Raw genomic sequence first — 144179 nt, forward strand, 5'->3', positions numbered from 1 at the left:
ATAAGTGATTATGGCTCTTCTAGTTAAAACAGAGAGCTTCTTTGTGCTTTCAGGGGTAATGAATTGATTTATGCTCAACGGTTCTGACCCCAACATATTGAATCACTTTACCAAAAGTAGGTATAATTGATTGCTCTTTATTACTCTTTTAGTTTTGAAATAAAGTTACATATACAGTTCTGGACACTAAAAAGTTAGGGCAACATTTTTTCAGTCAGAGTAAACATATGGTTCTTCTTTTAGTAATAAAAACAGTCTGCTTCTGAGAGAATTCTTTAAAGGAGTAATCCAGGTTTAATACAAGTTAAGGTCAGTTAACAGCATTTGCAGGATAATGTTGATTTCCACAAAAAATTCCTCCTTTAGAATATTTAAAAAATAAAAAATCTTGGTTACAGTAATGCACTGACATTGGAAGTGAATGGGGTGTATTTTTGAAACAGTATGTATTTTTGCATTTACAGACTGGCCCCATTCACTTACTGTACCAGCATAAAATTATAATATTTTTTTAATATGGGATGAGTCAAATTGTGGTAATTGACATTGTCACAAATGACGTTGATTGAGCTTAACTTTCATTGAACCAGGAATGTTCCTTTAAATACAATTTGTACTAAAGATTTTTACATTAGCCTAAAGACATCAAAATCTTGACATGTGTAACCAGTCCTACCCAACCCGCTCCGAGCGGGAATCGAACTGGCGTCTCCAGCATAAGAGGCGTGCGTGCTAACAAGGAGGCTAAAGGCTGCAGCCTCTAGTGTCAGTCGCTAGTGTGCCTCTTGAGGAGTGAAGTTTACACACTGCACAGCTACCTACCAGCTGGCTACCGTTACACTCATCCCCCTAAACCTCACTCCCATCCGGGTCACGGCACCACTGTAACCAGTCCTACTCAACCTGCTCCGAGCAGGAATAAAACTGCCGTCTCCAGCATGAGAGGCGTGCGCGCTAACAAGGAGGCTAAAGGCTGCAGCCTCTAGTGTCAGTCGCTAGTGTGCCTCTTGAGGAGTGAGGTTTACACACTGCACAGCTACCTACCAGCTGGCTACCATTACACTCATCCCCCTAAACCTCACTCCCATCCGGGTCACGGCACCACTGTAACCAGTCCTACTCAACCCGCTCAGAGCGGGAATAAAACTGGCGTCTCCAGCATGAGAGGCGTGCGCGCTAACAAGGAGGCTAAAGGCTGCAGGGTCTAGCATCTGTCCCTAGTCCGCCTCTTGAGGCCAGGGGAGTGAGGTTTAGACATGGCACAGCTACCTACCAGCTGGCTACCGTTACACATGCATCTTTAATTCTAAGGTCTATGTTCCTATTGAACAGTTTTTATGACAAAATAAACTTTATTATTATTTTATTTATTTAGTTATTTTTCTTTGCGAAAAGTAAACTGCTGTTTTAGGAAACATAAGATCTGGGCTCAATTTCATTATTGTGGTAATAATTTAAAAATACAAACAAATCATATTGATGAGAGAATTAAATCTTACATATTAAATGAATGTTCAGGGTTCAATCGACAGCATGTATGGCATAATGCCGATTGTTAACACATATAAAATTTACGTCTTGTGGCTAAATAAAAGTGCATTTTAACATTTATGGATTGGCCCCATTCAATTCCATTGTTAGTGCCTTACTGTAATCACAATTATTGCTCTTTTTCTTTTTAAAAAGAGAGACGATTAGAAATAGATTCTTTTTTTGTGCTAATCAATATCATGCCACAAATGCTGTCAACTGAACTTAACTTGTATTGAACCCGGAACATTCCTTTAATGTAATGCTCCATATTATGTTTAGTTATGGCTTATGTTGCAGAAAGGTTCCTGGAATTTAGTGGTAGAGGGAATGTTGGGGAAATTATGCACGCGATGCACAACCTACAACAAATGTTCTACTTATGTACAAAAACATTTCTTGTCTAACCCTGTCTAAAAGTGAAACAAACAAACAAACAAACAAACAAAAAACTTTACTGTACTTTAAAGCTCTGTTCTGGGAACTAAAAACTAACATTGTTTGTTGGGAACTATTTTTTTTAAGTATCTATAGGGCATGTGGTAAAATTGGCCTATTACAAAGATGTAACACAAACTTCAAAGTTAGTTATCAACAAAGCCATTAATCGGTCCCATATCACCAACTTCTCATTGCAGCAACAGCAGTGATTAATGATAATGTAATTTTACAAGTGCGGACAATGCATGAGGTCACGACCTGCAGTCCTGTAAGTAATTACAGGAAATAAGTTAAATGGTGAGGATGCCCTTGGATGGTCGCATTTAATGCAAACAATGTGTTGCAACACCTGCTGAACACAATGACAGCATTTCCTCCGCGCTCCTCCGAAATATCTGGTTTCTTTCAAGGAGGTAAAAAGGGTTTTATCTGTGTGAATGACTACATGGAACTTCCTGTCTAATTGTACTGCCATGTTTATCCTGAAAGTTTCACCTCGTAAGATAAGCATCTGTGTTATAGATTGAAGGTATTTGAAGCGTCTCGTGTATCCTCAGAGGTGGTCTGAATGATATGAACAGGTAAGGGTTGGAAAAATGCTTGTATGTTCGAACACACTTGCACAGATGTCCCACATGTGAATGGCTCTGATGAACCTGATTTCATCCCAAGCTTTCATGATGTCAGCGGGCTGTAGAAAGATTCCTTTCCTTTAAGGCAACTTGGCAGGATGTGTAAAGAAAAACAGAAAGACAACACCAAGATTAAGCTGCTTTTGTCACGGTTCTGTGGCGGACTTTAAAGGCCTTGGCTTTGGTCCAATATCGCAGACACTGTTTTTGTGCGCCTCTGTTCGTTCCCTGCATCTTTCTCTTTTTGTAAGCAAGGTAAACATGTAAGAAAAAAAACACTGGCAGCCAGGTTTCAGAGCAGGGTGTTTTTGTATTTTTACCCTTTCAAATGGTGGCTTTGTTGTCGAGTAGGCCATTATGACTGTTTGAAAAAAGGAGAAAAGCAAACAGTGAGTTCATTCTTTGAAAGGAACAGCCAGGTATTCCCAGGTGTTGCTGGCCTCACAGACGCTCCGAGTTTCACTGTCTTAATGAAGACACTCACTCGTCGGTACATGAAGATTTGTTCCATAAAAAGAACTTTGTGAGGAGAATGAAGTTGTATTGAGAAATACCGGTAGTGCTTTTGTGGCTGTTTGGTAGCTTCCTGATTCTGTCATGAGGACCTTTTGTAAACTTTGAGATGGATTTACTTATAGTTGAATAACATAATATAAATAAATGAAACACATTTCATGAAGCCTGTTAATAATGTTTCTGTTATATATATCTGTTTGGAATAATGTACAGTTTTTGCTGTTTCGGAAGGTAATTGGTACTTTAATTCACCAAAGTGGCATTCAACTGATCACAAAGTATAGTCGAGACATACTGATGTAAAAAAACAGCACCATCACTATTTGAAAAAAGTAACTTTTTATCTAACCTAAACATGCCCCATTTCCAGCAGCCATCACGTCAACACCTTATCCTTGAGGAATCATGCTAAATTGTTAATTTGGTACAAGAAAATCACTTGCCATTATATCAAACACAGTTGAAAGCTATTTGGCTCATTAAATGAAGATTAACATTGTCTTTCTGTTGGTATTTGAGTTGCCCCAGTATGCAACAGACTGGCATGTCTTAAGGTTAATATTAGGTCAAAAATGGCAAATCAGTCAATCATTGTTTTGAGAAATGAAGGCTATACAATGATTGAAATTGCCAAAAGAAACCTGAAGATTTCATGCAAAGGTGTTCACTACAGTCTACAATTCATTGTTTTAAAAGTATAGCCACAAGACGTAGACATTATACATGTTAAAATTATTTTAGTGCGATAAAAGTGCTTACTAAGCATATCTGTGTACAGCCATGGCCAAAAGTATTGGCAGTGACATACATTTTGTGTTTTGCAAAGTTTGCTGCTTCAGTATTTGTAGATCATTTTTTCCACATGTTTCTATGGTATACTGGAAAACAATGATAAGAGTTTCATAAGTTTTAAAGACTTTTATTGGCAAAAACATTCAATATATGCAAAGAGTCAATATTTACAGTATTGGCCCTTGTTCTTCATAACCTCTGCAATTCGCTCTGGCATGCTGGATATCAGTTTCTGGACCAAATCCTGACTGATGGCCATCCATTCTTGCCTTATTAGTGCTTGGAGTTGATCACAATTTGTGGGCTTCTGCAAGTCCACTCGCCTTTTGAGGATTGTTTGTGGATTGAGTTGCCTGGCCATGGATCCAAAATGTCAATGTAATGATCTCCGAGCCACTTCATTATCACTCTTACCTTGTGACATGGTGCTCCATCATGCTGGAAAATGCACGGATCATCACCAAATTGCTCCTGGATCATTGGGAGAAGTTCTCTTGCAGGACGTTTTGATACCATTCTTTATTCATGGCAGTGTTTTTGGGCAGAATTTTGAGAGAGCCCACTCCCTTGGATGAAAAGCAACCGCACACATGGATGGACTCAGGATGGTTCACTGTTGGCACAACACAGGACTCATGGTAGCGTTCACCTTTTCTTCTCCGGACTATCGATTTTCCAGATGTCCCAAACAGTCGGAAGGGGGCTTCATCAGAGAAAATGACTTTGCACCAACCTTCTGCTGAAAATCCAGAATTTCAGTCTGTCCTTGATGCTTTTTTTGGAGAGGAGTGGCTTCTTTGCTGCCCTTCTTGACAGCAGGCCATTGTCCAAAAGTCTTTGTCTCACTGTGCATGCAGATGCCCTCACACCAACCTGCTGGCAATATTGAGCAAGCTCTGCATTGGTGGTGACACGATTCGGTAGCTGACTCCTCAGGAGAAGACATCATGGCGCTTGCTGGACACTCTGGGATGTCCTGAAGCCTTCTTCTCTGCAGTTGAACCTCTCTCCTTGAAGTTTTTGATGATCCGGTAAATGGTTCTTTCAGGTACAATATGTGGCAGGGCCAAAAAACAGTGAAATTTGGGTTTTTGTGATAAAGTAAGCTTTTTGCAATTATTTAAAATGCATCTGATCACTCTGCACAATAATCTAGAAACAATGTGAATCAACACCACAACAACTGAAGCAGAGCCAATACTTTTGGCCATGCCTGTACACTACAGTCTTCAAAGACAAAGGACAACTGGCTCTAAGGACAGAAAGAGATGTGGAAGGCCCCCTCAAAAAACAAGAGGATAAGTACATTAGAGTCGCTAGTTTGTAAAATAGATGCCTCACATGTCCTCAGCTGACAGCTTCATTGAATTCAACCCGCTCAACACCAGTTTCATTTACAACAGTAAAGAGAAGACTCAGGAGTGCCTTATGGGAAGAATTGCAAAGAAAAAGACACTTTTGAAACAGAAAAGCAAAAAGAAAAGGTTAGAGTGGGCAAAGAAACACAGACATTGGACAACAGATAATTGGAAAAGAGTGTTATGGATCTTAACCCCATTGAGCTTTTGTGGGATCAGCTAGACTGTAAGTTGCATGAGAAGTGCCCGACAAGACAGCCACATCTATGGCAAGTGCTACAGGAAGTGTGGGGTGAAATGTCACCTGAGTATCTGGACAAATTGACAGCTAGAATGCCAAAGATCTGCAAAGCTGTCATGACTGCATGTGGAGGAGTTTTTGATGAGAACACTTTGAAGTAGTTTAAGAATTTCTGAAAATGTTGCTCAAATTGTAATAGTAAATTTTCACGTTAATAATGTCCTGACTATACATTTTGATCAGTCGAATGCCACTTTGTTCAATAAAACTACCAATTTCTTTCCATAAGAGCAAAATCTGTACATTATTCCAAACTTTTGGCCACCAGTGTGTGTGTGTGTGTGTGTGTGTGTGTGCATATAAATATACAGTATACATGCAGTATATATATATATATATATATATATATATATATATATATATATATATATATATATATATATATATATATATGTATAATGTATGTATATAATATAAGATATATGTTTTTTAAAATATTGTGCACTTTAAAGATAATCGTTAATAGGTAAGTACAGTATAATAATGCTGGTCTATTGTATCTGTGGTAACTGTTACGTAATAGAGCACACAATTGATTTTGAGATGTACTGTCAGGCATTATGAATGAATTATAATGCTTTATATGTAATGGTTTCATAGTTATATAACCTAAATATAATAATAATTTCAATGTGAACTAGGCATTTTGCTTTCAAAACAACATAATTTATTGGTATATTGTATCTGCTGTCGTCTGACTTCTTTGCCTTGAGCTGTAATTACAATGTGAAAAATTGAACTCTGATTAACTGATAAAATATAAACCAAACATTTTGTAGTGTTTTTAACATCTCATAGTATTGTAAATGAATAGGAAAAATACAGTACTAATTTGAGGATATAAAAACATGTTGTTTGGCACTTTTATGCACTACTACTACAGTAGAAATAAGAAAGGGGACACTTGAGGGTATTACAAAAACTGGTAAATCTGTAACTGCATAAATTATTATCCACATTAGAACATGTTTGCCAGGTATGAAACCATGTTGTGTCAAGAGCTTTATCATTTTATAATGATAAAATTATTTATCGTGACAAACGTATATTTTTTAACATAAAAAGAATCCAGACTGTACAAGATTGTCCATACAAAGATAGCTAATTATGATCATTGTGTTTCTTTCAATTTAACACTTGATATATGCTGCACAGTTTACACAACAGCGCAGAGGAAGACAATGCAAACTTGTATTTGGTTTAAACATTTTTGATAATGCCCAATTTGAAGCATCAAAACATTGCTTACAAATAAATAAACTGTTTTAGAATCACTTAAGTTCAACAAGGTTTCCTTTTTGGGATACTTTTTAAAAAAAACAGGGACAATGGATTTAAAAACATAGCAAACAGATGTCTGGGTTAAGTGCATTCCTGAATTCCCACAGTCCTTTGACAAATTACCATGAATATCACGGTAAACAAAGACTTCATATGCTCCGACAACGCACAATACATCTGAGTTTCAGTCTACCGTTAATTCTTTGAAACTCTGACTCAGTTCAGTTCTGTAAATATTAAAGGGGAGCCATTACATGAGCAGTCAAAGGCATTTTACACAGTCTTCATTATAGTGGTCAAGCTTATGAAAACACAAAAAGGGCCATAGAAGCACTATGGGATTATGGTACCTCAGGTTATTCAGTGTAGGCCCTGATTATAAAAGTACAAAGTTAATGAAAAACACAAGGAACCCCTTGCCAGAACCGTACAATGACAACATCTCTCAGAATTATCACTTTAAGTTACTATATAACCATAGATCAAGAATAAACTCTTTTTCCATTAAGTGAAATAAAGATACAATTAGACAGATAACTAGATCTTCGATTGATTGAATCTACACTGATTCTTACTGTAAAAACTCATTAAGGTAGATCATGCCTGCAGGCTATCTAAAAACAAAATAAACATAAATGCCCTCATGCATTCAACTTGTTTTAAAAGAACCTGTGGAGATCAAAGAATCAGTTTTGAGATGTAACTAAATTAAATGTAACTGGATCTCCGAATATCTGCAAACATTTTGGCTTTATATGTAAAGGTACAAATACGTTTCAATGAGATTTGGTGCTAATAAAAATTATGAAAAACTTTTTGGCCCCATCTACAAAATTTGTCAATGGGCAATTGTATAATTAAATCTTGTGGCATTAGTTCACATAGCCAAACAACAGTTTAAGCTGAAAATGTTAAGAACACAATACATTTACTCAATTCAGTTACTGCTGGATATGAACAATGTGTTGTCCCATACAGAATCTGCTGCCGTGTTTCTTTAAAACATGAACGTTTCTCCATTCTAAACCAGTTTGACATATCATTATTATTTGTTCGTTAGCCTAGCCCTTTTCCACCCCACTGTTCAAAATGTCTTTGTGCTTCTTGTATTCAGAATGAGAGATCAGTTAGAATGAAACAACATGGCTCATTTGTCTTTCCATTCTCTAGACTTTAAGCAGAAATGTTTGTTTGAGGCAGCCCTGGTCCACTTTGGCCTACATATTGCCCCTGCCATATTGGATCATTGGAATTACATAAACCAAAACCAGTTTCCCATTTGTGGTGAGGACTGCAAGTAGTAAGGCTTCCATATGTGAGGACAGTGGCTAACATTGGTAGTGATAGCAGCCCTGACCCACTTTGGCCAACATACTGTACTATTATGTCTGAAAGACTTCCACAATAGGTCAAAAGTTGAAGAAATAGAACCAGATGGAGCCAAAACTGTGGTGATAATTATAAGTAGGAAAGCCTCCATTCCCAAAAACAGGGGCTAACACTGGTAGTGGATGTGTTGGTGCTGGTGAACTTTGCCATCCACGTGCGAGTGGGTGTGTGTATGAATGTCTGAGTAAATCTTTGGGTAGACTTTAGGAGCAGACTGGGCAAGCAGAAGCTGCTGTTGTTGCTGCTGGGCCAGATATTCTTCATAGGTGACGGAGCCCATGCAGTCTTTATCGTCAGGCGGTAGGGTTCGGTCTCTGGGCGGTTGCCGGTGGCCATTGGGTAAGGTCTGGGCTGAAATTATGGCTCCTGAGGAACAGTGCTTCCTGGACTGGCAGAACCACAGGAGGATGGTACCCAGGATGAAGACAACTCCTGCAGGGATGCCGATAATGACAGGCCAGGGAAGACTTGGGGGCAGCACAGAAGGGATTGGTGAAAATGGTGGCTTTGGGTCTGGATAAGACAGAGAGAGATTTTGGTGAATAGAACTGATTGAAAACCACAATGTCAGGGACAATGAAATTGACATATATTTTTGGGTGAACTCTGATCTCTTTAATGGTACAGTAGCAAAAAACATCATATTTAGTTCTGAATGTCAGAGAAAGGGTGGGTAATGTCATTTTAAACTAAATTACAACTGTTTTCAGTTTAAGAAAACTTGACTAACATTACAAGAGAGCTTGAGGGAAAAAGTCTAGTATACTACAAAGAGAATGAAACTGACCAGGTAACACAGTAAGGAAGGCACTGCGGAAGCTGTAGCCCATTGTATTGGCCCCTAGGCAGATATACATGCCGGCATCCTCCTCCTTGGCCCGGGTGATAAGTAGCTTGTTCAGATAAGAGCCATCTGGACGTGACCACACTTCACCCGTGGGCAACACAATGAAACGATGGTCCCCAACCTCAATGGTGGAGTTGTACTTGCTCTCATCGCCAGGTTCGACCCTCTTTAACCATTGGATAACTGGCTTGACATCACTACGCACTTTGCACTGGAAAGACGTGGTGCCACCATAGTCCACTGTAGTGTTAACTGGATGAGTGCCCGTTAAGATTGGCTTGGAATTTGTACGCTCTGAAATAAAATAAGAAAGATTTTATTTTGTAATCTGTATTTAATGCAGTTAATGGTCTGTAATGCTTGGGCTGGTTTTCTTCCTTTTCAGACCTAAAAATAGTTAGACTATTTTGAGTTCGGACAAAAATGTCACATATGACTCTGTCAAGAACAAGATTAATTAACTTCCCACATATGTTGACTTTGGGCCTGCTAGGATGTGGTTGTTAAGTTAGAAGACACAGCTGGGAATTAATATGGAGCAGAAAGCAAATGAGCTGAATTAAATCTTTGTTTTCAGGCTTTGATTGGATTTCCTACAAAACAGTGAGCCATCACAGCCCTGCTAAAATGAGCAGCATAGCTGATCAGCAGTGAATGTTGTGTGTTGGATGCTGGTGTCCTCACCAATTTTCTTAACAAGCTTAGGAATAGTTCACCCAAAAATAAAAATTCTCTCATCATTTACTCACCCTCATGCCATCCCAGATGTGTATGACTTTCTTTCATCTGCTGAACACAAACAAAGTGTTTTAGAAGAATTTCTCAGCTCTGTAGGTCCATACAATGCAAGTGAATGGGTGCCAAAATTGTGAAACTCTCAAATCCACATAAGGGCAACATAAACGTACTGCAGATGACTCCAATAGTTAAATCCATATCTTAAGAAGTGATATAATAGGTGTATGTGAGAAACAGATTAATATTTAAGTCAGTCAGTTAGTTTTTTGCTATAAATTCTCCTCCCTGCTCAGTCAATCTTCACTTCAGTTTCACTTTCCCATTCTTCTTCTGTTTTTGTTCATTCACAGTATTAATGCTTATCATCCCCTATTGGGCAGGGAGGAGAATTCATGATAAAAAAATACTTAAATATTGATCTGCTTCTCACACACACCTATCATATCATGTCTGAACACATGTATTTAACCACTGGAGTCATGTGGATTAGTTTTGTTCTCTCTTTATGTGTATTTGTAGCGTCAAAATGTTGTCACTCATTCACTTGCATTGTGAGGACCTGCAGAGCTGAAATATTCTTTTCAAATCTTAATTTGTGTTCTGCAGAAGAAAGCAAGTCATACTCATCTGGGATGCCAGGAGAGTGAGTACATCATGAGAGAATGTTCATTTTTGGGTGAACTATTCCTTTAACCAGCAATACTGCATCGGCCAATAACTGTCTCTTAGCCCTTAAACAGAAGTGTTACCTCCCCTTTGTGTCCATTACAAAATCTACCAACAACTTTGTAAATGGATAATTATTTTTGTTTTAGAAAGTATTGTGAAAAATAAGTGTTAATTTAATTTCTGCAATTATGTGTACATTTAATGTCTCATCATAATATATATATATATATATATATATATATATATATATATATATATATATATATATATATATATATATATAGTATATTTATTGGTCATCATGCTCTCTATATATCAGATGAAAACCCCAAAGCAATATCTCTGCTATCAATTGATCAAGGCAGTTTTGCTTGTACTGCAATGTGTTACTAATTGTTGGAATGGCTGTTGGAAACAAAGAATGCTAATCTTGTTTGTAAAGAACCACAACACCAACACCAAGCTCTGAGAGCATGCCAAACAGATGTTAAACTCCCTGCAACAGCATTCTAGCCATAAGAAAAATCATATTAAACTGTTGTTTAAACTGTTTCAGCAATCTATGCTATACAAGTGAGTCATCAAAGGCTGCATCACATTCCAGGAGAACATCAAAGAGCTCAGCTTCTTGACTCACGGATGACTTCCACTTTATAGGTGGCGTTGATCTCCCCGGCGCGGTTGGACACGTGGCAGGTGTATTTACCGCTGTGTTCTGGTGTAAGGTTCTTCAGGCTTAGGGTCCACTTCTTCTTGCGCCCCTCACCCACCTCCTCGGGTGTCAGAGGTCTGCTGTCCTTCAGCCAGACAATATCAGGTCTGGGATTCCCGCTGGCGGTGCACTTGAGCCGGACTGAACTGCCCACCGGCCGGGCAATCACACGCTTCCTCATTTTGGCCGGCTGTGTGAAACGGGGCCGCACTACAAAAAAAAGAGAGAATAAGTTATACAGCACATTACATTTGAGGCAATAATATTTTGAAGACTATTTCTAGCGGTTTTATTGCATGCTTTTGGTAAGGTCAGGTTGGGTGAATGAAGACAACAAGAACATTTTCATGTCATATTTCTTCCAAAAAATTATATTTTTATATCTTTATTTTGCATTAATAAAATAAAGCATATTTTAGGACCATTAAGGTTTTCTGCACTGCAAAATAGTTTTTTTTTAATGACAGAATTTTCATTTTTGCCCAATTTCTCATTACTGAAAAACTACTTTTCATTAATGTAATGTGCTTAATTATAATGAAAGTAATGCTACAATGCAAAAAATGTTAATGGTACTAAAATAGGATTTTTATTCTTTGTCAAATATAATTTGTATTTATTTAAAAAATGTTCAGATAAAATATGACCCAGACATGTTTTCATGAGATTCACCCAGTTTAGATCTAATTAGGCAATTCTGGATGCTAATTTTCGTGTGGCTGGAGTCATCTTCCACATGCGCTATTCCGCAATCTAATCAAACATCGTAAAGTATAACGGCAGCCATGCAAAGTCCAAATTATGTACTTTTCCAATGCCACAAAAAGACCATACCTCTTTTCCAAACATTAAGAGCTTAAATAGCCAGTTGACTCATCATACTGTATGCGCACATAGTAATTTACACAATACCGGTAACATTACAATGAAAATAAAACATAAGGGAGCTGACATGAAGTTCTTGTGTGGACAAATGTACTGAGCAAAGCATCACACCATGAGGGCAATCTGACAACGTAAACAGCAGCCCCTCTGTAGTTTGTACTCCATAGATCCCTGCTGACTGTTAACACTCACAGCAGACACTAAAAAACACACCAAAAGCAAACGCAATAGTAAACTAAGCATCTCTCCCACCGGCAGCCACTGCAATGCTTCAGAGTACAAAAACAAGTAGGTCAGGCCCTCTTTGAGTACTGCAGAGTTCAGCAGTCCTCCGATATCAAATCAGATGGAGACCGACAGACAGGAATGGAATGCTTCCCCCCTCTCACACTTCACATAAATAGCCTGCTCTTTGGCTTGTCAAATGCAATTACCAAAGCAAACACTGGGCACCACAGGTACGAGTGTGTGACTCCAGAGGGTAGTGGTCCACAGGAAGTAGTATGGGGACTGTCCAATCCCAGAACACAGGGCTACCTGTCAGTATCTGGGAAGATTTAGACACTTGTGTGCCAGGCTTTTAGATGGGGGTTTGATAGGAAAAATACAAGGGCAGGAACTGAGTGTACATACTGTCCAAACACACATTAACAAACTCAGTCTGTTTACATTGAGCAGATATGATCGAACTACGGCAAGAATGTCATCTGAGGAAGTTTTATTTAGACACAGCGCGCTACCTTCAACTCTTGGAGCAAGTCCACAACACAAGGCCAGTTGTGGTACGATTAATGTGTATACATGTTGAATAAAGCCGAGCTACTGTACGATCACATTTTCTAGGTCTGTTAGCACAACTTCCCAAAAATTGGACAGGTATGACAGTCAGACTTAAGGGTTTACATGACATTTTTAAAGAGCAAGAGTAAACAAACTGACTGTGTGTTTGGCATTTCTAACTAAAAATCTGCTCTACTGTACTATTATAAACAACAACTGATGGTTTAGTGTGTAATTTCTCCTAGTGTCCAGTGTCACCAACAGGGACTAAAAACAAAATGTTTTTCATTTCGGTGTGTTCTGAGCAAAAACTGTATTTTTTCATTCCGGTACGAGTGTTCCGCTAACTCCTTTCCAATTGGTAACCATCTTGAATGAAATAAAAGAACGTTTAATTACGTTCTGGGGGAACTATCAGCATGACACCATAACAAGCATAGTATAAAGTAGATATAAAATAAGTGCAAAAAAAAACAACAAATCATAAAACACAACGGCAGGACAGAAAACATAATGGCAGTTCAGTAGAAACAGAAAGGATAGGTACTCATAGCTTCTCATCTGATTGGCTGTTTGAATGAAACCTAGTACTTTCTTCAGGATTGGTTCACTGATCAAAATCCATGCCAAAAGGTCACTTACTGAAAAACTACATAATTTGGAGTGTTTTCTCTAAAAGTAAAACAGTAACAGGAAACTTTATAACACAGAGAGTAAAAAGCGAGCGGGAAAATTTATAGAATCCTAGAATCCTTTATTTTGGTCACACATTATACACACAGTTTTTTGCATATATATACAGTGAAATTTATTAGTTTTCACATATCCCAGCTAAGCTGGGGTCAGAGTGCAGGGTCAGCCATGGTACAGCGCCCCTGGAGCAGATAGGGTTAAGGGCCTTGCTCAAGGGCCCAACAGCTGCATCTTGGTGGTGCTGGGGCTTGAACCCCCAACCTTCTGGTCAGTAACCCAGAGCCTTAACCACAGAGCCACCACTGAACGATGTTCAACTATGGTCTCTTGGGTCATCTAGTGCGTAAGTGACCATCTTAAAATCCACAAACTGTGCTGAAACGTTGGTGGCATCCAAGCGTTCATTCAACTTGCATCTTCTAACTTAAAAACACTTGTTTAAAAATTATTATTTGTATTTTTTTATTCTAAATTATAAAGGTTTTGGTTGCTGCCAGTGGATAGATTTTCCAAACATATATAATTATATGGTTACATTATTCATTTATTTTAGAAAAAAACACCACTAAAATTCATCAAGATGTAATTTTTTATATTACAAAGGTTGTAGCATGCTGCCAGTGGTGCGAATGACCAACTTACAAAGTTTTTTGTTGTTGTTTTTTTTATAAAAAAAAAATCTTTTTTAATACTGCACATGTATAAATCCACATCCTGATAAGTCAGCATATCCAATAGCAGCCTTTTACAACCTATAAAATATGGAAATAATACCTTGACAAATTGTAAAAAAAAACACACAAAAAAAGTTCAACAATGTTTGTTATGTTAGAATATGCAAGTCAATTAAATGAACGCTTGGACGCTAACATTTTAGCGCAGTTTGTGGAATTTTTATACGGCCCCTTACGAACATCATACCTAAAACTATCTTTTCCCACTCCCTGCTTTTGCTCTCTGTGTTATAAAGTGTCCCATTACAGTTTTACTGAGTGACAAACCACTCACAGTTTTCAGTAATAGAGCATTTGGAATGGATTTTGAAATAATCACACATGTGGGCAGATAACCAGTCCTGAGGAATGGACTAGATATTCTCCACAATGCCAATCTGGTGAGAAGCTATGGTCTAAATTGCTTTTGTGTTTTCTGTCTTGCTGTTGTGTTTTCTGATTTGCTCTTTTGTTGATTTGCACTTCACGGCCACCGTTATTTATTCTTTGGTTTCATTAAAAAAAGTATCTGAATGAAATTAACTGGTTATCAACCAGTTACCAGAATTAAAAAAATAAAGTTTTCACTCCAGAACAATTGAAAGTGCCGGTCTCATTTTTGGTTATCTTTTTTGCTGTATTTCGGTTTTTGTTCCTTGAACCGTTTTTAGTCAATAGTCACCAAATGGAACTGCATAAAAAAAAAATGACTGTTCAGTGTTGGATAATTAAATAAAAGTAGCAACGCTACTAATTTAACGTCTTTTTAGTAGCGTGACAGTAGCTCAGCTCTTTTCAGTGTAGCTTTTCCAGTAACAAGCTACATTTTTAGCGAGTAGCACCATAGCGTCACAAGACTAACTACTCCAAGGGAGTAATCAAACATGCTCACCTAAATCATCCTTTCTCATGTAGTGCTGGGAAAACCAAATAACTTCAGTCAATCGGTTCTTTGGGACAGTTCATGTAATTTAACAGGTTACAATAAACGATTGCCTTATATTCAGTATTGGAAACTAATTAATTTACTATACATGAATCGATTGAAAGAACTGACTCACTAAAATGAATCCCAGTTAATCACAAATGATTCACTTGAGCTTGGAAAGCCTTAAAGGGGCTTGAAAAATGCTTTATATTGCTAATGTTTATCACTATATTTATATTCAGTTATATAAAATAGGGTGTTTTCCATGTCAATGGAATGTTGCCATGTCAGGCTGGTCGGGATGCTTAAACAAAAGCAATTTAATGGCGCCATAGCGCCAAACTGTTTACCGTTTCCATGGGAACCAACCTGTGAATAGTTTACACTTATTTGACTCTGCATATAAAGCTAGGAATTGAGAAAGTATTTTAACACCAAAAACATTATCAACTTCAACTCAAAGTTGCAATTCATGAAAAGCAGCTTATGAAACATCTTGGCAGCCACTGTGCATATTTTCAGCTGCTTTCTGGGCAGCAATTATAAATACCAGGAATGTTGGAGATCAAAGGGGATCACAGGACTGTAGCACCTTACCCAGTTTACCCGTCAGGTCAGTGGAATACTCGGTTTCACCAGCTGGTCTAGCTCCTTCCCTCCCAGAGCTCCCAGTGTCATCTAAAGAGAGAAAAAGACCAAGAATTTAGTATTTACATACCAAAATACATGAGAATGAACTCTGAGAGGCTGACTGTCATGCATATTTATGTTCAATCCCATAATTCTTTAGCCAAATCAGTGCAAAGCTTCACCACCTAAACAAAAATACACAACTGTCGCTTGATCAGTTGATGAAAGAACGAACATGATACTGTAGCCGAGAACTTTCAAATGCTTATGCTGCAGTTCGGCACTAGAGAATGTCAGAATAAGAGCAATAATGGGCTTAAATATCATTCAAAAGCACATTTTAAAATTCCAGAGGATTTAAGAGCACTAAAAAAATCCAACAACCAATCCATTTTATGATTACAAAAGCTTAAATAAATAATTAATAATTTACAGATGACATCAAAGTGTGTAATGTTTGTGCCTCTAGTGACACCAAAAAATAAATAAAAAAATAACAATTCTACTTTTCTTTTTGAGCTACATGTTATATCTCCTCATCAGAGTACCAGTAGATACATTCAGGGAAAACATCTAAAGTCACACATGATGGAAGAGTGAACATTATGACTGGAAATCTGAGGCCCATCTGCTCTAGTTACAACCCCTGCTCATCCATTCACCAGATGACTGGCATTTTCAGGCCTGTCAGCCCTTTGAATCTGTCGGCGGGGTGGTTTGATCTGAGAATGTACACAGTTTAACACTCCTGTAGGAGAGGTTCCAAACCGGGCACAGGAAAACAGGCTCAATGCTGGGCTAACAGCGTAATTACTATGGCTCAAGATCTACTCTTACCATTCACTGAGCTCCTCATGCACAGTCAATCTACACATAGCTCTTTTGTTCAGATCAGGCTTACACTCACTGGAATGATTGTGCATACATTTTCATTGGCGCAATATCACTCTGAGTTTGTAATGTTGCAAAAGCTGGGGTATTAGTTCTGCACCTGAGCCAATTTTCTAACATCTATAACATATATAGTGCTCTTTAAGCTCATAAAACATACACATACTTTGAGACTTCACAACGTCTGTAAAGGTGACTGAGTAAAAAACCTGGTTTGATTCTTGGAAAGTCAAAAAATCTTTGAAAGGATGATGGTTGTAGGGTTACTAAACCAAACAAACTCCTGTTTCCCATTTATTAAGGCGAAGTGACACCGCAGCATGCTGCATTTCACACGTCGACCAACTTGGCGCATTTACAATTTTGAACAAGCTCAATATGACTGAGATGTTTGCTTAACCCTTCACTATGTTTGCTTTCTAGTCTGCAGTAGAGAAGGTAGTATAAAACAAGCTTTTTTTTCATTGGAAATCTGTTTCCAGGGCCTTTCTCCGTTGGGTTTTCCACCAAGTTTGTGGCCTTCCAGTTTTAATGTTTGTAGGTGAGGTCTAGGGGTGGTGCATTGCAGAGTGAGTCCCCTTCTCTGCTCACTGGCAAGCCACACTAGGAGTTTCTGTGTATTTTGGCAGAGGCCAATACACTGCTCTAGAGTTCATCCTTGCAAAGCATGAAACGTCCAACTTGGCTTTGCCACGTCTATCAGGGGTAGCAAAACCTACGGGTGTCAAAGATTTATTGCTCTTGCATGTTCCAAAACAACGCAACATGCTAATTATGCTGTCATTCTTTACATCTTTGGTATAGACGGCAATGAAACCAGAGACGGTTTAGAGACAACCCACATGAGCTAAAACCTTGACAAGAAAGACAATACTAGCCGTTAGCCGTTACCTTGGCTTTGATTTACAGAATTCCAGCACTAGCTTATGGAAACCATTACTGACTCTGCTTCTACACAGCTCTGTATTAACAGCCAGCTCTAAACTGTGAAAATTTATGGGCCATGGTCACAGCAGAGTCAGCTACATTACTGACTACAGACTAACCTGAAAATGAATAACACTAAGAGGCTGACAGATTAACTGCCCGTCGAGCAAATTTATGTTCAATCACGCAAATGTATCTTTTGGCCACTGCATATTTGAGGCTAGAAGAACCTCGCTCATGTTATTTTTGAAGGTGGACGTTTCGCAATACGAAAAACTACATCCTAGCCCAAACATCACTTTTTTTGGATTAGTGAAACGTTGAAATTTAACTACGCCAACATTACCTAAACATGAACTTTTTTGTTTGGACATCAGGGACGACTTCATCTTGTACAAGCTGTATGAAGTTTGCAGCATTTGAGCAAACAAATTTCAAGTCAACATTAAATCAAAATTGAACTATATTGGGCCACATACTTACAACAAATTCCTGTCTTATTGTGTGTGATTCATCAATGCACGTTTTTCCAAAGACATTTTTTTTGTCTTTGTATTCAGTGCGATTAATTATATAAAAAATGACCCTAAATAATTCCCCCTGAAAGTCTGCTGCAATAATTCAATTTAATTTAATTTAATATTTGAATAATCTGAATGATTAAAATTACAATATGCATTACATTTATCATTATTTTGAGGATTATTTATTGAATTATCTTTATTTTGGGGCTTTTTTCACCTAAATATTGATCTGATTAATTGCAATAATTTGATTAATTAAAAAAATTATTAAAACATTTTGATTTTTATTATGTACTTGCTACGCCTCTGTAATTACTTCTCTTTGTGTCTGACATTATCGAGACCACTTTCAACCGATGGGCTTCATTCTGGTATGGAACACCCACTTTTTGTGATTCAACCAATTACCAAAGCTAAAATCAAGTCCCCCTGTTTCTAAATGGATAACCAAATAGGTTATTTCATTGAAGTAAAACGGGTTGCAAAAATGGGTTAAACCCCTTGGAACAGTTAAACAGCCAGTAGCTCACTATTTAATTAAAAGTAACCCAAAAGTACTTCTGCCAACACTATTTTAATGGTCACCTATTGCTGTTCATAAATGTGGTTACAAAATTATATAACAGCATCTGGAGAGATTCTAGAAGGTACAATAGACTATTGAGATCATTCTCTGATTTGTTCCAGCAGCTTCAACATCGGCCTGTTCCATAACGTCAACTTCCTATTGACTCTGAGTCCAGCTGATCACCTACAGTCATTTCTGCTTTGGCACAATCCCCAACAATCCCGCGCCTGAATCCGTGCTCCGGCTGTGGAGAAGCAGGCAGATTTAGCAAGGCCTTCTTTCTGCGAACTAAGAATTGACCCCGCATTAAGTGTTTCCGTTTGTCTTTAAGGATTACCGGAGCAGAGGGAAAAGCAAATACTCTGGCTGGGACTGCGTCTACCCTCAGGGGTTTCATGAACACCAGCCAAATGCACATGACGAAAGGAAAAGTAAGGGAACACCTGGCCAGTGTCCTACCTGGAAATACATTTGCGTTATTAAATATAAAACGCAAGTAGAAATAACAAAATAATCTAGGGTGTATTCACCAGTATGAATCACAAGCAAAAACCTGCATCTTAAAGAAATATTCTAGGTTCAATACAAGGTAAGCTTCAATCGACAGCATTGTCTTCTGGATATACTTTTGGAACACTGAGTACTTTAACATTTATGGATTTCCCCCATTCACTTACTTTGTAAATGACACACTGTAACCTTGATTTTTGCTTCTTTTTTTAAGAAAAGGAGGATAACTCGAAACGTATTTTTGTAAAAAACAACATTATGCCACAAATGCCATCGATTGAGCTTAACTTTTATTGAACCCAGAATATTTCTTTAAGGTTTACTGGGTGAACTAAAAACTATAACAAAATGCATTGATAGGTGCTAAGGTGTTCCTATGATGGTATTTCTGCTGTTCGTGCACAATTCAACACAGACAGTGTGCATATAAATCCATAGCATATATCCATAGAATTTACTGGTGTGATTTAAAACAATCATAGTCAAACTAATCACAGTCAAAAGTACGTTGGCATTATTTGTGAAGCTCTGCATTTAAAGTAATATAATTCTACCAAATATGAAATTAAAAACTATGAAAGAAATGCCAATAGTATGATTTTGCTTTGTTTTTTTTCTCTCCACATTAAAACATTGAGCACAAATGACAGAATGTTTGGGAACTGTAGTCTTAAATAACAAACGTTCCACACTTTCCAAACGAAAGGACCCCATGCTTCCAAACACAGCCCAATTCCACTGATTACCTTCCAATCTAAAAAGCAAACTGAAACGTCCATTTCTGTGCATGCATGTGTGTGACGATATACTACTTTGTTCAAATAAATGTGTGCAGAGCTCTTGACCAGCTTGTAACAACAGGGGATTGATTGCATACGATTGGTGGGCTCAGCGGTAATTGTGGCCACCTGTGATAGGATAAAAGGAAACCTTTACAGCCGGTGTGGTGGGGTGGGGGAGCACACAGAATTCTAGGTTCCTGAGCACCAATTTCTGTCCTTGCTTAAGACTAGATCCCTTCAGGTTTAAAAAAAACATTCAAAATGGACCAATTAACAGAAATAAATTACAAAACGAAATACGTTATTTTTGCATTTCATCAAACTTTGTGTCAAAATGTCTTAACTTTTGGCAGTCTGGTTAAAAAAAGAAGGAGAATAGTGGTTGATATCACTTGTGGTTCAGTCATCTTCACCTACAATTGAAATAGAAGGTGGAGTACCATTGTATTGTTTGATACAGTACTACGCAGAACTATGCATACAGTATATACTGCAGAAATAATGTGTTAAGAGTAGTATGCTAGTACGCTATTCCGATTATTTCCTTCATAGATAAAATCACCTTATATGAACTCTTCCCAATATAATAATCTAATCTATGAACTCTTCCCAATATAATAATCTAATCATGGATAATTCTGGAAACTAATAAAGAAATATTGAGTGTGGCCTGGGCTCCAATTGTGTATCTGTAGTCTGGTGCACTCTTTGCCAACATCAGCACACTGCAACAGTTGTACAGCACATTCTTGTCATGTCTGCATTCAGCGTCTGCTTTATATAATGTTCACACTTCATTTATATGCAGCAACATATGAAAGCTGAAGCAATTCTAACATTCTGTCTGTATGGATGGACTGCTGTCCTCAATGTATCTTCACTCCATTAGCAGTAGGAGGAATAACTAAGACCACTGTGCACACACACACACACACACACACACACACACACACACACATGCGTGCACACACACACACACACACACACACACACACACACACACACACACACACACACACACACACACACACACATAATAAAGCCCATTCAAAGAAGGATTCATTGTATTACTCCTCACAAAACAAGATTTTAGGTACGAGAAAGCCTCTACTGTAGCATGCTGAGAGAGATAAAGACGTCCCATCTCGAATCCAAAGCCCTGGTGTTTGTACACTAATTAAGCAGAGGAACTAAAAGTACTAAGGAAACCTTAGAGTGGCAGCCGTGTAACTCTAAAACACATTCATAAAACATCCCTTTGAAATGACAAGGGCAAGCTGGCACACATTCTCCGCAGTGCCAGGTTGAAAGCCGCTTAATGGCTTCTCTCCCTGCTGAGATGTCAAGACAAAACCAAGTTTGTGGAAGATGTTGAAGAGGATTCGCCGAAGGTTTCCAGGGGGTTGGCAAAAGACCCTGCTTCTTCTGTCCATGCTCAGCATCCCAGCTGCCTGCCTGTAACTCTAGCAAACATCAAGGACAGAACGGAGCTTTACCGAATTAACATATCTCACATATTGATCGTGCAGATCCCCCTTTGAAACCGACACCTCCTCCCTTGCACTTTGAACTGGCCTCTGTTCTGCCCAAATTATTTCCGAATAAAAAGGCCCTTGAAGGAGCAAGCCTGGGAGTGTCAGTTACTCGCAGGCTAAATAAAATCAAGTCAACGGAAATTGTATATGTCGCTTAACTGAATTTAAAATGATACTTGGAAACTGGCTAAATTGAACTGATAATGGTGAATTTGCAAGGAAGGTCTAGGATGTACAAGGCTGTTTAATCTTTATCCAAGAAAATGGTCAAAGACCCCATAAAATGGGAGTTTTGTGGCTTTTAGTCCATTACAGTTTAGCAGATGTTTATATTTAAAATGTATAGTCTCTCTCCTCTGGAAAAATGGAGTAAAAATATTGATGACTCATACTGCACTCACATTTTGTCCAATCAAATGCTCTCATTCTAGAGAACTCTTCTTCTGTTGACATACAGTATTTTCAGTTTTAAGTTGGGGCATGACATATTAAAGGGCATGTCCCTTTTTTATAATAGCTAATACCCTTAAGTTAGAAATAGGTAGGAAGAATGGAGTTTTTAAATGTAAGGTATGTAATTTCTGCATCTCTATCTTCACCAATAGGAATTGCAAAAATAAAGACAGTTTTCAAACAGGTTTCCCAAACACTGTCCCCATCTGACTTTGGCCACACAAACAGATAGTCCCACTGGGTCGGTATGCTCAAATAAATTGGTTTTGCTTACTTAAAAAGCATACTTATAGTTGTTTCTGCATATTAAGCTGGGATAGGATATAACCATTTTAAAAGAATATTCCGGGTACAATACCAATTTTAGATCAACCAACAACATTTGTGGTATAATTATATTTGTTGATTATCACAAAAATGTATTTAGACTTGACCCTCTTAATAAAAATAATACAAATACAAATAAAAAAGCTAAAATTTAGGTTACAGTGAGGCACTTACAATGGAAGTGAATGGGGCACAACTGTAAATATTAAAATACACACTGTTTCAAATTAGAGCCTCAAGACTTAACAAAATCCATAATTTTAGTGCGATAAAATTGCTTGCAAAAATGTTCTAACTATTTCTGGCATGTAAACATGCCAGAAATAGTAGTCCTTGATGTTGTCAGTCAGCACATATTTTCAGAATTAATCTGCAGCAACACCTCCTCACCTTTGAGGCTGTCAGAAGGATAAATGGTGCCAAATCTGTTGAGTTTCTGCCTATCAACAACACATGTCCAGAGCTTCACTCCATTGTTTCAACCCCCCACCAAATCTTGAGCTGCTCGAGAGTCGTACTGAGTGTTCCAGTCACACTGAGATTGAACATAATGCCGGCAGCCATATCACCTTGTAGCTCAAGACCGGCAGCCTACTGAAGCCAAGCAGGGTATAGTCTAGTCATTACCAGGATGGGAGACCTCCTGGGGAAAACTCAGGTTGCTGCTGGAAGAGGTATTAGGGAGGCCAGCAGGGGTGCTCACCCTGCGTGGGTCCTAATGCCCCAGTATAGTGACAGGGACACAATACTGTAAACAAAACGTTAAACCGAGGTCCTGACTCTCTGTGGTCATTAAAAATCCCAGGGCACATCTCGTAAAGAGTAGGGGTGTAACCCTGGTGTCCTGGCCAAATTCACTACATTGGTCCTTCTCAATCATGGCCTCCTAATAATCCCCATCCATTAATTGGCTCTACCACTCCACCACACACCAATAGCGTACTGGCACACTATGGCTACTGTTGCATCATCCAGGTGGACGGTGCACACTGGTGGTGGTTGAGGAGAGTCCCCTGTTAACTGTGAGTGTAGTGTCATAAAAGTGCTATATAAATGTAACGTTCTTTCATTCAGTCATTCATAATACAGTGTGGGTTTTTAACTGCATGAAAGAATACCTTGGGGAGGGGGGAAATACACTGGCTTTAGTCCACAAACTGTACTTTTAACTACACAAGTATCTTTTTGTGAACACATTTCAGGAATTCTTTAAATAAACTGACGGTGTGTTAGTTATGGACTCAGTGCAAACAAAAAGAGTGTGAAAAACTGCTTTTGATCCAAGCGTAATTACAGCTATCCATCAAACTCACTGCAGGCATCATTTTCAAGTTGCTAACATCGGTGAAGTGTTTTTGATTGATTTAAATGTTTAAATATGGCTTGGGGAATAAAAGGGGAAAATCTGATTTGAAAAGATGCATCAAACATTTGCAACAAGACTCAATAAATTAGATGGTATAAGTGCAGTCTATTATGCAAATAAGCCACAAGAGGCCCTACATTACAGTGATTTAAGTAGGACTGGGTGATATATCAAATATTCACAATATAATTGTGATGATTTTAACGTACCTTTTATTTGCCCATTACGTTTCCTCTCCGCTCACATTCATCAGTTTTTATGACAAGTTTGTGTTGCGATAGGGTTCTCTTCGCACACGTTCATCGAACTTTATGGGTTAGATGTTTATGCTACTCTGGGCTCTTATGCCCTTGAGTCGACATCTCAGCTCATGCCTGAACAAGTTTGTGATGCGGCAGGCCGGTCCTCTCCGCTCACATTCATCAGTTTTAATGAAAAGTTTGTGTTGCGATAGGGTTCTCTTTGCACACATTCATCGAACTTTATGGGTTAGATGCTTTGCTACTCCGGGCTCTTATGTCCTTGAGTCAACATCTCAGCCCATGCCTAAACAAATTTGTGATGCGGCAGGCTGGTCCTCTCCGCACACATTCATCAAAATTGAATGGTTTAGATGTTTATGCTACTCCGGGCTCTTATGCCCTTGAGTCGACATCTCAAGCTCATGTCTGAGACCTCTCGCGTTTTTGTGAGTACACTGCACAACCGTAGGGGTCCGGACAGCCCCAAGTGCGGCGGCGTGGGTATTGCATTCCCCGTAGCGCTTAGCAGCGCAGCATCGTAGTGAAGCTTTTTGTAAAGGGAACGTCGTTTTTTTCGTACACGTTTTTTTACATGTGTAACCCTTGTTCCCTGAAAAAAGCGGAACGAGATGCTGCGCTGCTTTGCCGCACTGGGACGTCCCAGGACTGCTCTTCAAAAAGAAGTATCTGACGACACCTGGTGACGTATCCATTTATAGCCTGGCCGCAGGTGCTTCTAATGATTACATTAGCCGAGGCTATAAATTCCGGTCAATGTTCATTGACGTGTTACACACATTATTCAGCTCGGTTCACAGCTAGAGTTGTTCCCCGTAGCGCTTAGCAGCGCAGCATCGTAGTGAAGCTTTTTGTAAAGGGAACGCTAGAAAAACGCCTCAAGACTCTTCCGTGAAGGCTGCATCCTCTTTAAACACATCTAAACTAATTGGTCCATCCATTCTTTCTGACCTCCATCTACTTGTTTCATTTCTTACAGGTTGCACTACTATGCAGGCGAGGCCCGGTATTCAGCGGCAGCACTTACAAAAGCCAGCGAGCAAGTGAATACAGCCTATATCTAATAAGAATGAATTCTTCCACTACACTAGCTACCAACCACAGAGGGAAAAAAGCTATTATGGATCTTTAAAAGAGTGGAAACTCTTGATAGGTGTGCAGACGTAGGACTCAAAAGGATTGAGGCACCTCCCTCTGTGACAGACCTCTGGTTCCTGCTTCTAGGACAATAGAAGAACAAGCTTAATCCTTGCCAGCTCATAATGAGCTATAAGCTTTCTTTTCACAGCAAAAATGTCCTCCCTTCTTTTGGTGCTAATCAGGGACAAATGCCCAGGTCCCTTTCAGGTTTCACAAACCTCATTCCATTGCTGCCGCTCGCCTCTCTTTTCCTGCGTTTTCAAGTGTATTAGGTTGAAGATGAGATGGGTTTGAGATCCGTGAGAATGCTCAGGCATTGGCTCAACGTATAGAGGCTCAATGTTCAAGAGGCCCCATTCAGAACTTGCATTTCCAATTGCGCAGAAATGATGGAGGGTTTTGCAACCATACATTAGGGACAAAGAGGCCTAGGAATTGCTTTTTGATGCTATAAAATAGCTAAAAACAGGCTTTTTGGTTGTAACGCTAAGCAGTAACCATTACAACCAGAAATTTCTAGGTTCACCCACCACACACAAACTTTTTGGGAAATAAAAGTTATATTTTAAAAAGGTTCATTTTGCTTGGCCGCATTGCAAAGGAAGGAAAATTTAGCTGGACACATAAATCTGCAACTTTAAAAGGACAGTTCACCCAAAAATGACAATGTAATATTCATTTACTCGCCATGTCCTTTCAAACCCGTGCAACTTTCCATGAAACACAAAAGAAGATGTTAGGCAGAATGCTAGCCTCAGTCACCATTCACTTTCATTGTATGGAAAAAGGATGCCATGAAAGTGAATGGTGACCAGGCTTACATTCTGCCACATCATCTTTTGTGTTCCACGGAAGAAAAAAAAAAAGTCAAAAGTGTTTAGAACAACTTGACAGAATTTTTATTTTTGGGCGAATCATCCCTTTAAATGTCTTCACGGGCTGCCAACGAACCAGAAAAACAGCCCTGGAAAAACAACAAAGAGCTCAAGCCCCATTCACAGCATGAAAGGACGAGCATCCAGAGCACCGATGAGGCATGTAGCGTACAGTCTTTCTTCTTTCCCTCCACCGCACAAGAAGCAAGAGAGGTGTATGAGGAATCAATTAAAGCAAAATGACACGTAATCGGCTTAGGGGGAATGTTATGAAGCCATGCAAAAAGAAGAGTTTTGGGGCCCAAACCCTCCAGTACAATTAATCTCCTGCGCATGCTCCCAGATAACCCGTGGAGTTACACAAATCTGGGCCATTTCAGCGATGAGGGAACTACAAAGTGTTACAAATTAAAAAGCCCTCTAACTATCAAGGCAGCTTTATTCCAATCAGCATGACAACAAAAGGTAATTTGAAAGTGTTTCAGAATAATTCTATACATTACTCGTAATACGCCATTTGTCTTGCATGTGTTCTGAAATGGGATAGTTCACCTAAAAATGACAATTCTGTCATCATATACACACATTATTCCATGTAAAAACAGCCACATTTCAGAAACTTTTGCTTTTGTTAATACTAAACATTCAGAAGAAATATAAAAATAAATGATGAAATAACTTTACTGAATAATACATTTTCTATCAAGGGGGTCAAAATGAAAAAATGTTGCCTGAGATTTTGGAGCAAAACCACAGGTCAAAAAATTACCTTAGAAAGGCGAGTCTTTCATTATAATTTGTACTTCAGACCTTTGTTTTGTTGAAAATGTGTAAAATTGAACAATTTCCACATGGAGCCACATTGAGAGCCCAATATCTCTGAATATGAATAATAAATAATAATAATAATAATAATAATAATAAGATATCTTTAATTCTTCTGGAGTTATAGGCCCTCCAACTTTGGAGAAACAACACAAAAATTGTTAGTTTGTTTGTTTTTTCTTATTTTTGGCATTGGCATATAATTCAACATGGGGTGATGAAGTGAGCTGGTTTAGTAATAGACCTGCCAATCTCTGTGTAAAAATAAAATAATGATGTTGCCACCAATCTAAGTTTATTTTTTAAACAGTATTTTTGCTCTAAAATCAACAAGTCAGGACACAATTCACTTTGATTTGTATAAATAAAAGATGCAGTGATAGTGAATGGTGACCAAAGCACCCTGCCTAAAATCTTTTTTCGTGTTCCACATTAGAAAAAAAACTCAAACGTTATTGGAACAGCTTAAAGGTGAGTAAAGTATCGAATTTTCAACTATCTTTTTAAATGTCTTTGTGGGCTACAGCGAATTGGAAAACAGCAGGAAAAAACAACAAGAAGCCCAAACCCCTTTCAAACCTATAAAAACTATAATTTGCAACATTTTTACTCAGTAAATATTGATTTATGGCATTTAATATTTTGGCTTTAATCATCATTTATGCATATCTTTCACCAGTAAAAAATATATAAAAAATAAGTGTATATATATATATATATATATATATATATATATATATATATATATATATATATATATACATACACACTGTACAACCCCAATTACAGAAGTTGGAACAGTATGAAAAATGCTAATAAAAACAAAAAAGAGTGATTTGTTAATGATATTCACCCTTTACTATATTGAAAGCACTACAAATACGCATTATATGAGTTTTACCTTGTGAATTTGATGTTTTTTTTTTTAAATGATTATTAATTTCAAATCAGTTTATTGCAACACGCTCCAAAATAGTTGACAGAGGCAATTTAAGACCAATTTGATTGGTTGAAATAACAAAGTGAAGCGAATCGGGAAAAGTTAAACAGGTGAGGCAATTATGCAGAAGTACTGTATACTGTATAAGAAGCCTCCAAAAACCGCCTAGACCTTTTAACGCAAGGATGTTCAAGATTTGTCAATTTGCCAAGAGATGCTTCAGCAAATAATCCAGCACTTGAGAACAATGTTCCCCAAAGACAAATTGGAAGGATTTTGGGCATTTCACCCTCTGCAAAGCACAATTAAGTTAAAAGATTCAAGGAATCTGGTCAGATCTTTGTGCGTAAAGCGAAAGACGAAAACCATTTCTGAATGCGTGCGATCTCTGATACCTCAGACTTCACTGTCTTAAAAAACAGCATTCATCTATAATGGATATCATAAACATGGGCTTGGGATTACTTTAGTAAACCTTTCTGAAGTCCTTTTCTTTAGTCAACACCACTCGCTGCTGCATCCACAGATGCAAGTTAAGACTTTCCTATGCAAAGTGAAAGCACTACATCAACACTGTCCAGAAGCGCTGCCGAATTCTCTGGGCTCGGTCTCATCTTAGATGGAAAGTAGAACAGTGGAACTGTGTTATTTGGTCTCAGGAATCCACATTTTAAAAAGTTTTTGAAAAAATAAAAGCAGTCGGGTTATCTGGGCCAAAGAGGAAAAGGACTATCCAATCTGTTATTAGCGTCAGGTCCAAAAGCGAGTTTCTGTATGGGTCAGGGGTGTGTCAGTGCCCATGGCATGATAACTCGCACATCTGTGAAAACACCATTAATGCAGACAGATATGTACAAATTTTGGAGCAACATATTCTACCATCAAGCACCGTCTTTTCCAGTGACATCCTGGCATTTTCAAGCAGGACAACTTCAAACCACATACTGGCCGGATTACAAGTGCACAGCTGTGTGAGCAGAGAGTGTGGGTGCTAGACTGGCCTGCCTGCAGTCCTGACCATCTCCAGTTGAGAATGTGTGGCGCATTATAAAGCACACTATACGGCAACAAAGACTTCATACAATTGTGCAGCTAAAGACCTACATAATGGATGAATGGGGGAAAATTCCACTTTCTAAACTTAACAAACTTGTGTCTTGTGTCATGGAAAAGATGCAATGAAAGTGAATGGTGACTGAGGCTAATATTCTGCCTAGCATCTCCTTTTATGTTCATCCGTTTGGAACAACAAATAGGTTGGGTAAATGATGACAGAATTTCCATTTTTGGGGGATCGAACCCTTTTATTATTTTATTCTGAAAGATGCAGCCTCTCTCCTAACTTTCTTCATGTTTCCTACAAGATTCATATATCTAGCACACCTACTCTAAGGCATGTCTCAAAAATTCTCAACCCTGCAAAAAGGAATGCGCCTCTTTCTTCTCTTTCTGGTTGCTGTCTTCCACAGAAGGGGAAGCGATGCAGAACACCGGTGCAGGCCCTGCAGAGGCCCTATTAGCCTCGCCTCCCTTTTCAGGACCTTCATAAACAGGGGGATGTGAAATGTAATCCCAAGCCTCGTGCATTCAACCGGCCAGGCTGCTTCAAATTTTGTTTGTGTTTTCCCTTTTCCGGCTTTTTGACTGGCTCCCTCTGTCAGCGCCTTTGAAACTCAAGCTCCAACCCCCACCTGTAGTGGGACGGTCACCATGTTTTCATAATTGCGTGTTTAAAATGGCATCTTCATTTCCTGAGCTCTATTTCCATAGAACCGTGTTCAAAATAAAATTGATCTTCACTCGCCTTGAATGAAATGTTGACGCAAGGCCAATTAATGTGGATAAGAATGTAGCAGTGGAGGTTTTTGAGGGTAAATCGAAAATAATCTCTTCCTCTTTTTGAAGGTTTCAAAGGTCAAACATGTTTGGATATGATAAACACTGTCCTGTAAACGATGATCAAAGAAAGAGATGTTTTGTAACACAATGTGAAAATTCAGACTCGTAACTCAATTTTCATTGTAAATTCATCGACTATGAAATTGAACGTCAGCCAGATTTTGTGTTCCCCTCTGTTTTTATAAGCCATTATTTCTCATTCTATCTCTCCCTCTCTCTCTACCTCTTGCTTTTGTTTGATCTATGACTGGCATTACAACAAAGTCTGTTTTTCATCTAGAAAGGAACAGTGTTGGGCAAAACCAGGGGGATGATCTGCCAAACCATTTCTACAACAGTGTTATAGGCACTTGAAAGAGCATGAAGCAGGGGCAGTTCACAACATCAGTGGAGAAGCATTCCATCTTTCTATACCTCCGCCATAACACATTTGTTCATTTTACATCCTCTTCTATCATCCTCTTCTAACAGCTTTATGGGCTGTTCATACCAAACAAGTTATTGCGATAAAAAATGTAGATGCAGCGTAATGAATGGAACAGAAAGCAGGAGTCTTGAGCTGTGTTTTTTTTCTTGATACAGAGTCTTAAAAACGTGCCACTCCAGCACGAGATGCTGAAAACAAAAAGCAAAACAATGTCAGTCTAGCTCATGTTTAATGGGGAAGAAAAACACTGCACATGGACGCAAAAACACATTTGGAGTGAACAGCCATATAGACATATTTGTATAGAAGTAAAAATTCAATTCAAAATATTCATAGAGAAAATTATTTTAGCGAAAACAAGATACATTTTAGCAATAACAATCTATTAGTGGCCACTCAGACCGAATCATTTCTTGCATAAAACACTTGTTTTTCATTGAATGGAACAGAATGCAGGTGTTTTGAGACGCATTTTTAAAAGCTGAATGTCTTTAAAAATAATGCAGTGTCTTGAAAACGCTGCGCCCCCTGCACGAGTCACTGAAAAAACAGACATCAAAGACAATGAGCAAGATAAAACCCCCCAAAGACGTCCATCTAGCCCATGTTTATATAGAAAAACATTTAAAAAAATGTTGCAGAAGAATGCGAAAACTTGTGCAGTGTGAACAACCCTATAGACTACAACAGAAGGGTTCCGGGCTGGCAGTAAAAATTCATATCATAACTCCACAGAAAAAAAAATATTTTGAGGGATAACGTTTCAACTCTTCCAAGTTGAAACGTTGTTAAATGATGGTACATTTATACATTTACATTTATGCATTTGGCAGACGCTTTTATCCAAAGTGGCTTACAGTACAGTGCACTTATTACAGGGACAATCCCCCCGGAGCAACCTGGAGTTAAGTGCCTTGCTCAAGAACACAATGGTGGTGGCTGTGGGGATTGAACCAGCGACCTTCTGATTACCAGTTCAACGCTTTAGCCCACTACTTGTATACTGTATACTTGTGTAAATGCCACAAGTCTGTGCATTTTCAATTGCTGAATAGAGATCCACCAATCAGAGAAGTCACCGTCACCATGGAAAGACAGCAAGCGGGGCTGTAGTGAGTTTGTGCAAGCTAGCGTAGTCTCGCTTGTTAAAGTTAGCTCATTTCCTACCAACGTAATATTAGTTAACAAAAATGTGCTTGGTGTGAACGGCCCCTTAGAGCATAAAAGAGAGTAGCTGTGTTTTCTGATAAGTAAAATAAAAGACGCAACATTCCAGACTAACTGAATTACATTATTTGTAATGCTTTATGGAATAAGTAGTTTATTCATTCCATCATAATTTGAATTTTTTTGTCATTCTCTGATTGGTAAATACTTTTTCAACTTCGATTAAAATGTTTTAGAGACTTTAGAAAAAATCATCTGAAAATTGGATTATGCTTTTGCAATCTGTACCTTTTCTCTTAACAATCCCTTACCCATAATTCACACATAGCATCCTTCTTTGTGCAAGACTGAGGTTAATTCTCAGCTATTATTTTACAGCATATAATAAGTAGAAATATCAACTATCAGTCAAACCAGTAAATCAAAATGTTCAGTTATCAAAAATCCCAGAGTAACCGAGATGCAAGATATTACTAATGTGTCACACAAACCTAATCTGAGAGATACCTGCTGTTTGAGAACTGTGACATTGCTTCATTTCTCGAGACGGGCGATTGAGGACGAGGCGCAGATTACTCAATTAAACCGATGAAACTGAATACATGCCTTCTGGCTCTTTGAATTTCATTCAGTATTTAATCAATTATTTCAGACGAAGTCTATGAAGGCTGCTATCCAATCTGTTTTCTTTAATTTAGCCTCAAGACAGCTGTGGAATCTGACACTTGCGTCACAGTGTGCATGAAGACCACAGATTACAGCTGAAACGATACGGTCTTGTCATATGGTTTTTACTCGATGAATTCACAGCTCAGAAATTGGCTTCTTGTGCTAAATCCAGCTATGTGATTGAACTTAAAGGGCTAGTTCACCCAAAATGGCATTATTTACTCACCTTCATGCCGTTCCAAATCCATTTGACTTCCTTTCTTCCGTAGAATAAAAAGGAGATATTTAAAGCAGCGTGGTTAAGATGTTCTTTTCTGTACAGTGAAGGTGAATGGGGACCACGGCTGTCAGGCAAGATTTCATTTCAGTCCGTTTCTTGCGCAATGCTATCGTATGCCCTGAGAAGTCTTGGAATATAGCGCACAAGTCATATGGATTAATATGATGCTTTATGGTGCCTTTTTGGCCCTTTATGGAGCTTTAAGGCCACTGGTCTCTCATGTAAATTCATAGAATGGAAGAGAGCAGATCAAACCTTCTGCTAAACCTCACCTTTAAGAAAGTAAGTCATAAGGGTTTGAAATGACATGAGAGTGAGCAAATGATGACAGAATTTAACTTTTTAAGGGGTGAACTATTCCTTTAAAGTCTTTTGCATATAATGTTTCATAAAGATCGTAAGAGTTTCACACACCCACTGCCAGTTTGACCGTGATAGGGCCTCTTGAAGCCCACGGGGAAACCCTGTGTAGCGATCAGCAGATATCTCGAGCTCCAGTATTCTTGCTCGCCAATCACTACCAGATGTTGGCTGAACAGCAGCTTCTAGGGCCTGAACGAACTGCACAAATCACTATAAATCACCAAGCACTTCCCAGCAGCTTCCTACATGTCTCAATTCCGCAATCATGTATGCACTGTCATCACAAACACACAGTAAATCTCAATCTTGATTATTTTGTTTTCTTTGATAGTTTATACAGGTGAAGGAAAAAACAACACAACTGCAAGGAACGAATGTACTGAAACCAATACGATTACTGCAAAAAATCATCAATATTTTTGGTCAGTTTTCAGTATGCAAGCACCTAGATGGCTTTAAAGCTAATGGACAAAAACCCACAAAACTCAAATTTATATTTGATGGATTCATTAAAACAAGAAAAAAAATGATAATAAAATAAACATTACTCGATGAATGGTGACTGAGTCTAACATTCTTTGTAACATCTCTTTTTGAGTTCCACAGAAGAACAAAAAGTCATACAGGTACAGTTTTGGAACACGTGACGGTGAGTAAAATGATGACAGCATTTTCATTTTTGGGTGAACCTCATTTATCCTATGCAATTTTGCATCTCAAGACAATTTGTCTTGCTTTAAGGATGTTTAGGTATGTTTACTGAAAAACAAGTCAAAAATACTGATTAAGAAAATACTCAATGCAGCAAAAATCTGTTATTTCTTTCTGTCTTTTTTGTCTCCATCATAATATAATGACTCTATGTTCCATTGGCCTCTCTGAAAGCTACTTCTTTTCTCATTTTTCTCTTCCAATAATTCTGATGTAATTCAGATGTTACAAAAAGGTCAATAAATATGGAACCTGTAGCAGTGCACTGAAGAATAAAAAAAATTAAACTGGATGCAAAGCTAGTGGTGAATGAGTGGGTGTAGGCACTATGGGAGGAAATAGAAACATAGCAGGCCCAGGACAGGGAACATGGTTTGAGTCTCTGAGGAGAGAGAGCATCTCAAAGCCAGAGCGGCCCATGATAGATGGACAGTAATGTGTTTCCCATCTGGTTTGAGGAAGGGCAAAGCCACTAATGAGTCCTATCAACACAGGCCTCCTGTCCTCACTGGGACATTTGATCACAGAGCCTCACAGGACAGAAAATTACTCCACATGCTGTTCTACCATGCAAAAGTGCCCAACTAACTGATGACTGGACCTGATGTTAGAAAACAAGGGTCTGAGGTGGAGATCATGTTTAAATTTGGAAAATGCAATGCCTCACTTTTGCTCGTTGTGACCCAAAATAAAATTAAATATAATAAAACATTATTGTTGCAGGGCTCCCTGTTCTTCTATCCTAATCTTTTCTATTTGAAAAAGTAATGTTTGTGAGTTTTTATATTTCCTATTGACACACTAAATCTGAAGATCTTTAGACAAATGCTTTTGTGAAAAATTTTAAGACATTTACTTTTATATATTTATATTTATATTATTATTATTATTATTATTAGTGGTACTTGCACACACACTTAAGGCTAGGCTTGGGTATACTTTGTTTTTCTGTGTTCTGTTGTGGCAAAGTCGAGTGCTCAAAATTTCAAAGTATACACTTTTAACATAGAATGATGGGAAAATGTGAGGAAGAGGATTGGGAAATTTTGCTAACTGGTTTCGAACCTGGGTCATCCACATAAGCACCACAGCCTAATGTGTAACCACTAAGCCATGGCCTCAACAGACTCAGTTTTTTTTTTTTTTAAACAAGCAGCAAGGCTTATTATTAATGGAAGGGTTTTATCTAAGATTTGTAGTCTTAATTTAACATGCTTTGTGAACACATGCCTGAGTATTTATCATGGTTAAGGTACATTAACTAGAAGAACTGGATCTGGAAGTGAGGAATGAATTAGTGGTTTCAAAAATCGCCTCGATGTTGACCCGAAATGGAAGTTTCAAGTGGAGTAAAAAAGAGTGCTACTGGAAGCAAACCAAGCTAACTTGAAAATATAAGATCATGAAAAGTGAAAAATATAAGGGAATTGTGCCAACATATGGAACAATAAAAGGCAAATCTTTAGGTGTCCTGAACAAATTACTGAAATCACAAATACAATCTGAGGAAGAAATGGATCACTTCTCATCCTCATTTTCACAGCTCATCTGTGCACAGAAAAAAACATGACTGCACTTTATTTTAGCATACGCAAAGCCATATTAACAACATAGCGTGGATGTTATGACATCTCATAAATGTACAGTAGTCCACCAGGGGAATCATATTTAAAAGCTGTAGAAAATTATGCAGGAATCACTGAATGTAAAAATGTTTCATTCTAAATAAAAGACCAGCTCAGAGATGAAAGGAAACCTCAAAATTGGCGGTTGGAAATTGTTAGAACCAAGGCAAAATTATATTTAGACACATTTTAGATATTTAAAGGAATAGTTTCCCCAAAATAAAAAGGTTATCATCCTTTCCTCAATCTCATGTCATTCTAAACCCCCCATGTAACACAAAGACGGATGTCTTGCCAAAGAAACAGTTGATTTGGTTCACAAACCAGTCTGAATGATTCATTCATGAATCAGACTGATCTGGTCCTCATGTTCCACTCACTGACTCTGGTCGCACTGGTTTATAGCTTACTGGAGGGGAAAATTATCAATAAATAATTAACTACTTTTATGATTCTTTTATGGTGCTTGTGCATTTCACGTGACCTTTTTTAGGCTTAAAAGCTTCTGTGAGGGTGAGTAAATGATGACTATATTTTCATTTTTGGTTGACTTCTTTAAATATAATTATTTGCTGAACATACAAACAACATGTTTTTTAAGCACTTTAAACACTTAACACTCATCAAACTGCAGCTCAGTCTCGACCGGCGAGGCTTGAATTACATGTAAAGGTGGGATGTGCCAGCAAAGAGATTAGGAAACAAGTATAAGTTCAAGCACCCCGACTAAAGCATGGCGTAGACAGTTGCGGTGCATCAAAGCAACTTTGGCACATCTTGGGTGTCCCAGCACAGTGGGTGCAACTGCTCAACTGAGGTCATCTTGGCATTTGCTACCTCCCTACCTCCACCCGTCCAAAATTCAGGGGGTTGATTATTGCCTTCAGCTGCAAAAAAACTACTCATTCAAGCTTAATTATATGAAGGCTTTATACACGCTAATTGTCTTACACTCAAATTTCATGCTTTGATTCTCCTCTGACACTTAATGCTCTAGTTTTGAACTCTAGATTTTAACTACTTACTTGGCAGTTTCTTTTATTATTTTTCTTCCTTAAATGTAATTGAATTACTTTGATTCATTTGTGTGTGTGTATACATCGATCAGCCACAACATTAAAACCACCTGCCTAAAACTGTGTAGGTCTCCCTCGTGCCGCCAAAACAGCACCAATCTGCATCTTTTCCATTCCATGACAACATACAGTATTTGGTACATTTTGCATTTGGTTGTATTTTACATTAAAGCACGTGGATGGCTGAAATGTGTTTTACTTTCGTTTAGGTATATAATTTATTTTTCTTTACAAAATGACAAAAATGACTATACAAAAGTTTTTGAAGGGAGGTTGAAAGGCTGGCTCACCGGTGCAATCAAAACAACCTGGAGCTGAACACGCTCAAAACAGCGGAGATGATAGTGGACTTTAGGAGGAACACCCCAACATTGACCCAGCTCACTATTCTAAACAGCGCTGTGGCAGCAGTGCAGTCATTCAGGTTCCTGGGCACTACCATCTCACAGGACTTGAAGTAGGACACCCACATTGACTCACGAAAAGGCCCAGAACTTCCTTCGCCAGTTGAGGAAGTGCAACCTGCCACAGGTGCTGCTGATACAGTTCTACTCAGCAGTCATTGAGTCTGTCCTCTGCACTTCAATAACTGTCTGGTTTGGTTCAGCCACAAAATCGGATATCAGAAGACTACAAAGGATAGGTCAGACAGCTGAGAGGATTATTAGTTGCCCCCTGCCCTCCATTCAAGAACTATACACTTCCAGAGAGAGGAAAAGGGCTGGAAAAATCACTCTGGACCCCACTCACTCAGCCCAATAACTTTTGCCTTCTAGCCGACGCTTCAGAGCTCTGAGCACCAGAACCGTCAGGCACTGGAACAGTTTTTTCCCTCAGGCTATACATCTCACGAACAGTTAAAACTGCCCCATTCAGCAATAATTATGCGCAATACATATCTTAGACTATTTATATTCATCCAACATATCCTACCTCTTCTGCCATACATTCCCTTGCAAACAGATTTGTATTTGTACATACGTGCATATACACTCACCTAAAGGATTATTAGGAACACCTGTTCAATTTCTCATTAATGCAATTATCTAATCAACCAATCACATGGCAGTTGCTTCAATGCATTTAGGGGTGTGGTCCTGGTCAAGACAATCTCCTGAACTCCAAACTGAATGTCAGAATGGGAAAGAAAGGTGATTTAAGCAATTTTGAGCGTGGCATGGTTGTTGGTGCCAGACGGGCCGGTCTGAGTATTTCACAATCTGCTCAGTTACTGGGATTTTCACGCACAACCATTTCTAGGGTTTACAAAGAATGGTGTGAAAAGGAAAAACATCCAGTATGCGGCAGTCCTGTGGGCAAAAATGCCTTGTTGATGCTAGAGGTCAGAGGAGAATGGGCCGACTGATTCAAGCTGATAGAAGAGCAACTTTGCCTGAAATATCCACTCGTTACAACCGAGGTATGCAGCAAAGCATTTGTGAAGCCACAACACACACAACCTTGAGGCGGATGGGCTACAACAGCAGAAGACCCCACCGGGTACCACTCATCTCCACTACAAATAGGAAAAAGAGGCTACAATTTGCAAGAGCTCACCAAAATTGGACAGTTGAAGACTGGAAAAATGTTGCCTGGTATGATGAGTCTCGATTTCTGTTGAGACATTCAGATGGTAGAGTCAGAATTTGGCGTAAACAGAATGAGAACATGGATCCATCATGCCTTGTTACCACTGTGCAGGCTGCTGGTGGTGGTGTAATGGTGTGGGGGATGTTTTCTTGGCACACTTTAGGCCCCTTAGTGCCAATTGGGCATCGTTTAAATGCCACAGCCTACCTGAGCATTGTTTCTGACCATGTCCATCCCTTTATGGCCACCATGTACCCATCCTCTGATGGCTACTTCCAGCAGGATAATGCACCATGTCACAAAGCTCGAATCATTTCAAATTGGTTTCTTGAACATGACAATGAGTTCACTGTACTAAAATGGCCCCCCACAGTCACCAGATCTCAACCCAATAGAGCATCTTTGGGATGTGGTGGAACGGGAGCTTCGTGCCCTGGATGTGCATCCCACAAATCTCCATCAACTCCATCATTGCTATCCTATCAATATGGGCCAACATTTCTAAAGAATGCTTTCAGCACCTTGTTGAATCAATGCCACGTAGAATTAAGGCAGTTCTGAAGGCGAAAAGGGGGTCAAACACAGTATTAGTATGGTGTTCCTAATAATTCTTTAGGTGAGTGTGTATATATATACAGTCTTATTGTGTATTTCTATATATACTTATATTTTCAATTCACTTTTTATTTTTATGCTATTTTTGAATTATTATCAAAATCTATCTTGTTCTTGTATTGTGTTGTTTGTGCACTGGAAGCTTCTGTACCCAAGACAAATTCCTTGTATGTTTATGCATACTTGGCAATAAAGCTCATTCTGATTCTGATTCTGATTGATTAAGCTTCCCTTTGTTGTATTTGATATGAGTCAGATATTAAATCAAAGGGGATTGTAAATTAGCATGCATACTTTCACAAACATAATATGTTGTCCTTGTATAATGCAATAAATGCAAGAGGGGCTTAAGGGCTATATCTGGGGCCTATAAAATTAAAATGCAAAGACAGAAACTAATAATAAAAGTGGTATTGTTATTATATTTCAAAAATAAGTGAAAAGACCAATAAAATTGCAGATTTTGTCCCACTGAAATGAACATTCTACATTACAGCATTGAAAGTAAAGTCTATAACATCTATAAAAAGTTAACATAATTTTTGTGACTAAATGAGTTGTAACTCCTTTCATCAGGTCCTTATTGATTGAAATGAGTTATCTCTAGGAATTTCTGAAGGCAAACAAAATCAGTTATATTTTCTTGCTTGAGTGCAAGAAAGAAGGGTGGGGTGGGGTACTGCCCCCATTGATGCACATGCAGGGGTCAACATTACTAATGATCCACTGTATGCTACAAAACAAACCATTTATTAGGATGTTCTTGATTCCTGTTTTTGTGCTCCATTGTCTTGTATTGCATAGGGCTCATCTGAGAGGCAAATAAAAGGATCATTAACTTCGTCCAGCTAATATAAAACTCACCCTGAAAGAGGCACTTCACCAGGGCCTCCATTTAGACTTGGCAATGCATTAGATAAAAAAAATTGTAATCCCAAATTACCCCACTGGTTTACATGATTATCCTTGAAGATTAAGGTGGCTACACCAGATGTGGTCATTGTGCTATTTGAAGACATGTGATTTGAAATTTTGCATGGGTGTACCATCTCTGATAAATGTACTTGGAGTCGGGTTTGTGTCCTCAAAGTCTTTCAGGGGGCTGGTGGGATCACAAGACTGGCCCAGAGCCCCTCCTCATGTAAGTGGACTGATCACCATGTGGAACATGGCCAAATAAGGCCCTGATTAATTTGGCGGGCGGCCATTGTGCTCATTCAGCCCTCTAAACTTTACACACAAAAGAACAAAGGTCCATCTACTGGATGACACAACTGAGAAAAGGCCACTGAGAAACTCAAATGGTCAAAGAGATGAGCATAAAGTATTTTAAGGATCATTATGCTAATATTCACAGTTTGGCCATTTCTGATTGGCTGAAACTGAGGAAGTTGCTGTATATGGCTTTTGTCAGAGTAATAGCTACAGTATATTTGGAAGAAGCCTTTTTTAGGATCATTATGCTAATTATCAAGAATTGGAAATTTCTGGTTGGATAAAACTAAGGAGGTACCAATTTATGGCTATAGACTTTGGTCTATTGGCATATTTTATTTGATAAAAATGAAAATTATGCTTTGAGAGAGAGAAGTACAGTGTGTTCAAAATGTTTTATGAAATACCCAAAATGACCAAAAAGTTTTGGATGAAGTACTTCAAGGATCATTAAGCAAAATTTTCAATAATCAGCTATTTTAAGAACTTAAAATAGCATGAAACACTCACCGATGACGATAAGGGTGTAGTTAATGTTAACACTGCCAAAGCCATTTGTGGCTTTACAAATGAAAGTTCCAGCATCCTCTGCCTCCACCTCTTTGATACGCAGGGCTTGTTGGAGAACCCTGAAGCGCATCCAACCGCTGTGGATGTTTCTTCCATCTTTGGTCCACATGATGAGGGGCGGCGGGTCCCCCTCCACAGGACACTGAAGTTTCATGGTGCGTCCAATCCTCACGGTCTGTCGGTGGGCTACCTTCTCTGCTACATGCGGGGGACCTACAGATGAATAGATTGGTTAGTTCAAGCTGTTAATACCTTTCATGACAGGGTGCCATAAAGTACTAATATCCTTTTCACACTTGGTACATTTGTAGAGTCCAAATCTAAAACCGAGTGTCCAAAATGTGCTATATTGACATATGTTGGCGCATATTGTGCAGGAGAGCCGTGTTTATAGACACAGTGCCAGGTAAACTAGAACATCAACTTTTAAAAACTTGTCTCAAGACACCTGTGTTCTGTCTTTTTGTAGCACAAGAATGCATTTGGTCGGAATGGTCCCTTTTATTGAATCTTTTGTCATTAACACGAGAACCTAAAATGCTGTTGTTGATGCAAAATATGGGGTAATATCAGGTAAACTGATTTTCTTTTTGACGTTCACATTAAAAGTAAAAATTGGCCCAATTTACATGCAATTACTTTATATAATCAATAACAGTTGACTTTGTTGCATTCACATCAAACCCCAAACTGTCCTTTCAAATGGACTTGAGTGTGATTTCTTTGTTCGCACCTAATTTCGGAGGATGGCTTTTCCTCTAATCAAATTTTAATCGAACTTTAATCAAATCTGCCAATCTGACATAAGACTGCCCACTCTCAAGCTAGACTTCCAATTTTTTGTTCTAAAAATCTTCTACTTTCTTCTTGCATACTGGTTGTTTGACTCAAGTCTGAAGATGCAAAATGAGGGACTCGATGCTTTAAACCAAGACATTTGCTTTCCAACAGATTAGGCTGAACTTTAAAGCATCTCATCCTGGCTGAGCAGAACGAGGCTTCCCCCTGCCCACGCACATAGCCTTGCTTACTCCCGCTAAACGTCAGAAGGCAGGAAATTGATAGTGTCACTGTTTATGTCTGCGGGGAAATTGTAACCGCAGTCCCCTGTCAACCAGCCACATCTAGCTGGCGTACTCTGATACTGGACTGCAACGGCCAGCATTGTTTGTGTGCTCCTCTGTTGGAGGCTTCTCAGAGGTTAAAAGGGTCTGCAAATATTGTCCACAGGCTGTGTGAGTCACTCTATGGTCTGTTTACGTAAGACTAATTCCAGATTGGATCCATTTAGCTGCCACAGAACCAGGCTTAGGAAGATCTTGTGGCAAAAAATTGGAATAACACATCCAGTCCTATGCATGAAGGATATTGTTTAGAAAAAAAGAATCATATTTTTCCAATACTTAATCATTTCCAAATCCATCTCAGCAAATTAGATGTGGAATCTGATGAAAAGGACTGCAGAAAGACTTAATCTACATGGATAAACTAGGCTCTGTTCCAAAACCTGTAAGTTTGCAAAAAAGACAGTATAGAATGAGACTGGCCACTATAAGGCCATTCACTTATGAATGGGGGAAATCATTACACTGAATGTGGAAGCTGTATAATTATATTATAATCACCATTTCTCTCACTTAATCAGCCTTATTTAATAGATTTGCTCACAGAGGTTGTCACAATGCATTTTTGGGATTGCATTCTCCGCAAGGAATACATGCAATGCTGCCTTGGTATTTCAGAAGTAGGTTAAGGTATTGATACCGATTTCCAGATACAATTCAATTCCAATTCACAAGCTCTTAATATGATTTGATTCAGATTTAATTCATACTGTATATTTAAGTTATAATGTCCATTTTGGTTATTTAGTAAATAAATTATCTCTATGCTAATGCAGTTAACAGTGGACCTTCTAAATGAGTAAATAATGAAAATATAAATTTTACTATTTACATTTAATGTAGCTTTACATAATTTTTGTTACATTAGCTTTTTAAAAATTTACAAATTTCATGTATTCCATCAATAATTATGATGTCTTGAAATTGCATATATATATATATATATATATATATATATATATATATATATATATATATATATATATATATATATATATATATATATTATAATATATATGCAATTTCAAGACATCATAATTATTGATGGAAAAGTTATTGTTTACATAATTTGTACTATTTACAAGTATTTACATTGATATGTAGAGCAAGCCCTAAAACTATAGAACTATAGACTCTTTAAGAACAGCAGCAGTTCAGTGAGCATCTCACAGAAGTGTTTTGGTTGATTGAACATTAACAAGAGTAAAGTTGCAAAAATAGTGTTCCTGTAAACTCACTGTAAAGAACTGGAAGTGTACTAAAAGAGACATTATTTAATGCCAAATGGATTGCGTGGATCTTGTCTTTGGACACAAATTACCTGGAACAAGTGAAACCAAACTTTTACTCTCAACAAGCAGTGAAAGGATCTCAGTGCTTTACTTCTTCGCCAATGTACTACTCAATTACTGGTGAGTAATATTTTAACATTTATGATCCAGTGACTAATCATAGACATTTTTAGTCACATAGTGTGGTATTTGGTCACATAAGCGAGTGATTTGCAAGCATTGTAAAGGGTTGCGCATAGAGTAAAACTTAGATCATGGGATTTTAAGAATTGCTTACATGAAGATCACAATCAATTGAAAATGTATATATAATATAATATATACATAATTATACTGCCTACTTTTGGGAACAGTACAATTATGGCTACCTTTTCTGGAGTGTGCATATGATGCCTTAAATTGCTGCCAATGTAGGTTGCTCACTTGGTTTTTGAACAAAGGCTTTATATAATCTGGAAGGAAATGGTTACATTTTTTATATGGTGATATATATAAGTTGCCTATGAACTGTAACAACATGTATACTGTTTTATTTCGAACCAAAGGGGTATTCTCGTGAAAAATATATCTGGTACGTGGTTTCACGCTGTGCTGTGAAATGACGTGGTGCCCAGTGGGAGTCGCTGCAACAGGTATCAGGCCAGATTGACTACAACACACTACTGTGATTCACAGAGAAGTGGGTAGCTGACATTTTGATGGATTATGGTTGAAAGTGTGAAAAAGAAATTAGTCACAGGCAGGAACTCGCCAGAGTCCTCTTCTCCTCTGTTCCGAATGGCTTTCTCATCAGAGGCGAGTCTTGTGTAAAACCTTCCTGGTGAGCTGTTCTCACAGATTGAAATCTCATTCTTCCTTGAAAAAGACTGTATGCCCAATCTTTGAGTAGATTTATGGCCCTCTCGCACACGGCCTTCTGTCCATGGGTCAGTCCCGAGGCCTCTCCTCCTTGCAGGAGCCCAGAGGCTGACGGCAATTCACATTTAACAGATTAGAGGTGCACAGGAGAAAACAAAAAGCCCTAAACTTTCACAAGCAACGCTCCATTTGGCTTCCAAGTCTTCTCGCTTTTGACTAAAGACAACGATGATTAATGCATCAGCTTCCAAACAACTCACAATTACATACAGAGGACGCCAGGGTCAAGAAAGCTGTTTTTTTTTAGCAAGACCGAAATAGCAAGACAGTATTACAGTATTTATTGTGCCCTAAGAAATAAATGTGTTCAAATGTAATAAAAAACACATTTAAAGGTACAGTTCACCCAAAAGTGAAAATACTGTGGAACACAAAAGGAGATGCTAGGGTTAGGATTGTTAGCCTCAGTCACCATTCACATTCATTGTTCAACAATCTTGTGTTCCACTGAAGAAAGTCAAACGAGTTTGGAAAAACATGAGGGTGAGTGAAGGATGACATCTTTTTTTTTAGGGTGAACTATCCCTTTAAAGATGAAGTGTGTAATTTGTCAACAATCGGAATAGCAAAAATAACCTGTTTTCAAACAGGTTTCCCTACAAACTCCCCCTGTCCACCATTTGTCGAGGAACAGATAGTCATACCCAAACTTATGCCATTGGTTGAGAGCAATGTTTTTATTGCAAAAAATCTGGGTTGGAAGTAAATCCATAAACATTAAAATACTCACGGTTTCCAAAGAATAGCCACAAGACATAAACAATATAGTGTACACATGGTTTAAGTGTGATAAAATAGCTTACTAACCTTTTCTGTGTGAAGTTATATACATTTATACAACTTTGTTGCCATGACAACATAACACTGTGAACCCTAAAACGATCTAAAAAACAACAAAGATTGAAAAAAATGTAAAGCTCACAAGAATTAATAAAAGCGTTTTTATACAATAATTTTACTTCAGATTTCTGCTTTTAAACTCCAAAGATTGGCCCAATTTACTTCTATTGTTAGTGCCTCACTGTAACCTCGATTTTTGCTTTATTTAAAGAAAAAGGGGGACGATTCAAAATAATTTTTTGTGGAATATTAACATTAAGCCAGAAATGCTGTTGACTGAGCTTAACTTTTATTAAACCTGGAATACTCCTTTAACAGCAAACATTTTGTTGAAATGCATAAAGCATTTTAACCAAACAAATTACACACCGAGCTTTAAATAGCGAAGCCTTTGCGAAACTGTGCGTCTGTGTAAATATTGGGTGTGTTTGTCTGTGAGTGAATTTGTGGGCAAGAACTCTCTGAATGGGGGGAACGATAGGTCAAACTCTTTAAAAGGCAATCTGTTTTCTCCATTCAACATAAATGCATTCCCTTCTGTCGCAGCCGAGCGCAGCAATATGTAATAAAGCCTCTCTTTGCCTGCTGCACTGGGGATCTCTCTTCAAGCTGCAGTTGTCCATATCCCTTCTTCCCTTTTATGGCTTGCTGGCTTAAGGTAGCCCAACATGCATGCCTGGAAAAAGACGGCCCAAGATTCATTTTAGAGGCCAATGCAAGTAGCATTCAATCATATACTGTCTTTTAACTCAAGCACTGCAAATTAGTGTCTCCCTACTGTGATTGCTGTAAAGAAAACTTTCCCTTAAAAGTCAATATCTATCCTTGAGCCAGCTAGATAGGGCCCTTTGGTGAAAAAGAAGTCCAAAGCATAACATTTTTGTTGGCCATATTTGGGGAGCACAGGAGGTGATTTTGAGTGCAGGAATGTGTTTGATCATAAAGTGCCAATGTATTCACCTTCAGAAAGGTGCGAGTGATAGAGTAAGACAGCCCTCACCCTGCCTTAACTTCCTCTGTCTTACAAGAGGATGTTGTGGAGCCCTTCTGTTCAGCATACTTGCATTCCACTACAAATTCCTGAAAACATATTCTGAATATGCCCACAACTAACAGCTAGGAAACCATGGAAAGGAAAGTCATATTCAAACTTAATCTGTCAACAGCATATGTGGCTTTCTAAACAAAAATTCTGCATAATTATTGTAAAGTATAACCATAACAATTTACACTAGTGTGATAGAATCACAAAGTTTCAATGCAATCCTTCAACTCATGTTAAAGTTGGTAAACCCAGTACCTTTAACATGCCATGTGCAAGGATACCAAGAAAAGATATGGCTTAACTATACATAAAGCTATTTTTAATGGTGCAAAACACATAGAAATGATGTTGATAACACATAAACAGGAGTTGATTAAATAAAAAGTAGTCCCACTTCAAAAGGACAATTTAGACAACTACGGATCAAATAAAAATTACAAATAATAATTCACATAATTGCTCATAAACCCTCTGGTGCACTTGTCCCATATGGTAGATTTCCATTGTAGCTAAATTACAGTACATGTGTTTAACCTCAATTTTCACAAGTTTAAATATATTTATGGAGTAATAACAAAGCTTAGGTTTTATATACAGAATATATATATATATTTTGTATATATATTCTGTATATATATATATACACACATCTTATCAAATGAACTTCACTATACTTTGAGTATTGTGAGCTTGATTGTGTTAAAATAGGAGTAATTATTGTGGATTTACACTATCTTAAAGGATGGTTCATGGCTGGCTGAAAATGTAAACAAGGAATGTAAACCTACACCACTTATGATTCATGGAATGGTCTCCAAGCAGCTGTTGTTGGCCTTGAATCCATGCTAAGATTTCCCAAGGTGACTCAATCGAGATTCACTTGCATACATGGACAAGTAACAACTGTGATATTATAGCTTAACAAGCAAGAACAAATCACCTCGCTATTTATCATTACAATTGATTTATCAAAGTCCATCAATTAAGAGGTCAGGAGGATTTTTGACAAGCCACAGTAATTACCGGAAAGTTCAGTCGGCAATCAACATCTAAATGGCCTGTTTGGTGAGCTCAAGATTCTAAAAAACTGTTTACAAGAGCAGGCCAGTCACGAAAAAGAGCCAACGTAAGTCAGATGAAAAGAAAAACCTCCTAAAACATTTGCTGGTTTCAGTACGGATCTGCCTCAGGGAATGCTGGAATGAGGGGATTGTGGGATATCACATGCCACCATGAGGCTCTGAAAGCCAACAGCTACACCAGCAAAATATCCACTGTGATGAACGGTCAAAGCATTGGTAGTTAAAAAGAAGTAATGTACAATTCATCACACAGAGACAATATATAAAAGTCCACAGAAAGAGTAGAGAGAGGATTCAAAATCTAATTTAAACCTAGAAAATAAACATAAAAACCCTAGGATTTTTAAAAATGTAAAACAAGAAACACTATAATGTAAAATGAGTAAGAATTTTTAAGATTCTGCACTATTTCTAACCATGTAACTCCAAAAGGTTAAAAGGTCAGATTTCTTTGCTATAGCACAAAAGATGCTCTTTGGAACATCCTCAAAGCATGCTGTCATTAAAGCAAAAAGGGGACATAACAAATCATGGGATCATTTTCTATTTCTTTTGGAAACAAACATACTTTCAACATAATTTTGTTTTTGGGCATGTGTGTCTTATTATGAGGTCCAGTTTCAAAATGAAACCAGAATTCGGCAACTCACGATGACTATTATCAATCAAAAGCAATCTATTTACACTGCTAAGTACACATACAAAAGAAAAAGGCTTCATTATACTTCTAAGCCACATTTAGGCTTTATGATACTAAATCCACAATCAATGAGGAACTGTCAGGCATGACCATGACCCCTTGTGCATATCTGATCAGTATTTACATGTGATTTCATAACCATTTACTATACTTCCATGTTATACAAATAATTTGTATATGACGGTCATAAAAATCAGGTATCTGAAGACCCCTAAGATATCAAAGAAACACTTTTATGCTACAGTCTCACTAAGCCCTTTCACCCCTTGTGTCTTTGTCATTGCCTGGGGTGACAAGTCAAAGCGATGACATAGTTCCATTTACACAGACCGCACTCCATTCAGACTAACTGCAAAAAGCAGTAATTTCCTCTGCTGTCAATAGGTCAATTGCTACCAATTGCAGGAGCATGACACTTAACACTGGCCTTAAATGTGAGGGGCTGGCTTTTTACATTAGACACTTTACTTCCCCAAAAGATCTTAAGGAGTTGTGTACTGCAGTCTGTTAGTTAAGTATTAAACTTTGTTGCATACTGTATCTCTACAGACACAAATTATATAGCAAATTGTGTCTCTAGAGAGGTATCCTATTGGTTTTCTAAGCAATTGGATTTGTGATGTTTGCACTGCAGATGAAAAATGGGCAAATAAATCTAATGGACATACATTAATTGAGGGACCCGAGCCACAACTAGAGACCAAAATATAATAGAGACATACTGTAGAGGTGGGCACTTTGGACTAAGCAACCACCTTAGCAACCACTCAGAACACCTTAACCATTACCTTGCAATACCCCAGCATCCACCCAGAACATTCTGGTAACCGCATAGTATAACGCACAACAACCTTTTAGAACACTTTAGCAACTGTATATCTACACCCTGGCAACAACCCAAAACACCCTAGTCAGATGAACCTTAGTTTGCATGTGCAAACACCACTTTTAGAAAGTTACTTTAAATAAGGCTGTTTAAACATATTTATCTTTGGGTTGCGGGTAAAATCTCCGCTAAAGTCTCTGCGGGAGTTACAAATACATTTTGTAACTCAATGTATTGACTTACATTAAGTAATTGCATTAATGCAATGCATGGTTATACAGGCCTTTTATCATTATAATTACATGCAATCAATTAAAAAATAAATATAGTTCAAGAAAAGTGTACAAAACTTGAAAACAGCTCTATCATGTTTTTGGTTTCTAGAAGAGAAATAAAATTACACATTGTGAATGGCACCGGATCCCACAAACTGGAGCAGTTATTGAGAGAGAGGTTTATCTAATGAAGGGGCCACAGCGGTGGGAAAAATAGAGGTTTGGCCGACTTTCCCATTCTGCCACTGCTCCTGCCACAGCCCCAACAGAGACACACTTTTCTGGGAATCTTGGGACCAGAAGCCAGTAGGGTGTTGGGTGCTGAGCGGATAATGTTGCCATGTCGACCAGTCAGCAGATTCCGCAAAGTCTTTAAAGTTCCCCTTCGCTGTTCTGGATTGGGGGGGATTGGTAACGTGACAGGAGTTCCTTCTTGAAACAATTCCAAGACCTTAATTTTTAAGTTACAGTGCCAATTCTTTTTTTAAATTTTTTTATCAGATACAGGTTATTTTGTGGTGTGGGAGAAAAACAGATCAATATTTAAGATTTTTTTTTTTTTTCATAAATTCTTCTCCCTGCCGAGTAGGGAGTGACATGCAAGAAGAATATGAATCACCAAAAACACAAAAAGAAGAATGAGAAAGAGAAAGTAAGGTAGAGATTGACTGAACAAGGAGGAGAATGTATATAAAAAATGAATTAAATATTGATCTATTTCTCACCCCACACCTATCACATTGCTTCTGAAGATATGGATTTAACCACTGAGTCGCCTGGAGTACTTTTATTTTGCCCTTAAGTGAAATTTCAAAATAATGTGAGCTTCAAAATTTTGGCACCCATTCACTTGCATTGTGAGGACTTACAGAGCTGAGAAATTCTTCTAAAAATATTTGTTTGTGTACAGCAGATGAAAGAAAGTCATACGCATCTGTGATGTAATAATGGTGAGTAAATGATGAGAGACCTTTAATGTTTATTATATCTTTTTTCCATACAGTGAATGATGACTGAACATTCTGCCTTAAAAATTTTAATTAAAATGAGCGAAAGCAACACAATTCTCGAACATTTTATCACAACTTAATTTAATTGCAGGCAATCAATAAAAATTTGCCAAACATAAGTTTGCAATTGCAATTGTAATTAATGGAAATCCAGTTTCAGATCGACACATTGATTTGCACAATATTTTTGTATCTAATCTCATCTGTCCATGTAGTTGTTTTAATTTAGTCCTCTAAGCAATTATTAAAGATTAAAAGAGGCCCTATTATTCTTTTGGGGATATTACTTTTCCTGTAGCGTGTAACATAGCTCTATATGGATGTAAAAGGTCTGCAAATTTACAAAGCACATGCAATAGGGAGTTATACTGTCCCACAGACAACACTGCTCAAGAACTGCAAGAAACAAGTTGTTTGTAGTCGAGCCATTTACAGTGGCGGAGCTAGGGGTTGGCCAGGAGTGGCCGTGGCCACCATGGACTGAAGCCATTGGCCACCCCACACAAAATTGCCGTTTTTAAGCACAAGACTTAACATGTACTGCCCAAATATTTCTGTGCCACCACAGACTGATTGCTGGCCCCTGCCCGGCCACCCCTGGCCATTTCTTCCATAAAGTATCTACGTCACTATGTAAAACATTTGCATAATGCCTGCCTAAGGGCTAATTTGACCCACCCTCAAACAAACGTAGTTATAGCTGAGGCCAGAATGAGTTGGGTTACTGTTGTCACCATGTCTAGAAGACGCTGTTTTATTTGCTGCAAAAGAAAAACCTCTTTATTTGGACTTCCAAAGGCAGATTAATTGAAGAATCAGTGGTTCAAATTGATTTAAAATATTCAGCAGTACAACCACAAACAATGCCGGATATTCAAGATGGTTACACCTGAAAAATGGTGCAGTTCCCACTTTGTTGGAATGGTGGTGGTGTAGTGGTCTAAACCACATAACTGGTAAACTGGTAATCAGAAGGATGCTGGTTCGATCCCCACAGCCACCACCATTGTGTCCTTGAGCAAGGCAACTCCAGGTTGCTCCGGGGGGATTGCCCCTGTAAGAAGGGCTCTGTAAGTCGCTTTGGATAAAAGCGTCTGCCAAATGCATAAATGTAAATGTAAAAATGTAAATCTGGTGCTTGTCATTCTTACTATCATGAATAGCGATCAAGTGTGGAGATGGAGTTATTTTTACAAATGTTCATTTTATGTCCGCAATCCACAGCTAAATTGCTATGTAATGTTATTGTTTTGGTAAGAGTTTACTATTTAGCTGTGGGCAGGATTCTACCAAAAAATGTGTAACAAAATGGTCGATCTCAAGTATCTTATATAATTATATAATTACAAGGTGTAATGTTATGGACGCTATCGATAGTCCATGGCTAACTTGCTCACTAACTCTCTAACACACCAATTAATGTCCAACCGGGAGTAAGCCTCTGTTCTCCGTTCATAGCTCTGGCGAAATAAGTTTGGCTACACCCATTCCAGCAAAAGATGACTAACTTAGATGCACTACTTTTGTGTTTTTTACTTGAAGCATTGTTAGGTTCACAATAATTAACATTTCTGGCACACGCTCTACGTGGTTGACTAATAACAACAGACTAGGCCAGCTGAACAGTCAGAGCAGATTGGGCTTTCGGAAAAGGGGGGCTTTAAAGAGACAGGAGGTAAATCAGAGCGTTTGAGCCAGAGGAAGAAGAGGGGGGAAAGAAATGTACAGTATGAGAAAAATATTGTTTTTTGAACATTAAAGCATGTAAATCTATTTTAGTAGACCCCACAAAATAAAATTATGAACCTGTAAATTAGCATAATATGGCTCTTTAAAATAATTGAATAATGTATGCCAGTAAAAAAAAGAAATGTGGTCTGCAAATGCACATCATCTAATATCATCGTTGCGTAGTGACGTACCAAGTTCAAATCACTTTCAGTTCTTTTCATTTTCATTGCATCAGGAAGGAATAACTACAGATAAATTAATTAAACCTCTTCACCAAAAATAGAACAAATCCATAAAAAAAAAGTTGAAAAGCTTGGTTAAAGTGAGGAAAACTTTGCAACTCATTTAAATTAAGATCAATGAACATTTTTCATTTTGAGCGTAATCTAAGTTTGTAAAGGCTGGGCTGATCTGTAATTGTAACAGTAGGTGGACCAGACCTCAATCGGACTTCCTCCAGACACGTTTAAAGCTGTCAGTTCTGAAGAACATAAACCTTCATCTCACCTTGTATAACGGCCACAGGTTCACTGGAAACAAAGCACAGTCTGTCCTCCTAAATTAACCCAGATCATGTTCATTTCAAACAGCACCTGTCTTTTCAGTGTAAATGAATTGAAGAATGAAATGTTGCAATAAAGTCTGGAAAACAGAGTGATGAAAAGCTATGAAAAAGAACATATTTCAAAGACGCTGTTTTCGCAAGCCAACGCGCCAAGAACCTGGAGTGGAGTTTTTAATCGACAACATACTTCCAGTGGTTATGAAGACTTTTATTGGGAACTCAATAGAAGAAACTTGGGCCTGGATGACAATTATCCAGACGTATTGGACGTGAAAGGGGAGCCTGAAAAAATAAACCGGGAGCGGAGAATTCCCAGGGCTGCGACCTCGGCCGGGAAACCGAAGGAAAAGCAAGCTTCTTATTGCATGCTGGCGAAAAACTGTGTTAAAGGCCACAATTTCAATTACACGTGGCTGCCGTGGGGGCTTTATATTTCACAGGGTGGAGATAAAAATGTCCTCCGCGGGGTGCCACATTAGTTGTGTGGACTCAATGATGGGGATGGAGGGAGGCTAATGTTTGAGCAGGGATCAGACGTATGGACAAGGGACATTCTTTTCACTACTGGGCCTGCACAATTAATCAAATAACTATTTGAAATTACAATTATCACTTCCACAATTAACTAAATTAACTAAACATATATACACTCACCAAGCACTTTATTAGGAACACTATGGTGCTATTCTTATCACTACAAATGTACAGAGTGGTTTTCTGAGCTACCATAGCCTTTCTGTCAGCCACTCTGGCCATTCTACGTTGACCTCTCTCACTACTATTTGTTTCCGTCTGCAGAACTGCCACTCAATGGATGTTGGCACCATTCTGAGTAAACTCTAGAGACTGTTGTGTGTGAAAATCACAGGAAATCAGCAGTTCCAGAAATACTCAAACCAGCCTGTCTGCACCAACCAATCATGCCATGGACTGAATCGCTGAGATAAAAAATTTTCCCCATTCTGATGGTTGATGTGAACAGTAACTGAAGCTCCTGACCAATATCTGCGTGATTGTATGTATTGCACTGCTGCCACACGATTGGCTGATTAGATAATTACATAAATAAATAGGTGTACAGGTGTTCCAAGTGCTTGTCAATAAAGTCTATAGTCATGTAGCCTACTTAAAGGGGGTATTTCACCCATGTTGTTCCAAAACTGCACGACTGCTGATGTGAATGATAGTGTCAGTCAGCATTCACTTTCACTGTATGGAAAAAAGACGAAATGAAAGTGAATAGTGATTGTAATTCCCACTACCATAGCATGTAGTACTGTAGAAATTGGAATGTAGATGCCACAAATATAGGGAATTAATCATCAATTATGATTTCTGTCATAATCATGTAGCAGTACATTGTCACTGTATCTCAGTGCCAAAAAAACACAGACTTATGTTATGCCAACACACCCTGTCACACATGCTAGTATGTGCTCTTTGGCAGGGCCGAGCGGGCTAATTCCATTTTACCGCTCAGACAAATAGCTCACAGAGGCACGGAATGCAGGGCATGAGTATATAAGATATCCACCCCTTCCCTCCCTCCCCCTCTGATGACAAAGAGGAAAAACATGGCTATAAATGGTCGGTCACCATACCACAGTCTATGCTCAATGGCATCTGCAATTTGTGTCTTTCATCAAGACAACTGGTGGCTTTCTCAGACTGAAATGTTATGTGATGTTCAAAATCTAATAATGTCAGTCTGACAATCCAGCGCAATCAAATCCGATTTTGAATCACCAGATGATGAATTAGTTACATAAGTCGCTGGTATGAAATTGTCGTGCAAAAACAACATCAACTGGGAAGCGAGAGCTTTCAGCTGGGTTTGGTTGAGGTTTGATATTTGGAGCACAGTTCAAGGTGCAGATTAGGGTAAATGGTGGAAAAATGGGACAGCTGTCAAAAGGAGGGAAAACCAGTGCAGTTGAGCCCCTTGGACAGTAAAATCTCAGAGAAGACCTCTTTAGATCCTCAACTGATTCTCCAAAAAGCAGAGATTAAATTAAGAGCAAATTGAGACTTCTGCTTAATTCTTCTGCTTCTCAGATTTAAAAAAAAAAAAGACCCCAGCAATCTGAAATGTGTCTCAACACTAAGTGTATTTACATGCACAATCTTACACCAATTACACTTCATAAGCAATTTAAGCACCTTAAACAGATTTCCTTTATCAGGTTAAAGTCATAAACTGTTTAAGCATAAACTGATCGGTGCAGGTAGATTTGGCAGATTGCCCATTACCCCGATTCCACTCTGCATGTAAACACCAGCGTTCTTCCCGATTTATTCATTACGTTTTGTGTGTATGCATGCTTAAGTTCTGACATCAAAAGCAAAAAATAACCCAATGATTTAATGTATCATGTAAGCATCTTTTTCTTGCACTGTCAGATTTTTTGAAAACGCTGATTTTTGGAAGCCATCAACATATTGCTGTGCATGTAAACAAGGTCAATGTCTCAGACTGTGCTCAGATTTGCCAAGAAACCAAAGTCTGCAATACAAGTCAGATTTCAATAAAAACTCATTTCTCATCAAATTCATCCAAGACCAGATTATCTGAAACTATACTATCAACATTCATTTACAGCACCATACACTTAATGTATGTGAACAATTATTTTATACGTGTGTATTTTTAAATTTTTCAAATGGATTTTAGGAGAAACAGCTGAGACAAAGGTGATACTTAAAACATCACTGAGATCTCCAGTTTTGGAAGAGCAACCTCTGAGCACTACAGTTTTCCTCTGGGAAAAAACTACAATTTTATAGCCAACGGCAAGAAGGACTTGTTATCAAAACCAAAACACACTGTAGTGGAAACTATTCAAAGTGTGTTGCAGGGACGAGTGGCCGATATCTTTGTGGCTAATATTTAACGGAGGCGGCCTCCAGCTGCCTGATAAAGCCCGAGACGAGCCTGTCCGATCGCACATCTTTGCCTTATCTGTACTCAGGGCACTAACCCCACTCAAGATAGGTGGCCAGCACCTGCAATAGCTCACTTTGGTAATCAATGTTCTATATTCATTAACTAGCAGCCCAGTGTTTGCCCTACAAAATCAGATACCAATAACAGATTGAGGGCAAGTATCCAATTTATAAAGCAAGGCCAAATCCAAGTTGTGGGCAAAGTTAGTGCAAATAGTTTTACTTGTATCACACAACACGTTGCCACAATTTTAGCTCAGGGTTATGCATGTCTACAAAGAACAGGAGTTTAGGATTAACTAAACATAAAAAGTTGTCATATTAAAAAGATGTTTGGGATTGGAACAACATGAGGATGATAGAATTTACATTTTTGTGTGACGTTTCCCTTAAGGTATGGGTCTTTGAAACTTAATGATTATCTCCCAGAAAACAGAACTGATGGACATTAAAAACAGGTTAACTTAATTGTTTCACACAATATTGGATACATCTTTGATACCATCCCAAAATTAGCTTCATTTCCAATTGAAGGACTTGAGTCTCAGGCCTCTCCCTGGAGTTTGCCTGCACTCGAACGACTCCTGCCTCTCGCATTCCACACCGTGTCTCAGCCATGACTAACTTGATTTGTCCTGTGCATGTCTCCGTCAAAAAACGTTTCATCTGTAGACTCTGTGGGCAACTGACCATGGGGAAAAGGCACAAAAGACAACTCGTGCAGAGTTGACTTGTGATAAACAAAGAAATTACATCAAGAACTGAGATATAGACCTATTGTGAACTGGTTCTTGACTTTCATTAACACAACCTGCCATTTGTTTGCAGCGGTAGTGAAAAGCACAAGAGGAAGGGAGTTATAGAACATTCCTCTTTAAGAGCCGTTTGTTCTCAAAAAAGGGCAGCTGTAAGCGAAGGAGCACCGGGTCGATGCTCGGGCCATATGCTACATGTGTTCTTAATGCAGGGGATAAAATTTGTTCATAGAGGGTCTTTGTATCACTTTCAGGTTTTAAAAAAGGAGATTGGTTGTAAAAGATGCAGTAAAATAGTTTTTGGTTCAAGTCTCTTGGCGTGCACTACAATAAAAATCTGTATTTTTATCTTGCTTTCCAGTAAAAAAATAAGCTACAAGATTTACTGGAGAAGCTAAATAACATAAGATATTAAGCTTTGTTTTCAGAGAAATTCAACACATTTTGTGAGGTTTAATGAATAAACATGTTTTCCCTTTAAATTAACTACACCAGACTGGCATTTGTTTCCTGTTTAAAAGCTGATCTGTATAATATGTCTCCTTGACAAGCTTATGTTTGAATATGATAGAGGGATCAGATGTTGGTCTCTGATCATTAACTGGTCATTTACTATCAAACTATTTTAGCTCTAACAACGGGATAGCCTCAATTACTTTTATGGTTATCAATAACATGAAATGCTTATTGAACTTCTATATTCAGTTTGAATTGAATTAGAATGACGTTGATTGAAAGTCAAGTTTACTCAAAACACCATTAGGATCATTTACCAAGTTATATTGATTTAAAGGAGACCTATTATAAAAAACCCTTTTACAAGATGTAATATAAGTCTCAGGTGTCCCCAGACTGTGTCCGTGAAGTTTCTGCTCAAAATACCCCACGGATCATTTATTATACCATGTTATAAATGCCTCTTTTTGGGAGGAATCAAAAATATGCTGTTTTCATGTGTGTGTCTCTTTAAATGCAAATGAGCTGCTGCTCCCTCACCCGACATAGCTCTGGTCTCTGTGAATACAATCAGAGACAGTGGTAACATTGGGGCACATTTCCTTCAAAAAACAAAACTTGTCCACTGCACCTTCAGTTGTTCTGATGCCGGGAGTACATGAAGACTCTTATGTTCACTTTTACAGCCAACAACAGAACACTTATGACGCTTACGAAGCTAAGACATTATTCTTCTCACTGCATCTGCTCAAGCATGGAAAAAAATGTCGGACTGTGTATAGATCAATCAGGGGAGGATTTATGATAATAGGGTGGAGTCCGTCACCAGTCGTGGGCGAGGCCTGCTCTAACATGACGTCACGTTGACCAAGTGTGCCGCACAAGCCCTCAAAAGTGAAGCCAAAATGTCTCGAACGCCCCCCGGTGACTGGTCCTAGTATAGGTCATAAACCCCGCCTCCCCATGTTATTCAACGGGATGTGAGACCAACTAAACAATTCAATTACACTTCACATATCTTTTTTCCAAAGATAGTTTCTGTCATTTTCTGTAGTTTCTATCACGTTGATGTAATTTCAAGTGTTTGTTTTTAGTTAGTTATTTGATGCTATAAAAACGGTGCTGTGACATCATGATTGACAGCTGTGATTGACAAGTTCTCTGAGCGAAGTAGTCACTGAAGCACCAACTGACTTTTTTTCGGGATCTTCGGAGGACTGAGGAGATGTAATGTAATATTTAAATTTCTATAATTAATTATTTCACACCGTCATAAGTCAAAAGTCAAAAGTGCAGGGGCGTGTGCTTGCGATTAATTCAGCGAGAGTGAGGGCGGGGCCTTGATTTCGCGGCTTTACTTCCTGCTCACTACTGCGCAGGTCTGGTCCCGAAATCGCAACTGCGCAGACTCAAGTCCCAAGATGTCAGCGCCATATCGGGACACTGGCGGCTTCAGTTCTCACCAATGGAAAAGAGCGAAGGGGCATCGTCCATCTTTTTTTACAGTCTATGATTTTGACGCACTGTTTTTGATTAATAGAAATATAAGGAAGAGAAGTGGGTGGGCTTTTAACATTGTAGGGTGGTTGTGTACACACACTGTCGACTCACATGTATGTAAAAGTGAATTTTGTATAACAGGTCCCCTTTAAGTCAATTTTTTGTTTTGTTTAAACAACTTTCCCTCTTAAGTTGACTTAAACTTTTAAGGCAGCATGAACACTTACTTTTTAAGTTGAAACAACAAGATTTGTTTTTACAGTATATGTTGATTTCACCTCGAGTTTGGGGTGGGACTATCTGTTAGTACAACCAATGGAAGATGGAGTTTTCTGGAATGATTATTTTTGCAATTCCATTTGGTGATGCTAGTGGTTTATTAATATGCATACGCTTAAACACTTAATTAATAGATTTATTTATTTTAGTTATTTGCTTATTTTATTTATTTATTTGTAAGGGAGAATACACATTAATCAAAAACCTCACGGATGTAAATGTGTCAGAAATGTGTCATCTGCCGTCCGAAATGTATCATGCATTAAGGAAAGACAAACACTCTGAGTACAATTTTTTCTTTTGCACTATTGTGTTTGCATAATGGGGTCTGCACTAAATACCTGAATAAAATTACAAAATTAGCAAGGTTACAGTTTCCCCGTGGCAATCAGCCCCTCTCCCCATCCCCCAATAGCCTGTTCTTGTAAAGCTCTTTAGCCCTGTATTCATTGTGGCGCCACAGGAGTAGAATACCCTGACCCGAAAGCATGGCCAGACCCTACAAAGTGTCCATTGACAGAAGGGGACCCTCACGTGGCAGGCAATCCTGGAATATTGTCTCAAATGAATCCGTCATCGTGGCACTTGTACATGTCAGTGCACACCGAATTTTGCCCTTGTGGGGCGCAGATCTGTCGTCTGCCTTGCGGTTATTTTCCTTTCTGCTGCAGTCACATGAAGGTCTTTCACTGGAGGCCCAGTGCATCTGCCCAATGAACAACCTTCGTCTCCATTTCCGTTCCCGCTCAAAATAAAATGATCAGGCCCGTGGGAGCCGGTCGTGAATCAGCTATCCTGCTAAATATTTTTAGAAACACAGACTCTAAAGGCAATACAGCTCAAGTGGTCAAAATACAGTGGTCCCAAGAAATATTTGGACACTTTTGGACACCCAAGTCACACTTAAAAAATGCATGGATTTAATTTCATTAGATACCAAAATATCAAACCAAGGGACATCTATAAACAAATTATGCAAGAGCTTTTCTCAGAACTTCCTTTACTTTTCTTAGCCATTTTATTTCTCTATTACTTTTACCCAACTGGAGCAAATGTAACTTTTAGTGGATGTATGAATTCAGTTCCCCTCATGTTTGTACAGGTGTACTAGCAGAGTAACCACAGTTGTAAGTGTAGTAACACATTAACTACCGACATCCATCTTCATTTAGAACAATATAAGTGATGTTTTATAATTTGAAACCTAAAATGTTGGTATGTATTATTTCTTTACAAGAAATGCCACTTGGATTGGTATTTAGTTATATAATGCGAAGACATTTTAGATGTCTTAGCATTCCTCTTTATTGCATTCTTTTCCATAAAATGTATGTGCTTACTTAGGCTAGCACTCTACCTACCCTCTCCTTTAGTGTTCCAATGAGGACAAAACGCCATATTGATCAGGGTAAGTTTATGATGACAGAATTGTCATTTTTGGGTAGACCATCCTTTTAAAGGGATAATTCACCCAATGATTCTCTGAAATGTACTCACCCTCCATGGCATCCCAGATGTGTATGACTTTCTGTCTTCTGCAGAATACAAATTATGTGGAAGTGAATGGGTGCCAAATTTTTTAAGCACCAAAATCCACATTAAGGGAGCATAAAAGCAACCCATAAGACTCAAGTGGTTAAATAAATGTGTTTAGACATGATATGATAGGTGTGGGTGAGAAACAGATCAATATTTAAGTCATTTTTATCAGAAATTCTCTGTTTTTTACACCAAAAACAGAAGAAGAAGAATTTGAAATGAAAGTGAAACTGAAGTGGGGGAGGAGAATTTAAAGTAAAAATATTGTTAAATATTGATCTGTTTCTCACCTACACCTATCATATCACTTCATATGACAATGATTTAACCACTGGAGTTGTCTGGAGTACTTTTATGTTTATGCTTAAAGCTTCAAATTTTGGCACTCATTAACATCCATTGTATGGACCGACAGAGCTGAGATATTTTAAAAACCTTCATTTGTGTTCAGCAGATGAAATAAAGTCATACACATCTGGGATGGCATGATGGTGAGTAAATGATGAAAGAAATTTCATTTTTGGGTGAACTATTCCTTTAAGTGTCCATGTAAAAACAAAACATGTTAATAACATGCATTCATTTTATAGTGTAAAACCATGTCACACAGTTTAACTTTACAGACAAACAACACCACACTAGAACTTCCATTGGACAATGGATTGGAGGCCAGGAAAATGACACCCACACCTGTTACAAAAGAGCCCCACATATCTCCATATAGGTAATTTTATCAGGCTTGATCCTTTGAGGGGCTAAGAGACATTTCACAGCCAGCAGATGATGAAGACTTCCACAGGTGCAAGCAAACCCCCTCTAAACATTATATGAAGGGCCCTGCTGGATGTTTACCAGTATTTTGGTTTAAAGTAAACATTATTATTGGTGCTTTCTAAGCCAAGCATCATTATTCCTATTGCTCATATTTAGAGTTAATGATTTGAACAAACTCCTACCCGTAAGCATTAAACTTCTGTCCGTAACTTGTCCCTCACATTTTTGCAATGGACATAAACAACCTCAAATTGTCTGGTTTCTTGAGGAGAAGTGTGCTACTACTAATCTAAGCAATCAGGCTTATGTTAGACAATAAAACAAGTGAAACACACAGACTTACATTGAAAGAGGGACATGAAACATAACTAGATCCACAATAATATAGTGATCTGAGAGTGGGATTGTTTTGACTTGGCCCAGTAAGCAACCACATAGCAACCACCCAGGATGCCCTAGCAACCACAAAGCAGTGCACTAAAAACCACCCAGAACACATTAGCAACCACACTGCAGCCACCCACAACACCCTAGCATTATGACAGAGATTTTTTTAATGGGCAAGCACCACAGATTTTCTACAGAAAAAGTCTAAACTCTTCAGAGTCGTAAGCTGTTCTAGAAGCTATAGGACTGCAGTTTACACAGACGCAGATTTGTCAAGCGTCTCCGATATCCCAAGATCCGAAACCACTCCCACAACTCTCACACACTCCACACATTCCAACTGCTGTGTAGATTTCAAGCCCAACAGCTGGCTATGGTTCTCACTCTTACAACATAAAAAAACACACTACTACCCATGACGATTCCGCTCGAACATCCAGACCACAAAATAACCAAAAATGGATTTGAAAGCCTTATTTAATAAAAGAAAAATAGAAAGATTACTTCCTAAATGAAAATAACAATTGTTGACAGACAGTAAGAGAATAGAAATATACAATTAATGTGGACAGCATGGCTCAGATAAACAGGTCTTTGAAGAATATGAGGATTTCATTATGGCTGCAACTAACGATTATTTTGATACTCGATTAATCTAACGATTATTAGAAGGATTATTCAAATATTCGGGCGATTATTGCAACGATTAATCATTAGCACTTATCCGACTATTTAGCTTAAAAAGTTGTTTTCCACATGCTTGCTAACAATAAAGAGGACAAAATCATCTTTTAAAAATACCTCTAAATGACCTTCACCGAATCAAAGAAACAAAATACTTTTTAAGTTTAATTCAGTAAAAAAATTCCCTGCAAAAAAATCCTATAGTTATAAAGTGTTTTTGTCTTCTTTTAAATTTAAAATCATCTAAAAATCCTTGAAACAAGATCCATTTACTTAAAAAGTAACATATAAGATATTTAGACTTGCTTTAAGAGAATGTATAAATAAACATAAGTGTATTTTGTATATAAGTGTATTTGTTTTGCTTTGTTATACTTCTACGAGTGCAGTAAAGACAAAATATACTTATCTATTCTCCAAAAGTAAGTCTCAATATATTAAACTAATTAATAAACGAAATATATAAATGTTTGTATTATTAATATTATTTTCCAAATTCTCAGATAAAACATTTCTTCTTCTGCAGAATAGCTGATATTGTAAATGTAAGTTGTTTTAAGGAGTTTTAGATATTTATATTGGAAAACAAGCCAAAACAAATCAAAAACGTATTTTGGGGCAAAGAACACCCTCTCTCACTTTTTTGTTCACTTCAATCCATCTTTAACTCACAAAAACAAACTCTCTCTAATTAAAAAAGCTGGGTTTTGCCAATTTTCTTCACGATAAGAAATGCACAGCAACACATATATTTTGATCCAATTAGTCACGAGCCATCATGTTATAATCTAGCTGCAGCGAGTGTGCACTTGAGGGACGAGAGTCCCCACGACAGAGTGTGCATCAGTCGGGTGCAGTTTCAATCTCTCCCTTTAAGATCGGGACTTAGCGCAACTCATAGAAGAGGCGCTGACTGCACAGAGAAATGACAGTTTCAGAGTTTGTAGTTATTTACTTGAACTGCATTTAGAAGAAGAAGAGAAGAATCCTTTATTTTGGTCACACATTATACACACAGTTTTTTGCATATATACAGTGAAATTTATTAGTTTTCACATATCCCAGCTAAGCTGGGGTCAGAGTGCAGGGTCAGCCATGATACGGCGCCCCTGGAGCAGATAGGGTTAAGGGCCTTGCTCAAGGGCCCAACAGTGGCATCTTGGTGGTGCTGGGGCTTGAACCCCCAACCTTCTGGTCAGTAACCCTGAGCCTTAACCACTGAGCCATTTAAGATGTAACATCGGGGTGCTTCCTTTAAAGACACTCGACACGCAAATTTTGCATCAGTGGAGCAGCAGCTCCGGCTCCACTTATTCCACAACGAGAGTGCTTCTGTATTTATTTGTTTGGTGTTTTTGTATAATTCCCTCATACTTTGCGATCTACATCACCTGAAGCAGTGAAAGTTTAGAGTGCATCTGGACTGTGATTTGTGTAATTCTTCCTCTCCTCAGTCAGGCACGAGCTGCAGTGCTGCTCTTGCGCACCATCTTTAGAGTTTCATATGATCTCATGTTATGTTAAATGACATCATGCATTTTTGTTGACAATTTTTTATTGTCGACATTGCTGATAATGTTGACTAATCATTTCAGCCCTAGAGTTCATATAGAGATCTCTGAGCAGACCTCTTCTGAAACACTTAATGAGACAAGTGAGATTACTAGGATCTTTTTCACATTCGGTGAAAGTCTCCATTTCCTCAGCATTTAGTCTTACTGCTGTAAGAGAAACAAGCTAAGATATTGATAAGATCTTATTTGGGATAAGACTTATTCCTATAGGTCCCTTCGTATGGCAAAACTACTATTCATCCCCCAAAAATATAAACAGGTGGCTTGAATTAAATAAATTAATAACAAAAGTTGTTGAGTAGAGCTACTGTTGGAGACCTCTCTTTGACAATGGTGCATTCCACCAGTCACTTAGCATCAGTCAACTACATGGCTGTTGTTTAGGCACGGAAAACCTTTCACCTTGAACAGGGTATGCCAGCAGGGGAGGGCCATGTCATGATGTTCAGGGGACAAAGAGGTAGCTCGGTATTATCAGGGTCAGAAGGTTACATTCCTAATTGCCCTTCAAACAAATTGCAAGGGGTGAGAAGATAAAATTGGACAGCAAACCTCTGGAGCCATTCATGCAGAATGTATAGCTGTGTAGTATGCAATATAGCACTGACTTAGAATAAGTTGCATTGAGACAGTTAGTGTGCTTTTCACTGTGACAGACACTATAGGCCCCATTTTAAGAGCAAAGCAAAGCGCAGAGCTATGCTTTAAGTCATACACGTAAAGTCAGTGGGCATGGCCATGAAGTTTTGGTATTTTTGTGCAGTCTAGGCACAAGTGGGTTTGGCAAAATTGTGCGCACAAATCACTAATGGGCTGGTCAAATGTAATTTAATTCTGAGGTTCTTCTCCGCTTATTTCATTGTCTGTGTCCAATTTTATATTCCATTCCCTTTCAAGCACCAGAGATATAAACAAGGACAGCACATTCATAAGAATTTAGTAGTGTAAAAGGACTGTATGCAATAAATTAAAAGAATAGACATATGGACTTGTGTTCTTTTGTGCATTAACTGCACCTTTGTTGAATGTCAGGCATATTTCTATGACAGTGACATGCTCCTTTAATACGTATGGAAAACGTTTATGTCATCAGGATTTGGATTTAAGCACTGTTAAATTATGCAGTGTAAGTATTATTAATCATTACCATCAACTAAAACACACAAATCATGGCTAGTATTAACAGTGATTGTAACACACTTCCCTTCTAACAGTCAATTATGTTTTGAAAATGTTGATTAATTCATTGAAACATTGTATTCATTGAAAAAATTGAACCAAATATATTTCTAAATTCAAATTACACTTCAAACAAAATGAAAATCTAATCAAAATAACGATGCTTGTTCAAAAAAATCATACCAAATCCAAACAATTTTCCCTCTTTAATATCCACACTCTGTGACAACAGGTGGAAAAATACCAAACAAATTAGATCATAAATGCAATTGTAAATATAAACATAATAATAATAAATAAATAAACCATGACCTATGGACAGTTTAACAAAAATGTCATAAAATGTTGTTTCATAAAACAGCTACAACTGTGATTGTCAGTGAAATAATTTCATGTTCCACTAAATATGTTCCACTGAGTTTGGACATGAAATGAATGACCACCTGCTAGTGGAATCTCTAAACTGCAAATGTAGTAAATTAATTTAGACTATGCACTGAAAACGTATCGGTTACCTAACGTAACCTCGGTTCTCTCTAGATGAGGGAACGAGTATTGCGTAAGCTAGCTTACGCTACGGGAAAGATTCATCTTTTCTGAGATATTGAAGACAAAAAATTATCCTTAATTTTTGTATCCATTGTCAACGCAGTGCGGCAGCTGCAGACCTTGAGCGGGCTAGCTAGCGAGCTCATAGGTTGCTCTGCGGCAACTGCTGCAGCCTATAGACGAGCTTGGGCGAACTCGCATCCAATGAGAGGCGTCCGCGCGCTCACTGCATCAAAGCCCGCCAAAATGGGCGTGACTAGAGTGCATATAAGCGTAGTTCAGTAGGCTGGAACCCTGGTTTTCATTGACTGAAGCGAAAAGTCGCTGCGTGGCGCGAGCACGGCCGGCTACGCAATACTCGTTCCCTCATCTAGAGAGAACCGAGGTTACGTTAGGTAACCGATACGTTCTCTTACGAGAGGTTCTCTCATATTGCGTAAGCTAGCTTACGCTACGGGAACCCATTGTCAGCGCCGTCGCGCCAAGCATCCACTGTATGAGCCCCAGGGAATTAAGGGGGACCGGGGAGCCCTTATGAGTGGGGAAATAATATTTGGCCGGCAAGAATGCGGGTCATTGATTGTGTACTACATAAGCACATAGTGGGAAGGGAACGACAGAGCGGCGGTGCCGGTCTGTGTGGAATGTGTCCCATCAGTGTAGTGTCCCATCAGTAGTTTTGCCTGCAGAGCGGGCACTTCCATATTGTAAAATCTGACAAAGGTGGAGGGGGAAGTCCATCCCGCTGCCACACATATGTCGTGAATGGAAATCCCGCTGGACCATGCCCACGAGGATGCCATGCCTCTAGTGGAGTGAGCCCTAATGCCCAAGGGGCATGGCAGGTCTTTTGACGCGTATGCAGCAGCAATAGCGTCCACTATCCATCTAGATAGTGTCTGTTTCGAGGCGGCGAGACCTTTGGTGCGCCCTCCGAACGAAACGAAAAGCTGCTCAGAGCGTCTGAAAGCGGCAGAGCGTGCAGTATACAATCTCAGTGCTCTGACCGGGCAAAGGAGATTGGCGTCGCGTTCACTATCGGGTGCTGGCAGCGCCGATAGGGAAATGACCTGTGCTCTGAAAGGAGTACCGATCACCTTGGGAACATAGCCGTGTCTAGGCTTTAAAATGACCTTGGAGTCACTTGGTCCAAACTCAAGACATGCAGCGCTGACAGACAGCGCGTGAAGGTCTCCCACACGTTTGACTGATGACAGGGCAGTCAGAAAAACGGTTTTGATTGAAAGGTATTTCAAATCCATGGATTGAAGTGGTTCGAAAGGGGGGGCTTTCATAGTTTCGAGAACTATAGAAAGATCCCAGATAGGAACCGATGGGAGCGCGGGGGTTCATCCTTCTAGCTCCCCTGAGGAAGCGGATGACCAGCTCGTTTTTACCCCATGACTGGCCGTGCAGGGGTTCAGCGAACGCCGCAACGGCAGCCACATACACTTTGAGCGTGGATGGGGATCTGCCCTTATCCAGCAGCTCTTGTAGAAATACGAGCAGCGACGAAACCCCACATGTCCGCGGGTCCAGGTCTCTGTCGGTGCACCATTTTGAGAACACAGACCATTTTGACGCATAGTCTCTTCTCGTGGAAGGGGCTCTAGCGTGTATGATGGTGTTTATTACTCCTTCTGGCAGAGCGACGGGTAGTCGTTGATCACCCACGCATGCAGCGCCCAGCGCTCTGGGTGGGGATGCCAGATTGTGCCGCGAGCTTGAGAGAGGAGATCTGCTCTCACTGGGATGGGCCACGGCGCTGTCAGTGACAGCTGCGTAAGCTCCGGGAACCATGTCTGATTCTCCCAGCGGGGCTATGAGGAGCACCGAGTGACGCGTTTCCCTGATCCTCTGCATTACCTGTGGCAATAGCGAGGCGGGAGGGAAGGCGTAAAGCGGGCATCTGGGCCAGTCCTGGGCCAGCGTGTCCTCGCTTTCGAGAAAAATATTGGGCAGTGAGAGTTCTCTTTGGGCGCTAAAGAGGTCTATCTCTGCTCTGCCGAATAGGTGCCATAGCGTCTGGACTGTTTGAGCATGCAGGGACCATTCCCCTGGGGAATATTGTCTCTGGACAGTCTGTCCAGGCTGTCGTTCAGGTGGCCTGGCACGTGCGTCAGCCCTCAGCGGCGCAGGTGGCACTGGGACCAACTCAGTATGCGTTTCGTCAGATGGAAGAGGTTCCTGGATCTGACACCGCCCTGGCGGTTTAGGTAGGATACCACAGATCTGTTGTCCGAGCGGACCAGGGCGTGGTGACCCTGAATGACCGGGAGAAAGCGCCGCAGCGCGTACTCCACCGCTATCATTTCCAGACAATTTATGTGAAGGAACTTTTCCTGAACTGACCATAGGCCGAAAACCGGAGAGCCCTCGCGAGACCGCGCCCCAACCCGTGTTGGGCGCGTCTGTCGAGATGACTTTCGGCGAGATACAGCTCCCATTGTCACTCCCGCTGATACCATTCGGCCACTGTCCAGGGCTGCAGAGCTGAAATACAGATCTGAGTCACCTTGATGGGCTGGCGACCTGTGGCCCAAGCCCGGCGAGGCGCGGTGTTTAGCCAATGCTGAAGCGGGCGATGTGCAGTAAACCCAGCTGAAGTACTGCTGCGGCTGAGGCCATGTAACCTAGCACTCTCTGGAATTTCTTCAGAGGCGTGAGGCTGTTCATCTGAAAAGATGCGGCTAGTCGCTGAACACGGCGGCGCTGTGTAGATAAGCGAGCCGTCATTGCCACGGAGTCTAGTTCTATTTCAAGGAAGGAAATTGTCTGACTGGGCTGTAGTGAGCTCTTGGTCCAATTGACTGCAAGACCCAAACTGTTCAGATGGCTGAGGAGAACTGCTCTGTGAGACAGAAGCTCCATATGTGACTGTGCCATAATCAGCCAGTCGTCCAAATAGTTCAAAATTCACAAACCCTGACTCCGCAGGGAGTGCGAGCGCCGCATCCATGCACTTCGTGAAAGTACGGGGTGCTAAGGACAGGCCGAGCGGGAGGACGGTGTAGTGATAAACCTGGCCGTCGAGGCGAATCTCAAGAATGGCCTGTGACGGGGATTTATCTGAATCTGAAAGTATGCATCTTTCAGATCGAGGAAATAAACCAGTCCCCTGGCGCACATGCGCGAGGAGTTTCCTGATTGTAAGCATTTTGAACGGTCTTTTTGCAAGCACCTTGTTCAAAACCCTGAGATCTAATATGGGTCTGAGGCCGCCGTCTTTCTTGGGAACAAGAAAATAACGGCTGTAAAGCCCGACTCAGCTCAGAGAGGGTGGCACTTTCTCTAATGGCCCTTTTGCACAGAAGGCTTGCTATTTCTGAACGAAGCATGCACGCTGCTTCCGTGTTCACAGTGGTTTCGAGCCGCGCTCTGAAGCGAGGAGGGCGGCGATCGAACTGTAGCAAATAGCCCTGTTGTATTGTGCTTAACACCAACTTGGATATCCCTGGAATAGCTTCCCACGCTTTGAAGCGTAACGCTAGAGGGTGAATGGCCAATTCGCTCTGATTGCCGCACACAGAGCGCTGAACAAAATGTGTGAGCTCGTTTAGTGTGTTTATGCATGATTGCTCGCAGACAGCATGAACAGGCTGTTTTGTGAGTGACTTCCCGATTGGAATGAATGGGGAGAGTCACATCTGTTACTTGATGCGCAAGCATAGTCATGGGCACGGGACTTACACACAGAGGAATGTTTGCTGGCCGTGTAACAGAGCGGGCAGAGAATGGGTGCGCGCATGTATTTGTGGGCGCATTTATTGACTCTAACACTCGAGCGGTTCGTAACCGCTTTATGTGAGCGTGCTCTGGTGGGGACACGAGACATGTAGTGCTTGTGTGTAGAGGTGAACACTGGATTATGGGCACATTTTCTACACATAGGGCTGGTCGTGTGACAGAGCGGCCAGAGAATGGGCGCGCGCACGCATTCGTGGGCGGCTTCATTGACTCTGACGCTCGAGCGGTTCGTAACCGCTTTATGCGAGCGTGCTCTGATAGGGGCACGGAATGTGTTATGCTTGTGTGTAGGGGTGAACACTGGGTTGTTTGTTCACATTTTCTACACATAAGACATGTTTGTTCTTTACAAGATTTATTTGGGTCGCCGTGAAAACGGCGTTTGAGTGCAGGCAAGCGGGCAGTGTCACCGGCTTGTTGGCTGCTAAATTCACCACTGTAGTAGCCTGAGAGAAGGGGACTGACAGGGGGCGAAGCTTTGACGGTTGTCAAACGGCGGGACTGAGCCGTCGTTTGTTCAACAAAGTTAGGAAGACTTCGGTTGCTCTGGTTTCAGCGTTACCTTAAATCGAGGCCCGCGGGGGGGCGGCGGTCTGCGGCGGCTGTCTGAGCATGATCGAGGGCGGCCGCCCTGTCGACGCTGAGAAGTCTGAGTTTGTTGAGCTGGGCGCTGTGAAGAGGCTCGTGCAGGAGGCTGATCACGTGAGCGGCCTGCAGAGGAGCTAGCGCGACGCGGCAGGAAGAGGTTCATGGCTTGAGTGGCTTTCTGGACTTCTGAGAAGCGGTCAACAATGCCACTCACCGCGGAGCCAAAGAGACCGGTCGGAGAGAGCAGTGCGTTGAGGAACGTGGAGCGCTCTGCTTCTCCCATGTCGGCTAGCGTTAGCCACAGGTGTCTCTCGGTCACAGTCAGCGAGGCCATGCACTTCCCTAGAGCTTGAGCTGCAGCTTTGGTAGCGCGAAGGGCGAGGTCTGTCGCGCTTTGTAGATCAGTAACAGCCTCTGGGTGCCTGCCTTTCTCATCCCACTCCCGAAGAAGGTCCGCTTGTAGGATCTGTAAAACGGCCATGGAGTGCAGAGCAGATGCGGCTTGGCCAGCAGCGGAATAGGCGTGGCCAACATAGGCGGAAGTCACTCTGCAGGCCTTAGACGGGAGCACAGGCTTAGACCGCCATCTCACGGAGGGCGGGCAAAGGTGTGCTGCTACCGAGTCCTCGACCGGGGGGGATGGAGGAGTAGCCTCTCTCGGTGGCGCCGTCCACCGACGCGAGAGAGGTGGAGACGTGGGAACGGGACCTGGCCGAAAAAGGAGCGTTCCACGACTTTGCAAGCTCCGTGTGTAGTTCCGGCAGGAAGGGAGCGGCCTGGGCCGCGGGTGTAGAGCGGCGATGGCTTTCAAGAAAGCAGCCGTCGAGTCTGTTGGGTGCCTGCTCGCGGCCTGTGTGAGGAGGCCTGTGACGGCCTGTGTGAGGAGGCGTGTTAACTCCCCTTCAACTCCGGCGCGGGTCCTGCTGGATTCCTGGGCCAAGGAGGAGGCTTGGGAGCCTGACCACTCCTCGCTGTCCGAAGCGATGATGGAACAGCAGCCCTTATCCTCCGCCTCGTCATCCGAGATGGCAGCAGTGTGGCCGCTCGGCGGCAACTCGCTGGCGTCCGGGGCGGGAAGCGATGCTTCGAGGGAGAGGCTCCGGCGAGGCAGGCGCTTCAACCACAGTTTCCGGCAGCCTTTGGGAGCGGCGCTTCTTTCTCTGTGGCGGAATGTAAGGCGCCATGGCGCTTCTGCTTTGGCGCTCGAGTCGAGCCCGCAGGGTCGACATCGGTAGCTCCTCGCAGAAATCGCATCCGCCCTCAGTGAGGGCGAGCTCTGCGTGCCCCAGACCCAGGCAGAGAGCGCCAGATGATGTGGCGGTCTCCAGTGCTGAGAAGGGCGCGACATGAGGCGCAAGTGGAGCGAGGCATCTTGAAAAAGACGCTCGTACTCTTTTGTGAATAGTTCGTAAGAACTAGCTTGCTGAATAAAAAGGATACGTCGTCGGATGGCGTAGCTTCGCAGGATGGCTGAAGGTGGCTGAGGCGGCCGGCTTCTTCTAGCGCTGTCCACGCTTGCTTGATGCCCCTCGAATGGCGACGCGGCTTCCAGGTCAGCGATGCGAAGAGCTTCGCTGAAGAGATGAAAATCAGGGTTCCAGCCTACGAACTACACTTATATGCACTCTAGTCATGCCCATTTTGGCGGGCTTTGATGCAGTGAGCCGCGGACGCCTCTCATTGGATCGCGAGTTCAGCCCAAGCTCGTCTATAGGCTGCAGCAGTTGCCGCAGAGCAACCTATGAGCTCGCTAACTAGCCCGCTCAAGGTCTGCAGCTGCCGCACTGCGTTGACAATGGATACAAAAATTAAGGATAATTTTTTGGCTTCAATATCTCAGAAAAGATGAATCTTTCCCGTAGCGTAAGCTAGCTTACGCAATACGAGAAAACCTCTCGTAAGAGAACAGACATGGTTATGAAATTTCAAAGCGCAATGACGTCTCAGGAAAAGAGCAAATTGCCCTTAGCGCTACTTCATTAACATAAAATACACCCACAGTTTGCGCACATTCACCCACAGATTGCGCGAAGATAGTGCCAACTTGCATTTTGCGCTGGCACAAAAATTGGTCTTAGAATTAGCACTCTCACAAAAATTGGATAAGACGTAGCACGCGGTAAAGCAAACTACTGTGCAAACTACTGTGATTTCCTAACGTATTTGGACACTTAAGCCATGTACAGTATTGCATTACATAACAAAATATCAAACCAAGTGTCATTTATTTTAAAGAGCGACACTTTCAAGCAAAATTTCTCAAATAAAGAATATTGCCAGGTTGTGTTCATAATAAAGCCAAAAAGTATTTCATTAATACTTTCTGGCTGTCAAATATTAGTGGAACATGTCCAACGTTTATGAAGTAGTTACATTAGTTCTGAGAAAAGCTCTAGCATCATTTGTTTGCAGAAGCCCCTTGGTTTGATATCTTGTTTTATAATGCAATGACATTCATACAGTTTTAAGTGTCTTAAGTGTCCAAATATTATTGGAGCCACTGTACATAATAAATTAGATATTCAGTATATTTTAAAGCTGCCATATTGTTACACCAGTGTAGTGAATTCAGTACAACTCCAAACTTGTTGCACTTAATGGAACAGAATGCAAAAGCATGCATGTCCCATTGCTCTGGACACTGGCATCTCTGAGAGCCAGTCCAAGTCTGTGTAATTCAGGACTGCCAGATGGCATGCACCGGGCGTTGCATGCAGTCTTGTCAATGTGGTCGATATTTGGGACAGGTCAGACATGGCAGAGGTTTACGAGCAGTAAGAGCACTGAATTGCCACTTACTTTACTGTCAGAACACTCAAGTGATGCAACATTAACAGCAAGTAAACAGACAGAGAGATAGATAGCTCGAAAAGAAAGAGTGATAGAAGAGAGTGAAATATAGACAGACAGACAGACCTACAGACAGATAGAAAAGAGACAAAGACAGGCAGACAGATAGATAGAAAAGAAAGACTGATAGAAAAGAGTGACAGACAGACAGACAGACAGACAGACAGACAGACAGACAGACAGACAGACAGACAGACAGACAGATAGATAGATAGATAGATAGATAGATAGATAGATAGATAGATAGATAGATAGATAGATAGATAGATAGATAGAAAAGAGTGAGTGACAGACAGACAGACAGACAGACCGACCTACAGATAGAAAAGAGACAAAGACAGGCAGACAGATAGAAAAGAAAGAGTGATAGAAAAGAGTGACAGACAGACAGACAGACAGACAGACAGACAGACAGACAGACAGACAGATAGATAGATAGATAGATAGATAGATAGATAGATAGATAGATAAGAGTGACAGACAGACAGACAGACAGACAGACAGACAGACAGACAGATAGACAGATAGATAGATAGATAGATAGATAGATAGATAGATAGATAGATAGATAGATAGATAGATAGATAGATAGATAGATAGATAGATAGATAATATATATACTTGAAGTCAGAAATGTACATACACTTTAGCCAAATATATTTAAACACATTTAAACACAGGTCTTTGTGACGGCCACTCCAATACCTTGACTTTGCTGTCCTTAAGCCATTTTGCTACAACTTTGGAGGTATGCTTGTGGTCATTGTCCATTTGGAAGACCCATTTGCGACCAAGCTTTCTTCATGGCTGATGTCTTGAGATGTTGCTTCTATATTTCCACATAATTTTCTGTCCTCAAGATGCCATCTTTTTTGTGAAGTGCACCGGTCCCTCCAGCAGCAAAGCACCCCCACAGCATGATACTGCCACCCCCAATGCATCATGGTTGGAAAGGTGTTTTTTGGCTTGCAAGTCTCACCTTTTCTCCTCCAAACAAGACGATGGCCATTATGGCCAAAAAGTTCAATTTTTGTTTCATCAGCCTAGAAGATCTTTGTCCCCATGTGCACATGCAAACTATAGTCTGGCTTTTTATGGCAGATTTGGAGCAGTGTTTTTTTTTCAGGTTATGTCGATATAGGACTCGTTTAACTGTGGATATAGATACTTGTCTACCTGTTTCCGCCAGCATCTTCACAAGGTCCTTTCCTGTTGTTCTGGGATTGATTTTCACTTTTCACACAAAACAATGTTCATCTGGAGAAAGTATGCATCTCCTTCTCGAGAGTTATGATGGCTGAGTGGTCCCATGGTGTTTATATTTGCGTACTTTTGTTTGTACAGATGAACGTGGTACATTCGAGCATTGGAAATGGCTCCCAAGGATGAACCAGACTTGTGGAGGTCCATGATTTCTTTTGATTTCCCCATTATGTCATGCAAAGAGGCACTGAGTTTGAAGGTAGGCCTTAAAATACATCCACAAGTACACCTCCAGTTCAGTACACCTTCAATCAGAAGCTAATTGGCTAATTGTATAAAGGCTTGACATAATTTTCTGGAATTTTCCAAGCTGCTTAAAGGCACATTTAACTTGGTGTATGTAAACTTCTGACCCACTGGAATTGTGATATAGTCAATTAAAAGTGAAACAAGCTGTCTGTAAACAATTGTAGGAAAAATGACTCGTGTCATGCACAAAGTAGATTAACCACAACTATAGTTTAATAATTTTAAATCTGTGGAGTGGTTAAAAATTTTGTTTTAATGACTTCAGCCTAAGTGTATGTACATTTCTGACTTCAACAGTATATTTTGTTCATGTATGTTGTATTTGCAAATTTTAGCATTAATGTCTTATGTTTTATGTTGTCTTGTGTTGCCCCGTCTTGCCTAAACATAAAAGTTCTAATGCAGCTGATGCATTTGCGTGTCAGAGAACAGTGTGACTGTAAGAGATGCCGTCTATCAATCACACGCATACCTTTTTGTTTGAGGCTGGCGTGGACTCCTGTTGCACGGGGAGCATCAGAGCCATGTCTGACATATGACATATACACAGCTGCTGGGGAGGCACAGGCCCCAACACAAACTGACATGCCAAATCCCAAAGAAAACAAGGGGAGCTGTCTCCAGTCTGAGGATTGCTTTTCAACATCTCATTTGTAATGCAACCAAAAGAACAGCTGGAGATACGGAGGCGGGAGGAGTCCCAGACAGAGGCGAGGAGCACCAAGCCAAGAATTCGAAGTTGGAAAAACGGCAAGTGCGAGGAAACATGACGAACAGGCAGGGAAAAAAACAGGAGAACTGACATGTTATTGTAAGACCTCTGGTGTAGGGTCAGGCATGCAACCCAACCTGGCCCTCTCTGTGGTCTTCCATTCTGACCTTTGACCCTTTCTGCAGAGCACTGGCCAAACACAGACCACCGACCCACAACAATGAGCTATTCAGGCAATTCCACCACTGGAAAGTGCGAGTGAGCGTGTAAGTCCCGGCAGCTATCAACATACTATTGGCGGACTGTTTAACAAACTTCCCATTTGACAGAGATTTACTGCTTCGGGACACACCATGTGTAAAGTTCATGCGTACATAGTTGCTATTGTAAAAAGAATTTAAGAGCTAGGCAGTCGAATTATGCATGACATCTGCTCGCGCTTGATTAAAGCTGTAATCAGCTTTCAAATTCCAGTCTGGAATAGCCGACATACTGGCCACAACTGCTCAGTCACACATTTTGCTAAATGTTTGTACAGCCCCCAATTCAAATTGGCCTGTTTTTCCTCTTTTCACACTTCCATCATTACGAGCACCTCCCCCATTGAGTAACAAGATCCTGACCAGCATCCAGGCACCATGAGGCACCAAGGCCAGTGGAGGAACTCCCCAACCTTCAACAGAACTGCTGGATTTGTAAAACTCTATAAGTCACCAAAAGAGTCACCATATGCCACTCATCCTGTGATTGTGGTCCTTTTGGTCTCTTTGCATGGACTAATCAAAATCACATAGCCCAGCATGAAAAGCAGGAAGAGGTTGCTGAATAAATTCCACCAGTGGTGTCAATATATCCCTGAAAAAGTTACTGATTGCATTTGATTCAGTCAGGCTGATATTTAGAAAGGATGCTCCGTTTTTTTGAGAACGAGAACAAGTACCGATACTTTCTTTTTGGCACTCGCCGATACAATACCAATATCAACAGTTTATTTCAATTTCATCTTTAAAATGGTGTCTAAATAAATACATTAATTAAAACTTTAATCAAATGAAAATAGAACAATTAATTTTCAACATTTTATCAAATTAAATGCTTTTATACAGAATCTCACAGCACAATCCAAAATAAAAATTGTCAAATAAAGTGCTGCATAACAGAGCATCACAGATGTGACATAGTGCTTCTATATAACACAATTACTATTGATTTATTATTACAGTGACCATGCAGAAGGATATATTTCTGTTGTATTTTTTTACATTTAAATTGAGCTTTTATTTTGGAGTAAACCCCTTTCCATTTCTCTAAGACATATGGTATATTTTGTTGGCATCTGGGCACAGTACTGACAGGCAGACAGTCTACTGACTGTCACAGTACCAGTTTCGGGACATCCATAAAATTTAGACAATTTGAGATTATCAATATATGATAACTGTGTCTGCTTGGCTGGTTATAATTGGTAGCTTTCCCTCCCAAAATCTACAACCTTTTAAAATTGTCACATTATCTCATTTGAAATATTTTTGAGTTCGTTTTTTGAGTAAATATTGTGCATCTTCATTTAAATTCAGCAATTGTTTGTCTTATTTGCTATCATAAAATTGTATTTTACTGTATAACTTCCATGCTGAAACAAAAGTTGGTCTACCAGCTTATTTTTCTGGTTTTAGTTGGTCTCCCAGCTTGGTTTGCAGGATTTAGAGGGGTTTTGGGCACTTTTCAGCTGGTCAGGCTGCGAGACCAGACAGACTAATTGTAGACCTGCTTGGCCAGCCTGGCCATATTAAACCAGCTAATACCAGCAAACCAGTATAGGTTTTAGAAGGGATAAAGGTATTAAAATAACCATCAGCCACACTGCTCTCTAGATATCAGCATAGACAATGGAAAAACTCATACTGCTGAGCACTCATTTAAAATATAGTCTTTAACTTCAAATATAGTTTGCAACTTCAGAAAATGTTTACAACTGATTCGAAATCATTTAAAGGTAGACTGTAAGACCAACACCTTCACCATTTTCAATTGGAGCTAAAGGTGTTTGATTTTGTTCATGGTCATTATACTAAAGCACCACACACAGGGGGTTCTGCCTTGGTGAAGCAAATTAGACCATTTATGTTCCCCAGCCATTTTTCCGCCTCATTACAGAAGAATGTCCCTCGCAGTCTATCACAAATGGGAGTAGGTGACACAAAAATGGCCACTAAGTAAACACCATTTGCCTTCACAATAACTACTTTATTGGGTCCACTTAACAACCATTCTTCCTGGTGTCTTCCTCAATGGAAATGAGTTTAACAGCCTTCTTAACTCACTCCAGTTATCCTGTAGGTAATGTATCCACCCAACTGTTTATCTGGCACAAGTGACTGCGGTTCCAAGATTTATACACCATGACGAGCAAAGGAACCTTCCTGTTAAAGTAGAGGATGTTTGAGATTAAGGATGAGCCAAAATAATCAACCCTCCCACTGTTTAGAGCCACCTTTGATTGCTTTAAGTGAAGCTCTGGAGGAGATGAATAGAGCTACCAACCAACTATAACACCCTGAAGCCTTTAAATTAAAGGGATAGCTTACCCCAAAATGAAAATGCTGACATTATTTAGTCACCCAAATGTCTCCCTAAACCTGTATAACTTACTTTCCTCCATGAAACACAAAAGGCAAAATATCAATCTTAACACTGATCTTTGACATCCAATGAAAGTGAATGGTGACTGGACAATCAAGCTCCAAAAAACCCACCATAAAGCCACAATGTGATTTGATTCAAGAGTGAATAACAACAATTTAGGTCTGTTCATCGCACAACATGATCACATGGCTTCAGAAGACTTGGAATATAGAATACAAATTATATTGACTACTTTATCCTGTGGTCTTATAGTGTTTCTTTGTCCTTTTTGGAGCTTGACAGCCCAGAGTCTCTTTTCTTTATCATTGTGAGGCAAAAAGCTGTATACAATTTTTCAGATTTTTCTCTTTTGTGTTTCACAAAAGAATGAAAGTCATACAAGTAATAAAACAAGAATCAGGTAAAAAAAAAAAAAAAAAAGGAAGAAATTAAGGGGTGGGAGAGATGAGAAAATGCACTGTCAGCTTCGTTCTCTTGGTTCTTAGATTGGAAAAATTGAGGCTCTATGTTTTTCTTGAACTTTTTTTCCAGGGATGCACATTTAATGTCCATCCAATCTGAGTTTGTGAGGGTAAAGTATTTTTGCAAGTGGACCATGTGAATGTTTGCTCTATTATATCCACAAATCTCAGTGAATACAGGCATATGCTGCAAGGGTGGTCTACATCAGTGTAAACAAATCAGCTCATGCCTACAAACACTTCAGCCCATCTTCAGAGTCCAACCCCATATGTTCCACAAACACTCTTCTACTGCATCTTTAACTATCCCACACATTTCCATCCATCTAAAACAGCCTACATAATTTATAAGTCGAATCCTGGTCTATAAACATGAATAGCAACTTCTGTATTATTAACACCCAACATATTTTTGTTTGTTAGGAGTCAACGCTGAAGTTAACGTTGCTAGAAGACATCATTTATGCCGATATATTCCTAGAAAATAAAAAATGGGAAGCTGCAACCAACAGGGCTTGAGGGTCTTAATTACAGTCGCTTAGTGTCTTAGACACAATGGCATGCATTCAAGTTATGAGCACATTGCATCATATAAACTGCAAAAAAAAAAAAAAAAAGAAATTCCTGTGGACAAATTGTCTGAATTCCACATGGGACTGTTAAAGCTTCTGGCAAGGATGGCATACTGGCCAAAAGTGTTTCAGATGCAACTGGATGCACGTTGCATCTACAAACATTCAAACAGATCTGCTGATGGAATGCTAATTGCTCTACATTGGGATGCCTAGACCCATAAACATTGCAAAAGCTTCACAATTTCTTTGCACATACCACACTTTAGATAACATTGCAAAATATTTGTCTGAAGTGATGCACTCCCTTCAAATTTTCAAATTCTCAAAAAAAAAAAAAAAAACAGTCTGTCTAACATCTCCTTTTGTGTTGCATGAAATAAAGTCATACGTGTTTTGAACAACAGCAGGGTGAAAAATGAAGAAATATCATTTTTGGATGAATTCTCCTTTTAACTATCTTGGTGCTACAATACAGTACTTTGCATCTGTGGACTATTGTTATATAATTCCCTCTGGTGCAGCTGTCAAATCTCATTCTTGATTCTGAGTTGGTCTCAAACTTGATTCTGTCTCAACACAAATTTAAATGAATGCTGTGTGGCATCACTGACATCAAACCTGCAGTGACACATCAATGCACCAGTTTTGAATCTACATGTGCACCATGGTGTTGTGGTGGTGTAGTGGGCTAAAGCACATAACTGTTAATCAGAAGGTTGCTGGTTCGATCCCCACAGCCACCACCATTGTGTCCTTGAGCAAGACACTTAACTCCAGGTTGCTCTGGGGGGATTGTCCCTGTAAGTCGCTTTGGATAAAAGCATCTGCCACATGCATAAAAATGTAAATGCACGCATTTGAAATTTCAGAAAAGGTTTTAATGACTTAAAATTCACTATCTTTTCTCACAAAAGCTATCGTATGGATTCAGATGACTTGGTATATAGTGCACCAATCATATAGACAACTTTTTCATGCTTCTGCAGCGTTTTCTGTCACTTTTCGATTTTGAAAGCCATGGTCGCTTTGAACTATTGTTGTATGGAACTGTGCAAAGATGTTTCAAATTGTCTCATTTTATGTTTCCAGGATAAAAATAAAAAAAACATATGGGTTTGGAACCATATGTGGGTGAGTAAATATTGACAGATTTTATATATATATATATATATATATATATATATATATAATACAGTAATTTGTACTGTATTCATTGGACTGACTGATTTATTTGCAAAGAACCCTGTTGTTGTCTCTGTAACAAGCGCAACATATCAAACCTACCCGTAGCTTTGTGCCCCAGATACGATCGAGGAGACAAATTGTCTGCGCAACTTACAAACACAAATAGAGATGCACACCTTTCGGTATTGTATGGCAAACAAACATAATTAGTTAATCTAATCGCATTGCTTTCTTGTTTTTCTGTTTACATTTGGCTAAGCGTCTCCATGAAGGCCAGGGCTCTGTGACTGTGAATGCCACATTGTTCAGGGCCCCCTCACAGTTGCAATCTGCCCAGACGTCGCTCGGCCCCTGTCTCTCTCTCTCCAGCTCCGGTGACAGGCTGTTGAGTCTGAGGTGTACGCTAAAATGCAAAAAGGGAGACTCCATGGCTCACGCTTCACATGCAGCCCTGATGGAGTGGAGTCAGTGAGCTGTACTATCTGCCCATCAGCAGCCCCGTCCCCCATTCAGCCCATACTGTATGGAAATGATGGTAAGTTTCAGTCCAAAAGGAACAACAGCTTATGAAAGAGGACCACGTTCAGCAAACAATGACAGAGACAGGACTCAAAAGTCTCTGAAAGCAATGCAGAGCCTGGACTGAATGGACAGGTTAAAGGAATCCTTCAAGTTCCAGGCTGATTGAATTTCAACTCAGCAAATGCAAGAGGTGGACTCTATTTAAATGTTTACGGGCCATTCTGTACATGAAAGACCTACATTGTTAAACAAATACATATGTTTAAATGAAGTTCAGCCTGCCAATTTGATATTAAATAATACCTTAAGGAGTCCAGCAGCAATTTTAACAAATTATAAGTGAAAACCCCACAACTGAAGACTTGAATTTGGTTACTTTGCACCAAACAGAATATAATACATAGTTAAAATCAACATCAGAGAAAGCATGAATGAACATACAAGCAGCTTAATTATTTTTGTATGTTAATATCACAAGCAAATAAATGATTCTTGCCCATCTTTGATTCTGAAAGCTTGTACTTTTGAAACACTTAAGCAATTCAACTTTTGGTCAGTATATAGCTAACAAGCTTAAAATCTTTTGCTAATCTTTGTATGCAAATATTGAGCACACTGAGAAGCACACATGACATGCATGTGACTATTAAGTTACTGTAAATAAACCTAAACACAAATAGAACAACATGCTTCTAAAATAAATGAATAGTGAGAAAATTACTTTGAATTAACATTTTATCTTCTTTAACAGCTGGTAAGTGGCTTTATTTTCAGATATTTATGAGGGCAAAAATACTTTTACTCACCTCTGGCACATTCTGTCATGAAAAACACGTCAAAAATGAAGAAAGCAATCCAAAAGAGTTCCATGGTGCACTACAAAAGCTATCTGGTTCTTCAAATCTATGAGAGAAATAAATCTGTTAGTACAGAACCAGAACTGGTTAATTACTCTGAATGCCCAGTGCAATGCCAATCATCTCCCAAAGTGCTGTTTTACCTTAGTGCTGTTTGATAACTAAAGTTGTCTTACAAAAAGCATTGCTTGCAACAAATCATTTCAAAGAACTTGCTAGCCTACTTAGTACATTATGCATGCAATAACAAGTGTATGTGCATAAACGTGCTTCCAAAGGGGTTAAAGGTCCTTATGAAAACATAAAACTTGCAATAAAATAATTCAAGACTTACCAACAATGGAAACAGCTCATAAAGTGTTCCTCAAGACCGATAGAAGAAATATCATGCTTACATCTTTCCAAAGTACTCCAGTAAAATGCGCTACATTCACAATCCTTATGCACGAAAAACGGGATCCAGTGAATTCAATCTGATCGCAGTTCAATTATCACGCGCAACTGTACTCGCGAACCCTCTGACGTCAACTATTTTCCCCCGATGAAGATACGCGTCGCTCACTGTAACTTCTCGAGATGACAGTCCGCGTGCAGTCCTAATCACTTAATCTCCACTTTATCGCCACAGCGTCTTCATATAAGAAAACAGAGCCGACAAATTACTGATAAAGGTTGAAATTCGTATAAAAAAGAAATACCGTTAGCTAAATTCGCCGTCCAGACAAACACACAGTACATACACACACATACACTGAGTTGAGCGTGATGTGGTCCAACCCTACGGCCAACTTTAAACCAATCACAGTGAGGGTCTCCACTGTTACTACTTAACTCTTTCACAATGACACACACTACTACTACTACTACTACTACTACAACTACTAATTTGTATAATGAAATTAAATAATAATACTTTAAGTTACTAGCATTATTATTAGTAGCTAATTCATTATTATTAAAGCACTTCAACATTAGTAGTTTTAATTTACATTATATATAAAATAAAATAATTTTATTCATCATCATTATAAAGTGTTAAATAAATACATTAAATTATTAATATTATAAGTAGCTATTTTACTAGCACTACTACAGTAGTAGTTTTTAATGCCATTATATATTTTACCATTATATATATATATATATATATATATATATATATATATATATATATATATATATATATATATATATATATATATATTACAAGTATATAAAATGAAAGAAACTATACAAAAAATAACACTTTTGATCATCATCATAAACTGCATAGAAAACTTGTGTAATAATAATAATAATAATACATTAAGCTGTTATTCTCAGTATTATTAACTAGTTCCAGTATAGAGTAGCATTGATTTAAATTGTGTATAAATTAATAATAATTGTATCATCATCAAATTAAAAAATAGAATAATAATGCATTGATATTTGTATTACTAATAGTAGTAGTATTGTTAATTTACTTGTACTACTAGTAGTAATAAAATGTATTATATATAAATTAAATACACATTTTTAATGTATAATGAAATAAAATACACAATAACAATACATTGCTGTTATTAGTATTATTGCTTATTTAGTAGTACTACTAGTATTTAATTGCATTATTAAAAAATATGCTAATTTTAATTATCATCATCATTAATAAAAATCTGAAGAAAAATGTTCTGAATGACCAATTTAGCATTGATTTTAAAACTCATGTATTTAAATGAAATTGTTAAACATGCACTAAATCCAATTTCAATAAAACTATACCTGGCCAAATGTTATTTGCAACAACTCTGATATTCCAAAAGACCTTTTAAATCACAGAAGGGGCTTTGGTAGTTCTATCAATCAGTCCAAAGCCAAACAAACAGTACTGAAAGTGCCTTAACCGGCGAGACCCTCAGTAAACAGAGATTCAGAGACAGCTGGAATAACATCTGGCATCTTACCTCCTCATCAGCAAGCTGCTTGATTGTATGTTTTTTTTAGTTTTGAACATGTCATTTTAACAAATACATTGAATACAGTTAATAGTTAAATTACAGTTTAAATTACAGTTAACAGTTAAATTACATTTGAATAAAGGGGGTGGGGGGGCATGTTTTTGTATATCATAGACATTAGTATGAAAGTCCTATTGCAGGTTTCTAAATGAATTTGTTTATGACACGTGGGTCCAAAAGAGACATTATTTATTTGTAAAATCCACTAAGAAAATGAATAGTCAAAGTGAATTGTGAGTGAAATTATGCAGAACTAATTCTGTTCTGCAAAGGACCCAGACCCAACAGCTCACCCCAACAGGGTGCATGACTGCCCCCCACTGGGTAAAATCAATTCCTCAAACAGCCTTTCAATTAACCCCGTTTTTCATGTTTTAAACGCATACTTCCATCTTGTGGTGGCTTTTGGTACTGAAAAAAAAAAAAAAAAAGAACAGATTGTTGAAGATTTGTTCAAATAATAATGATAAAAATAAATAAATAAAAATGGTAGAAATTACTGAAAATAACCAAAGAGGCTTTTAATTTGAGGTCCCACAAAAAGGTAACTTAACTAAGAGCATATAGCTACTCTCCAAAATGTAGATGTTTTGGTCGTCAATTACAGATGTGGCCAACAATATTGGCACCCTTGGTAAATATGGGCAAAGAAGGCTGTGAAAAAAAATCTGACATCAAAAAATTCACAACAATCTAACCTTTAATTGAAGAAAAATAATGGAATGAGGGAAAATATCCCTATTTTTCTCCAAAACACATTGGCCACAATTACTGGCACCCCTAGAAATTCTTATGAGTAAAATATATCTGAAGTATATTCCTATTCATATTTTACATTTTTTTAGTGCAACTAGGAACATGAAATTGTTCAACCATGAAACTTCCTGTTTCAAAGGGGTTTAAATATGAGGTATCACACAGGCCAAAAATTCCCTTAATCATCAATCACATTGTGTTAGACTAAAGAATATAGTTCTGATGTGAGGCAACAGGTTGTTGAGCTTCACAAAATGGGAAGTGGCGAAAAGAAAATTGCCAAAGCATAGAAAATTCCCAATTCCACCATCAGGCCAATAATGAACATGTTCCAATCAACTGGAGATGTTAAGAATTGGCCTGGAAAAGGATGTGTGTCTATTATATCCATGCACAGTGAGGAGGATGGTTCAAGTGGCCAAAGATTCTCAAAGGATCACAGCTGGAGAACTGCTGAAATTAGTTCGGTCTTGGGTCAGAAAGTCTCATAATAATATCAGACATCACCTACATCACCACAAGTTGTTTGGGAGGGTTTTAAGAATAAAAGCCTCTGCTCTCATCCAACAACAAACTCAAGCATCTTCAGTTTGCCAGACACTACTGGAACTTCAAATGCAACCATGTTCTATAGTCAGATGAAACAAAACAACAACAAAAAAGCTTTTTGGCAGCAAACACCAGAGATGGGTTTGGTGCACACAGAGATAAAGAAGTACACAATACCCACAGTTAAATGTGGTGGTGGATCTTTAATGTTGTGGGGCTGTTTTTCTGCCAGAGGTCCTGGACATCTTGTTTGGATACATGGCATCACAGACTCTATCAAATACCAACAGATAGAAAATCTAAACCTGGCCAGAAAGCTTACAATGGGCCGTGGTTGGATCTTCCAGCAGGAGAATGATCCAAAACAAACATCAAAATCAACACAAAAATGGTTCACGGACCACAAAATCAAGGTCCTGCCATGGCCGTCCCAGTCCTCTGACCTGAACCCCATAGAAAACCTGTGGGATGAACTGAAGAGTTGAGTCCACCGACATGGACCTCTGAATTGGAAGGATCTGTAGAGATTCTGTATGGAGGAATGATCTCAGATCCCTTGCCAGGTGTTCTCCAACCTCATTACGCATTATAAGAGAAGACTCAGAGCTGAAATCTTGGCAAAGGGAGGTTGCAAAAAGTATTGAATAAAAGGGTGCCAATGATTATGGCCAATGCTTTTTGGAGGAAAATACGTATTTAATAATTAGACTATATATATTATTTTATTACTATCAAAGCAGTTCAGAGCCAAACCTAAATTGTTGCCATTTTAAGTTTGAAACTGTCATTCAAACGTTGACTGAAAAGAGAAACCGGTCTACTTGACAATGATCTGCCCCTGGAATACGTACCTGAATGAGATTTACCTGCATATCACTTTATTAATAGCTTTTCAGATGCACAACCTTACAGCTTAGGTATAAAACAATTTAACAAATTTGGCTTATACAAAAATTAGGGATGCACCAATGGATCAACCACTAATGTCATCAACCAATTATGGACTAACTGAATAAATACCCTTGGCATAAGCATACAAACACCAATACAGAAAAGAAAATGGTTTATTTAAGCTACAATTGTAGCCTAAACAACTGTTTCAATTATTCTCTTTTTTTTATTCTTATTTTAATCTTTTCTATGTAAAGAACTTTGAATTACCATTGTGTATGAAATGTGCTATATAAATAAACTTGCCTTGCCTACAATTAAGTAAGTTTATATTTGTTTTTCCTGTGTAAAATAAAGAAATGCCTAAATTATATTGGGGAAATGTAAAGCAATTGGAATATGATTCTGTTTTATTATATTGAGTTATCTTGTTTAGAAGTGCAAAAATGTTTTAGAAATGTTAAATAATATATATATTTTTAATATTATATAAAGCAACCGAGTAATTATTTGATACATTTATTAAGTTCAATCACAAAAAGGAGTTCTTTTGAACTGCCCAAACAGAAGAGCAAAATTATAAGTGCAAAATATCTTCACGTCAATGGTGAAGAATACTTAGTTTTAGCTTTTTTTTTTTTTTCATCTTTTTATTTTGCATTTATTTTTCATTGTGGCTTTTAACATTTTTAACTGTAGTTTTCAACAGACACAATCCATGATCAATGGAGCATTTGTACATCTTTGTACATTTCTTTTTTAAGTATAATCCCCAAGCAAAACTGTGATCTGATGACAAAATAAGGCGAGTTAGTGGCAAAATATCTGTACTGACCCTTATTTTTTTTTTTTATTTTGGGTTAAAATTGGTATCTGACCAAAACAAAATGATATATATAATTTTGGTTATATATATATATATATACACATACACACATACATGCACACACACAATTTTGGTGCCTACCTAAAAAAAAAACGTATTTTATCTGATTAAGATATGTAAAATCACCAAACCAGGAATAAAATAGAAGTAAACAATAAGTTTATTGTTTCAATGTTTGAAATAAATGTAATGGTCCTGACATCTCTAACTTACAGGTCCTTTATACATGAATGTATATACAAATATTAACATTTGCAATGCGCAATTGGCAAACCATCCCTGTAAGCTTTAGTCTCCTCGGTAAACTTATTCAAACATATGACCACTGAGTAATCAATACAAGACCACTGTTTAATAGTGCTCATGTACATTGAAAGACCTTTCCTTGGAACGCACAATTAGAACATTTACATCATCTTGACCACCATGCATTGTATTATCCTTCAAATTTACAGTATAGTTGATGAACAATCAGAACCTGTGTATTCATTTTCATATGCAGATACCAATGTCCTAATGATAAATGACAACATGTTAATCGTGAGTAACAATTAACAAAGCTAACCAGGCTGGTATGAGGGTGATGCATCCCAAACCAATACAGAAATCTCACACATTTCACCGAACAAGAATGGAGACTGACCCAGCAGAGAGTTGTATTGTTCTTAAAACTAAACTAACATTACAAGAAGGTTGTTCATTGTTTTGTTTTTTTCATATGCACTGGACCTTACCCTTAACTATATTGCTCAACACTATCAACTGTGTATGCATTTACATTTTAAAATTGCTTTTTCACCCCACAAAATTTCACCTCTCTATTGATGTATAAAATATGAAAGCGATAGACTCGCCACACAGTGCAGTTGTTTCATGAGAACGTCTAGAATTGTTATGACTGTATGCTGATCTCCATGCCTGGCTGAGTTGTTTTTCTCACCATTAGATATATATTGGATGATACTGTTTGTTTGTGAGTTTCTTTCTACATGTGGGGCAGCTGTGTGCTCTACTCAGAGAGTCGCGGATGCACTGACTACAGAACAGGTGGCCGCATTTCGTGGAGACCATGAGCCGACCGCTGTCAATAATCTGAAAATGGGAACAAAGACTCACAACTCATTCCAAAAACTAGAGGAAATGATTATTAGTTTAAAGGAATAGTTCACCCAACTACAATACACAAGTTTGAGAGCTAAATTTCAGTCCGTTCCTTACAAAAAGACATTATGTGGCTTCAGAAGACCTGGAATCTAGCACACCAGGCGAATGGCCTACTTGTGCAGTGTTTTCACCATTCACTTGTATGGACCTATAGAGCTGAGATATTCTTCTAAAATTCTTCTTTGTGTTCTAATGAAGAAAGAAAGTCATACACATCTGGGATGGCATGATGGTGAGTAATAATGAGAGAATTAAAGTTTTTGGGTGAACTATCCCTTTAATAGGAATGTTGTATGTTGATAGTAACAAGTATGTTGATCCAGGAACACATACTATCAGGCTAAATAACATGAAGCATGTGATTACTTGAGAAACAGGCACATAAAATCACTTACCTCAGAATAAGCATCCATGCACACAGGACAGCTAACTGCCCCGGGTGTAGACCTAAGGACAATTAAACAAACAAAATGTGTATTCCACAACCTTTAACCCAGAAAATGTGTCTTTAATTCATAATGAGGCTACATGCCTCAAAGGTACAATGTTCATGACTTGAATATTCTAATAGTTTGGTACAGACAGACACTTGAGAATGTAATAGGTGTTGTTTGCATATACCTGGCTCTGGAGCTTTCATGTAGAGTGGAAAGTAAACCTGGACTGAGTCTTTGACTGGACTCTTCCTCTTCATCACTGCTCAGTATGTAACTCTCTGTACCATGCCCACGTCTTCTTTGCACAACCGCTACACAAACAATGAATTTATACATATTTCATACTAGGGCTGGGCGATATGGCAAAAAAACTAAATCTTGATTTTGATCAAACTTCTAGACGATTCACAATTCGATTTTTTTCAACTTTTAAATGTACTACAGCATTTACAAATGCACCACAGGGGGAAGTTGTCAGCTAAGAGCTAATAAACCCAGATGTTCAGAATTAATAGAGTAAGAAAACCGCTAAATAATTATTTGCCAGTGTACGTATTAATTTCATCTAAACCAAGTCTATCTAGAAAGTTATCTAGACATCAATATCTATAAATTATCAAGTTTATCCAGAAGGTACTGTATATCAAACAATTTGTGTGTATATTCATAAACCTCTGAAGATGGAGACGCGCCCTCTAGCGGTTCACACCGAGCAGTGCAGGAATATGAAATAATTTATCATTTAAATTCAACTAGCAAAGTTTGTCAAAATGATCGCTTGCCATAAGTTGACTATAGATGCAGTAAACTTGAAACACGTCACAGAACAAAGCAAAAATTAGCAATCTATCTGAATCATCATGGCAAAAGAAGCGGCAGATGTTTGATTGTCCCATATGTAACCTCTCCATAATATGAAATGATGTGCCCATAACTATCATGTAGTTAACGCTTATTTATGGGTAAAAATAAAAGAAAGGAGACCGTTCATCAACATGCGCATGCCGAGGCCACTTATACCTGCATGATGGACAAAGCTAAGCTACCGCTGTCTTTTATATCAGTCTCCGTATTGTTAACGTGTCACGTTAATTTGGAGCTGCAAATTAACTGCAGCTGATCAGATCAGGAGCGGCATTAAGACAAAAGCTATCAATTATTTTTCTCTTCCTTATTCAGCCTTTGATGGATTTACAATGTATCCAACTATAGAATTTGCAATATTTCTTCAAAATCTAAATTAATAAAAGATAATCGTGTCAGAACGCAAATTCTACTTAATCAGTAAAATCCACCCAGCCCTAATTCATAATTCATGTTCGGGGTTCAGTGCAAGTTAAGCCCAATCAAAAGCATCTGTGGCATAATGTCTCAACACAAAAACAAATTGACTTACGTTGTTTGACTTAAGTTATGATGTAAACTTCAAATGTGTTAACATGGTTTGTGTTATAAAATCACCTACTAACCAGATCAGTGTAAATGTGTCCAATATCACAACTTTGTTGCCATGACAATGTAACACCGTTCAACACTGTGAGAAATTTTTATTTAACATGTATCAATTGTACATCTAGTGGCTATACTTTTGAAACCACGTGTATTTCAATGTTTATGGATTGACCCCATTCACTTCCATTGCAAGTGCTTTACTGTAAATGTGAATTTAGCTTTTTTTTATAAACAAGGGATGAGATGAAATTTATTGTTGAGGCAGTTAATATACATTAGTGGTTGACCGATATAGATGTTAAATCAGCCAATGCGTGTGTGATAAAGGCTAACACATTTTAATTGCAGCAATTGGGATGTACAAACATACACTGAAATTAAATGTTCAAGTGAAAATATTTTTGCACAATATTTATAACTTAAGTATAAAAATATTTGAAATTGTAGACATCAACAAGGCACAGTTATCAGCCAAAGGAGATATCTCTAAAAATTGCAAAACATTTGATGCTTTATAAGTATTAGTATATCTAACTAATATACATCAATTTAAAAAAAAAAACAAGATGAAACCTTACCCTCTTCCACAACCTTTTCCCCCCCGACAAGGTGATGAGAGAAAGGTAAAACAGAACAGAGACAATAATGATCAGTTATTCTAAGAGTCTTCAATATACAACACCAACACAAATCCATAAAGTAAAGCCATAATTCGACACACTGTGAGGTCAAATCACTGGTTCAATACAGATATTCAGTGTACGTGCTCAGGACTTACCACAATTGAATCATTATTGGTGAGATCAACAACCGCAGGCTCCAACCCTTCACACGTTAAATCCACCACATCTTCACCTTATACAATGGACAGTGAAACAAAAGCAAAACAGCACATTGAAGTAGACATTTGACGATATTCAATAATTAGGTATACCGTGATAATTAACATGCACAATATTGTTATTGTGAGCTCTTCAAAATACAGTGAACATTTCTAGATTATTATTTACTAAATGTTTCAGTTTTTCTGAATGTACTGTATCATTTCCATCAATAAATCAACATTGCCAACACTCTTACAGTAACAGGAAGACATACCAAATTGCTAGGAAACTCTAAAATTCATGTTTCTTTTTCCAACTAAACTTTTCCATTAAAATATTACCATTGCTATTACTTGTTCAAGTGCAGTGAAAATAAACAAGCAATAAATGTTATAAATGCAAAACAATTAACTAAATCTTGTTATTAAGAATGAAAACAGTTAATTTATATTTCAACCCGTTTTGTAATTCAATAAAATACCGAGATGATACAGTTTACTGTGATAAATACTTCAGCTATTATTGTGATATGAAAATGTTATACTGTCACATCCCTACATTGGAGAGACATTCTGAGAATTAAAAAAAAATAAAAAAAAAAGAATCTGGGGGGCCTTGGTAGCTCAGCGAGTATTGACGCTGACTACCACCCCTGAAGTCGCGAGTTCGAATCCAGGGTGTGCTGAGTTACTCCAGCCAGGTCTCCCAAGCAACCAAATTGGCCCGGTTGCTAGGGACGGTAGAGTCACATGGGGTAACCTCCTCGTGGCAATTAGTGGTTCTCGCTCTCAATGGGACGCGTGGTAAGTTGTGCATGAGTCTCCACATGGTGCTAGTCTCCACGATGTCGTGCACAGCAAGCCACGTTATAAGATGCGCGGATTGACGGTCTCAGAAGCAGCTGAGACTCGTCCTCCACCACCCACATTGAGGTGAGTAACTGCACCACCACGAGGACCTACTAAGTAGTGGGAATTGGGGAGAAAAGGGGATACAATTTTTTTTTTTTTAAAAGAATACAAACATGCAATGAAGGGTTGTGCCGTTCGAATTCAAGTTGAACTTCAGAGTTTAAATTGAGGCATGAAACAGAGTGATTGTAATACAAATTTGAATTTAAGTAAATTAAGATGGAACGAAATGCAAAAGTGTAGTTTTTAATAATACATTTCATTTCTCAGCACTTGTCATCCACAGAAATATTATGCTTTCATATGCGTGCGCATGCACACACACAAACTATTTTCAATAAATTAACTTTCTGATACACATTTATCTTTAGTTCATTTCTGTGGTTATATAAAAATAGTGATTTAACAAGATATTTTCATAAAGTTACTTGAAAACATTTTTTGACAATGTGTATTCTACATATCAGTTAATAAATAGGCATATTTAGTTGAAATCAGTGATGTAATTATTCATGTTTTGTACCAAAACTTGGAATCAAATTCAATTTATCTACCATGTGACTGCTGCACTTCAGTCAATTCCTTTTCCTGTCATTCTGATTCAACATCATGTGGGGGTGTGGCCTAAGACAGGTTGTGGTATGAGTTCAAATTTAAACTCATCTTCCATTGAAAGGGAAACCATTCTGAAATTCTGGATTTTCCCTTACCATGCACAAAACGGTGTGATGCAACAGAATAGCTAAGCATTAATGATTGTTATTTAAAAGGTCAAAAACTCATATTGCATGTTTTATGGCATGTACCAATAACATGATCTTAGACAAACTTGTCAAACTAAACAATCAGTGGGAAGGGAGTCCTCCACTAGAACAAAAGTGCCAAACTTACTGTTAGTTCTGTCACTTTCAAGCACATCAATGGTTTCCATTACTGCCTGGGACATCTGACTTCGGTTCCTCTTGCTGTTGCCACGTCTGGAGCACGAAGTGGAAGCCGTTCGTCTTTTCCTCTGTGTCTGATAACAGGAAAACAAATTGGTTATTATAGTACATGTGTAGTGTTACTGTTGATGTCTGAGCTAAACAGCATGCTGCATAGGATGACAGTGTGATAAGTTCAAATGAGTGTGTGGTCAGTGATACTTACAGCATTACTCATGATTACTGTTGATTTACAAGCTGTTGGAGTAAAGTGCACAAGTCCAGCTGGCAATCTCTGATTTAGAAAGTTAAAAAAAATAAAAAATCTTGAAATGTTGCTTTTAGCCACCCGACAAGTTCTCAGTATTGATGATAACTGATAAAAACACAAAGAAGACACAAAATAGTAGGTTATTATTTTCATCATACGTACAAACTTCGACTTAGTTGATGAACGCAATTATTAATTAATATAGTGATATTAACGATAAAAGAGTCTTCAAACCCTTAAAGACAAACAGAAACTTTATATATCGCAATATGTTTGTTGCAGTTTATAAGAAAAACTCGAAATAATCGTTTAAATCGAAATATTTTCGTGTTGTTTAAGTCTGATAACAAATATATTCATCCATATAATAAATTCAACAAAAGCCAATATTTAATAGCCCATCTGTTAGCAAAACGTGTTAAACATTACTGAAAATGAACAGTGTAAGTCTTTGACACGGGCTAAAAGGGAGCATCTTGTTATTATATTAACACACAATATATATATATATATATATATATATATATATATATATATATATATATATATGAAACAAATAGTCATTAAACTAAAGTAAAATTACGTTTAGGTAGTTGTAAATATTAGCTAGTTTATCACATTGTAGTGATTTAGCTGCTAGCTAGCTCGATTCATGGTGCTACTTTCTCCAGCGATCGTTATTGTAATTAAATCATTGTGTGATACTCTAATAGACAGCTTTATACACTAAATGATTACATGCTGAATAAAAACTGACGCGACTTTAACATGAATAGCCGGTTACATACACAACAATCTCCAGATGTCAGCGTTTGGTAAGAGCATAAGAGCAAACACGGTAGAGGAAGAGAAACGGCTCAATACTAGTTACAGCGACATATGGGTGTGGAGAGTGATATGTGCGTTTTTTTTTTTTTTAACAATATTTCTTTAATTTGAATATTGTACATTCCCGACATCACAAAACCACCAAGTAGTAAAACAAATAAAAAAAAAATACAAAAATTGGCCAAAAGGCATGTAGGAAGATAACAATGAGATAACTACTGTAGTAGCCGTATTTTAAAAAATATTCCAGGAATCCAGGATTATTTAATACAAAGTATATTGTAATAAAGTTACAATAAATTATATTGTGTCAGTAGATACAGTGCAAGTGAATGGTGGCCAGAACTTTGAAGGTCCAAAAGCATAGAAAGTCAGCAAAAAAGTAATCCATACAGCTCCAGTGGTTAAATCCATGTCTTCATGTGCGAAATGATAGGTGTGGGTGAGAAACATCAATATTAAAGTCCTTTTTTTTACTATAAATCTCCACTTTCACTTTTTATATTCTTCTTCTTTTTTCTTTTTTGCCGATTTGCATTCTTCGTGCATATCACCACCTACTGTTTGGGGCTGGTCAAAGGTGGACATTTATAGTAAAATAGAACTTAAATATGGATCTGTTTCTCATCCACACCTATCATATAGATTTGAAATACTTATTCCATTATGGTCTGTTGCATATTAAACTGTTGTTTAAATAAAATATTATTTTGTTTCAAGAGATAAACAGTTTAATGCATTCCAGACTGTTAATTTCACTTTCGAGGTTAAAATTTTACTTTCACCTAAAGCACTTACAGCGCACACTTTTAGCTCCTCCCTTATCTGAGTTGAATGTCAGGTTTTAGCAGCCTCATACACTATAAACCCTAATGCTGACATTACTGGGAAAAAACAAGATGTCTTTAAGTTTTGGGCTCATAACTCAAATATCTATGTTCCTTGAACTTATATATCTTAAAAATGTTAAGTGTCAATAACTCAAAAAGTACAAAATTGAGGCTATGAGGAATACCCATAATAACTTGAATAATTGTATTATGTTCCTTTGGTCATAGGGAACTTATGGGCATTTAAATTGCTGTTTTAAAGTTGTTATAAAGAATCCATAAATAGTAGTTTTATACATGGCAGAATTACATAGCAGAATTCAATTGAGGGAACGCGTTTACTCAATCAATTGAGTCAAGTCAACTTAAGGTTTTCAGTGTAGCTTAAACTTGTTTCACAGCATTTAATTGCTCATGCTCACTCTCTTTGAGCTAACAAAATATAATCTGGGAAAAACAAAAACTGTACTATTAGACTTAATAGTAATTGTGAACGCTAAAGGTCTTATTTTCTTTGGATATGTAACAGCTCTGGTTTAAGTAAAGGCAGAGATAGCTCCATCAGATTACAGAACTCTTTAGTGAAACTATAGTTAGGTGAGATTAAAACAGCACATTGACATAGCAATGTATTTTTACATCTTTATTTTATATCACTGTGAAATAGGGTACATTTTTATCTCTCAAACTAATCCCAAATAAGCACAATTTCTGTTTCAAACTCACAGGGAAGAACACTAAAATATAAGGTCTGCATTTCTTACCATCACATCTTTATGGAGCTGGAATTACCTTTCACATCTTTTGGCAACAGTCTCAATCACACAATCGTTAAGATGACTGCAGCAATCCAGACACTCGCTCTAAATAGTTACGCTGAATCGACAGATTTCTCTGGCAGTGCTAACATACAGTTGAACAGTTAAATTCCCAACAACATCACTTTAGCATACTGTCCTTTTGAATCAAAGCAACAAACCTATTGCGAGTGGACGTGAATTTACAATTTCAACCAAATAAAAGGAATAGTTTCACCAAAATGAAAATTCTGTTATTTACTCCCTCTCATGTCGTGACAAACCAAATTGGAAGTCGGAATTGGCTGAAACTTGCCCTACAGCACTGTGCAAATGTTAAGCAATTAAGATGTTTCACTAAAACATTTGTCTTAAGATGGTTATTTATATCTTCAGCTTTAGTGTGTCAATAGGAAATATACATTTTAGACTCCCAAACATTACTTTTGCAAACAGAAAAGATTAGAAAAACAGGGCACTCTGCCAGGTGTACATACAGTAGGAGGTGTATTAAAGGCAAAGGTGGCCACACCAAATATTGATTTAGCTTTTTTTATGTTTACTGGACTTTGTATGACATTGTGATAATTTATGGCATTATTTTTTAAAACATCCTCACTATGCAACATTTTTCACAAGTGCCTAAAACTTTTGCACAGTACTGTACATATTAAGACGCACTGCACCAGGTTTGATGTCAATGACGCCAGATGCCATTAAGTGTTTCAACCAATTGAATAAAGACCAAAATTGGTCAGTTTCTTACAAAAAGCTATCATATGACATCAGACAACTTGAAATATAGTATGACAGAGCTCACAATTCATTGTCATTGTTAAGGAAACAGCAGCATGGAATTTGTTCAAACCTTCTCCTTTTGTATTTCACAGAAGAAAGTTGGGTTTGGAAAAACATGAGTAAGTAACAACAGAATATATCTTTTTAATGAGAGTATTCCTTAAAAAACAAACAAAAAAAAAAGGCTAGCTCACTCTAACAACACTGCATATTTCAGCAGTACAGATATTCCCACTAATTAAAAATGTCAGACACCCTAATACAGTACAGTTCTACACCAGTGCAAACAAATAATTATGTTTAAACATCATTTTTAAGACATATACGTAAAGAAAAAATAAAATCACAGTTGCCCTTGAGAAATATGGAACATCCCATACAATTAAAGATGAAAGCACTAGTTACAAAAAGAAAACAACCTTGAACAAAGTTGTGGTCAATAACCACTTGCATGTGTCACCAACTTCTGCATTTAATAATAGCTTTAGGGCCTCCAACTCACACAAGATCCTCCTACGATAAATGCATGTAGTTTGATGCTCTGAAGAGATCTAGTCCATCCAAAGGTGTGTCGCTGGGCAGAGAAAGTGTGTGTGGTGGCGGAGCATCGAGCTTGCACTAACAGCAAGCTGTTTGCAGTGCAGGCCTTCATTATGCCACAGTCCACAGTCCCACTGACCAGAGAAACGGCTCCAGAGACCTGTAGAGGAGAAAATGATAAAGGAAAAGTTCACAAAAGTTTTCCATGACACTTTGAGAATAGGGATATGCAAGAGTAATCGATTAATCCAGTCGTTCTACACCAGCTTGTCAAACTATAATATTGCAAATTGATTTACCTATCTGCATTTGCCTGCTGTGAGCTACACTGTACTTTCTCTTTTAATCTTTTACCAAATTTCCAAGTTACATTTGTGTCCACTGGGGAGCTATTTGGCTGTGTCATCAAGGTTTTGGATGAGAGAAGGAGATATGGAGGCTGATATAGTGATATATATCAGGTGATATAGTTCTTTGAAAACAAAGCCAAGTGAGGCAACACTTGTAATATTTTGATTCTTATTGAATTCTACTCCACTGATATTCAGTTCTTGTTTGAGTCATGCAAACTGACAGGCAAGGATCTGCTTTTATGGTGGAAAAATGAACAATCTATAATAATTCATTTATAATGAATATAGTGTATATATTTCTAAATAACATGTGAAATGATAAAAATGTGATGGCATGTAGACAGCAGACTCAAATTTATCTAGTATGTATGTGGAGCGGAGTGGGGCGGGGCCGGAATATCGCGCGCCCGGTCCCCAATCGGCCTGATGAGGCATGCGAGGGATAAAGGCGGCCGGTGACGATGGTTCGAGAGAGAGAATTACGGGCATGTCCGTCATGTGTGTTTATGGTTGTGCTTTTGGTTTAAGTTTTCATTAAATATTTTTTATGTTGACAAGCTGGTTCTCGCCTCCTCCTTGCCCATCCTTTAACTGTGTTACAATGTACTTAGCCAAATGCTATAAGTATTGGTTTCAATGTAAGGTCCGGGTGAGTGCAAACATTTTTTACTGTCACCCACCCATTTTTTACTGTTGCAAAACTTTAAACATGTACTGAAAAAGCAAACCCTTGTTAAACACCTGCCATGCTTGACAAAGCAGATGTTGTGCATGCTGTGACATAAACGCTGATGTCAGTGTACAGGTTTAACCACTCACTTGTCTCTTGGCAAAAACAACAGCACTATGGTGAGGGAAAGTTCATCTTGTCAACCTGATTCATCTTCAGGTGATTATCCAAGATCTGGAAAAGCTCCTGAATGTTGGGCACATATCCTGATTGCAACTTGGACCAAATGGGCACATCTAAAACAGAGAAAGAGCTAGTGATATTTCTGTGAAATATATACAAGGTTTAGCAATATACTTCAAAGCAAGACCCCCACCCCCCCAAGCAGTGTGCTCATCCAAATTACATTACCATTCAATGAAATCTCGAATGCTCCAGTAGAGAGCAAATGGGTCTCCACCATGTTGCTAAGGAAGAATGCCATGAGACAGGAAAATATCTGGAAAACAGACCCAACAACTGAGAAAAATTCTCTCAAGTTTTGCTTACTGTAAAAAGCACAGTGTGGACTTTGAACAGAATACAACAAAGACTTTATCCATTGGGAATTTGACTGGATTTAAAGTAGGATAAACTGTAATTAGAAAAGTAATATTATTGTACTCTGTTTTTTCTGCCTTATTTACTTAAGCTGAAAAGTCCTTTGAAAAGGCAGAGAAAGTTAGTACATTCATTTTGAGGAAAGATTATGCATTCAAATGAACTGATGTCTCATTAACATTGAACAAAAAGTAAATAGGGTCAATATCGATTATATGCTGCCTTCAACACAAGTGTCTACCCAGTTGCTACGTCATTCTACGCATTCCAAAAATTGTGGGCATGCCCTCCCAACCACACACCAAGCTTGAAATGCTGCTCCTTCCACAAAACAGGCTGTCACAGTTCAACTATGTCACTGTCACAGTGAAAGATTATATTTATCCTGTATTCCACCACAATCAGGTTAGAGTCCAACAACTTTACAGCAGTTTATCTTAATAAGGTAACACAAGCGTTACCTTATTCTCCTGTCCCCAGGACCATATTCTTGGAGTGTTCATCCCGAACATTTGGAACGGATTTTGTCCAGCCACAATCAAGGCGATGGCAAGCAGTTTAAAGTAGGAAATGAAATTTGCAGTGTATCTGGAATGGAAGACATTAAATAAGAATTCAACCACATCACTTGTGAATATTGAAGGTTATATAAAGAGGGGACGGATTCGATAACATTTAGAAAAGCAGACTCACTTGTTGATAAGTTTGGGAGGGTAATTATCTCCCTCGATTCTGATGTCCGGGTACAGCTGGCTTATGGACCGGGAGTACTCCTGGAACACCTTACTGTACCCTCAGGATATGCTGAAGAGAAAGATGTGGTTAATAAGTTTTTATAAAAAAGATTTTTCTTCAAAACTCATTTAACTTCACATTAATGCATTTACAGCACAAATTCTACGTAGGTCTAATAAAATATTAATATAAACCTTTCGCTTTCCAATTGAAATTTCACAAATATAAGCAAACTTGGAAAGTGTTGGCCCCATAGATGTTAATTATGTACATCAAATGCATACATTTTCCAAAAAAACCTGTGCAATTTTTAGGGCTGGGAATTTTTTTATTTTTATTCTTTTACAAATCGCTATTTTTGAGCCAAACGATCTTAAAATCGTCTCCTTGATGAAAATGATTTGCATTTGTGCTGAGTTCCACATTAACAGGTTTTCTCACTCAGAAGTTTTGTCTCTTTAACTCTTTACATTTACTCATTTAATCAAAGTCTTTCTAGCAAGTCAGTCCAGAGTCGGCCATCTTTGGAACACTCTCGGGAGGCTATTGAGCCCTTCAAGTGGACTTGGAAATATCGTAATTACGAGTTCCGAGCACATAAATGACACAGCGAAGTCGTGGGTTCAAGTGGGAAACTCGGAACTCTAGATGATACCAGAGTTGCCGAGATGGGAGGATTTATGACCTTTCAATATGGCGGAGAGTACGGTTTTTTGTTCAATTTAGTTGTAAGACATCAGTCCACTTTTCCTTCACACAGTTATTTTTTGGAAACTATTCAACTGCAATATTTAACAGCCAGGGTATTTATGCACATTAACCCACTACTGTCGACAAGAAGTTATGCAAGACACAAACACGCGTGCCTTGAGGAAACACGCCTGATTATATTTTGAAGAACAGACGAAAGCCATCCCAGTGTTGTGCCGAACTTTGACTCCCTACCTGATTGGCCCACATCCCTAAAGCCCACCCCTATCCCTAACCGTTATTGGTCCGTACCTCTAAAGCACATCCCTACACCAACCCCTAAAAATAAGAATATAGGGAGTGCAAATTCCGTACAACACCGGCGATGCACATGTCTGATTTGTTTTTTGTTCAGAAGTTAATTTGCGCTTTGGCGCCAACGCGATTGCGTCTTGCGCAACACTTGCGAATGGTGAGTAATCACTTTTTTTCTGTCAGTCACCTGGAAGCAGTTTGTAAGAATAGTGTTGTCTATTAGGATGCTGTTTAGACTCTCAGGATGCATATGCAAATTAACACAACGACATTGGGACTACATGTCATGTGTGTCACAATTCAGTACAGCCCTAGAAATATTTCTTGAACAAGTATTACTATTTAGCCTCCATTTGAATGTTGCAAAATTATCATTATGTTAATAGCCTATGGTAATACGCTATATTTTATATTCTAAAATAACAAAATTAGTTTGACAAGTTAAAATGCTATATTGTATATATTTCTTATTTTAATACAAATTGACATACTGCAGTCTGATACATGGGATCCTTATAGTTGCCTAGCTCAGACTACGAACTGACTGGTCAGTTGGTAGCGCTAAATTGGTAGTTTTACACATCCCTACCTTTTACCTGCAAATGATATATTACAGAGTGAAAACAATTGTAATTTCAGACACAACTGTTCTTCAAAAGACATTTCTTTCTGAGAAAAATCACAAAAAAAGTTTTTTATATAACAACATAAAATCACAACACTTACAGAATCAAAATATCGATATGATATACATATAAAAATAAGACATTTTGTTCAGGTCATAAGTCTTATTTATTTTATCACAGTCATGAAGGTCTAAAAAGGGTTCTTTCATTTGTTTTTGTTTTTTTTCATGGTCCTGTGACAACAGTAGAAAACTACATGTTGGTTATTGGTCAATATGTTACTTTAAGCCCCAGAAAAAATATCAAAGGACTTTGAACTCAATAATTGAAAATATGATCATCATAGATGATATTTTCAAGTATCAGAAATGTGTGAATTGCATTTATGTATTTTTGAACAACTGAATTAATTTGATTTATACTATACATTTATTTTTTGTTACATTACGTATAGTATAATATAATATAATATTTGAAAACATATAACGTTAGTGATTAATTATATATTGCACAATTTTTAATACCTATTTTATTTATTTTTATGGTAAGACAGCTAGCATGCTAAGTTAGCTGGGTTACCTTAGCATCTCTTTAAAACAGTCTGTTAAGTTAATTAAATTATTTTTAAAATTATTATCTCACCAGAACTGGAACTTGAGAAGCGGACCCGTGTAGAAGTTGTGTTTGTTCTGCCTCTGTGTGTGCATGCCGGGCTCCTGAAAGCTGTCAGGCCCGCTGCTGCTCTCCTGTTGAGTCATGCTGCTCCGGCCCACATAAATATCCTTCACGGTTAACACCGTAAACAGCAACAGAGCCGTTAATATACCCGTCTGACTGTACTCCGCCATCTCTGGCCCTCTGCACGGCGACAGAACCGAGCCCACGGTTCTACTGCTACCGCCGAGCTGCCACACCAACTGCCGACCAGGACTAAGCAAGTGACCAATATGGCGAAGAACGATGATATTTCAAAATAAAGGTCTTTCACGCTGATCATTGGAAAAGTCAGGCAACAGCGACATATGCTGGTGATATATGACACTGAATGTAGAAATGGAATTGTCTGAACATTCCTGAAACATTTATTAGACTATTTACACTGGTGGCCAAACGTTTGGAATAATGTACAGATTTTGCAGTTTTGGAAGGACATTGGTACTTTAATTCACCAAAGTAGCATTGAACTGGTCACAAAGTATAGTCAGGACATCAATGATGTAAAACAACAGCACCATCACTATTTGAAAATAGTCATTTTTGATCAAATCTAACAGGCCCCATTTCCAGCAGCCATCACACCAACACCTTATCCTTGAGTAATCATGCTAAATTGCACTATTTGGTACTAGAAAATCACTTTCCATTGTATCAAACACAGCTGAAAGCAATTTGGTTCATTAAATAAAAATTAAAAACAGAAGATTTCATTACAAAGGTGTTCACTACAGTCTTCAAAGAGAAAGGGCAACTGGCTGTAGCAAGGACAGAAAGAGATGTGGTAGGCCAGATGTACAACTAAACAAGAGGATAAGTACATCAGTCTCTAGTTTGAGAAATAGACGCCTCACATGTCCTCAGCTGACAGCTTCATTGAATTCTACCTGCTCAACACCAGTTTCATGTACAACAGTAAAGAGAAGACTCAGGAGGCCTTATGGGAAGAATTGCAAAGAAAAAGCCACTTTTGAAACAGAAAAAACAAAATAAAAGTTTTTTGGAGTTGGAGAAATACAGCCATTGGACAACAGATAATTGGAAAAAAGTATTATTGATCTTAACCCCATTCAGCTTTTGTGGGATCAGCTAGACTGTAAGGTGTGTGAGAAGTGCCGAAAAGACAGCCACATCTATGGCAAGTGCTACAGGAAGTGTAGGTGAAATGTCACCTGAGTATCTGGACAAACTGACAGCTAGAATGCCAAAGATCTGCAAAGCTGTCATTGCTGCACATGGAGGATTTTTTGATGAGAACTCTTTGAAGTAGTTTATGAAGTTCTGAAATTTTCTTTCAAATTGTAATTGTACATTTTCACATTATTAATGTCCTGATCAGTTGAATGCTGCGTTGGTGATTAAAATTACCAATTTCTTTCCATAAGGGCAAAATCTGCTCTCGCAAACTGTGAGAGTTAAACAAACTTAAATGTTCTGTCCATTATGTCCTGCCATGAATTCTACATGCTACAAAAAAATGTGTTTTAGTGACATAATGAAGTTACTTGAAGTGTGGTGGAGGGAGGCACAACAGTATTGTAAAATCTTACAAAATGAACACCTGATTTAGTTAACACTGTGTTTTTAACGTTCAGAAATTTGCTCTCTCTCTCTCTCTCTCTCGTGTGTTTGTGTGTATGTATGTATGTATATATATAGTATCTCACAAAAGTGAGTACACCCCTCACATTTTTGTAAATATTTGATTATATCTTGAAGAAATGACACTTTGCTACAATGTAAAGTAGTGAGTGTACAGCTTGTATAACAGTGTAACTTTGCTGGCCCCTCAAAATAACTCAACACACAGCCATTAATGTCTAAACATCTGGCAACAAAAGTGAGTACACCCCTAAGTGAAAATGTCCAAATTGGGCCCAAAGTGTCAATATTTTGTGTGGCCACCATTATTTCCCTGCACTGCTTTAACCCTCTTGGGCATGGAGTTCACCAGAGCTTCACAGGTTGCCACTGGAGTCCTCTTCCACTCCTCCATGACAACATCACGGAGCTGGTGGATGTTAGAGACCTTGTGCTCCTCCACCTTCCATTTGAGGATGTCCCACAGATGCTCAATAGGGTTTAGGTCTGGAGACATACTTGGCCAGTCCATCACCTTCACCCTCAGCTTCTTTAGCAAGGCAGTGGTCATCTTGGAGGTGTGTTTGGGGTTGTTATCATGCTGGAATACTGCCCTGTGACCCAGTCTCTGAAGGGAGGGGATCATGCTCCGCTTCAGTATGTCACAGTACATGTTGGCATTCATGGTTCCCCAATGAACTGTAGCTCCCCAGTGCCAGCAGCACTGACCATGCAGCCCCAGACCATGACACTCCCACCACCATGCTTGACTGTAGGCAAGACACACTTGTCTTTGTACTCCTCACCTGGTTTCCGCCACACACGCTTGACACCATCTGAACCAAATAAGTGTATCTTGGTCTCATCAGACCACAGGACATGGTTCCAGTAATCCATGTCCTTAGTCTGCTTGTCTTCAGCAAACTGTTTGCGGGCTTTCTTGTGCATCATCTTTAGAAGAGGCTTCCTTCTGGGATGACAGCCATGCAGACCAATTTGATGCAGTGTGCGGCATATGGTCTGAGCACTGACAGGCTGACCCCCCACCCCTTCAACCTCTGCAGCAATGCTGGCAGCACTCATATGTCTATTTCCCAAAGACAACCTCTAGATATGATGCTGAGCACATGCACTCAACTTCTTTGGTCGACCATGGCGAGGCCTGTTCTGAGTGGAACCTGCAAGTATATGACGCAGTATGTCTCCTAGGGATTAACTATTTTGGTGCGAAAAGTGCAAATCTATTCCAGAATAACAGCAAAGGACCTAGTGAAGATTCTGGAGGAAACAGGAAGACAAGGATCTTTGCTGCTGCAGGAGGGACTGGTGCACTTTACAAAAGAGATGGCATCATGAGGAAGGAAAATTATGTGGATATATTGACATCACAAGACAAGACAGTCACAAATGGGTCTTACAAATGGACAATGACCCCAAGCATACCTCCAAAGTTGTGGCAAAATGGCCACAAAGTCAAGGTATTGGAGTGAAGATTACAAAACCCTGACCTCAATCTGTTAAAAAATTTTGTGGGCAGAACTGAAGACGTATGTGCGAGTAAGGAGGCCTACAAACCTGACTCAGTTACACCAATTCTGTCTGGAGGAATGGACCAAAAATGCCAAATACTAACAAAGTTTATTTTAACTTCTTACCCAATGGGAATGTGATGAAAGATATAAAAGCTGAAATAAATAACTGTCTACTATTATCCCGACATTTCACATTCTTAAAACAGTGATCCCGGAATGTTTAATATTGATGTTTTTTCACCCACAGTGGTTTAGCCATGGGCTAAACCACTGGAGTCTTAGGGATTGCTTTTATGCTGCCTTTATGTTCTCTTTGAACTTCAAAGTTCTGGCCACCATTCACTTGCATTGTATGGACCTATTGAGCTGAGATTTTCTCAATAAAAAAAATCTTTGAGTTCTGCAGAAGAAAGAAAGTCAAACACATGAGGGTGAGTAAATGATGGGACAATTTTCATTTTTGGGTAAACTATTCCTTTAATCAATAATATATTGTGCATGTGCATTTTTTAAATACTTAAGATTTGTTGCTCTGAAACATGAGCTCCAATAATTGACTCATGATTTTTGTGTTAGAAATCTGCAACTTGACACACACAAAACAACCGTGTTAGATCGAGACAACAACAATCCCACAATATATATATATATATATATATATATATATATATATATATATATATATATATATATATAAAAAAGTTAAGTTTATAAATCGGTTCAGTGCTTCAGCATACATGTATATGAGTATGGAATGATTTTCCGGACATTATTCAAAAGGAATTGCAAATTGTATTTGCAATTGCGTTTTCAATTTGTGGACGGATAAAATGTGACATAATCCAAACGCAATTGCAAATCGCGCATTACCGTTTGCATTTTCGTTTAAGCGAACGCAAAGTGACTGCCAGATTTCAAATGGAAAAGCAAAGTCCGTTTGCAACTGTGTTTTCCATATCTTATGAGTTTTGGCCCTGTCATATTTAAATAGCAATTTCAATTACCATGTCTGCTTTTTCACTTTCTCAGCGTCGCGTATGTAGCCAGCCAAAACTCAAGTGGAATACTAATTCCCTTAGTATTTCCATTGATGCCTTACACGGAAACCTGTCAATCAGGGTCAAGGGTGGGATTATGCTATGGGGCGTGTTTGTCTTGGGAAGTGACGTCACTCACAGTCGACGGTCAAGATCAAATAAACCGGCGTCTGTTCAGGGCATCACCTCTGTATTTATTTTGTATTTATTTTAATGTTTATTTGACAGGGACAAATGCATAGAACATTGCTTTATAAAGAATAGGCCTACAAAGTAGATGCCACGCATACATGTTTCTAGCCATGACTACTTTGCAACCCCTGTCCCTGGTTAGGCTTATAAATTTAAAACAAAAATTACAGAGTATTGAGTTTAAGATTTATAATTAATAAAATACATACAACAAATACATCCCATATATGAAATAAGATATGGGCTTAAGTAGATGTGGAAGTCACTATAAATCAAAGTCTAGACACATTTAACAATACAAGAACACAAAAGGGTGCATATGTCTGTGCGTGCTCACATATGCAACATTATGTTTGTATGCATTGTGTTATGTCCTGTACAGTCAGTGTTCACAAAGTTGTTTCAGTTTCAGCCATTGCTTTAAATGTGTATTAAAAACCTTGAAGTCTGTCAATGTTTTAATTTCAGATGCATTCCACAAATGTATGCCTCTTACTGAAAATGATGTCTGACCAAATGTTGTTCTACGTTTTGCGGCTATAGTTATACTTATTGTGCCTCTAGTTCTTATTCCGCTCTTTTGTTTATGTACTAGCTGACAGAATATTTCTGGTGCAACGTTGTTCACACACTTAAAAATTAGTTTTAAAAAAGAAAAATTTACAAAACTGTCAAAACTGAAGATATTATGCTTCCTTAGAATGATGCAGTGATGCCATCTTACAGATTTTTGGTCCATTACTTTTAATGCTTGTTTATATAATGACTCTTGACCGTCGACTGTGAGTGACGTCACTTCCCAAGACAAACACGCCCCATAGCATAATCCCACCCTTGACCCTGATTGACAGGTTTCCGTGTAAGGCATCAATGGAAATACTAAGGGAATTAGTATTCCTCTTGAGTTTTGGCTGGCTACATACGCGACGCTGAGAAAGTGAAAAAGCAGACATGGTAATTGAAATTGCTATTTAAATATGACAGGGCCAAAACTCGTAAGATATGGGAAACACAGTTGCAAACGGACTTTGCTTTTCCATTTGAAATCTGGCAGTCACTGTGCGTTCGCTTAAACGAAAATGCAAACGGTAATGCGCGATTTGCAATTGCGTTTGGATTATGTCACATTTTATGCGTCCACAAATTGAAAACGCAATTGCAAATACAATTTGCAATTCCTTTTGAATAATGTCCGGAAAATCATTCCATATATGAGACTTAATTTGGTGCTCGTAACCAAACACACATACTGTAACATGTCACACAGCATACAATGGCTTTTCAACACATGATACACAAATAATAGAGAAAGGCTTCACTGGCTAACACTGTTGAAACCAGATAATTCTCTGACGGATTTGAAAGCATAAAGAGCAGCTGAAACCATGAAAACAAAGAAAGAAAAGAAAATGCAAACACACAGCAACTTCTGAGTTAGTAAACTGTGTTCTAATAAATGTTTAAGAACCAAAAGAAAGAACAGATAGCAACAGTGGATAGAGATAATGCAATGAAACAAAGACACTGGGCACTCACTTATTCCAATACCAACATTTAGTTTCCAATCAGCAACACCCACCTGAAACAACCTGATAGATCTAAAAATACTGCCTTTTCTTTGCTATGTTAATCTAATTTTTTAAATAAACATGGAACATTCATTAACCTGCCTGAAGCTTGATTTTGTAGATGGTTAAGCGTTTTTGCATTTGGAAGAAGCACTTTAAGCTGGTGAAATACTAATGTGATGTTAAGTAGTATTTCGCTGCTACACACTGTTATAGCCTACTTGTCTCCAAAGTCCAGCATGAGGTAAATTAAGAGTGTTATCTAATAGCATTAAATATTTTGCTGGGTCACTTACCATTTAACACTAAACACCAAAGAACAAGTGTTTAGAAATATTTTTACATTTTCATAATATCAGTATCAAAAGTATCAAATACCGTACGTCTATGCAGTTAGTGAGGAATAATGTTATTTTAGCATCGAGTAACACGGCTATGAGAAATCACTTGCAACAGAGACCAATATTTAAGGCAATCAAACGTTTGAATTAATAAATCTCATGTGAAACTTCTTGTACCGTTTAAGGGTTCAGAATCCAGATGCAGTTCCTGACTGCTCATACATTAAGACCATCAACTGATGATGGTGAAGATGTTATGTCTTGTTGTAGTATGTGATATTTGGAGTTGATTGTGTACTGATGGATGGATCCAAATGAATGTATCTGACCTAAATGACTGGAAATCAGACAAAGGTATTTCTTCAAACCTTTATAGATTAGTAGAGTGATATTGCAGATAAAGCGTGTCCTGAATTTAGTATCAGGAATTCAACATCATTTTCCAACAAATGGATGAGTGTCATTGAATGTCACATTTCACTCTAACATCAAATTAAGTAAAAAAAATAAAAAAAATGACATTTTGCCTTAAGAAAACGAAAGAAATTAATACTGTAGTGTGACAATATTTTCATGAAAATCATGCACATTTGCACCTAAATTCTCATTACTGTAATGTGCCTGGATGCTGTACTTTTTTCCTTTATTTGCATATTTACATTTTACTTTTTAATATTTACGTTTTATTCTCAATGGTCATACTGTGTATTGAAAACAATCCTGTAATAAAATGACTGGCATATAATGATATACAGTACATCAAATGATTTTAAAATGTATTTAAATCAGAATTAAAGATAGTACAACACATTTTAACATTCTGTATTAATTAGAGATCAACCGATATTGAATTTTACTGACCGATATGATACTGATTATTTTTTAGTTTTGATTAGTTTAAGTGTCCGATAAATGAAATGCATAACCAATTTTTTTATTCTTGTTTTATTTCTGTTTTTATGCACATTAACTACTAAATAATTAATCACTAACCTCATTTAAAATGCTTTACAAAACTATATTGCGTACAGTCAACAGATAATTAATTTGAATAGTTTTAGTTGTAATATACACTTGTTCAAAGCCCCTTAATTCATATTTAAAATGTAAAGTCTTTGCGTCCAACTTTTTCGGTAAACCGATCTAATCCTATTACCGATTAAGTGGAGAAGTCAATCAGTCTATCTTTAGTATAAATAGTTCACAATTCAGATAACATTATTTTTTTTTCTTCATATTAAAAGCACCAAAATGACATTCCTTTTTGCATTACATTAATGAGAATTGGGCTTAATGTGCTTAATTGTCATGATAAATGTTACAATGCAAAAAAAACAAAAAAAAATACTAAACATTTTAATGGTATTCAAAATAAAACAAATCTTTCTTATTTTTAACCCCCATTTGATTTCAAGGTGAAATATGACCTAGACTTGTTCTTGACATTATATATGTATATATATATATATATATATCTCCATGTGTTTCATTGACAAAGCTATTTTTAGTGATGACGTTATTCGAGAAAACATTGGTAAAATAAAGATAAGCACATACAGAGAAACACAGAGAAAAGGCAATGTCATGGAGCAGTTGTCACAAAGTAAAATGTCATTAGTTGCAGGCACATTGTTTCATTGCAAATCATAAACGTTAATAATTTCACAGTTTAAGGTCCTCAGCACAGGCAGTTACTCTTAGGTTCGGGTTGATGGGTCAGTCTGATTCTACCATCTTCTCTCTCCACATCTCTGTGGATCAGAGACTTTTTGGCTTTTAGACGACATGCCAGGCACATGAAAATGGAGTCCACATTCTGGCTCTCCTTCGAATCTTTGGCTGATGTTTCAAACAGCAGCATGTTATGGGCATCGGCAAACTTGAGGGCAGTGTTGGAGGAGACCTGAATCTGGTCAATCAGATCGCACTTGTTGCCCACCAGGACACGAGGCACAGCGGATGACACCCCATGCCCGTTGCACTCCTGAATCCAGGCCTTTAAGTTCTGGAAAGAGACAATTTTTGTGACGTCGTACACAAATACGACAGCATGCACATTGCGGTAGTAGTGCTCCACCATGCTCTTGCGAAAGCGTTCCTGGCCTGCTGTGTCCCATACTTGTACCTATTAGAGAAGAAACAAATCAAAAACAATTTGCAAGGCTGCATTGGAGTTAGGGAGATTTATTAGCATCTGATTTAACCCTACACTGAATGATGCCAACTAAAGTGGATGACCTAAAAAAGCAATTTCTAATAATTTTATCATGAAACCAAAGGCCCAAGGGTTTATCAAAGTACATTTTTGGAAACACATCACTTCATGTTGCCTGTAAATATTAATACTCTTGCATCAGACATTTCTTAACCTAATTGCCCGCTCTGGATGATGCATCCTGTGGCTGTGAACGAAGGCCTTTATAACATCTATGCATAATTAATACATATACATGCAAGGCTATTCCAGATACAAGGAAAACATTATTAGAGGTAAAAAATACCTTTCTCAGATGTTTCCAAGTCTTCACTGAATTATTGTTAGATATGATGCATTAAAGGGATAGTTCACCCAAAAAGTTTAATTCATGATATCCCAGATGTGTATCACTTTCTTTCTTCGCCAAAACAAACTTGAAGAGAAATATCTTGGCTGGGTAGGTCCTTAAAAATGCAAGTGAATGGATATTTCTCTTTTGAATTTCCAAAAATCACAGACAGTCAGCATAAACGTCATCCATACGACACCAGCTGTTAAATCAATGTCTTCTAAAGTGATTCGATCGCTTAAAAAGACAAATATTTAAGTACTTTTTTTAACTCTAAATCATGCTTCCGTTCTACAGCGGTATACATGTGTGATGTAATCACATTGGCATTTGAAACACGCAAGAACTGAAGCACGTGCGACAAAGCCAAAAGAGCAGCGCTGTTTACAACTGCGTAGGAGGAACGCTGTACAGAAGGATTACTTCTGTATCATGGCAACAGAATACGTCACACGAGAGACCTCTTGGACTCCACTCTCTCGTGAAGCTCACCCTCACGTTGGATTATAGTTCAAAAGTACTTCGATACTGATCTTATTTTAGCATCAAAAGTGATCGTATCACTTTAGAAGACATACATTTTTACCACGAGTCCTATCGATGACGTTTATGCTGACTGTCTGTGAGTTTTGGAGCTTCAAAAGAGAAATCTCCATTCACTTGCATTTTAAGAACATACTGAGTGGAGATATTTTTCTATTTTTCTTCAAATGTGCTTTGGTGAAGACAGCGAGTGATACGTACCAGGGATAACATGAGGGCGAGTATATAATGAGAGAATTTTCATTTTTGGTTGAATTAGCCCTTTAATACAGGATTGATGCTGCCGGGTTTTGAATGAGAAGCAGATCTGTAATTAAAATTATAAATATATGTTTTAGTTAACTGTATGCTTTCTATGATTTCTGAGCTGATGAATCCACCACACAGGAAAATGTATTCCTAAATTTGGATTATTTTGGTGAGGCAAGTGGCTTATTTTGGGCTTGTTTTTCCAGACCAGGTAGCTTGTTTGCGAGATCTGGCAACACAGCAATTGGTATTTCACCCACCCTTAGCTCAGAGTACTGTCATTTAAAAAATAACTTTATTGACCATTCTTTTACATTTTTCTAACCGGTTACCATTTGGAAAGGAGGCTGTGGAACTACCGAACTGGAATGAAAAAATACAGTTTTTGCTCAGAAAGAACCAAAATGAAAAACATTTTGTTTTTAGTCCCTGTCTGTCTGTCTAATCATATTTATACTATAAATATCTAATTATAATCATATTAGTATTTTAACAGCTGCTTTAAGTGTATTTATGTGATGTCAAATGATCTGTATTGTGTCATCCTATATTAATTGCAATGGGCCACAGTATTGTATTGCATTAATAATAATAATAATATGAAGAAAACAAAGATGGCTGAACAATAATAAAATGAACAATAGCAGGTGGTTACAGGTTAAAGGATAGGCTACTCTGGATTGCACTTAAAAGGCGTAATTTTCTTTAATTGTCAACATTATGACGTTATTTGATTAATCTGGAACAAAAGACACCTTTGATGCCACATGTAATAACTTTAGAATCATAAGTCTGATAATTCAGCAACATTAATAAGAATGTAAACATTGAGCTTCCTCGTGATGTTGGTGTTCGACATCTGCATCTTTACACACAAAAAACATCCGTGTTAGATCGAGACATCGGCCTTCGAGACAACAATCCCACCTTTATTTTCTCGCCCTCGATCTCCACGGCTTTCTCCCTGAAATCCACGCCGATGGTTGCTTCAGTCTTGCAGGGGAAGGATCCGCCGGTGAAGCGGAAGGTTAAACAGGTCTTGCCCACATTTGAGTCCCCGATCACAATGATTTTAAAAATGCGCGTCTGGACGCTGTGATCCAGCGACGTGCTCAGATCGAGGGACGACGTGAGATTGGCATGGCGTGAGTTGGCGGTTCCTTCTCTGTTTGCTATGAATTCATGTGCCATAACGGTGAAATGATGTACCCAGCCTTGTGTTCACTCACTGGTCCGGCAGTGATGATGATGATGATGATGATGGTGATGGTGATGGTGATTGTGGTGGTGGTGATGGGGGAAGGGATGATAGATCCAGATCCACTCCCTTTGCAGATGCAGTGAATTTAAACAGACAAGTGCATGGCGACTGATGCAGTACTGTTGTTTCGTTTTTTATTGCAATCGAAAGCATGGTCATGACAGTAGAGTTGACCTTGTGTTGACATGAGGGTACATTAGTTAACTTTAAAGGAATGTTCCAAGATTCAAGTTATGTTCTTGTATTCAAAATGATTTTCGGCGATGTGTTCGTTATATATATATATATATATATATATATATATATATATATATATATATATAATTATTTATTTATTATATTTATATTTGTTTACTGTGTGGTTTTTATGTCCTTTGTATATCTGAAGGATTTTTTATTTTAATGCTGCCCATCTTGCCCAGGACTCCTGGTAGAAGATATATCTCAATGGGACTTTCCTGGTTAAATAAAGGATTTTATATATATATATATATATATATATATATATATATATATATATATATATATATAATTCTGGTTATAGTATAGACACTGGAAGTGAATGGGACCAGTATAAGTTACAATACACAATGTTTCAAAAGTATAGCTACAAGATGTAAACCGTATGCAGAGTGAATTTTTATTACAATTTCATTGCCATGATGGTAACATGGACTGGTAAAATCCTGTAATCTGGTAAAGGTTGTAATGTCAGTTTGTAATGTCAGTTTATCACACAAAATAATGTACATATATATAATGTGTATGTCTTGTGGCTATACTTTTGAAACATTACGTTTTTTTGTCTTTATGGTATGGCCCCATTGGCTTCCATTGTAACTGCCTTATGGGCACACAATTTTTTCGGTCAATGCAATGGACATATGATGTCACATTGGAGAGCTTTTGGTGTACTGTAAGTAAATAAAACATCAACCAACACAAATAACATATAATATTTTATTAAACATTTTCAAATTAGGGCTGTCGATTTAATGTCAATTCTGTGTGATTAATTATAGAATATATTACATGATCAAAAACGCAATTAATCATTCCCCTGACCGTAATAACCAATGTTCTTACCATTGGAGCAACTCAAGCTTGAAGTACCACCTGTGTTCTCCAGGGGGCAGTAAGCGAAACTCCAGATGTATAGGCAACGGGCATCTCATAAAGAGAACAATCCACACTTATGCACAGCAGACAACACAGCATGACAACGTGTTCTTGCTTATAAACACAGCTTGATGGAGTGCAAATCTAAATGCAGGAATTTCAAGATGTGTTTTTCTTAGTTTCAAACTACTTTAACTTGACACAGCGACCTAAAACGCTGTTTATGATGTGACGCAACTAAAGGTGATGCTCTAAAAGAGTCCATCTGACGCAGGCATTGTTGGGTAAGCTACTAATTACATCTTCTACAGAGTATTAAATTACTGTACTAATTACTCTTTCTGAAAATTAATTGCATTACCAGACCTGCCAACCTGTACACATTTTGCATAGTGGGTACCCATTTTGACCTCAAAGTATGCTGGTACGATTTGTCATTCTAAACTACTCAAAAACCTGGTGACGCGTGCCTTGCAGCTAAAAAAAACATGACATCAGTTGAGGACAATGACAGGGAGAGAGAGAGTAGCAGGCCTAAAAAGAAACAAGTCAATGCCCCACAGCAGTTCCTCTCAAAAGTATCAGGAGCAATGACCATGCTTACGCCCGTCAAACTGCTAAACCATGCATTTTGCACATTGTGCAATTACGATCAAGGAGCTTCAGGTAATAATTTAGTTATCTGGGAAGTCCTACATTTATAGATGTTTATTAATTGAATAGGCTACATTTTTCATTTAGCCTATTTCAGGATGTGTGAATATATAAGCTGATTTAGTTTTTAAACAAAATGGAAATCCTGATCTCAAACTTGGGTTTTACTCATATCTCATTGATAGTCTTTTATATCACAACATAATTGTTTTAATTATTATTATTCAAATTGTTTTTGTAAATTGTAAATTAGGGATGTGCGAGACTAGTCGACTAAATGGTACAGCTGCTGCTAGTCGGCATTGGAAATAATAGTCGACTAGTCTGTTAATATTTAATTCCCATAAAACATTTTATTTACACTGCATTATATTGTTTTTATCATTCCTTAAAAAAAATATTAACACAATTATTTAATAAGCGTTTATCTGGAGGATGTTTCATGCTTCACTCCTTCACTCGCGGTGCGCACAGAACAATGTCCTGAGGAGCAAAACGTGTTATCAAACCCTGTGCCCCGTCACACTGATGGTACCCAAAACATTTTTCCAAGGTTGGCAGGTCTGCATTACTTGTTACTAATTACTTTCTAATTACTTTCTAAAGCAGTGAGTATCAACAATGAGCAGATGAAAAATATAAGGTGGCTCAATCCTGGTGGCGGAGGACGAATCTCAGTTGCCTCCGTGTCTGAGACCGTCAATCCATGCATCTTATCACGTGGCTTATTAAGCACTTTACCGTGGAGACATAGCGCATGTGGAGGCTTCATGCTATTCTCCGCAGCATCCATGGATAACACGCCACACACCCCACAAAGAGCAAGAAACACATTATAGCGACCACGAGGAGGTTACCCCATGTGACTCTACCCTCCCTAGCAACCGGGCCAATTTGGTTGCTTGGGAGACCTGGCTGGAGTCACTCAGCACACCCTGGATTCAGAAGTAACTGTAATTAAGTTACTTAAGAATTAGGAGTAATCCCTTACTTTATTTACTCAATTAAAAGTAATTCAATTATAATAATTAATTTCTTAGTAATGCACTGCACCCACCACTGGACGCAGGTGTCTCTCAGAAAATATTTATATAGGCAATTAATTGCAATTAATTCGATTAATTAATCGGCATACCATGTAATTAATCGATTGACAGCCCTAGTTCAAATATATTGTCTACTTACTTTCCTGCAACAACAAAGCATGCAGGTTTAAAATATGTATTCTTTGTATTAAGACAAGAGGTCAGCGTGTGACGTTTCGATCTTCTGTTTGCCGCACGTCCTCTCATTGTATGGATTCACTGTTCAAAGTTCAACAGATTTGAACTTTTGATATGTAGCGTATTACGGAATGTCTTCACATGAGGTTGCGTTTCCGGTCTCCCGTGTTCGGATCCATCTGAAGTAGCTTCACGCTTCATTCACTCCTACTTCAAATGGATCCGAAGTAAAGTGAGACCGCCCCTTTACAGTAACCTAGATTTTGCTATTTTGTTTTTTAAATAAACAATGGACAAGTTGAATTTATTACTTTTTTGTAATCAACATTATGTCATAAATGCTGTTAATTGAACTTAACTTGTATTGAACCTGGAACATTCCTTCAATCAACCTAGAGGAAATGTTTATAGTTCAGATTTCTCAGTTATGCTCATTTTGGGATCAATTTATTCTCAGATGTTTCTCATTCTATTTCTTTGTAGAAATTAAAATAGAATTGAGACAACTGTTCATGTATTGTAAGTATATCAAAAAAGAAAAAAATAGATTGCATAGCTCTGACAGTTTGGTCTCGGAAGAAATTTATGCAAAATGTTTGAGTTCATATTGAAATCTCTGACTCTTGTTTTCAGACTCCGGTATCATGGAAAATCACAATTTGTAGCATTGTTTAAATGTCTTTTGAAACTAGGGAGGACATACAGTATGTGAGATCACTGTGGCCTTTTTCTCAGGAGAAAATTCTGAAATGGAGTCTTAAGTCTCCCATGCAATGAGATTCCATTGACTCTCATTGCATGGGAGAAAAATTGAGATGTTAAAGAGCTCTCATTTGTGGTTTTTCTTTTCTATGGGAATGTACAAATGCACAGATAAATAGATTTAAGATAGCAATAGGCCTATAACATACTTTGTAGTTCTGTTCCTAAATTCAACTATGGTGTGTGTTACATTTTAAATAGTAATGTAGAGCCCACTTTATAGTGTGGTGCAGTTGTTATATGCATTTTTAGAATATTAAATTCTTTATTAATGACTTGGAACAAAAACACCATAAATATAATTTTGTTTTTTACCCAGTGTGGCATTAGGTAACTTAAATAATTGCTTTCTTGTTGCGTCTTATTTATTTTACAGCTACCACATCAATGCCAACATTTGTACCATACTGTATAAGGCCTCTGTCTACTTGGACAGTGAACGACCATTTTGTTTTAACAGACTGAAAATGCATTCGTTTATGAGGAGAGGAACCACTCTGGAATGTTTTTGTACAATTTTTGTAAAAAGTACAGTGCATTCATTAAGCATTCAGACTCCTTCATTTTTTAAAAAAAATGTTTATGTTACAGCCTTATGTTAAATGCTTTATATAAAAAAAAATTCTCAAATCAATCTACACTCCATACCCCATAATGACAAAGTAAAACAATAATTTTTGAAAATAAAAGATAAAATTTCACATTGACTTAAGAATTCAGACCCTTTGCCATGACACTTGAAATATAGCTCAGGTGAATCCCATATCATCTTTTAGGATGTTTCTACACTTTCATTGGAGTCCACCTGTGGAAAATGCAATTGATTGGACATGATTTGGATAGACACACTGTCTATGTAAGGTCTATATAAGGTCTCACAGCTGAAAATGCATATCAGAGCAAAAACCAAGCCATGATGTCAAAGGAACCTGCCTGCAGAGCTCAGAGACGGGATTGTGTCGAGGCACAGATCTGGGGAAGGCTACAAAAAATTGTTGGCTGCATTGAAGGTTCCCAAGAGCACAGTGGCCTCCTTAATTCTTAAATGGAAGAAGTTTGGAACAACCAGGACTCTTCCTAGAGCTAGCCGCCCAGTCAAACTGAGCAATTGGGGGAGTAGGGCCTTGGCAAGAGAGGTAACTAAGAACCTGATGGTCAATCTGGTTGAGCTCTAGAGATCATGCGTTGAGATGGGAGAAACTTGCAGAAGGACAACCATCACTGCAACACTCCACCAATATGGGCTTTAAGGCAGAGTGGCCAGAAGGAAGACTCTGTGCAAAACACAAAAAAGCACCTAAAGGACTTTTAGACTGTGAGAAACAAGATTCTCTGGTTTGATGAAACAAAGGTTGAACTACTTGGCCTTAATTCCAAGCATCATATCTGGAGGAAACCAGGCACTGCTCATCACCTGCGCAATACCATACCAAAGGTGAAGAATGGTTGTGGTAGCATCATGCTGTGAGGGTGTTTTTAGCAGCAGGGACTTGGTGACTGCTCATGGTTGAAGGAAAGCTTAACGCATCAAAATACAAAGATATCCTTAATGAAAACCTGGTCCAGAGTGGTTGGGACCTCAGACTGGGCTGAAGGTTTACCTTTCAACAGGACAAATACCCCAAGCACAAAGCCAAGACAACACACTTAAGTGTGGCTTAGGGACAACTCTGTGAATGTCCCTAAGGCCCAGCCAGATTCCAGATTTTAACTCGATCATACATCTCTGGAGAGACCTGAAAATGGCTGTCCACTGACGTTCCCCATCCAACCTGACAGAGCTTGAGAGGATCTGCAGAGAAGAATGGCAGAACATCCCCAAATCCAAGTGTGGAAAGCTTGTTGCATTATACCCAAAAAGACTTGAGGCTGTAATCGCTGCTAAAGGTGCTGCTCAGTTAAGGGTCTGAATACTTATGTCAATGTGATATTTCAGTTTTTCTTTTTAATAAATTTGCAAAGTTATAAAATGTATGGTTTTTGCTTTGTCATTATGGGGTATGGAGTGTAGACTGATGTGAAAAAATAAAATAGTGTAAGACATTTAAGCATGAGGCTGCAACATATCAAAATGTGAAAAAAAATTAAGGGGTCAGAATACGTTCTGAATGCACTATGTAAAAATGATTCCATTTTAATCTGTCCGAATATACTGTATAAATGTCTACAAACCAATTTTTTCATAAATGAAATTCATAAAGACAAAGAAATAATTATGCCTTGGGTCTATGGCACATTGGATGGGCAATTACAAAGTTACAAATCCATAGCTGTGACACTAGAAATTCATTTTTTGTTGTTCAAATCACATGAAGGTATGTTGCTTTGAAGTCTGTTCCCAAGGCATTTCTGGTATAAATCCCTGAGTTCATGAGGCTTGGGTCCTGTATGACCAAATTGCCCTCCTCTGTCATGTGAATTCCACCCTGTGCTGTGAAGTGATTATTGGTCACAAGTGTGGTACGTCCAGGAAGCGTCCAAGAAATGTCTGGTTTGGGTATTCCAGCAGCTATACAGTTCAGAATCAGAGGTGACCCCTTGTTAACTCTGGTTATTGAAGGTGGAGTTTTTTGAGGTGGAAACACCATAATACTTACATGATATGACACAGTTTAAGGTCCAAAAGTGTTTGTTGCTTTGCAGGTATACATTCCTCTATCAAATTTGCTAGTTTCTTGTATCTGAATTGTGCCATTAGATAAATACATTACTCTTTCAATAACCTGAGGCTTGTCCAAGACCAGGCCATTTGGAAGAGTCCAAGTAATTGTTGCTTGTGGCCAGCCATCCACAATGCATGGAATATTTAGAGCCTGTCCAAATTAAATCTTCATGGTAGCAGCTGAACTTCTAATTTGTGGCTTTTTTCCAGATTCTAAAGAATAGCGCTTCTCTGCTTGTCCAGCTAAATTGCAGCCAGTTGTCATAAACCTTTGTCAATGACAACTGGCTGCATAATATGCAAAATCCCATTTCCCAGGTAGTGAGTAAACCACTGGAGTTTCATACCTGGATTCAGCGCTGTTCCATTGGGTAGAATACAAAGAAACTCTGGTTTTGGTTTTCTAGTAGCTTGACACTCAAAAGTGATGTCGTCATCATCATCTGCTTTGAGAGGGAGAACCTCGAGGTTTGGCATGGAAAGGCTTGGCCTCTCTGCAAGTGATGCAACTTCCAGGTCAATTGCCAGACTTGCCTCCCCCAAGTAATTTTTAGCTATGCACAGAAACCCACCATCGTCTGCCTTTCGGATACCCCTCAACTGTAGACTTCCATTCCTATGGACTTGGAACCTGCCTCCCAAATATGGTGTGGGCGAAGACATGCTGTAGGGTGTTGTCCAGGTTATCTTGGGTTCAGGCAAACCCTCTGCTTTTCAGTCCAGCAACTCATGATTTTTGGAGGCTGAGTTTGCACAACAAGTTTCACCACCATGAGGTCTGAACCAAATTTGTTTTGTGCTGTACATGTACTGGCCTCGGTCTTGCAACTGGACATTCTTAATCGCAAAAGTACCATTGGAAAGGTCCTCAAATCTTTGTCCATGTTTTGTGTTGGCCTGAACTGTTGCACCTGTATAGGAAAGTCAAGAAGAGTCAAGAGAAAAATATCAACAGACTAAACAAATAATTTTCCAACAATGCTTAAACTTTTAGATTTTTTCTCAGATAATCAAAATAGTGTGAGTTTACATGCACAGCAATACGCTGATAATTACCAAAAATCAGCTTCTTAAAAAACCTGACCAAAGGTTCCCTCATTTACATGAAACTTATTCAAGGGGTATTCTCTGCTTTTGATGTCAAAATGTTAACGGGCACGCACACAACACTAGAGCATGTATTAACTGGTAAGAATGCCAAAAAGGTGTTTGTATATACGAAATTAGGATAATGGGCTAAAATAATTGTGTGCCGATCGTTTAATGCATTCACATGCTTTTTGCTTGTTAAGCAAAATCAGTGAATTATGTAGCAATATCATAAATGTAGCTGCGCTCACAGTTGCGGTACTGTATTGTATTGTATATTCTGTAATATGTACAACTCTCACATCAGGTCTCTCAGCCTTTTTGTAACTGCTATGTGAGCTGAATTAAAGCATTACAAATGCTTTGGAGTGGTGGTGGTGTAGTGGGCTTAAAGCACATAACTGTTAATCAGAAGGTCGCTGGTTCGGACCCTACAGCCACAACCATTGTGTCCTTGAGCAAAACACTTAACTTCAGGTTGCTCCAGGGGAGATTGTCCCTGTAATAAGTGCACTGTAAGTCGCTTTGCATAAAAGCGTCTGCCAAATCAACAAATCAAATTTATCAACTGCAGCAATTTTCATAACTGGCATAATCTTAAACTAAATTTGCCTTTTGTTGCCTAGATACAGAGTCTCTAGAAAAAATAGACAATCTCAAACATGCAGGCCCCATTATAATTCATTTATATTAGAAATATGTGATGTGATAAAGGGCAAATGGGCACTTGACAACAAAATACAAAGGGGTTGCATGGTCTGAAAAGTTGGAACAACAGACCTTATTCACAAAAGCGCCATATTTACAGTAATTATTGATGGGAATGAAAACAAGTCTGTGAGAGATAGAATTCAGTCTCTTCAATGGCATGCCCTGTATAATGCTTTATAAAACTCCTAGAAAACATAACATTTTCCAGAACTAGTTTTTTTTTTGTCTACTAATTTTTTTTTTTTTTGGAAAGATGTTTTTTCAATGTTTCATCAGTAGAACGTTCCATCACATTTTTAAACATAAGTACAACCCATTGAAGAGTCTTAAATCTATTCCTCACATCATTGTCATTCCCCTAATAAAGATGGTGCTACTGAGAAAATGGTCCATTGGTTTAATCAAAGCATAGTTCTGCTGTTCTATACAGATAAAGATATTAGGTCCACAGAGAACTCACCTGTTGAAACTTTGGTTCATGAAACAACAGGTTTGGGTTATCCAGATGATCTACAGATCAAAAGCACATTGGCTTCTGCTAGAGCAGATACAGTGGCAGATTCAGTTATGATTCTGGGTTTGTTCCACTGCCCATCGGGATTGGAAAGGGAATAGCAGTGTTCAGTTTCTTTGCTCCAAAATGGCTGTAATGCCAGCGAATACCAAATTACATGCTAGCTGTGATGGGTGGTTTGTTTGTGTATGCTAGGACAATCAGGGGAGTCACAGGCTTATAGATTTTTTTAAATGTTGGTGTGGGCTGATATGTCCTTGGTTTAACAGTGACAAGCTGTGATTGTCTATATCTGTATCTGAGCCTGTTGAAGAGCAAGTGGTCTCGTACCCGAGACAAGGAGCTAACATGTGGAGTTATGGTCCTTGGAAAGGAAGCTTTCGCTGACCTAGAAATGTAAGCTGTGGGCTTCGCTGTCTCAGCAGTGATTCCAGGTCGATTGGTGACTCCTGCCTCCTGTTTGGAGGAAATACCACATTTCGTCATGGGAGGGGTGGTATCGTGAATTATGAACTGTGGGCCAGACTGGAATGGCATGGTCTCTGGTCCAAACGGGAGCCTGAGTGAAGGGACTGGGTGTAATTGAGATTTGTTTATTTTGGGTATTCTTTTGGATTAGCCAAGGGTAGCCTCTAAGTTCCTTAATTATGGCTTCTCAGTCATAGGTTTTCTTTGTGTCACTGGACTATTGCTGGTTTGAACGTTGGGGATTTTTGTTGCTGTTATCTGTCTTGTCTGGCTGTTAGTTCTCAAAATTGTCTCTCTGTTCTCATTTTCATATTTGATATGTCTGGGGGCAAGAGTTGTTGGAGCTAATTCGGTTTCTTGCAAAGGTGTTGTAATTATTCCAATTAGCTTTTCCTCTTTTCTGAATGTGGTTTTAGGAAATTCTGGATACTCTTTGACTTGTTTAGCTAAGATTTCAGTCACTGGGGGTTGTGCAATAGAAACTTCTATGAAAGTCATTGATGCTGTGGCTAGATTGTTTTGATTTGAAATAAAAGGGTCAATGCTCGTCACTGCACTGTTTTTAGGAATTGATATTCTATGTGGCAACTGAGGGAATTTTGCTGCTAAAGTGGGAGCTGGGATTGAAATATAGTCACTTTGGATGTAACCTGTGTGATGGAGGCCCACGTTGCCTATATGAGAATCTTCTCCTTTGGTTCCTGATGGAATTATTGTTATCTCTTATTTTTTTCTTATATTGTGTGTCTGTCTACCTGTTTAACTAGCTTAACCAGCATTTTATGCTCAGGTTCTGTTGTTGTGTCTATGTGTGCTAAAGTAAAATCTGAAATGTTAGAATCAATGGTCTTGTGTTTTGATAGTTCTCCTCCTTTATTTTGTATGAATTTGTTTTAGTAGCTTTCAATGGCAGTAATAGTATGTTTAGGTGTCAGTTAATATGTCCAAAGCATTGTGACTCATCAACCACAGAAGTTTGTTCCTGTACTGGTTTGCTCAGTTTGCACAAAGCAACTAATTGTTGATGTTTAGGATTTTTGAAAGCAATTGTCTGTATCAAGAAAATGTAACTGTAATTTAAGGTAACACATTATTAAATTTCTATACCCATGATGCACATATTCACAAAATGATAATTTCACTCCACCCCCATTTATGTTCAGTAGTGTTGGTAAATATACTGTATGTATGCTGTTTCCTTTAATTCAGTCTGGTATGTTGAATCTTTTCTATCCTGTAGAGCTGCTGAGCCCACACAAAATAAAGCATTGCTCAAGTATTTTTCTCAGGAAGAACATTGCATGGGTTTCCTACCACAAGCACTGTTAGCGACCCATCCGCAGCTCAATTACTCAAACGATGTTTAAGAGGAAGATGACAAGTGTTGCACTTCCTAAAAACTAAAATATTTAGATTCTGGGGCACAGAAAGCTGATGAGGTCCCTGTTTTGCATTTTTATTACTTTTCTGCTTGCGCAAGTCTGCTTTTCAGTTTAGAGCAGACAAAATGTTGGAATGGCAAGCATGATTGAATTATCTGTCAGAGGCTCGATAATGATCCATGATGTCTCTGACCATTTTGGACAATCTTAGTCTTGGATTCCTGTCTCCTTAATGCTGCTTCCAGCCGCTGGTAGGATAACTACTCTATACCAGCCCAGGGTACTGACTGAGTGAATAACTGGATGGGCCTGTAGACAAACCCAACATTGTATCCCCAGTGTTTAACTGCCTGGCCAAGCTGGTCTTCAGCTGGTTTATGGGATCTGCCAGATGGTTTGCTAGTCTGACTAGCTGACCTCAAGTGCCCAAAACCCCTTTAAAACCAGCAAACCAAACCAGACCAACCTAGCTAGGAGAGCAGTTTAGTTTTTTGTTTTGAAGGGATGTTTTAAAAGAATATTAATTGAATATTTTTCTTTTTTGAATACATATGGACTATGTTTCTTATATCATGCATATGCTGGAGTCACAAATAATATCTATTATATTCAGATATTAGCTCTTAAATAACTTTAAGACAAACTCCATTTCTCCAATGATGATTTAAAAAGAATTAATGGAATATTGTTCTTATTTCATGGACAAAAGATCCAGTGGCAACTAAAAAGCAAGATGTCATGTATGTTCATATATATATATTTATACCCAAACTTTACTTCATTTATGTTGAAATTAATTCAAATGGATCATTGCTGGATTCTCTAACTATAAAATACTGTCTGCTTGCCCTTTTGTTCTGATGATACAGCTTAATACTTTATACTGTGCTTCACTTATCTTAAATTTTTTTTGCAATGCATACATAATGATTTTGACAATATTTTAAAATATGATCAAACCCTCAAAAATTCAAAGTAAAATAGGTCCTATTAAATAGGCCAGATCCTTACGTGATAAGGATAAGCATGTTTAAATTCTCAGATTATAATGCAACCCTAAAGGCCTCCTTATTATCCAAGGGGAACTTTCATAAACGTCAACATGCACTGGAAGTTTTATGACTGAGAAAGATGCTCTGACTGAAAAAAAAAAAAAGTCTTTGCATCTAATTATTTGTGATAATTAGATGCTAAGACAGATCTCAACTTGAGTACCTTGAAATAAATAATCTTTCTTACCTTGAGGTTCCTGTTGAGAATACATTCATAGTGAAGACTGGAGTCTGTAATTGTTTGCGGATGACTCGCAAAACTCCAGTGACTTTATTTAACCCTGTACTTGACTGAGCAGGAACTGTTCAAAGCTCTGAGTGATGGAGGATTATCTGGAGAAGTCCGACTCCAGGAGCAGCAGTCGACTACATCTGGAGAAGTACTTAACTCCCACCTACGCTCCTCCTCTGAGCTGGCCTGTACAGGGGCTGGGAGTTTTGGCCTTCATCCATCCCCTCTGTCTTCGTCTCTCTTCCTCCATTACCTGCACCTCCTGATCTGTGGGTATAGCGGTTTCTCTCGCTCCATGTGGCTGCCCTTTGCTCTCTTCTACTCCCACTCCTCTTCTTCTGTCTTATTTTCGCACCCTCCTTCTCCTACTCACTCTAATCTTGTTTTTCACATATCGAATATGCACACACATGCTCACACACACCTTGTCTGTTTCAAATGTTCACGTTCTGTTTAGCATTTAGCAAACTTCCACTTTTCTCCTTCAGTTAACAAAGTGCCTTATCTCCTTGTCAGATTTTGTCTCTTGAATTCTTAAAAGGCCACCAGGCTTATTTTATAATGCATTATAAATATATCGCCACTGCAAATTGCTAATCAAATCAACTAGTGTGTTCACAGTTTTGAGGGAACATTTGGTCATGAAAAGTGGCTACGTTTGAATAGCTGTCAATTGAGAAACATGCTGGCAGAGTTCGGAATGGCATACTTCCATACCACTCTTACTACAGTCATCAAGCCCTTCATTAGGAACACTATGGTTCTAATAAAGTGCCCAACATGGTCTTCTACTGTTGCAGCCCATGATCTGCCTCAAGGTTCAACGTGTTGTGCATTCTGAGATGCTATTCTGCTCACTACAATTGTACAGAGGGGTTATCTGAGTTACCGTCGCATTTCTGTCAACTCTAACTGGTCTGGCCATACCCCAGTGACCTCTGTCATCAACAAGGCATTTCAGTCTACAGAACTGCCACTCACTGGATGTTTTTGGCACCATTCTAAATAAACTCTAGAGACTGTTTTGCATGAAAATCCCAGGAGATCAGCAGTAACAGAAATACTCAAACCAGCCTGTCTGGCACCAACAATCATGCCACAGTCGAAATCACTGAGATCTCATTTTGTCCCCATTCTGATGGTTGATGGTTGATGTGAATATTAACTGAAACTCCTGACCTGTATCTGCATGATTTTATGCATTGCATTGCTGCCACACGATTGGCTGATTAGTTGCATGAATATGTAGTTGTACAAGTGTTCCTAATAAAGTGCTCAGTGAGTGTATATCTGCCATAGTCAAGTAAACCACTTTTTGCCATTACAGGGTGTATGTGAAGCATCTACAATAAGAGGCTAACTAACCAGCTACCTCCTGACCCCCTGGCTCGACCAATGGCATAAGTTTAGGAACGGGGATATTTATTTGCAGATGGAGAACTTTTAATGAAAGCTGTGTGAAAACTATCCTTATTTTTGCAATGTAGAAACAAATAATCTAACAATATATTTTAGAATTACTCTCAGAATGCACTCACAGATTAAATTGAGGCAGTGCTCATCTCATGGGTCCTATTCAACAACAGCCCAAAGTGCTACTTTTGTGACTGGACTAAGCCTTTACTGAAACTCCATATCCCCTCATAAAACAAGTTATGATCCAGAACCTGATATCAGTTATTTAAATGATCTTTCTCAATTACAAAGTTACTTATTTTTCCAAAATTGTCACGGAAATATAATTGATTTGAAAATTAAATGGAAGAACAAAAGGTGTCTGATGTAAGAAAAACAAAACATTTTTACATTTATATTGCATGCACTACCAATCAAAAGTTTGGGCTCACTTCACTGAAATTATGCTTCTTGGACTTATGCTTAAAATAATTTCTGTAGTCTACATATTTATTTATTTTTTTTTATGCATTTGGCAGACGCTTTTATCCAAAGCGACTTACAGTGCAATTATTACAGGGACAATCCCCCCAGAGCAACCTGGAGTTAAGTGCCTTGCTCAAGGACACAATGGTGTTGGTTGTGGGGATCGATCCAGCGTCCTTCTGATTAATAGCTATGTGCTTTAGACCACTACACCACCACCACTCCTTATGAATATCTTTAAAGAACTAACATTGTAAGTATATATTATTATTATTATTATTTTTCAAATACATGAGATGGGCCGGAAAGAGAAGAAAAAACAGCCATAAGTGTCCAGCATGCATGTGAACTCTTTCAATACTGTTTTAAAGCATCCCAAGTAGCACTTCAAGGAACGTCCCAGGTTCAATACAAGTTGACAGCATTTGTGGCATAATGTTGATTACAACAAAAATCTATTTAGAAAAAAATCTAAAATCGATGTTACAGCGAGGCACTTACAATGGAAGTGAATGGGGACATTGAAAGTGGATGTGGCCAAATATTTAGAGTAATAGAGGGTTTAAACACAGTAACGTGAAGCTTATAATTTTATAAAAGCACTTGGATTATTTCTTCTGTTAAAACTTGAGTTATTGTCTTATTAAAGATGTAAAGTTGTTAAAATTATACAGTCATTTTAGGGTTTTAGAGTTTGTTGACATTACATTGTCATGGTAACAAAGTTGTAAAACTGGCTATAACTTTACACAGAAAAGGTAGGCAAGCGATTTCATTACACTAAAATCATGTTTACACTCACATTGTTTATGTCTTGTAGCTATACTTTTGAAACTGTGAGTATTTTAACATTAAAAATTGGCCCTCATTCACTTCCATTGAAAGTGACTCACTGTAACCTCGATTTTTGTTTTTTAAAAAAAAAAAAAAAGGTTTGCTCTCAATTCCTGGGGTTTACTGAAACGTAGACCATGCTAATACTAAACATTCATACAAATATTATTACAGTATTGCAATGAACATCAATGCTTTCCTCTGTTGTGGCATCACATCAGTGTGTGCCCATCGCCATGTCTGCATTCCTCGGTTTCTTGCACCCTGAGAGGCGCATATGGACCCTTCATTCTGCTTTCAGCAGTAGAAGGAAATGCTTGCTTTTCATCATTCCAGTCCTGACTCCCAGACACAGCTGACAAATTAATTAAGTTGCTTCCTACGCTGTGGATCAGAGTGTATGGGAATTCAGAGCACAGATCCAAAACAGTCACACAGTCAAGGACCTTGAGAAAACTTTACCTAAGGACACACTGAGCATTGAAAACACCTAAACTAGTTTTCTTTAAGTTGTGAATTTTTTAGCTGCGGTGCTGTATTTAGTGCTGTGCAGTAGCTGTTAGACACCATTCACACAGGATGTGTTCTTTTCTTAAAAAATCAACGTGCAAATGGTCAGAATGTAACAAAATATAGGTGTTTCGAGAGGCATCTTTAAAATGTGAACTGTTTGAACTAATTTGACACGGTATCTTAAAAACACTGCACATGGCTCAAGAAGCTACGAGAACAGCAAGATGCCTCGTAAAGGTCAAGGACGTCCATCAGCCACACAAACAATTATTCTATAAAAACATAGCGCAGACAAATGCAGAAATGTGTCTTGTGTGAACGACCCCTAAGACAATTTGCACAGTTGCATCTTTAAATGGATTCCTTATAGCCCTTTGGCCGTTGCGTTGAGACTTGCACTGTTTTTTAAGGGTCTTGTGCCATGAGGGTTGAATTTTTAATTGTTAATTGTTTAATTAACTGTGTCAAAGTTAAAAATAGTCCAACTTTTGAAAACACACCTCTTTGTTCTGTTCCATTGCCCTCCATCCAGCATTTTTAAAACACAAGACAGCATCCAATGTGAATGCCCCCTAAGAAACGTGTCTGACTGGGGTCAGATGAACCTAAAAAACAGCATAATTTTTCAGGCATTCCTCAAGATACATTTGTCAATTAGTTGTTCAGGCAAGCTGAGCACTAGTCAGTTTTGAAAACATGTCGTTTTGCACATCCCTAGTAAACTGAATGATATGTATTGGGCCACACAAACAGAAAAATCACATCTGGCCCTCCTTTCCCCCACCAACAAAACGCTGTAGTTAAGAATATCTAAGGGTAGTATTCAAGACACAAGTTAGGCTCTTGCTCTGTGAGTTATTATGCTCCAATTTGTGATAAAGCATTGCTTAATACTGTAATTGACATGTTTTGTGATTGTTAGTGCAGAGCAATTGGCTCTGTGTTTTGGCACAATTATGAACTTATGTTGAACACACCACAGGTATATTAAATATTACGATCAGGGCAAATAACAGGAGGGGGGGAGGGGGGGAGACAGAGAGAGAATTGAAAGATGCATAGCGTCCTGTGTTCGCTCTCACCTTGCAGAAATAAGCTTCTATTTTGTTTCCCACAGCTCTTGTCAGAACTGGCAAATAACCTTAGGCCTCAATATTAATTCTACTCTCTGAGACTGCAAGAGAAATACTGATGACCTTCCCAGACCTAAGAATTTTCTATTGATTGCATAGCCTTGAAACTTTCAGGGTTCTTCTGCAAGTGTCTGTGAATTAAATAACATTTTGTAAGGTTACATAAAACATCACAATTGTAAAATTGTGTGTTATTGTGTTATTTTTTATTTGAAATAAGAACAGCTTAGAGCGCTCTCTCGGTGGCTGGAAAAAGAGTTTAGCATAATATCTCATTATACAGCTCATTATATGCTGAAATAGAGGCAAAGAGCTCTGTGAAATTCAATCACAGCTTAGTGAACTGCCTGAAAACATACTATTTTGAGAGCAAAAGTGTGATTGGTGGTATACTTTTTATCAGCTAGAAAGGCAGTGGTAAAACAGTATATTTCAGTAATCTTTTTATTTTCTTTTATTAAATTTTATTTTCAATGTCCTAGGGTTCCAGAAACATTGTATTTTTCTAAATTTGCAAATATTATTAGTCTCAATTACTCTGCTCAACCAACATTTGGCAGTGATAGCTATTTGTTCAGGGACATCTGTCCAAGGACATCTTACCTTTGGTTGACTTGCTAAAGCAAGCATTACTATCACAAAACCCCTAACTTCAGCACCATTTGATCTACAGACATGAATTATACAAAGTAGTAAAATAAAAGTTTGTTTACTAAGTGCTAAAATGCTATATAGCAGCCACCCAGTACACCGTACAAAAGGTCATAGCAACTCCAAAGCAATCACTCAGAATACCTTAGCAACCATCCAGTAATGTCCCTAGCAAAGACCCAAAACATCTTGTAACCAGTTAGCTACACCCAAGCAACCACACAGAACATCCTTGCAATGCCCTTGCAGCTGCCCAAAATACCCTACAAAAGGGCCTTAGCAATGCCTAAGCAACCACCCAGAACACCCAAGAATCCAGAACACATTATCAGCTGCCAAGTAACACCTTAGCAGCCACATATTATTCACCCAACATTTTGTTGGCGAGGTTTGCATGGACAAGCACCACTCAAATTTTCTTCCTAAAAAGTAAAAATGTACTTTTTAATTATTATTGATCAGTAGAAACGCTTTTAAGTATGGATTAGAAGATCAGATTTCAACATACTAGTTTCTGTAGCTGATAAGTGACACTGAGGTTAGACCCAAGAATCTCTCTGGGATTATTTAAGTGTGTGATTCTTAGTGTTAGCAGACAGCGTGGGCAGCATGCACTGAGCCAAGTCGCCTTTGGCTGCCACCAAACACAGGTCTCCCCACCTGGAGGAAACAAGCCTTCTCTGCTTATTAACCAGGGCTGAGCTTGAGTGTGTTACCCATGATTGCTGAACTGGCACAGTATTTGTGTCTATTATCCTAACAAACGTTTCAGATATGGTTCAACTGAACATAGATATAAATTATTTCCCAGAGGAAGCTGACTGTGTTCTTGTGCTGAAGGCTTTCTAATGTGCTGGATCTGGCTCACCACAGGATGCAATCATGAGCTGTCTTTCTGGCCTGCTTCTCTAATGTACATCGTTTTTAGTGGTGATACTTGGAATGAATTATGTTTTAGCATCACTCAGTTTTGGAGCTTCTGTTCTTCAGAAGCTTTTAATCTCAAACCCATAATCATGATTAAATCAATATGCTTTGATTTAATTAAGTACACATGTTCCTCCTAGTGTTCCTCATCCTGGAAAATTCCTTTAAAACAATCTAAAGTGCTTAGCTGGTCTCCTAGCTTGGTCAAGATGTTTTGTTGGATTAAGAGGAATTTTGGGCACTTGTCAGCCTAGGAGACCAGCTAAACCAGCTGAAAACCAGCCTAATGAGGCTGGGAGCAGGCCTGCCATCAGGGGGGGTCAAAGGGTACAGATGACCCCAGGCCCAAGTTCCAGGGGGGCCCATGCAAAGGTCTATAGTTGACCCTAAATGGGATCAAGTACAACAATTTACTTACTGACTTATATCACTGAAAATAGAATGCATATGTATTTACATGATAAATACAGTAATTTTTATAATTAAAACAAATTTCAACTTGTCATCGGATTCTGATATCCCCCGCTGTTATTGTGAAAATTGTTCTTTCAAAACACCTGGCCAATCAGATGTGCGGAACACACACAATGTGCATTGTGCAAAGCAGGGACTGACTAGAGAGTCACAATGCCTCACCAAAGGTTAAAATAAAGGGCACAAAAAAGAAATGCAAGGAAACAGAGCAAAAGTCAACTAAAGAAGCAGAGGGGCGATGGCCAAATTTCTTGCCAAGCATGAAGCACTAGGTATGACGTGGCAAGCTAGTGTAGACTAGCAAATAAAACTGCAGGTTGCTAGCTTTACCTTTAAATAACGTTAGCACATTCACTTAACTAGATAAAATATCAATATAATAGATAGATATAAATGCCCTTATAAGTAGGGATGGGTATCAATTTGGAAAATGTTGTTCCCCTGTCCATAAGTCCTGATGGAGGTCCTGGCTGTACACCTCTATGTTTTTTTTTTTTTTTTTTCAGAAGGGGAAAACATTTGATGATATGACTTTATGTGAGGAATAGGCCAAAATTTAAGCTGCTAAAATTCCCTGAAAATCACATTTGATAAAAATCTTCCCTTCCATCAAAGCTCTCAAATCTTATACACACTTTTCAGTGTAGTGTAGAACAGAATTTTCATATAATTGGCTCAAACTATTTCTCTAATTTCTATGTGATTTAATTAATCAATGTAATGCCATTATTTCATCTGTCATTATCCATTATCAGAAATGCATCTAATAATGATAATAGAGGCAATGGAGACCAACTCGTTGAGGAGAGAACATACAAATAATGACCCTGTTTTAAATAAATCTGAGAAAACCCTTGGCATACAGTAGTGCAATTATTCCCACTTGGTTGCAAGTTAACTCTCCTTTCACTAACAGTATTTAGTCACACTGCTAATACCTTAAAATTGCATCCAGATTTAATTGCCCTTGATTTCCTAAGAGTCACTCTTTATTGCCGCTATAAAAAGAAGCATTTTGTGATGAATAATTTCATATCTACCAACTGTTATCAACAGGAATAATGCTAAAGCCTTTGACTTCCTTTAATAATGGAAGCCAGTTATTAAAAATACCTCTTTGCCAGATTACCAAAATGCATTCAAATAAGCAATCAGAAGTTGTGAATATTTTTATAATTAGTTTTTCTCTCTTTCGTTATCAAAGTTTGCTCTGATGAAACTGAGGATTTGCGTTAAAGGATCCTAATTTGTTTAAAAGAATAACCCAAGTGGGAATGCAAAATGCTTACAGGGTGTTGCATGAGACACCTTAAAGCATTTTAGCCTGAGGTCTCACTTATCACCAGCAGTTTAGAGTGAAAAGTTTAATAAACAAATTAGACCAGAGATTGCTGGATGGCGTTATTGGACGAGACAGACTGTGGTTTGTCAAGACTCTGGGGTTCATGGCTTAGTTGTGGGCAATAAGCACTGATAATTTACAACCTGCTCACTAAGGACCATCCATTACACACTTACCAGGTGCTCATTCATTTCCATCGAACCACTGGATCATTAATCCGGTCTTCTCTGAAGTGTGTGGCAAATTCATTTACAACCTGTGGACGTTTATAAGGGAAAGTTCTCAAAGGGGTTGATGGAAGCAGCAAGTAGTATTTATAGCTGCACAAACAAAGGGAAAGGAGGATTAATGGAGATGTTGGAGCAATACCGCATGATAAAGAAGATGGAAGAACGTCCTGAGGGGAGGCCAAATTGCTTGAATGCTGCGGTTAATATTTGTTTGCAAAAGACACAGGGAGAGTTCAGTGTGGGGGATTCTGTTTTTCAGTAGGGTTTTGTTCATTTTTCTCAATTTTTACTTGTGATTTCTGATTTGCTCTGTTTTCAATAAATTTTTTTCTGCCTTTTAGTCTGTTCAGTTCTATGTATATGCATCAGCAATGTATTATAATACAATCTGTGCTCAAAGGAGAAGCTTAAAGGTTATTTGTGTCAATTTTCAATGTTGAAATACTTTTTCCTATCCCAGCTTAAATTGAATTTTTAATTTTCTCAAGAAAATGTGACCTGTGCTTGCCTGTGAAGTTGGAGCTAGTTGATTGCCAGGGCTTTGCTATGCAGTTATTTTATTTTAGTTTTTTTTTTACATGTTTCTCTGTGGTTGCTAGGGTGTTCTGGTGGTTGCATACTGGCCCAGGTCGAAAGAGCCTACCCCCTAGTATCTATTATAATCTGGTTTCTAGAAACAGGATAAGTCCTTGGGATGTTTCTGCACATTTTATTGTCTTAAAGGTAAAAATGTATTTCTTCGATTAATTGGGGAAAAAATTATAAAGGGGATGAGGATTTGATTTGATTTGTGGTACTGAATTCATAATTCTTTGCTCTGAAAGCCAGAATCATGAAAAGTTAAATTTGAATTAGGGCTGAAACAATTAGTCGACGTTATCAACAACGTCGACAATAAAAAACTGTCAACCAAAATTTTCATTGTCGAATAGTCGTGTGATCTCATTTAACATAACATGAGATCATATGGGACTCTAATTATGATGCGACTCTAAACTTTCCAAACAGCTTCAGGTGATGTTGATCACAAAATATAATAGGATTATAATGGAAAAAATAAGGAAATACAGAAGCACTGTATTATAAATGAAGCAGAGCAGGATCTGGCATTCCACTTAAGCAAAAGATGTCAGAGCATCTAAAAAGCAAACAACATGGCATCATATCTTATATATCATTATATCAAATAATAAGGAAGTGCATCATAAACAAACTACAAAAACTGCATTTCTTTGTTGGATCAGCGCCACATCTATGAGGCGCGTGAAGAGGGAGAGATTGAAACTGCACCCGACCGAGGCACCCTCTAGCACGAGGACATCCGTCCCTTGTGCGCGTGCGTTTGCTATAGCTAGATTAATAATGTGATGGATTGCGACGTATTGAATCATAATATACTGTAGCCTATGTGTCACGTGTGTATCTTATTGTGAAGTAAATCGGTGATACTCAGCTCTGTTAAGAATATAGAGTTTGTTTTTGTGAGTTAAAGATGGATCAAAGTGAAAATAAAGGTGAGAGAGTGTAGTCTTAGCCCATTATACACAGCAACAAAGTTTTTGATCAGTCTTTTTTGGCTTGTTTTCCAAAAATAATATCTAAAACTGCTTTAAAACAACTTACTTTTACATAAGTAGTTATACTGCAGAAGAAATTTTGTTGTAAATTTGTATTTAAAAATATATCTAAAAACAGTTATCTTAAAACAAGATACATTTACCTGAGAAGCAACATTTAAGATATTTTGACTTGCTTTTAGAGAATATGTGGAAAACAATGGAAAACAAGACAATAACTCTTGATTACAATAGTTTGTTTACAGTTATTTTGAAGTTTTTTTTTCATTGGAATTCAGTGAATTTATTTAGAGAGATTTATAAAAGATGATTTTGTCATCTGTATCGTTTGTAAGCACGTTTAATACAACCTTTTAAGTTGGGACACAAGCTGAATAGTCGGTTAAGAGCTAATGATTAATTGTTGCAATAATCAACCGAATAGTCGAATAATCGTTCTAATAAGCGAATGAATAATAGTGGTGGTGGTGTAGTGGTCTAAAGCACATAACTGGTAATCTGGTAATCAGAAGGATGCTGGTTTGAGCCCCACAGCCACCACCATTGTGACCTTGAGCAAGGCACTTAACTCCAGGTTGCTCCAGGGGGATTGTCCCTGTAATAATTGCACTGTAAGTCGCTTTGGATAAAAGCATCTGCCAAATGCATAAATGTAAATGTAATTGTTAGATTAGTTGATTATCAAAATAATCTTAGTTGCAGCCCTAGTTTGAATTTATAATAATTATTATTATCATTATTATTACTTTCAGGACATATGCAAAACAGTTCCTTCACTTTACTTGAAAACTTAACAAAAAGTACTGTTCATTAAAGAGGAAAATGATTCGTCGGGGATGGGGTGTGACTTAAAATCCAGCAGAGGGCAATAGTGACACCTGACTAGAACATTAATTATTCTGCCCAGCCATAATTATGTTAGATACATATGTTTGAACACGGTAACTGATTACATACATTTTAAGTTTAAATTAATATATTGTAGGATTTAGTATAGTATTGTCACCGATTATGTGTCTAAGATATTCTTTTCAAAAAGATGTGTATGCTTATCCAGTAAAATAATGTTTGCCATGGTATAAATTTACTAGTGAAATTAGACATTATATTTGGCATTATCAGGAGGAATTTCAAATATCAGGACCGTTGGCATCATTTTACATTATATGCTTGGAAACTTGCTCTGTTTTTTCCACTTCAACTTGTATCTGTTGTCTTTCAAATGAGCTTCATTATGCATCACATTTTTCACTGGGCTGTAAATTGACGTCAATGACGGGGCTTCTCCTTGCATACTTGCATCCAACAAATATATAATGAATTCATTGTTGATGATTTTCATTTTCGATAATTAACTGTTTTATCGATCAGTTGTTTCAGCCCTAATCTGAATACTTAAAGTATGCAGCATTAACAGCTAGTCACAAGTTACACGTCAAAGTTTAACACTTAGGGTTAGGGGTTTGTTCAAATTCTTAGCCCTCAGTATTAACAGTAATAGTAGTGCTTGCCTAATGCTGCCTTCATGTGCTATAGGATTTATCTAGCTATTTTCGCTGTGTAAAACATGTATGACTGAAATGGCAAGCACTAACAAGGTAGCCACATTTAGAAAAAGGAATTAAACCAATCATTCACTACAAAACTAGTTTTCTCAGCCATGTTCAAAAGTTTATGGTTCCTCCTGCCTAGGAAACTCTGGTATCAACTTGAGGGTCCGATCTTGTGGAACTTTTGAGTAGGAAATACATTTTTATGATAAGGTAGCATTAGCAATAGCAAGCTCAGCCAGTCTCCCAAGCTGATCTGATCTTGGCCAGGCTGGGAGACCAACTAGACCATCTTAAACCAGCTATGATCAGCTTAGGCTGGTTTAAGCTACTTTTTTAGCAGTGCTACTGAGCTTTCCGCAAGACTAAGGGTTTGACTTTTTAACCTACAAAGATAAAGATTCTCAGCTTCCTTAAGAACAAATATATGTTCAAAATTGGAAGTGGGGATCGTCAATCATGGGGCCTCTCACACACGCACAAACAAAAACTTCCACATCTCATTTGCTGCACTATGCATTAGCTCAGATTCCTCTACTGAAGAACTGGGGAAATGGAAATATGAATAACAAAGACCAGCTGCTGTTTTTTTCTCCCGGCACATGGAGCTCAGCCAGAGCAACAACTCCTGGCATTATAAGTCTGGGCAGCTGAGGTGCTCTGTTGAACATTTCCAGAAGAAAATAATCCATGACCTGGTGAGGCTGCTGGGCTGTTATGCTCCTTCCCACCATTACTGAGTTGCCTTTAAATCTCTCTGGAATCTGGATCCTGCAACTCATACTCTTAATGCATGTTCTTAACTTGGTATATGTATGTCTTCAGTCGCAAATATGGCCAAAAATTCAGCCAAGTTAAGTTTAATACAATCATTTTAGCTGAAAGGAACAACTTTCCATCTGTCTGTATTGATAGCTCATTCATCAGTGCTGCTAATGTGTTTCCACAGTTTTATTGCAAAGAGCAAAATATAGAGGACAGATGGAGTTACTTCCATATAATTGTAATTGAAAATGAAAACCAGAGGCACATGCTGGAAAAATCTGCTTAGATCTTAGGCTGGTTTATGCTGGTGGACCATCATAGCAATGTGTTCACCAATACCAATACCAATTTAGCTATGGTGAAGTTGGTCGACCAGCATGATCTTTTTGGTGAAGCTATTTGACCAATGATGTCGTGCTGGTTAAGTTAAAGCTGCACTACAAAACGTTGTGCTCTCCATTGATATCTGTTGTTGTAATTTGAAATTGCACGCAATTTGCGGAAAAACACTTTGTGAGCTGTGTTTCTGCACTGTTCTTCTGCGTGGCTGGATCTCATGATACAATGCCATCTCTTGTGATCATGACTGGGAGATACTCAACATAATGGTCTACTTTCATGTTGATATTATGTTATTCTATTGAACATTTAAAACCAAAATATGACTTGCTTTGGTAAAACATATGCACAGGTAGCTGTAATAACCTGCTGGGGATTATTGCCAACCACACCTCCACCAGTGCCATCAGCCCAGCTGCGCGGTCATCAGGCGGGAGCCACCTATCTTCAATGTTTCACCCCATTAATCCCGGAACATCTCCTGGTGGTGGGGCAGCGGTCTGGGACGTCTCCCTGTCACACCCTGTAGCTGGAGACCAGATCCCCTCCAACGCCTCTCATCCTTGCCTTCTCATCCAGACATCATTCCTTCACGAATGACTTGCAACCAGGGTTCTATATGTCATAATACCTTGACATGACCATATGCGCCAGCCCGTTTGCCAACTGGCACTGAGATGCATACTCCGTGCCCTACTGGCACCATATCTCTCGGTAACTCAGTGCCACCGGTTCCATATGGCATACTACCTCAGTACAAGCCCTCACCACATATCACCCAGGCTCCCTATTCCTCAGTTTCCTACTTCTGAACACCCCACTTTATAAATAACACTCGTGTTTACATATTTTATATTAATTAATTAATTAATTTACACTTTTAGCACTCTTCTGACCAGCCAGAACATTTGGCAACCCGTTATTCTTTTCTGTGTTTACGGACATGACATAAGGATGAACAACATAGTCCTGCGATTCCATGCCAAATCCGACCGGACAGCTCAAAATAAAAATGTATTTTTGTAGGCTTAGTGAATTGGGGTAAGGTAAAGACAATGTTTTGAAAACTCTTTTTTTATGTACTCGATCAATAATGGAATTTAGTTTTTTTTTTTACCAAAAAAATTATTCTGTGGTGCAGCTTTAAGAAATCTAATGGGAACAACAGCATCCAAAACAAAACATATACTGGTCTTTTCAAAAGGGCATATAATTTTTTCAAGAATTAACAGAAATGTGAGTGGTGATGGTGTAGTGGGCTAAAACACATAACTGTTAATCAGAAGGTCACTGGTTCAATCCCCACATTCACCACCATTGTGTCCTTGAGCAAGGCACTTAACTCCAGGCTGCTCCGGGGGGATTGTCCCTGTAATAAGTGCACTGTAAGTCGCTTTGGATAAAAGTGTCTGCCAAATGCATGAATGTAAATGTAAATGCATGCCAACACAAGTTTACAGATCATAAGCCTTCGGTTATTGTTAATGACCTAACCAAACAGGAGGAAACAATGAAATGTCATTACCATAGGACCACACTCTGTTGCTATAACTTCAAGCTTAAAAACATGCATGAGTATATATTATATATAAAACACTTTCTTGTTTTTCATGCCAAGACCTATAGTTCCTTCTGGAAGAAAACTCTTGCCTTGTTCCCAGGGACCAGGTGTTGCCCAGCCATATGAAACTTCATCACTTCCAGATGAAAACTGTAAAACGGCTTGGCAACTGCACACTTTTAATAACTCCCACCTGCCTTGCAGTGGTGAGACCCCATGTATTTCACCTGAGAACCTCTTTTGAGTGTCGTGCCTTGAATGTTGCCCATGCCCATGCCTGAATAAGTGCTTTGTGTGTACACTGTACAGTAGATTTGAGGGGTGGCAAGAACAAATGCAACCAGTGATAAGTGCTTTTATAGTGAGGAGAGTATTGAAGCAATCTGGAGCATTTCAGCCTTGCTGAAAAAACGAAACAAAATAGCTTATACCAGCCTAGGGTGTTCTGCCGGTCTTGGCCGGTCTCCCAGTCAGGCCAAGCTGGTGTTTAGCTTGTCAGCCTAGATGGTTAGCTGGTTTCTCAGCCTGACCATCTGACAAGAAACCTTTCTAAACCAGCAAACCATAGCTGCCTGGGAGACCAGCTAACCACGTTAGGTTGGTTTAAGCTGTTTTGATCTTTTCTGCTGTAAAGAAAATTATCTTGTGGACCCCATTTCCACCTGGTATTAAGATGTGTCTCGGGTGGTCCGACCACATGTGGTCAGGTGTGACACATCACTGTTTACACCTGGTCGTTTAAATGCATCTCTTGTGACCACTTGTGATTGGATTTAGAGGGGAGGGACTCATGACGACATACATCAATCACTATGTCAGTGTGTTACAGGTGATAATTAACTGCAACAAAGTCAGAAAAGACAAACAAAGCACAAACAAAACTGTGCAATATTTCTCCCAGATGCAGTTGAAATTTAATCTAAGCACAAAATCAAACATTCGATCAGAATTGTCAGTTATTTTAGTGGATTAGTATTGATTATTTGTATTACTTGAGCTGCAGATGTCTCTTCTGTTTTTATAAGCAGCTATGTTGAATTAAGAACGTGACAGGCTTTAGATTAATAGTCATATAATGGCATGCATAATACATGACATATGACTGCTTTAGGTAGGGTTCCCTTTACAAAAAGCTTCACTACGATGTTGCGCTGCTAAGCGCTACGGGGAACAATCTTGCATTGTGAGCAGCTGTGAATGTGTGTGAAACACGTCAATGAACATTGACCTGAATTTATAGCCTCGGCTGGTGAAGATCATTAGATGCACCTGTGGCCAGGCTATAAAATAGAGGCGTCACCAGCGTGTCGACAGATATTTTTCATTCAGAGCATACTATGCTGTGTGTCTCACAACCTGCTAGAAAACTTTCTTCCCTCTTTGTTAGGAGTTAGAAATTGTTAGGCAGTGCTGAGAACTTTCTTACTTTTCTCTCTGCTCTGAAAGAGTATATATATTTATATATAAAAAAGAGAGAATGACGGAGAAACAGAGCAAACGATGCGTGTTTCCTTGTCAACGTCTCATGACGGACAAGGACACGCATGAGTTTTGCTTTGTTTGTTTGGGGAAGAGCACGCTGCTCGCGTTGGGGCGGGCGGTGCGCGCATTGTGACCTCCTTTCGGTTGGGATGCTTCGGCTCGCCTCGCTTACTTCGAGAGCCAGCACCCGCACTTCATTCGTGGGGCTCTCGTATGCTGGCTGAGGAGCGAGAGACGGTTGCGTCCCTTTCGCCGCTCTCTCCCCAGATCCGGCTGGTCCTTCTCGTGTTCTTGAAGCGCTCGGCGCCTCTTCAGTTCAGGAGGGGACCTCGATTCCCTTGGGTCTATAGATTTCGAGTTACCCACATCAGAGCACTCAAAACATGATGCAACATCCTCTGAGGAGTTACTCGATGTGGTGACTCGTGCTGTGGCCAGACTTCAATTAGACTGGCCACGTGACCAAGAAACCCCCAAACGCTCCAAATTAGAGGACAGATTTCTGTCTGATGGCCAAGGGAAGGGAACACCTCATCAGTCCCTTCCCTTCTTTGATGACCTCCACGATGAGCTTGCTCGTTCGTGGAGGAACCCTTATATCTCGCGCGTTCACGTGCCCTCGACGTCGTTATATTCGACTATCGTGGGTGTTGAGGTGCGAGGGTATTCGAGGATGTCGCCGGTCGAAGAGACACTTGCGGGTTATCTCTCGCCGGGTTCGGCATCGTCCTTGAAAAAACCTGCTCTCCCCTCTAAGCCATGCAGGACTACCTCCATGCTAGTGGGGAGGGCTTATCAAGCGGCAGGTCAGGCTAGTGCTGCGCTGCACACCATGGCTGTGTTACAGGCGTACCAGGCTGACCTGCTAAAAGATCTGAGTGCGGGTAAAACTCTCGACGAAGAGGCCTTTTCAGAGCTTCGTCGAGCTACGGATTTGTCTCTCCGTGCGACCAAGCAGTCAGCCCGTGCCATTGGCCGTGCTATGTCCGCTTTAGTCAGTACGGAGAGGCATTTATGGCTTAACCTGTCAGGCATCCAAGATAGGGACAGAGTTTTCTTAATTGATGCCCCGGTTTCGCCTTCTGGTCTCTTCGGAGACGCCATGAATACGGTTATCTCCAGATTCCAGGAGGCGAAAAGCCATGAGGAAGCCTTTGAGCAGTTTCTTCCTCGCCGCACTCAGGGGGCGGGGCCGTCGGCCACCCAGTCTCGCCCGCCTCTGCTAGGAGAGAGGCTCAAAAACAGAGCGTGGCGAGTCGTGCTCCCCTCGTAGAGACTGGGGACAGGCTCGTCAGCCCTCAGCAGCCGCCCAAGAAGGACCTCAGGGCTGTGATCTCTAAAAGAAAGAAGCCCTGACGTTCTTGTACCCAACTTTGTGAGGGTAGTTCCCTTCGGGACGGGCGTGTATCATCCACTCGGCCCTCCCGATACCCTCACGAAACCTCTTCACTCCGCCGCCTTTGGTGTTTCGGGTGATAGAGGCTTCCAACAAAGAGTTGGGTGTACCGTTGCTTCCTGCCTTAGTCCAGGACACGGAACACTCAACACCCCCTCAACAGGAAGTGTTGAAATTAGTACCCATCTCAGAGAACCTGGCAGCGTGGAAACTTCTGTCAGGTATTTCTATGTGGGTTCTAAAGACAGTAGAAAGAGGCTACAGAATTCAATTCGCTCGCCGCCCTCCGCATTTCAACGGCGTGGTTCCCACTACCGTAAGACCGGAGCAGGCATGTCTACTGTGGAAAGAACTGCAAAATCTCTTGGCAAAAGAAGCCATAGAACATGTTCCCCTTCCAGAGAAAGAGTCAGGCTATTACAGCAGATACTTCCTGGTCCCCAAGAAGGGTGGGGGGTTGCGTCCGATTCTAGATCTTCGTGGCTTGAACCGCTCGGTCAGGGTGTTCAAGTTCAAGATGCTAACTGTCAAGTCGGTCGTGTCTCAGATCCAACATCTCGATTGGCTGGTCACGATCGATCTCATGGACGCATATTTCCATATTGGAATTCTGCCACAGCACAGGAAGTTCCTGAGGTTCGCTTTCAGGGACGAAGCCTTCCAGTATCGGGTTCTTCCATTTGGCCTAGCCCTATCACCCCGCACATTCACGAAATGCATGGATGCAGCACTGGCTCCTTTGCGACTCCAGGGCATCCGCATTCTGAATTATTTAGACGACTGGCTGATACTAGCACAATCTCAAGAACTGGCAGTTCAGCACAGGGATATCGTCTTGGCTCATCTAGGTTCTCGGGGTCTGAGACTCAACGTCCAGAAGAGCGTTCTTGCTCCAACCCAGGAAATTACCTATCTAGGGATTATATGGAACTCGTTCACGATGCGGGCACAGTTGTCTCCCGCTCGTGTCAGCTCCATCCAGAACTCCCTGAGCAATCTCAGGCTAGGTCAAAGTTGCACTGTTCATCAGTATCAACGAATACTAGGTCTCATGGCGTCTGCGTCCACGGTGATTCCTTTGGGCCTTCTCCATTTCAGCTGTGGCTAAAAGCCAGGGGATTTCATCCAAGGGCCAGTCCCCTAAGGCAAATAAGGGTTATGCGCAGAGCGCTTTGTTCCCTTTCTATGTGGCTCAGACCCCGGTTCCTTACCTTGGGTCCCACTCTCGGTGCATCATGTCGTCGCAGGATGCTAATGACAGACGCCTCCCTGACGGGTTGGGGTGCGATCTTAAGTGGTCGTCCAGACCAAGGGGAATGGGAGGGTCATCAGCTCGATTGGCACATCAACTGCCTCGAGCTGATGGCGGTATTTCTGGCCCTGAAATACTTCCTCCGACATCTGAGAGGCTGCCATGTCCTTGTGCGGGTGGACAACACAGCAGCAGTCTCCTACATAAACCGTCAAGGAGGTCTACGCTCTCACCACCTGAATTTGCTGGCAGGTTGGATTCTCCTTTGGGCCCAGGGCAAGCTCCTGTCACTCAGGGCAATTTACATCCCTGGACGCCTAAATGTGGGAGCAGATTTGCTGTCCAGACAAAACATACCGAGGGGCGAGTGGAAACTCCACCCCGAGGTAGTACAACAAATTTGGGAGAGATTTTACAGAGCAGAAGTGGACCTCTTCAGCCTCTCAAGAGACTGCTAATGTCCCTCTACTTCTCTCTGAGTCACCCAGCCCCCTGTGTCTGGACGCGATGGCGCATACATGGCCCAGAATGTGTCTGTATGCTTTTCCCCAGTTTCTCTGCTCCCGGAGTCTTAGCCAGAGTTCAGCCAGCAAGGGTCTTGCCTCTTACTGATAGCGCCTCACTGGCTGAACAGGATTTGGTTCTCAGAAATTATATCTCTCCCCGACGGCTTGCCTTGGGCGATTCCGGACAGGAGGGACCTTCTGTCTCAGGCACAGGGGACGATATTTCATCCCCGGCCCGAATTGTGGAAACTTCATGTTTGGCCCCTGAAGGGTACCAACTGAGGAACACAGGGCTGTCGCCTGAAGTTATCGAGACCATTCTTAGTGCTAGGGCTCCCTCCACCAGAAGAATCTACACCAATAAATGGGGTGTCTTCGAAAGGTGGTGCAGTTTACATGGTGCAGAGCCAGTTAACTGCCAAATTGTTTCAGTTCTGGACTTTCTGCAGGAAAAACTGTCAGCAGGCATATGCCCCGCTACTCTCAGGGTTTATGTGGCCGCCATTTCGGCTTGCCACGCCTTGATGGACGGGGCGCCTTTGGGGAGGCACCCTCTACTCGCTCGCTTCATTCGTGGAGCCAGACGACTGAGGCCTCCTGTTAGGACCAGAACTCCCTCATGGGACTTAGCAATAGTCTTGGAGGGTCTGGACGAAACCCCCTTTGAACCTCTAGAGTCAGCGTCTGATAGACTTCTGACTCTCAAGCTGGTTTTTCTTGTGGCGATTACCTCTCTTAAGAGAATCGGGGATCTACAGGCTCTGTCTGTTTTGCCGGCCTGTTTAGAGTTTGCCCCAGGTATGGCCAAAGCTATCCTGCATCCTCATCCTGACTACCTTCCTAAGGTGCCTTTTTCGACACTACACCCTGTCACTCTGGAAGCCTTCTGCTCCCCGCCGTTTTTAACGCCGGAGCAGGAAAGTCTTCACGGACTCTGCCCAGTCCGTGCCCTTCAAACTTATGTCCACCGCACTAGCCAGTGGCGTAAGTCTGGGCAATTGTTTGTCTGCTTTGGGGGCCGCAACAGGGGGGCAGCCGCTACCAAGCAGACTATGTCACATTGGGTGAGGGATGCTATTGCCCTGGCCTATGAGGCTAGCGGTCAAGCTTCAGCCAGTAGGTGTCAGGGCTCACTCCACCAGTGGGGTCGCTGCCTCTAAAGCCTTGGCTCCCAGTAGGTGTCAGGGCTCACTCCACCAGTGGGGTCGCTGCCTCTAAAGCCTTGGCTAGAGGGGTCCCTCTGCACATTCTTCAGTTTTTTATGGCAGGCTCGTGCCTGAACACGTTTGTGATGCGGCAGGCTGGTCCTTTCCGCACACGTTCATCAATCTTCATGGGTTAGATGTTTCTGCTACTCCGGATTCTTACGTCCTTGAGTCGACATCTCAGCTCATGCCTGAACAAGTTTGTGATGCGGCAGGCTGTCCTCTCCGGTCACATTCATCAGTTTTTATGACAAGTTTGTGTTGCGATAGGGTTCTCTTCGCACACATTCATCGAACTTTATGGGTTAGATGCTTTGCTACTCCGGACTCTTATGTCCTTGAGTCGACATCTCAGCTCATGCCTGAACAAGTTTGTGATGCGGCAGGCTGGTCCTCTCCGCACACATTCATCAAAATTGAATGGTTTAGATGTTTATGCTACTCCGGACTCTTACGTCCTTGAGTCGACATCTCAAGCTCATGTCTGAGACCTCTCGCATTTTTGTGAGTACACTGCACAACCGTAGGGGTCCGGACAGCCCCAAGTGCGGCGGCGTGGGTATTGCGTTCCCCGTAGCGCTTAGCAGCGCAACATCGTAGTGAAGCTTTTTGTAAAGGGAACGTCTCGGGTTACATGTGTAACCCTTGTTCCCTGAAAAAAGCGGAACGAGATGTTGCGCTGCTTTGCCGCACTGGGACCTAATGATCTTCACCAGCCGAGGCTATAAATTCAGGTCAATGTTCATTGACGTGTTTCACACAAATTCACAGCTGCTCACAATGCAAGATTGTTCCCCGTAGCGCTTAGCAGCGCAACATCTCATTCCGCTTTTTTCAGGGAACAAGGGTTACACATGTAACACGAGACGTTTTATAGCTGTCAAGGGATCACAAAATTAAGCAGTTTTCTTCTGGGTTTTGCATAGCACACATGGCGAAAATTACAGGAGGGACTTCTCATTTGAGGCAAGGAGTCTCCTGAGGCAGAATTTTTCAGAACTCATAAATGACAAAGTAGGCAACATTTTACTTGGCTGAAGTCCCAGATTCACTTCATTATACAATTAACAACTTGGCTAAAATATCTTGGATCAATGCAAGCAACATATATTCCAAAGAACTAAAAAAAAATATTTTGTAATTAGGTGTGCTTGCCTAGTCTGTTATTATTGATCATATTTAGAATGAGAGATTTGATCAGAACCCTGACATTAAAGCCACTTTTCCAGCATCGGGCCGAATGGTTCTGAGTGTGGTTCCAGTAGCATTTTCACTTAAGCACAGTTTGGCACGGCATGAAAACAAACTGCTCTCGGCCCGGATTTCTGAGCACAACTATACTCAGGGCAGGAAAATGTGGTGGTGTAGCAGTTTTGGTGCCGACTCACAATCGGTCACTTGCTCAGTCAGTCCATTTTAATCTGGATTTCACAGCACTACAGAGGAAAAACTAAACCATATCCGTCAGCTAGCCCGGATTGCTACAAAACGACATGATTCAGCAATGGTAGTCATTCGGCCTCATGGTGGAAGCACTTTAAAGTGATATTCTGGGTTCAATACAAGTTAAGCTCAGTCGACAGCATTTGTGGCATAATGTTGATTTCCACAAACATTTATTTTGACTCATCCCTCCTTTTCTTTAAAAAAGCAAAACTGGAGGTTACAGAGAGGCACTTACAATGGGAATGGAGTACATTTTTGCAAGGTTTAAAAGCAGAAATATGAAGCGTAAAGTGATTCATGTAAAGGAGGATGCAAGAACCGGCTTGACGATATAAATAATAGTTTAATATAAAACTGAAACAAAAAGACAAACACACAAAGGTGTCGGACAGCTGTCCGTAAATCTCTCTCTCCGCTTCCAGTAGGCCTCTATCCCTCTCGGAGGCTTGATTAGCCTGATTAGGGGCTGGGGAGGGGTGTGCCTTCTGCTCCGTCTGCCGGCAGGTCATCCCCGTCTACCTGGATGAGGGAGGGGACAAGGGGAGGAAAAGAAAAAAAAGTGTGGCACCTACACGCCATAACGGTGATTGTACCAAATTAACAAAACATTTTAAAAAGAGAGGGAAAGGCCAACACGGAGCAGCAGTGGAAGAGTGAGAGTAAGAAAACACTTACTCACCGGTTCTCCGAACACTTTCTCATCCACTCCTCCACCCTTTAATGTACGACAGCCACGCCTCCTCGGACGGATCAGAGGCAGACCTCCGGCCACTGGCAGACGGAACATCCCGCTGTATTTTTGGTGGACGGCCACTCCAGGCGGTTGGTTGGGAGCCCCTCCTCACCTCGCAGTCGGCGGCCGTTCCTCTGCTTCCGGGTGGCTGCGGCTGCTCTGTTGGGGTGAATGGTAGTGGCGAGGAATCTACTACGGCGCATCCCTCCTCCTTCCCGGATTTCGGCACCAGTGTTTAGGGATTAATGGAAAGGAGGATGCGAGAACCGGCTTGACAATATAAATAATAGTTTAATATAAAACTGAAACAAAAAGAAAAACACACAAAACTGTCGGACAGCTGTCCGTAAATCTCTCTCTCTGTTGCACTACAGCTTCCAGTCGGCCTTTATCCCTCTCTGAGGCTTGATTAGCCTGATTAGGGGCCGGGTGTGCGGAATCACGACCGGGCCCCGCC

General features: G+C 39.0%; 4 protein-coding genes across 4 annotated transcripts; all 4 read right to left on the minus strand.

Moving 5' to 3' along the window:
- Positions 1-6200: 6200 nt before the first annotated feature.
- On the minus strand, positions 6201-80393 carry LOC127663182 (fibroblast growth factor receptor-like 1). Its single transcript, XM_052154677.1, has 7 exons — positions 79982-80393; positions 79597-79693; positions 39906-40178; positions 15803-15883; positions 11132-11416; positions 9028-9381; positions 6201-8753 (listed from the first exon to the last, which is right to left on the minus strand). The coding sequence occupies exons 2-7, from the start codon at positions 79658-79660 to the stop codon at positions 8347-8349; spliced, it is 1464 nt and encodes a 487-aa protein (XP_052010637.1). The 5' UTR covers positions 79661-79693; positions 79982-80393; the 3' UTR covers positions 6201-8346.
- Positions 80394-84871: 4478 nt separating this feature from the next.
- On the minus strand, positions 84872-91563 carry rnf4 (ring finger protein 4). Its single transcript, XM_052155115.1, has 8 exons — positions 91500-91563; positions 90667-90816; positions 90409-90535; positions 88561-88637; positions 88361-88373; positions 86515-86641; positions 86289-86340; positions 84872-85821 (listed from the first exon to the last, which is right to left on the minus strand). The coding sequence occupies exons 2-8, from the start codon at positions 90676-90678 to the stop codon at positions 85672-85674; spliced, it is 558 nt and encodes a 185-aa protein (XP_052011075.1). The 5' UTR covers positions 90679-90816; positions 91500-91563; the 3' UTR covers positions 84872-85671.
- Positions 91564-93003: 1440 nt separating this feature from the next.
- Positions 93004-99434, minus strand: LOC127663442 (selenoprotein T2-like). Its single transcript, XM_052155048.1, has 6 exons — positions 99136-99434; positions 96821-96931; positions 96589-96715; positions 95939-96026; positions 95677-95823; positions 93004-94664 (listed from the first exon to the last, which is right to left on the minus strand). Exons 1-5 carry the CDS (start codon positions 99339-99341, stop codon positions 95702-95704), a joined length of 654 nt encoding a protein of 217 aa, XP_052011008.1. The 5' UTR covers positions 99342-99434; the 3' UTR covers positions 93004-94664; positions 95677-95701.
- A 6393-nt stretch (positions 99435-105827) lies between these two features.
- On the minus strand, positions 105828-110021 carry LOC127617158 (ras-related protein Rab-33A-like). The gene is made up of 2 exons (XM_052089072.1): positions 109724-110021; positions 105828-107583 (listed from the first exon to the last, which is right to left on the minus strand). The coding sequence occupies exons 1-2, from the start codon at positions 109985-109987 to the stop codon at positions 107137-107139; spliced, it is 711 nt and encodes a 236-aa protein (XP_051945032.1). The 5' UTR covers positions 109988-110021; the 3' UTR covers positions 105828-107136.
- Between the last annotated feature and the right edge of the window lie 34158 nt (positions 110022-144179).

Source organism: Xyrauchen texanus, chromosome 23 (genome assembly GCF_025860055.1).
Source record: "Xyrauchen texanus isolate HMW12.3.18 chromosome 23, RBS_HiC_50CHRs, whole genome shotgun sequence".
Classification (NCBI taxonomy): Eukaryota; Metazoa; Chordata; class Actinopteri; order Cypriniformes; family Catostomidae; genus Xyrauchen; species Xyrauchen texanus.

Coding starts and splice junctions, on each gene's coding strand:
- LOC127663182 (XM_052154677.1), bottom strand. CDS start 79,660: ATGGAACTCTTTTGGATTGCTTTCTTCATTTTTGACGTGTTTTTCATG. Junction 40,179..79,596: donor CATGACAGAATGTGCCAGAG/GTGAGTAAAAGT, acceptor ATTCATCTGTAG/GTCCCCCGCATGTAGCAGAG. Junction 9,382..11,131: donor CTATAAAGTGGAAGTCATCC/GTGAGTCAAGAA, acceptor ATTTTATTTCAG/AGCGTACAAATTCCAAGCCA.
- rnf4 (XM_052155115.1), bottom strand. Junction 88,638..90,408: donor TGAAAGTGACAGAACTAACA/GTAAGTTTGGCA, acceptor CCATTGTATAAG/GTGAAGATGTGGTGGATTTA. Junction 85,822..86,288: donor GCATGGATGCTTATTCTGAG/GTAAGTGATTTT, acceptor TCCCATTTTCAG/ATTATTGACAGCGGTCGGCT.
- LOC127617158 (XM_052089072.1), bottom strand. CDS start 109,987: ATGGCACATGAATTCATAGCAAACAGAGAAGGAACCGCCAACTCACGC. Junction 107,584..109,723: donor TCGAGGGCGAGAAAATAAAG/GTGGGATTGTTG, acceptor CTTCTCTAATAG/GTACAAGTATGGGACACAGC.